Raw genomic sequence first — 129,707 nt, forward strand, 5'->3', positions numbered from 1 at the left:
AAGCGACGACTAACTAGTAGAATAAAAGGTAGGTACAGGAGAACGCGATGGGATGTTTCACGCGAGTTGGTGTGAATTGAATATAATTGTTCGATGGGATATTTTATTGTCTGCTGAAGGTTTTTGTGCGGAGTATGTAATTAAATATTTTTAGGATTATCAGATTGAGCTGAATTTTAGATTGAGACATTTTTTTAAATAAATAGTATACATAAACTATTAGCGTGAAACACGGACTAGAATTGGAACTTGGAATGTTTTGACCCTTGCCCAGCCAGGTAAGCTGGCTCAACTTGCTAGAGAAGCTAGCCGCCTCAAGCTAGAGAGTTGGCCTTACACTGGAGAACACAAGACACAGTCCGGGCAAGTACTGCTTTACTCGAGGCATACGCTACTCGGGAACGAGGAGTTGGTTTCCTATTAAGCCCGCAGGCTCATGTGGCCCTCATAAGATGGGAACCGACAAACGAAAGAATAATCGTAGCCAGATTTAAAACACGGGTTAGAAACATTACAATGGTTCAGTGTTATGTGCCAACTGACGTTGCCGATTTGCAGGAGACAGAGCAGTTTTACAGTCAACTGAACAGCGTGGTAGAGAAAATTCCGAAGGGTGACATTCAAATCCATTTGGGCGATTTCAACGCAAAGATTGGCTCCGGCAATCAGGACCTTGAGCGCATCATGGGTCGCCATGGCCTAGGACAGATGAGCGAAAACGGAGAGCTGTTTGTAGAATTTTGTGGCAACAACAACATGGTAATCGGTGAATCGCTCTTCCCCCATCGACCAGCACATAAGGTCACTTGGGTATCCTAAGATGGCCGAACAGAAAATCGAATTGACCACATCTAGATCAACCGAAAATGGAGAATAAGCCTTCTTGATGTCCGCAACAAACGAAGCGCAGACATTGCATCTCACCATCTCCTCGTCCTTGGTGAGATACGACTGAGAGTAGCGCGTGTCCAGCGGCGAGAGGAGAAAGTCGGATGTCAATACGACGTCCGCCGGTTGAAGAATCTAGAGGTGAAAAGAGCATACGTTGAACAGCTTCAATCCCGAGCCTCGGAATTGCCGACAGACCGAACAGTCGAAGGACAGTGGTTTGGAATCAAGAATGCCTTTATGACGACGAGCCATGGTACTCTCGGTAAAGTTTGTGGAGAAGAAGTGAATGGATGTCGGATGAAACTTGGAGGATGATCGATGATCGGATGAGCAGGCATGTACTGGGTCAGCCAAAGCAGCCGCCCGCTTACGATATGCGGAGCTGGAAAAGGCAGTTTAACGAGCTTATAGACGAGACAAGATTGCCTGGACAAACTTCCTAGCCGAAGAGGGTGAAAGAGCAGCCGCCATTCGAGATATCCGATTATTATATGATATTTCTCGCCGCCTTAGTGGTGCAAGGACTAATGCAAGAATTCCGCTGAAAGACCGAGCAGGTCAGCTGCTGACAGATCGATCAGATCAGCTCAAGCGTTGGACTGAGAATTTTGAACAACTTTTCTGAGTCACAAATAGCATTGGCTCGAGGCACCAACAGTAAGTCGCATTAATGGCGTCAACTCGGAAGCGCCCTTGCTGGCTGAAATAGAAGCGGCAATCAAGGGCATGAAATCCAACAAAGCGCCTGGAATCGATTGCATTCCTACTGAAATGCTCAAAGCCGACCCTGCCTTGTCAGCACAAATGTTGCACCGTCTTTTCACTGACATTTGGGATACTACAACATTCCCGGCCGACTGGATGCAGGGCATCCTTGTAAAGGTCCCGAAGAAAGGAGACCTGACAGTGTGCGGTAACTGGCGAGGCATAACAACCCTTACAATCTGTACAACCCTCAAAGTACTCTGCAAAGTGATCCTGAACAGGATCCAGGAGAAAATCGACGCTACACGCCAAAGACAACAGCTAGATTCCGATCCGGACGATCATGTGTGGACCACAACGCTTCGAATAATACTGGAACAAATCAACGAATTTTAGAACTCTCTTCTGCTGGGGTTCGTTGATTTCGAAAAAGCATTTGACCGACATAACCATGAAAACATCTGGGTGCCTCTAAGGCGACGAGGAGTCCCAGAGAAACTAGTTCATCTCATCGAAGTACGAGGCATTTTTTTGCAAGGTCTTGCACGACGGTGTCTTGTCCGATCGAATTCCGGTAGCTGCTGGAGTGAGACAGGGATGTATCTTATCACCGCTACTTTTTCTAATCGTAATGGATGAGATTCTGACTGGATCGATCGACTGTGCACCGACTCGAGGATTGCCGTGGAATCGTTTGACTATGGAGCAGCTAAACGACCTTGACCTGGCAGATGATATTGTTTAACTCGCCCAAACACAACCGGATATGCAGAGCAAACTAGACGACCTCACCGAAAGCTCCAAGGCAGCAGGTCTCAAAGTCAATGTCGGAAAGACCAAGTCGATGGACATCAACATAGGAAATCCCTCCAGTTTCTTGGTAGCTGGGCAACAAGTTGAGAAAGTGGAGTGCTTCCAGTACCTTGGTAGCCAGATAACGCCTGATGGTGGTACCAAGAAAGACATCGAAACCCGGATCAGAAAAGCCCGATTTACATTTGCGAGTCACCGGAACATCTGGCGCTCACATCAGATAACTTTTTTTTTTTTTTTATTTATAACTAGTTTATTAAAGGCCTTTTACTTTTACAAAGTTTAAATGTGCCGAGGGTATTCGTTTCACTGGTTAGTAAGGAAGGGGGCCGTAATAGTCGCGGCGACTCAACAGTTAGAAAAAAAAAACTTTAAACAAGGAAAAAGGAAGGGGTTTATAGGGGTTATTCTTCAGTAACAGTTTTCCATTAGGGTCCGGTGGTGGCCTCCTTTAGCTGTGGTTTCGGTAGCTACGGTTTGCATGGTATCGGTTTCCAACTTTCTGGCCAGCCTTCTTCAGGAATATGTCGAACCCGTTGGATGAGAGGTAGTACTAATAAATAAACAAAACAGACATTAAATGAAGAACACACAAGGGGAGAGTTTACGTGGGTAAGCGGACTAAACGACCAAGTCAGACAGCTTGAGATATTTGTAAATTGGGAACAAATATCCAAAATCTAAGTTTGCCAGAATGTCTCGAATTGGAACCCCAGGTAATCTACCTCGGGCCCTAAGGGTATCCAGTAGCCAAGCCCTCGTTTGACCATACCTTTCACACATCCATACAACATGATCGATGTCGTGGTAGCCATCCCCACAAACGCAAACATTGGTTGCAGCGAGATCAATACGAAACAAGTGCGCGTCAAGCCAGCAGTGATTTGACATGAGCCGAGAAATCACGCGAATGAAGTCGCGACTCAAGTTAAAATGCTTAAACCATGCCTTCGTCGGAACCTTAGGGATAATCGTATGGAGCCAACGTCCCTTTGTGCCATTGTCCCAGCTAGACTGCCAAGCGTTAATCGCTAAAGTGCGAGGTATTGAAAAGTATTCATTGTAAGTTATTATCCTCTCAAAGATTTCACCTTGTAACGCGCCCACCTTAGCCAATGAGTCCGCCTTCTCATTGCCTTGTATAAGACAATGAGACAGGATCCAAGCTAAGGTAATTCTATACGAATTTTCGATCAGAGCGCCCAATATCCCAGAAATTTCCAGCAAGAAATGGGAAGAGCGCTTCATCAGTTTCATCGATCGAATCGCCTCAACGGAGCTGAGACTATCCGAGTAGATGAAATAGTGGTCTATGGGCAGTGTGCGAATGTGTTCCAAGGTGCAGTAAATAGCGGCTAGCTCAACAGTGTAAACGGAGCATGGCTCTCGAAGCTTGAACGAAGCTTCAAAGCCCTCATTATACACTGCGAAGATAGTCGCGTTGTCGATTCTAGAACCATCAGTAAAGAACATTTTATAGGATCAATTTCACGTACTTTTGAAGCAAAGATTGAAGGAATGATATTGGGTCGGACGTGATCTGGAATTCCACGGATGTCAGCGGTCATGGACAGATCGAATTTTATCAAGGAACTGCTAATCGGGTAAAAGTGATTAATAAAGAAGGATTTATTTCTAATTGACTAAAAGTTTTATAATTATCTACATATTTTACTTGCGGATTAATATTCATAAGCCTTTCCAAATTTTCTATCACCAAAGGATTCATAGTTTCACTTCGAATTAGGAAACGTAGCGATAAATCGAAGAACCGATTTTTCAACGGCATGACTCCCGCCAGTACTTCGAGACCCATCGTATGTGTCGACTGCATACAACCCATGGCAATACGCAAACAACGATACTGTATTCGTTCTAGTTTAATCAAGTGGGTTTGCGCGGCGGACCCAAAGCAAAAGCTTCCGTATTCTATGACCGACAGTATCGTTGTTTGGTATAACCTGATGAGGTCCTGTGGATGAGCACCCCACCAGGTTCCAGTAATCGTTCGAAGAAAATTGATTCTCTTTTGGCATTTTTGAGTCAAGTACCTAATATGTTTTCCCCAGAGGCATTTAGAGTCGAACCAGACACCCAAATATTTAAAACTAAGAGATTGAGTTAGAGTTCTACCCATCATAAGGAGCTCTATTTGAGGAGGGGAATGCTTCCTTGAAAAAACTTGAAACTAACTCGGTTTTACTAGGCGAAAACTCGATGCCTAGATTCCTGGCCCAATGTGATAAATTATTTAGAGTTTCTTGTAACGGAGGTTTAATTTGAGTGCCTTTTCTACCTGTGATATGAACAACACAGTCATCCGCAAGCTGTCTTAGCGTGCAATTTTGTGCCATACAAGCATCGATTTCTCGGACATAAAAGTTGTATAGCAGGGGGCTTAAACATGAGCCTTGGGGTAGACCCATGTAACTAATTCGTTCAACTTTGGTTTCTCCATGGCTAAAATGCATGATTTTTTCAGACAACAGGTTATATAGAAAATTGTTCAATATTGGTGAAAGTCCGCAAGAGTTAAGATTACTAGATAGCACTTCTATGGACACCGAATCGAATGCCCCTTTGATGTCCAGAAATACTGCCCCATCTGCTCTTTTTGGGCAAACGCCAATTGAATGTCTGATGAAAGTAATGCTAGACAGTCGTTCGTACCCTTGCCTCTACGGAATCCAAATTGTGTACTTGACAACAGATTGTTTGATTCAACCCATTTATCCAGCCGAAAGAGAATCATTTTTTCGAGCAATTTCCGGAGACACGAGAGCATTGCAATCGGCCTATACGAGTTGTAATCAGAAACTGGTTTTCCCGGTTTTTGGATGGCGATGACTTTCACTTGTCTCCAGTCATGCGGAACAATGTTCAGCTCCAAACACTTATTGAACTCCAGGGGAAGATGGGATTTTCTATATTCTTCTTAAAAAGTTGCCTGAAAGCACTTTAAATTTTTTAGTTAAAATTTTCAACAAATGTTTTCACTTGGCCTATTTTCCCAATAAATGGAAAAATGCCAAAGTAACTCCAATTTTGAAACCTGGAAAAAGTGCTTCAGAGCCTTCAAGTTATCGACCAATTAGTTTGCTTCCATCTTTAAGTAAACTATTTGAGAGAGTTATTTTGAATAGAATGATGATTCACATTAATCAGAATTCCATTTTCCCTGATGAACAATTTGGTTTTCGTCATGGACATTCTACTACACATCAACTTTTGAGTGTAACTAATATGATTAACGCTAGCAAATCTGAGGGTTATTCAACTGGTGTTGCTCTTCTTGATATTGAAAAAGCTTTTGACAGTGTTTGGCACAAAGGTTTAGTAGCTAAATTAGCTCGATTTGATTTTCCTGTATATCTCACCAAAATTATTCAAAATTATTTGACTAGCCGAACCTTACAAGTAAGCTATCAAAATTCATGCTCTGAAAGGACACCCATTAGAGCTGGTGTCCCTCAGGGCAGTATACTTGGGCCAATTTTATACAATATTTTTACTTCTGATCTTCCTGATGTACCAGAAGGAAAAGGTAGAAGATTATTTGCTGATGATACTTTGCTTTCAGCAAAAGGTCGAAATTTACGGGTGGTACGCAGTAGATTGCAACAAAATTTAAATTCCTTTTTGAATTACTTGAAAATGTGGAAAATTTCTCCTAACGCTTCCAAAACTCAACTTATTTTATTTCCCCATAAGCCAAGAGCAAATTTTTTAAAACCTAATGAAAATCATTCCATAACTTTTAATGGGGTTTCATTAGAATGGTCCGATCACGTGAAGTACTTGGGACTTACACTTGATCGGAATCTTACTTTTAAAAATCACATTGAAGATATTCAATCTAAATGTAATAAATACACTAAATCTCTTTATTCTCTCATCAACAGGAAATCCCGGTTGTGTCTGCGAAATAAGATGCTCATCTACAAACAAGTTTTCCGACCAGCGATCATGTATGCAGTTCCGATTTGGTCTAGCTGCTGCGCGACGAGGAAGAAAGTCATCCAGAGGATTCAGAACAAAGTTCTGAAAATGATTTTGCGGCTTCCACCTTGGCACAGCACCGAAGATCTTCATCGGATTGCGGGCATTGAATCGATCGAAGAGATGGCCAACAAAATCATCTCCAACTTCAGAGGCAAATCGATGCAGTCTTCCATCGCAGAGATTCGTTCTCTTTATGTTTAGTTTAATTTTAAGATAGTGTTTAGTTTTAAGTATAAAATATTTTTGCTATTACAGGATGTTCTCCTACATTAAAAACTTGATTGCGCTCAGCAAATTTAAATCTTATAAATAAATTTTTATAATCTAGTTACTTATAGGGCTATGAACAGTTCATTATTGAGCTGAACACCTAGTTTAATGCAATAATGTAATATAAGTGTAATCATGATTTGATACAAATAAAGACATATTTAAAAAAAAAATAAAAATAAAAAAAAAACACTTATTGAATAAATTCAACAAGCGTTTCTTAGCGGTATCTGGCAGATTCTTCAACAATTTGAATTTGATTCTGTCCAGTCCGGGAGCTGAATTGTTGCACATCAGATATCTCTACGAACGAAAATTCGAATCTTTAGGTCAAACGTCAAATCTGTAGGGGAGAGTGGGGATACTTGATCCCCTTTTCTTATTTTCACCATATCTTTTTGGAAAAATGTAGCAACTCGCCGTCTTCGACATTTTCTGACAGCTTGTAACTTCAAGTTTCTATGCTCCAAAAATTAGAACGATATTTGAACCCGTTGATGAACTAGAAGCATTTTCGTGGGAGTAAAAAAATTGTGATTTTTCTGAAGTTAGGGGAGACTTGATCCCCTATTGAAGGAGACTTGATCTTTTATTCAGGAAGCCCTAATCCTTGTATAAAAATCTAACAAAACCCCAAGATAGAATGTTAATTGACTATTTTGGTCATGTTTGTTCTAATTTCACAATCTATAGCAGACATAAGAAGAAAATTCTATAACTTTGTCTCAACGCTAATAACATTGCACACTTTAAGGCGCTATTTTTATAATTAAGAGAAAATTAATTATTTTTGCTCTTTTCTTCAGACAATTGTTTGATAAATATTAGTTTTTGTATAAATATTAGTAATTTCGTAATCAGCAATCATAACGATCAATTCAGAACAAGAATATGCCGTTTGGAAAGGGGATCAATTGTACCCATAATCATTATTTTAGATCACTTTTTCTGAAAAAAGTTGAAAGTTTTCCATTGCTTTTAATATATGGAATTATGAAGTTCATTTTACACTCGAACGATTGATACATTGGAACAAGAATTTTTTTCATAATTTTCCCATGTAAGCAACATTTTAAAGTGATGAAAAAAGATCTTCAAGTTACATTTAGTGAAGTTTTTCAAACAAAGTTCAATTACTCAAACAATTATTTTGTTAAAATTTTTTAAACTACAAGCATTGTTATTTTGCTCATTTTGGCACATTTTTCTAGAACATTTGATCTTTGTAAGACATTCCAGTTTCGAGATATAGCTAAGGAATCAAGTATCCCCAGGGATCAAGTATCCTCATTCTCCCCTATTGTTGTACGGGTGCGAAACTTGGTGCACATATGCTGTAACGACGCTAAAACTGCAAGTATTTGTAAACCACTGCCTGCGGAATATCATCCGCGCTTTGTGGCCTGGAAACTGGATCTCAAATGAGGAACTACATCGCCGGTGTCATCAAAGAGCGCTAGAAATCGGGATTCGGGTACGTAAGTGGAGATGGAATGCACACACGCTGCGAAAAGATGAGAACGAGATTTGCAGAGAAGCGCTTGAATGGAATCCAGAAGGACATCGAAGAAGAGTGAGACCCAGAAACTCGTGGCGGCGAAGCCTAGCCGCCGAAATAAGAACTGTCGAAAAGAGTCTTGACTGGGACCGAATGAAGACGCTGGCGGATCGTCAACATTAGAGGTCTTTTACCACGGCCCTATGCGCCGGAGAATCGACCATTAAGTAAGCAAGTAGTGTCCCACGCTTTGAAAAGCCGATTACTCTCATCATATTTTGAGCAGCGCATTATAAGGATTGAAAATAAATCTCAACGAGCAAAGGCCAAATTGGGAGTCCTGTTTCTCGACCATCACTGGGAAAAATTTGAAAAAAATGTGTTCTAGGGTTATGTACAGTGTCTTGTTTGATTTCTGTTTTATATAGTTCAGTGGTAGATTTTAAAACTTGAGAATTTCCGTAATGTGTTAGAGTAATGGTCATTCTACCGATGGACGTTTGAACGAATGGGTTATCAGGCCAAATTTGTTATACCATGCTCGTTAGGCCGAATGATCATTAGGTCAATCGTTATTAGGCCGAATGGGTCATACGGCTGAGAGTTATCTATTAAGGTTGAAGTTTTGGTCGAAAGAGTTATAGAGAACCAAAAAAAATCTTATCCTAAAGTCGCCAAAGATGCGAAACAAAGATTTTCAATTACCCTTGAAAGGTTTAGAAAACTGGGCCATGAGCCATGATCCATCGGAACGGAACCGGCATTTGGATCGGAAATCGGAAATCGGAACTCGTGCCGACATCACTCATTTAAATACGGATGCTGCAAGGCGCGCTGGGACTCGCTGTACTTGAAGTGATTTATTATAAGTACACCTTTAAGTGCCGCCTAATTCACATAATAATTCAAACTACAATATAATGAGGTGTTTAGAACATGTAATTTTCGAAACTGGAACATTTTAATACGAATGGGGCATTCTGTAGCGACAAACACGTTAGTGTATATGTACCTAATAGTAGTTGGTACCAATCTATGTTTAGTTTATGGAAGAGAGAAGTTGAGAAGCGAAAAAAAAAGTAAACAAAAGCACTGATAGAACGTGCCAATGCGATGGTTCTAAAACTGAGCTGATACAGCAGAAGTTGGGGCCCGGAGGCGAATCGCGAGAACGAACGAATGAACGACCAAACGGAAAGAATCCGCGCGCGACTGTTCTAGCTTAGTCGATGGCGGGAGAGTAGTAGTAGGAGTAGGAGGAGGTTTATTTTTTTTCCGCTGCAGCAGAGCGACTCGGGCGCGCGATGTGTTGTTCTGTTCTGAATTGTGACGCCTCGCTAGAACTGCTCGAGACTTGTATCAGCCCCAGCAGGAGAAGAGTACCTTCATACTTACTTGTTGATACTTACTTACTTCAGTCCGCCGGGTGGGCAGCCAATTCCAGACGCCAGGCCACTGCCAGTTATGTTTCGAACGCCGATACGTCTATACGCGTGTCCATAATAGCGACAAGCCTTCGCGAGTGGATCGGAAACTTCCTTATCGCTCGATGTAAAAAGTGTAACGGTTGTCCTCTATTGATGGTCGTGTGAGTTTAATTGGAAGGTTTATTTGTTTTTTCGCTCGCGTTCTAGCTGATAGCGAAGAGTGAAGGAATCTCGAAAAGATTAGTGCTTAACGGTTTAAAAAAAGCGCTGCAAAACAAATCGAACCATCGATCAGAGTGTTCCATCCGGGAGGGCACGATCGATTTGCTAAAACTGGAATTCTCTGGAAGAGCGGCGAAGAAGAACCCTTAAGTCGGAGCTGAAGCGGGATTGCTGACCTTCGAACAAAGAAATTTGTAGCGCTATCGTGGGAGTTTGCGTGTAAGGATTCTCGCTCAAGTACAAAGAATTTTATATGGATTCATGTCCCTCAAGAAAAAAAATACAAAGAGCGGTATCGTAGATTTGCTGACTATTGGCGACATACCTTTTAAAAAATTGACTTGATTATTGCTGAATTTTGAATATGAATTCATATTCTGAATCAAAAACTGAAATGAAATTCATGACATGAAATCTGTGCCCTGAATATTAGTTCTGAGTTCTGAATCTGAATACCGTATCTTAATTCAGAATCTTTTAAAAAAAATTTAATCTGAATATAAGTTCTGAATCTGAAATCAAATTAAAAATCATTATTGGAATTCCGAATCTGTTTGCTGCACCTGGATTTTGAATTTTCATAGAAATTCTCATTGTTTAAATCCTGAATCCTGTATCTGACAATTCTCAATTATTATTCTGAATTAGTATTTCCGAATTAGAACTAAGATTAAAGATTCATAATAATCATAACCGTCTGTCAGTTCTTTAATTTAAATACTCATTCAATTCGTTAAAAAAACAATAAACGTCATTCGGCAACACAGAAGAATGTGGAATCAATAACGGTAGCCTTCTTGTTGAGGCCAAATTTTATCCTTATATTTGAATCCTTAAATTCATTAAAGAATCGAAGATGTCGGACGAGACTTAAGCTTGAGCTTGAGCTTGAGTTTGTTATCAACAACGGTCCACCTACGGCCCCTACCGGTCAATGGCATAATGGTTGCACTCCGTGATTGATTCGAGATAATCAACATTGCACCATGAACCAAATGAAAGTTTGCTGGGAACAAGCAACACAATCTCACTGTGCAGTTTAGAGAATCTCCTACTTTCAAATGAACCAATAACGACGCCGGCGAAGTCCTCGTAGTCGATAAGAGAAAAGGAAGAGCAGCCCATGTTATGATTTGATTTGCGTTGGCCGGCTGTAAGCCATCACTCCACAAATCTCACGCTGAATGTTTGGGGGTAAGGTATATAAGGTGGCATCGATATGTCATTGTTAAGTAATAGTTTCCTAATCTTCTAAAATGCCTTACATCCCTGTTGTAGCCTCTGCTAAGTTCTAAATAGGCCTTAGTTTTTAGCCTCGGTCGAAAATATGATCACGGGCTTTACTAGACTGCATTAATAAATCATTGAATTGTTATTGAATTTCTTCGGCCTAACAGAATTTCTATTTCCTCAAGTGTTTTAAAAAACATTAATTTAAATAAAACATAATCTTTAAATTCTCAAATTCCTAAAAAAATTATTTTTGATTCATCCTACAAGACCAAATTTTAGTTCTATGACAGTTCTGAAGAGCCTCATAAAACAACTGGTGTTACTTAAGCTTGGCCTTATTCGATAGAATTTTAAAAAATCAGAAGTATTAATAACATTGATTGTAAAATTTTTTTTACTACCTTTTTGTTGCTTTTACTTGAATAATAATTTTAATTATTAAAAATCTTAAATGATTTCGTTCCCTCACTTAAGGAATTATGTTATAATAAATGTGTTTGTGTTTGGTTTATTATAGGTTTTGTGCAACAAAATAGTATGCAATTTTGTTACATATAAGCTTCCGTGCAATTTATTCCAATTTATTTGTTTTTCGCACTTTTTTTATTGACCACCCCCTCGCGATATTCCAACTCCGAGTGACAAAAGAAGGATGATTTGAAATTTGTTCCGACCTAAATAAAAAACTAAAAAATCAAAGATATCGGACGAGACTCTCGCAGTCAAAAGTTTGTGAAAAGTGTGAAAAAATATATTTACCGAGGTTAGTCAAAAATTGCTGACAAAAGTTTCACGATAGCCAGCCAAATTAAGAGTAGAAAATCTGATAAGGATCCAAATAGGGGGAACAGTTAGGAATCATATTGGTACTCAATATTGGATTTAAATGTCTCCACCCTCCAGGCCAACGAGGAAAAACACATCGAAAGATGGAATCGAAAATGAACCGATCTAGTCGATTTTCCAGACTGAAGAAGTTTAAAGGATCGATCTTACAAGGATTGTTCCAAGTTCGACCAATCCTAGTTCAGAAAGCTCTTATAAAAAAAACGTCTTTAACACTAAACGTACCGGAGGCGGTCAAATGACGGTTTTTGAACTTTAAACGATGATTACGCCTTATACAATTGTTTTTTCGCAAATTTAACGACAGGACTATTTTTGTTTTTTAAATACAAGTATTTTTGCGTTTTTAAATTTTTTTTAAGTGTTACGGTTTTCGAATAACGTATGTGGTATACCTATTCATACCGCGAGCGGTCAAATGACGGCAAACACCGTTTTCGCTAAAACTCCCTTGTTTCTCAACTGATTTCTACCAAATTTAAAGTTTTGAAAAGCTTATAATTCGACTCAAATATGTTTCTCAGACAATTTTCAGCTACAATCAATAACTTTAAAGTTATTTACAGTACAAGAAAAATTTTATGAAAAAACATGCTTCAGGAAAAAGGTTGTAAATCAGTTATTAAGTGCTCGAAAAAAATTTCACTTAGTGCCTGAGAAAGCTGAAGTTAGAAGCTATATGTTGCATATATGGAAAATTTTTTTGAAAATTTTCTAAGATCATGGCCACAAAAAATGTAAAAAAGTTGTGTAAAACCCGTACTTTTCAATCAATCAACCGCCAAAGCTGTTCCTGTTACAGTAGAAAATTTTGAAAAAGTGAATTGAAAAGTAGACGTAATTTGTCACATTTTGGCATCTTTAGATTTTTAAAATACTAAATACATAATTTTTGACGGCTTTTCAAAGGTAGTTGTTTTGCGAACTTTTTATGAATCTGGATTTTCTGAGACAATCCCTACACCCAAATTCAGCTTTGCACTGGATTTTGAGTACGTTAACGTATATTTTAGGCAAAAAAATTATATGCAACAGAAAGAAAATTTCATACCGGTTCTAGTGACGTAACTATATTGGCGGTGCGATGCTTGACAATAATATAATAAATATATTTCTGAAAGTAAAACCAGAAAATTTGAGCGAATGCTCGTTTGTTTTTTCGTTTCCTTTCACCCGTCTTCGTGTGCAAAATAGCTTTGAGATATTACCACCCACTGCGCCCGTCTGCCAAGCAAGAATTTGTGCCGACTTCTCAAAATTCAGAAACTAGTTCACTGTTTTATTTATCATATTTTTGCCAAGCATTGTATCGCCAATGCAGTTACACCACTAGAACCGGTATGAAATAAGCTTTCTTTTGCATATAGTTTTAGTGCCTAAACCTTACGTTAACGTACTCAAAATCCAGTGCAAAGCTGAGCTTAGGTGTAGGAATTGTCTTAGAAAATCCAGATTCATAAAAAGTTCGCAAAACAACTACCTTTGAAAAGCCGTCAAAAATTATGTATTTAGTATTTTAAAAATCTAAAGATGCCAAAATGTGACAAATTACGTCTACTTTTCAATTCACTTTTTCAAAATTTTCTACTGTAACAGGAACAGCTTTGGCGGTTGATTGATTGAAAAGTACGGGTTTTACACAACTTTTTTACATTTTTTGTGGCCATGATCTTAGAAAATTTTCAAAAAAATTTTCCATATATGCAACATATAGCTTCTAACTTCAGCTTTCTCAGGCACTAAGTGAAATTTTTTTCGAGCACTTAATAACTGATTTACAACCTTTTTCCTGAAGCATGTTTTTTCATAAAATTTTTCTTGTACTGTAAATAACTTTAAAGTTATTGATTGTAGCTGAAAATTGTCTGAGAAACATATTTGAGTCGAGTTATAAGCTGTTTGTGTTTGCCGTCATTTGACCGCTCGCGGTATGAATAGGTATATACAAAGTGTCGGTATGTTTAGTGTTAAAGACACTCGTTAGCTCGTTGGCTGATCATATCATCATCTGTCGAAAAATTGACAGCTGTATTACCGAACAATCGGTATTTTTGAACCGAAATGCCTGTATATATTACCACTGATAAGCTGATGAACTCTGGGCTCCCTTTTCATCAACCATCATTTCAATAGTTAGTGATTATACCGTTGATAGTGATGGCGCTAGTAGAATAGGAAATGCTCACACAGGAGCATATGGTTCGGGAATGATGAGCTAGATGTCGCCCAAAATTTCTGGGCGATAAAATATTCTTTCGTTTGCTTAGGGAATTACATCAGTTTATCAGTGATATTACCTTAAGGCCTGCAGTGTCTTACCGACAAGCTATAAAAGCTCTGTGATATAGACCTGTAATATTTTCCTAAATTCCTGAAATTCTTACCGAAATACCTGTGTATATTACCAAAACACTGTGATTTTTTTTACCGAAAAGCTATAAAAATTTAGTAATATTTATCGAACAACTGGGAGATTTCAATAAAATACCTATAAAATACAAATTACCGGTTAGTTTTACTGAAAAATTTGAAAAAAAAATCATTCGAATTTTCTGAATATTTGATGATTTTTATCACTGGTTTTAATCGAAATACCGGTATTTTTTAACAAAATATCGGTAGTTCTCGTCAAAATATATGCAGTTCCCAGCGCAAATGAAACCGCATCCGAGGTCGTTAATAATGTTAATGCGAATTGTAATTCCTTCAAAATAAGTAAACGATCGTTAAAATGGATACTTAAAGTCGGTATAAATCGGAAAAGATAAAAAGTCCGCCATGTTTGCAAATGTGTTTTCACGCGCCGGCTTTAAGTGAGAAAACAACCGTTTTGTTCTCTCTGCGAGTAGCAGTGCAACCAGATTAAGTACTCAAAAGCAGATGGTTCATTTGAAAGAATTGTCCAATGAGAGAAGCAGCGAATGTTGTCGCTTGCAACGGTTTGCATAAATTAAGAGCAAAATTTGCGCTCTCTCGCTTTTTTTTAGGATGTACAAATAAGGTGTTGAATATCGTCCAATTTGTATAGTTCTTATCGCTCTAGACAGAAGTTGAAAATATGTATGTGTATTGCCTCCTCTTTGGTAGGTAAATGCTATTTTTAAGCGTTTTATACGATTATTCTACAATGTATATGGAACGTATAACAAAGTTGTTGAGAAATATACTTTCAAAAATGTTTCCTGGTTTATTACCGAAATGCCGGTAATTTAAACCGAAAATGGCAAAATTTTCTAGAACTTTTACCGAAAATCGTAAATTGTTCGGTAAATTCAGCTTATAATGCACAGCGTATTACGTGAGATGAATCGAGGCTCTAGATTCGATTCATCTTGCGTAATACGCTGTACATCATAAGCTGCCAAGCAATCATGAAATCGTATCAGAAACGATAGCTAAAGTCGTTTTCAATGGTGTGATGAATCGCTATTCCAACTGCAAAGCAAAAAAATCGTATAAAAGTCGTCTGAAATCAGTTTGAATCGGAATTGAAAGAAAGTCCGCCATGTTTAAAAAATTGAAATGATTTTGCTCGCGAGCGGATTTCAAGTGAGAAAATCACCGTCATGTTCTCTCTACAACCAGCTGTGTAACCAGATGGCTAAAAATCAGACGGGAATTGAGTATTATTGACCACTGAGAGGATTGGAAAACATTGTCTCTGGCAACGATTAAAAGGCTTTTTATTAGAGCAAAATTTTGCGCTCTCTTGTATTCTTCCGGTAGGTACGAATAAGGTGTTGTATAATGCCCAATTGGTGTAGTTCTCGTCGCTTTTGAATGAAATGAAATTTATGTATGTATATTGCCTAAACTTTGGTAGATAAATGCTGTTTTTTCAATTTCATACGATCGTTCTATAGTGTATATGGAACGTATATCAAAACAGCATAAAATATAGCTACAAAAATGTTTGCTGGGTGGAATTACCGAACGTTTTACAATTTTCGGTAAAAACCCTAGAAAGCTTTGCCATTTTTGGTAAATATTACCGGCACGTTTTTTTGGTTTCGGTAAAAATTACTGAACATTTCACAGTTTTCGGTAAATACTAACAGCATTTCCAGAAGACGCTTTCGCTTCGATTATATTATTTTTTCCTTTTTATTTAAATTAAAATTAGCATATTCGCACCCGAAGGATGAACTTTAATTTTGCTTTCGCGAGTCGGGAAATCTTATTCACCGTTTGGAATTTTATATAATTTTTAGATTTTTTACGCAAAATTGAAAACTGTATTTGAAAGTCATTATTTTCTATATTTAAACATCCATTGTAAAACCATAAATAATGCCTTGATTAAAACTGCAAGCAAAATTGATAACGTCAATGCCAATAAGTACATACCTATAGCTAAACTGCCTCCTTCTTTATGAAATATACATCAAACATTCAACACAACACCAATCATCACAAATCCGCTTCGCTGGCAATGAAATCTTATCACCGCAGTGTTGGCTGGCACACAGTCCATTTTCAGCCCGTTTTATTGTGTCAATAGTGTAACGGAAATACTGTGCCTTTAAAGTAATCGAGGAGAACACACCCATTGAGTAAGTTATTTTTTCTGAAGAACTTTCTGACTTTCATTCGTGTTCAGAATTTTTACTTTCACAAATCTAATGGATTTCATCATATTATTTCATGACGGTATGAATTTCAAAATTAAAAATAATTTTTTAAATATATCAATTTCCTATCGACTTGTCCAGCTATGTTTTTAACAAGTTTTTTTCGGCAATTTCAGTCCCAAAATATTAAAAAAAATTATGATATTTTGGGACTGAAATCGTCAAAAAACTTATTCAATTTTATATTTAAATTTCAACTCTGCTAGGCGTCAATCCCTCTGTTTTCGGGCGACAGGTTCATAACAGGTTAACAACAGTCAGAACACGGCTTCTTTCTTCGCGACTAATTCGCGTCGTCGTCGTCGCAGCTGCTATGATACAGGAAATATTGTAGACCTGCATCAGGTTAATTTCTTATAAGATACTGACGGACGTATGAACATACATCCTACACAGGCGGGCGTTCACATGGCCGTAGCCAGCTTGGCGACGAACCAGTGAGGTTGACCCATTTCGAGGGTAGACCACTTTGTTACGATATCTAAGGGGCAACGATACCGAAATGTATAATTAAATTTACATCGAATTGAAGTGTATGTAGGGCTTTTTACGCCCTCAAATCATACAGCGGTAAGTAGACTAAAGTCACGTCACAATTGAACTTCGATCCAGATCACCCTTTGATCTGTTTTAACCTTAATCAGCACTATGGTTTAAGATGCCGATCAGAAACCTGTTTTGATGTAGGGCGCGCTCCAATAACAGGAAAATCGATACATTTATTGATACTCATGTATTTTTTTCTTTTCAACTCTGTTAGTTGATTATAAAATAATATAAAACATAGTTTCCTTTTTAGAGTAAGGGGTTCATATGACTCAACATTTATCTTTTCTAAGTGATATCTTGGGGATGGTCAAAAGCTTTGCCCAAAATTAGAATTTTTATAATTTTTCAGGATTTCAGCATCACCGATGCAGCTTAGCAGAAAATAGAGCAATTAGCCCATTAGGATAAAATCGACCCGTATTGCAATTTTGGTTAAAAAAAATAAGCAAAATTACTAAACCGATTTTCCTGAATGTTAGGGGAGAGTGATGTATTTTGTGCCACCTGTTTTTTGCTTTTCGACTTCTATGACACAAAAAATGGACATACCATATTATGGTATTCAACATTTCTAACGTATCTTTTTAAAAATTAAGTTGGCTTATTTCGAGAAAACATGCTTTCAACATATTTTTAGAAAATATGTGTTTTTCATTCGAACGTGAAAGTATGTAACTAAAATCTAAAAAATCACCAGATATAGTTTGAAATATGAAATATCATTTGGCATTATTAACTCTGACTGAGGGGCTGCAACCTTAGTAGTTGTGTAATACAAATAATTTTTTAATTCTTTATTTACATTTCTTAAAACCATTGTTTTCAATCCGAAATTGTATGTAGATGATCATTTAGAATTTTGGCAGTTACAAACGTGTGTATTTTAAAAACTATTAATTTGATCGAAAAACTTTCAATGAAGGAAATAGAGGTACTAATACGATATTTAAAAAACAAGATAAAAAAATTAATTTATCGTTGGTTACAAAAAAATACTTTTGTTTTATCACAAAATCTCTTTTTTTATCTTTGCACACTTTTTTAAGTCATTTATTGATATATTATTTTAACCACAGAAACAGAACCTTTGTAAAATCATGATATTTTACACAAATTTACCTTCGGAATATGGTTGGAACCTTTTCATTAGCAGGCATCTCGAAGAATATGAACTCTTAAATTCGATTTAAACGTAAATTTCTTTGTCCATCAGAACACACCGGTCACATTGCGTAAAAATCGGTTTCATTTTTAGTTATTTGCTGGGTGTCTACTGGAATGGCAACACTTTTCGCCAGCCGGAGACGGATTTACTACATAGTTTAGGGGTCACATTCAATTACCTATTCGCAATAACCATAGTCTTTTACCCATATTTAAGATCAAGAGTCCCACTCTGATGCTTGGTTTGAGCTTCGTGAGCAAGTGAGCATCCAAGAGTGGCTCCTTATACTTCTTAACCATTTGGGCCAAAAACAAGTCAGAAAAAATTAACAAATCATGAGTTTTCAAGCCGACAATGAAGAATGATAGGGTGATAGTGCAAAACTATTTTTACCATGTCTTTTTGCACCGTAAACACACGTTAACTTAAAAATTTGAATAAAATAGGCAAGATAGTCCTTTTTACAACCAACCCAAATTGAACATTTTGAAAATTTTACCATGCAAAAATGTTATCAAGATCTTGGGGCGTTGTATTTTTTACAACACTGTTTCAGCCGTATGTGATAGAAATATTGCTATTTTTGCATCACAGCATGCGAAAATACAACACGTGTTGTAAAAAAACTAGAAGGCCACAGATCTTGAAAATATTTTTGCATGGCAAAATTTTCAAAATGTGCCGTAAGTGTCAAAATTTTTACCACTTTTTCTCAACACCAGTGAACTTGCTCTAATTGACAATAATTTTTTAAGTAATGGATTATCTACCCTTTTTGTTTGTTGAATAAAGGTGGAGAAGTTGGCCATGAATTTCGGACATCGGACGCAATTTTTTCGTGCTCCGTGAAAATTTACCAAAATAGTTTAAATAGCTAAAAATTCGTGAAATTGTGCATAGGACAATCCGAAAACTGATATACAATGGATTATGGGTTCAAGCCAACCGGAGTATCTCGGCAAATTTGAAATCATGAGTAGGTTACTTGGGTAACTTTTCAGGATTCTTTGTTTGTTTCGAACAGTTGGAAGAGAGTAAGATGAGTCAAAGCTGTCCCAAGCCAGTGGTAACGGATCCCTTGGTTGTGCTACAATTATTGTTGATGAGTTAAGCATGAACAGTATTTGAATGTGCGATCGAGACTTCCCGCCTCGGGTCGAAAGACCGAAATAGCAGCCACTGGTGGGGTAAACTACATACATTTTTGGTTTGTTGAAAAAAGGCCGAACACGAGATTATTGCGACACCGAAAATGTCATGCCAATTTTCTTATAACCTAAATTTTAGGGTAGTTTTATACATATATTTACTTCAAAAATCAAAAGAAAAGTTAATCGATGGAGGCCTCCATCAAAGTCTTTACAGTGTCATCCGATACCAGTTTCTCAGTTTTTTTATTCCATTTTATTAACATGCTCTTCTCGTCTTTGACTATTTTCTTGCTCTTCCGAAGTTCCCGCTTCATTATTGCCCAATTCTGCTCTACCGGGCGCTGCTCCAGAAAGTTTGGCGAGTTTATGTTCATTGGAACAAAATGGACAGAGTTGGCCTCATACCACTCCAGGAAACTTTTAGAATAGCGGCATGATGTCAAATGTGGCCAAAATAGCGGAGCTCCGTCGTGCTGCTCCAAGAACGGCAAAAGGCCCTTTCCGAGGCACTCAGATTTGTAGATCTCGCCATTTACTGTGCCCTTCGTCACGAAAGGCTCACTCCTCAGTCCGCAAGAGCAGATGGCCAGTCAAACGAGATATTTTGAGGCGAACTTCGACAATTTCTTCTTCTTAAATTTGTCGTCCACATCGAACTTGCTCTTGCCGGTGAAAAACTCCAAACCCGGAAGTTGCTTAAAATCAGCTTTTATATACATTTCGTCGTCCATCACACAGCAGCCATATTTTGTCAGCATCTTCTCGTAGAGCTTCCATGCCCGAGTTTTAGCCGTCGATTGTTGTCGCTCATCTCTGTTCGGGAAGTTCTGTACCTTGTATGTATGTAGTCCAGCTCTCTTCTTTGTATTCCGGGCTCTGCGACATGCCGATCTTTATAGCCAAATTACGACTTGAGACGTTGGGATTTGCTTTAATCATCCGTTTTAACTTTTCCTCCGTCTTTTTGTTCTCCGGTCCCGGTTTTCTTCCAGCTGCTTTGCCGTGGTCCAACGTCAACCGCTCCTGGAACCGCTTCAACACTCTGAAGACGGTTGAATGGTGAATGTTAAACATTTTTTCCAACTGCCGGTGCAACAGGTCAGCAAATTCCAGGTGTTTGGAAAGAATTTGTTCTCTCGACTTCACCTCCATTTTCGTTGAATCGAAAAACACGACTTCGAGTTTGACAGCATGTAAACAATATACATCAATGAGAAAGTGTGCAAAATTTGGTTGATTTTTAACCAATGGTAAAAAAGTTATGCCCTGTTGAATGCGTCGCAATAATTTCGTGTTCGCCCTTTATATCTGTGCTTATAAATTTAATGCTATTTTTTTAAAATAACAGCTTTTCGGTACTCATGATCTTCAAAAATGCTATCTGAAACTCTCAATCTGTAGTCTATCTTGGACCTGAAACAGGCAATGCAACTATTGGGTGTTGAATGAACCCCAAAAGCAATCCAGATCTTAAATTCCCCAAATTGGTCTAGTCCAGCGGTCGGCAACCTTTTGAAACAAAAGAGTCAAATTATGCAAATTAAGGTGATTTCCAAGTTTGAAAGAGCCGCACTTCGTTTTATTCTTACCATAAATAATGGTGATCGCTTAGATACATTGCACCATGATGTGAACTCAGTTTTTTTATCCTTTTTCACATCTTCACAGATTTTCGTTGTTTTATTGGCAAACGGAAGCGATGTTATTTCTTGTAAATAAATACTGTTTCAAAATGAATACAGCTTAGTAACGTTGAAATTTCGGCGATTTGCCATTGTGACCTGATAAAATTTATCAATTTACACTTTAGTGCAATTCTTTACTTACATCTATACCCAAATAAAAAATAGACCTTTGATGGGTTCTGTTGAAATGTTATATGTTCAATTATGAAAAAGCATACTAAAATAGGTACATTAATATAAAAAAAAAGGAGGGTTTGTCAATATTATGTTTTTTTTTAAATTCTTCAAATAATCCTTAAATATTATTAGTTATGAACATCCGTTGAAAGCCATTGAGGTTCATTTGTTTGTTTTGCGCATAAAGGTATCATTATAAATAGATAAATATTTTCCGGTCCATTGAATAAGTAAACCAACAAATTTTAATTCATAAATGCTTTTACGGATTGAAAAAAAAAATAGTCAAAATTTGACAAAATTAAACGACTGGTCTCGAGATGTGGTCTGATAATACGGAATTTCTTTTTTCCAAAAATCAACCAACAATTAAAATCTAACATAGTTATAAAATTTCTTTTAAATTTTTTTATTACAAGCATTTTGATATTTTTCGATAGTAAAAATTTGAGTTCAAATTCTGTTCAAGCTCGCAAGTCTTTCAAGTTCTTCCCCATACTCATTAAATCATAAAAATAATGTCTAAACCACAGCGTCTCAAATATACCATGGATTCAGATTGATCCTTCTATCAAAGTTTCTATGAATTCTATTCACAAATTTACATTTTGAATTTTTATACAATTGGTAATTTGGAATTGAATCTCTTTGAATTTTTGAAACAAATATTTTAATATGTTGAATGAATTCTCAGTTTTCGCATGCGAATTTGTAATGTTAATCATTATTGTAGTTTGTTGGCGAAAATGTTAACCGATTTTAATGATAGAAGATTTGTTCGATCAGCTTTAAAAGGTTAAGATTCTTATTTGTTGTAGATATTCAGTTTTTACTTTTGAGTTTAAAAACAAACCAAAACTAAAATTCTGATAAAGACTCAGAAATCGAAATCAGCCTTTAAAACAGCCATGAAATTTTAAAAATAATTGCAAAAATTAAGAATAAAGTTAAGAATAAAAAAAAGGATATAAAAGTTGTAAGTAGATATATAAAAGTTTATGGAAGAAAGTGCTTCTTTACCGAATAAAGTTGCTCTTTCTAATAAATACCTCGAAATATTCATGTTATATATGAAATTCCAAAACTAGATTCAGCACTCAGCTCCCCGTTAACAAAAATATGTTTTAACAAACTTTGTTCACTTGAACTCATGTTCAAAATAAGAATGAAGAACTTGAATTTTTGGAAATTTGTGAAATGCTTTCATGAATTTGAAAAGAAACATTGAGAGGTGGAATTCAATATTTGAAAAATTTAAAAACACAACGTTTTAAGAAAGAAATTTTCATGCACATAACAATTATTGTCAGTATTCAAAGCATTATAAAAATCTGATGTTCATATTTTATCAGAACGGTGGTAAAGCAAATTTATTTTTAAAATTTAATTTGATAACTTCAACAGTGAGGACTTCTTTTGACGATTAAAGAATGCTCAATTTTTATCCGATGAAATCAGAACAACAAAGGAATTAAAGTCGACGGAATCCCGTACCGCGGAAGAAAAATTTCCCCAGGCTTCCAAATGCTATATCTGACTTTTAATGAAGAACGTTAACTAATTTCTAAATCTTAACCTTGTTCCAAGCTGGCAAGATGCTGTTAATTTGTTCTATTATGTTTTTTGAAATATCATCTGAACTGAAGGAAAATTTATGCTGCGCCCGTTTACTGAAGAAAATTTTGAGGATTTTTAAAATTTTCACACATTAAGCTGAAGAGCTGCATTTGCACATCCAAAGAGCCGCAGGTTGCCGACCTCTGGTCTAGTCGACCATTTTTCAAGTGGTCAGTGAATTAAACGACAGTAAATTTCTTGAAAATTAAACAAGTTGCAATAAACAACAATTTCGTTATGCCAAGTTAAATTTTACATACGCATATATCAAGTTTCATTGAAATTACTTAATATTCTTCGAGCTGAGTCATATGTTATGTTGAATTTGTATAGAAGCCCCCAAACCCTTTCTAGAAGTAATACGAGGAAAACCGTTTGAAACTGTTCTAGTTTTGGCATTTTTCACGTTGATTTTGGTCGGGAGTCGGGAGTCTCCACACGTCATTTGCCGTAATATTAAAATTAATAGTTCAGTGTCCCTTTGTACCGCAATTTTCTTGCCACGAAAGTGACAATAAACACCTTGATGCTAGAACTTTTTTTATCGCACATTCCGATCTGTACACTACAAAGTGCTTCCCGTGAGTTGCGAGAAATTGTTTACTTAGCGCTTATTTACTGAGTGATTGAATGTTATGAGTCATCTTTCTTTTGAAGATTGAGAGTTGTTGATACTTCCGACAATTTGAGTGATAGTGCTAATGGAGTGGAAACCAAAAATAAATAATAGATATTTATAACTTTGAATTCCTTCGTTTTTATATTGTCTAAAATAAGTTTTAGTTTTTTTTTCATAAATCACTCTGAGAATCAATAAATATTGTGCGAGATGATGTTTGATTGAAATTGGTAGATATTTTTTTAACAGTCGATAAGTTTTATGACATTAAATCAGTTTTAAACAGCATAAAATTTGAAAGGATTTAATCAATACAAAATTTGAAAACAATAAATAGAATTTATTAACCATAAGGATCTTTTGCGAACAAAAGTCATTTCCCACCGACATACAACGTTGCTATAAAATAATAAACTGAAATGTTACGGCGTCAACAAAATAGGAGTCAAACTCCGTTTAACTGCACAAAAATAAAATCGAACCGATGAAGGTCTTGATCGAAACCTAAGTTCAGGGTCAGCCCATACGGAGGAGTAACTAATAACGGTTTACTAACTGAGACCACAAACTTCAGTGGAGTAGAGGTATTAACTAAGTGAGTAGTTTAGAACAAATCCAAGCTCAGATCGGTTGCAGAATTATGGCAGCGCAAACAGGTTGACCACCAAAAGACCGCAGGCTAGAGTCAGGGGGATAATTATAATATACCCAACTTAAAACTTGACTGAAGTAATTTGAAACCACTGGACCGCTAATGTTAATTTAGAGGAAAAAACAGTTTCACTCCTGAGAACAATAAACTAATCAGCGCGGTTGGTAATTCCGAAGTAAATATTTTCCAAGTCATTAGTAGGTATCTATTCCATCGGTGGCATTGTGGGAGTGCGTTTAAAGAGGCTGCAAAGAGATCTCGTTAAGAACAATGATTGAGCGAAAGTGACATTGACACGTAATAGGAACGCCGCTGCCGAGGGGCGAGTAATAGGAGGAGGCATTTACTTAGAACACATTCCGAATGTTGTTCCACTGAATTGCACTTCAGCGACAGGCTAATGACAAACAAATTGCACCGACACGCTGCTCATTAGAGCAGGTCTTATCGTAGGAACGATCAGTTTACACAATATTACACTTGTAAATTTGGGTAACTTAGGGAAAAACAATTCCTAATGTGTTTTTTCCCTAATTTTCATCATGATCAAACGCATTGGAATCACTGTTTTAACAAATTCGCGCGATTCGATGGAAAACCTTCAGTTTACGACCTCGATATCTTTATGGTCCATCAAAAGCGATCACTTTTCATGTACCTAATCCTCTTCTATAACGATTTTCGCGTCAATACCCATCAAAGTATCAATCATCTAGGTACTCGAGGAAGTCAATTTTATATTGTTCTAGTGGCATTTAGCCCGGATGCTTAAGTGTAACGCCCGCGCCATCATTACTCCGAGCGGCAAGTATTAATATCAACCTTCTCTCTAGAGACAGCTGCTCATGCTGAAACTGGAACTGTGATCGTTGTTCTTGATTGTCTCATTGCGCTCTTCACCGGTCATTACACTCGCGATTCGCGATCAGGAGCAGCCCCTCTCCAATCCGACTACAACCTGGCTGGCCGGACGAGCCCTCACGTGCTACATAGAACCCTTCTGAAGGTACTGATTCGAAAAATAACAAAGAAAAAGATCATCCGATTATACGGGGCGGGTGCCACTCACTACTACTATTTAGATCCACGATTGTGGAAAAACCTGTAATTTAGCTGGTCTTCATCGCCGCTGCAGTTGTAAATCGAAAGCCGCTCGAAACCAGTATAAGAGACTTGTATCAATGGTCGGCAATCGGGATGCAAAAAGATATTCAAACAGAACATACCGTTGTAGGTGAATGCATTTTTCGTGCGATTTCCTCTTTTTGGACTGTCATCAACCTAGAACAGAGCATGTGATTGAGGTGATTTAGGTATTCTTGAAAAATTGGCCTCACAGGTAGGTTTCAAGCTACTTTGTTTACAAACACAAATGACATAGTTAACAATATGTTACCAAATGGATCATATTACAAAAAAAAAAAATTACCGGTTCATAACAAATATTGAACAACTGCTTTCAGTAAGTTACTACCGACATTTTATTGATTTTTTCCACTCCATTAACACTACCATATAAACTGTCGGACGACTCAAAGCTCATAATCTCAAAAAAAAAAAAAAAATTACACTAAAGCGTTAATAGTTTTGTTAGTAAACAATTTCTTGCAGCTCACGGGAAGCTCTTTTTTTGTCTATCTTGCGGGATTTTTTTTTCTATCGGAACGGGGAACATAATTCTAGCAATAAGCTGTTTTTTTTTTGGCTCTCTTGTCAAGATGATAGTGTGAGAAAAAAGACCCCTATTTAAACTTTATTTTGAATCTGTCGCCAAATGACGCAGGGGTAGGAAGTATTTTCACTTACAAAACTGAAAAAGCGATGTCAAGCTTAAGGGGGGGGGGGGGGGGGGGGGTAGGGTCTAACACTTTCAAAAAATCGATTTTTTTGTTTTTTTATTTTCTTATTGTAAAACATTTCAAGAATGTTGTGTCAAATGTTCAAGTCAATTGAAGCAAAACTGTAGAAGTTATAGGCCTTTATCTCGTCCTATCTAGTACTGCAAGAAAGCAAGAGCAGAAACTTCAAACGCGTTTTTCTCGAAAGCACATTTTTAAAGTCCGTGGACATCGTCATTTGAAAACTACTAATCCGATTCTTTTCAAATTTGGAACATATTTTCTACATATAAAATACCAGACCCCAACGTTTTTCTTTTTTGATTTTTTTTACTTTGGGGAGATTTTAGAGGTGAAAATGGCGGATTTTTAAGTGAAAAATCGTAGTTTTTACTTCAAATAGCCACAAAAATTTTATAAAAATATTTTTAAGTTAAATAAAAACGTTGGGGTCCAGAAAAACATCTATTAAAAATATTTTGCTCTGATTTTTTGACTTCAGAAGATTCTGGCTGAGATACAGTGTCCACCGCAAATCCTGTTTTCTAAAAGGCATCCTCGAAAATGCTCCGTCACCGGCTCATTTTTCAATATTTTTCTACAAAAAAATTACTAAATTTTCTTTTAACAATGCTTTGTATAATGCAAAAAATTTGAATACATTTGTTTGAACGATAGCTCTAGAAAAAAATCGTGAAAATGGTGTTTTTTTTTCCCGTTAGACCCTACCCCCCCTTAAATATCAGTGCAGTGGTTAAGCGTCCGATACTTTAAAAATGAGTTGAATACTGTCTTTTACTCTTCGTGAGGGTCCACCCACGTAGTTCAACGTTTTGATGTTGTTGGAGCTCTGTAGTGTTGAAAATTTTATTGGTTTTGGCATCACTTGGACCTTATTCGCAGCATATCACTCTATGAGTGCTTTTTCGCATTGAATAGTTGCTAAGTTAGACCTCAAAAATAAACAGAACAACTGTGTAAAAAATGACAAAAATGACAAAAATGACAGAAATGACAAAAATGACAAAAATGACAAAAATGACAAAAATGACAAAAATGACAAAAATGACAAAAATGACAAAAATGACAAAAATGACAAAAATGACAAAAATGACAAGAATGACAAAAATGACAAAAATGACAAAAATGACAAAAATGACAAAAATGACAAAAATGACAAAAATGACAAAAATGACAAAAATGACAAAAATGACAAAAATGACAAAAATGACAAAAATGACAAAAATGACAAAAATGACAAAAATGACAAAAATGACAAAAATGACAAAAATGACAAAAATGACAAAAATGACAAAAATGACAAAAATGACAAAAATGACAAAAATGACAAAAATGACAAAAATGACAAAAATGACAAAAATGACAAAAATGACAAAAATGACAAAAATGACAAAAATGACAAAAATGACAAAAATGACAAAAATGACAAAAATGACAAAAATGACAAAAATGACAAAAATGACAAAAATGACAAAAATGACAAAAATGACAAAAATGACAAAAATGACAAAAATGACAAAAATGACAAAAATGACAAAAATGACAAAAATGACAAAAATGACAAAAATGACAAAAATGACAAAAATGACAAAAATGACAAAAATGACAAAAATGACAAAAATGACAAAAATGACAAAAATGACAAAAATGACAAAAATGACAAAAATGACAAAAATGACAAAAATGACAAAAATGACAAAAATGACAAAAATGACAAAAATGACAAAAATGACAAAAATGACAAAAATGACAAAAATGACAAAAATGACAAAAATGACAAAAATGACAAAAATGACAAAAATGACAAAAATGGCAAAAATGACAAAAATGACAAAAATGACAAAAATGAAAAAAATGACAAAAATGACAAAAATGACAAAAATGACAAAAATGACAAAAATGACAAAAATGACAAAAATGACAAAAATGACAAAAATGACAAAAATGACAAAAATGACAAAAATGACAAAAATGACAAAAATGACAAAAATGACAAAAATGACAAAAATGACAAAAATGACAAAAATGACAAAAATGACAAAAATGACAAAAATGACAAAAATGACAAAAATGACAAAAATGACAAAAATGACAAAAATGACAAAAATGACAAAAATGACAAAAATGACAAAAATGACAAAAATGACAAAAATGACAAAAATGACAAAAATGACAAAAATGACAAAAATGACAAAAATGACAAAAATGACAAAAATGACAAAAATGACAAAAATGACAAAAATGACAAAAATGACAAAAATGACAAAAATGACAAAAATGACAAAAATGACAAAAATGACAAAAATTACAAAAATGACAAAAATGTCAAAAATGACAAAAATGACAGAAATGACAGAAATGACAAAAATGACAAAAATGACAAAAATGATAAAAATGATAAAAATGACAAAAATGACAAAAATGACAAAAATGACAAAAATGACAAAAATGACAAAAATGACAAAAATGACAAAAATGACAAAAATGACAAAAATGACAAAAATGACAAAAATGACAAAAATGACAAAAATGACAAAAATGACAAAAATGACAAAAATGACAAAAATGACAAAAATGACAAAAATGACAAAAATGACAAAAATGACAAAAATGACAAAAATGACAAAAATGACAAAAATGACAAAAATGACAAAAATGACAAAAATGACAAAAATGACAAAAATTACAAAAATGACAAAAATGACAAAAATGACAAAAATGACAAAAATGACAAAAATGACAAAAATGACAAAAATGACAAAAATGACAAAAATGACAAAAATGACAAAAATGACAAAAATGACAAAAATGACAAAAATGACAAAAATGACAAAAATGACAAAAATGACAAAAATGACAAAAATGACAAAAATGACAAAAATGACAAAAAATGACAAAAAATGACAAAAAATGACAAAAAATGACAAAAATGACAAAAATGACAAAAATGACAAAAATGACAAAAATGACAAAAATGACAAAAATGACAAAAATGACAAAAATGACAAAAATGACAAAAATGACAAAAATGACAAAAATGACAAAAATGACAAAAATGACAAAAATGACAAAAATGACAAAAATGACAAAAATGACAAAAATGACAAAAATGACAAAAATGACAAAAATGACAAAAATGACAAAAAGGACAAAAATGACAAAAATGACAAAAATGACAAAAATGACAAAAATGACAAAAATGACAAAAATGACAAAAATGACAAAAATGACAAAAATGACAAAAATGACAAAAATGACAAAAATGACAAAAATGACAAAAATGACAAAAATGACAAAAATGACAAAAATGACAAAAATGACAAAAATGACAAAAATGACAAAAATGACAAAAATGACAAAAATGACAAAAATGACAAAAATGACAAAAATGACAAAAATGACAAAAATGACAAAAATGACAAAAATGACAAAAATGACAAAAATGACAAAAATGACAAAAATGACAAAAATGACAAAAATGACAAAAATGACAAAAATGACAAAAATGACAAAAATGACAAAAATGACAAAAATGACAAAAATGACAAAAATGACAAAAATGACAAAAATGACAAAAATGACAAAAATGACAAAAATGACAAAAATGACAAAAATGACAAAAATGACAAAAATGACAAAAATGACAAAAATGACAAAAATGACAAAAATGACAAAAATGACAAAAATGACAAAAATGACAAAAATGACAAAAATGACAAAAATGACAAAAATGACAAAAATGACAAAAATGACAAAAATGACAAAAATGACAAAAATGACAAAAATGACAAAAATGACAAAAATGACAAAAATGACAAAAATGACAAAAATGACAAAAATGACAAAAATGACAAAAATGACAAAAATGACAAAAATGACAAAAATGACAAAAATGACAAAAATGACAAAAATGACAAAAATGACAAAAATGACAAAAATGGCAAAAATGACAAAAATGACAAAAATGACAAAAATGACAAAAATGACAAAAATTACAAAAATGACAAAAATTACAAAAATGACAAAAATTACAAAAATGACAAAAATGACAAAAATGACAAAAATGACAAAAATGACAAAAATGACAAAAATGACAAAAATGACAAAAATGACAAAAATGACAAAAATGACAAAAATGACAAAAATGACAAAAATGACAAAAATGACAAAAATGACAAAAATGACAAAAATGACAAAAATGACAAAAATGACAAAAATGACAAAAATGACAAAAATGACAAAAATGACAAAAATGACAAAAATGACAAAAATGACAAAAATGACAAAAATGACAAAAATGACAAAAATGACAGAAATGACAAAAATGACAAAAATGACAAAAATGACAAAATTGACAAAAATTACAAAAATGACAAAAATGACAAAAATGTCAAAAATGACAAAAATGACAAAAATGACAAAAATGACAAAAATGACAAAAATGACAAAAATGACAAAAATGACAAAAATGACAAAAATGACAAAAATGACAAAAATGACAAAAATGACAAAAATGACAAAAATGACAAAAATGACAAAAATGACAAAAATGACAAAAATGACAAAAATGACAAAAATGACAAAAATGACAAAAATGACAAAAATGACAAAAATGACAAAAATGACAAAAATGACAAAAACGACAAAAATGACAAAAATGACAAAAATGACAAAAATGACAAAAATGACAAAAATGACAAAAATGACAAAAATGACAAAAATGACAAAAATGACAAAAATGACAAAAATGACAAAAATGACAAAAATGACAAAAATGACAAAAATGACAAAAATGACAAAAATGACAAAAATGACAAAAATGACAAAAATGACAAAAATGACAAAAATGACAAAAATGACAAAAATGACAAAAATGACAAAAATGACAAAAATGACAAAAATGACAAAAATGACAAAAATGACAAAAATGACAAAAATGACAAAAATGACAAAAATGACAAAAATGACAAAAATGACAAAAATGACAAAAATGACAAAAATGACAAAAATGACAAAAATGACAAAAATGACAAAAATGACAAAAATGACAAAAATGACAAAAATGACAAAAATGACAAAAATGACAAAAATGACAAAAATGACAAAAATGACAAAAATGACAAAAATGACAAAAATGACAAAAATGACAAAAATGACAAAAATGACAAAAATGACAAAAATGACAAAAATGACAAAAATGACAAAAATGACAGAAATGACAAAAATGACAAAAATGACAAAAATGACAAAAATGACAAAAATGACAAAAATGACAAAAATGACAAAAATGACAAAAATGACAAAAATGACAAAAATGACAAAAATGACAAAAATGACAAAAATGACAAAAATGACATAAATGACAAAAATGACAAAAATGACAAAAATGACAAAAATGACAAAAATGACAAAAATGACAAAAATGACAAAAATGACAAAAATGACAAAAATGACAAAAATGACAAAAATGACAAAAATGATAAAAATGATAAAAATGACAAAAATGACAAAAATGACAAAAATGACAAAAATGACAAAAATGACAAAAATGACAGAAATGACAAAAATGACAAAAATGACAAAAATGAAAAAAATGACAAAAATGACATTTTTGACATTTATGACATTTTTCACATTTTGACATTTTTGTCAATTTTGACATTTTTGACATTTTTGACATTTTAAACATTTTTAACATTTTTGACACTTTTGACATTTTGACATTTTTGACATTTTTGACATTTTTGACATTTTTGACATTTTTGACATTTTTGACATTTTTGACATATTTGACATTTTTGACATTTTTGACATTTTTGACATTTTTGACATTTTTGACATTTTTGACATTTTTGACATTTTTGACATTTTTGACATTTTTGACATTTTTGACATTTTTGACATTTTTGACATTTTTGACATTTTTGACATTTTTGACATTTTTGACATTTTTGACATTTTTGACATTTTTGACATTTTTGACATTTTTGACATTTTTGACATTTTTGACATTTGTGTCATTTTTGTCATTTCCGACATTTTTGACATTTTCGACATTTATGACATTTTTGACGTTATTGTCATTTTTGTCATTTTTGACATTTTTGACATTTTGGACATTTTGGACATTTGTGACATTTTTGACATTTTTGACATTTTTGACATTTTTGACATTTTTGACATTTTTGACATTTTTGACACTTTTGACATTTTTGACATTTTTGACATTTTTTACTTTTTTGACATTTTTTAACCCTTTTTTCACATTATTGACCTCTTTTCACATTTTTGACATTTTTGTCATTATTGCAATTTTTGTTATTTTCGTCATGTTTTTCAAATTTGTAAATTTTTCAATTTTTTCTAATTTTTGTCATTTAAGTGAGTTTTTTTCATCTTTATCATATTTTTTAATTTTTGTCATGTTTTTAATATTTATCATTTTTGTCCTTTTTTGTCATTTTTGTCATTTTTTTCATTTTTGTTATTTTTGTCATTTTTGTCATTTTTGTCATTTTTGTTATTTTTGTCATTTTTGTCATTTTTGTCATTTTTGTCATTTTTGTCGTTTTGCCATTTTTGTCATTTTTTTCATTTTTGTAATTTTTGTCATTTTTGTCGTTTTTGTCAATTTTGTCTTTTTTGTCATTTTTGTAATTTTTGTAATTTTTGTAATTTTTGTAATTTTTGTAATTTTTGTAATTTTTGTAATTTTTGTAATTTTTGTAATTTTTGTAATTTTTGTAATTTTTGTAATTTTTGTCATTTTTGTCATTTTTGTCATTTTTGTCATTTTTGTCATTTTTGTCATTTTTGTCATTTTTGTCATTTTTGTCATTTTTGTCATTTTTGTCATTTTTGTCATTTTTGTCATTTTTGTCATTTTTGTCATTTTTGTCATTTTTGTCATTTTTGTCATTTTTGTCATTTTTGTCATTTTTGTCATTTTTGTCATTTTTGTCATTTTTGTCATTTTTGTCATTTTTGTCATTTTTGTCATTTTTGTCATTTTTGTCATTTTTATCATGTTTGTCGTTTTTGTTATTTTTGCCATTTTTGGATTTTTGTCATTTTTCGTCATTTTTGTCATTTTTTTTAATTTTCTTAAAATTTTGTTTTTTTTTTTTCATTTTTGTTACTTTTATTATTTTTGTGATTCTTGTCATTATTCGTTATTTTTGACAGTATTGTAGTTTTTTTTAAATTTTTGTCTTTTTTTCTTTTTTGTCACTTTTGTTATTTTGGTGATTTTTGTCATTATTTGTAATTTTTGACAGTTTTGTCAATTTTGTAATTTTTGTTATTTTTGTTATTTTTGTAATTTTCGTCATTTTGCATTTTTGTCAATTATGTCATTCATATTATTTTTTGTCATTTTTTTCATTTTGCTATTGTTGTCATATGTGTGATTTATGTCTTTTTTTTAAATTTTTGTCTTTTCTGTCATTTTTGTCACATTTTTCATATTTGCTAATTTTGTTTTTTTTTTTGTCATTTTTTGTTATTTTTATTTTTTTTATCGCTTTGGCATTTTTGTCATGTTTTTTCATATTTGTCATTATTGTCATTCATGTCAATTTTGTATTTTTGCCATTTTAGTCATTTTTGCCATTTTTTCTTCATTTTGGTCTTTTTTGTCATTTTTGTCATTTTCGTCTTTTTGTCTTTTTTTCTCATTTTTGTCATTTTTGTCATTTTCAGTTTGGTCGTTTTTGTCATTTTTGTCATTCTTGTCATTTTTGTCATTTTTGTCGTGTAGTCATTTTTGTCATTTTTAAATTTTTGTCATTTTGGAAATTTTTGTTTTTTTTTTGCCATTTTTGTCATTTAGTCATTTTGTCATTTTTGTCGTTGTTCTCATTTTTGTCATTTTTGTTATTTTTGCCATTTAGTCGTTTTTTGTCATTTTTGTCATTTTTGTCATTTTCGTCATTTTTGTCATTTTTGTCATTTTTGTCATTTTTGTCTTTTCTGGCATTTTTGTCATTTTTGACATTTTTGTCATTTTTGTCTTTTTTTTCATTTTCGATATTTTATTCATTTTTGTCATTTTTCTATTTTTGTCATTGTTGTAATTTTTGTTATTTCGTTTGTCATTTTTGTCGTTTTTGTCAAGATTTATAAATCTGCACATTAGATCCATTTCATGTTGAAATACGGCTTAGCGAATTTCTGAAATCTCTTGTTGAATATTTTTCCCTGTTCCTAATGTGCTAGAAGTATCACAAATAAAAATTTAAATTCAGTTTGTTCCCATAGTTTTTATGTTTTTATAGATCAAACAATTTATCAGCCCAGTTTTAGAAATATTAGCTAATTATTCAGTAGAAAAAAGTTGCAAAAAGAAATTCAATGATTTTTTATTTTTTCTTATATTTTCATATGACTGAAACCAAAAACTTTTTTTTTTACTTTAAATGAATCTTTAAATCTGCCAAAGTCTAGCTGACCATTTTGCCTATCGGCTAAATTTTCAGGGACCAACGAAATTATAATACTTTTTTTTTTCCATAAACAGAGAGTAAACATGTTGACGATGCCAAAATGAAATGGTATAATTCATATGCAGCCAAAATAGTAATCCGGCTTACTATAACCGGCTAATGGTCCTTTTTTTAAACCGTAAATAATTAACCAAAAAAAAGAAAAAAAATGTTAAATTTAAAAATAACATTTTATGTTTTATGTTTGAATACATTTCAAAGATTCATATAATTCAAAATCCTTAAAACTCATAACACAGACTGAAATTGGATGTGAAAAATCTTACTTCGTAAATTTTACGTACTTGGCGTATAAAATTAGATTCAGAAGGTTTGAAGAAAACAAGTTGAGTAAGATGATTGGACATTTTAAATGCTGTCCCAATAAAAAATATCAGCAGTTGTTGTACCAATAAAAAAAAACAAATCTTCTTCAAAAAACTGTTCATTTGATAAACGTCTTCCCTGTCCATTATAATAAATGATGAGAGGAATTCCGTTTCCCGCGTTCTCACGGAACTGAGCTGCGAAGGTGGCTCGAATTGACTGAGTTAAGTCTGTATATGAAAAGATACGGTAGCGCAGAACTTAATCGCGTGAATATGTTAGCATACTGAATCTAGATTCAGTTTTGGAAATGTTTTGATTTGATAACTGTATAAATCTAAAAAATGATTTTTGAAGTGATTCACTTGAAGAGAAACCTTTTTAGAGGTTATTTTTCTGTTTCCGTACTTACGCCTCGAGGAAAAATCAGCTTTCAACTCAACCGGCAGCAGCATGCGTCGAACAATACAAAATGATCATTTTGCGCCCGTTTAAGCCACTCATGTGCACTTGGAGCCTTTCGAGTGATATATCATTGCTCCTCGATAGGCGCCGAGTACCTACCTAAGCCGGTTGTTGGCTGAGAGATGTCTAGCTAGGGTGCAATACCTCTTTGCGGATCCTTGTCAGGAACTGTGTTGATAATAATCCAACCTTCTTTACTAACTTCTTTTCCTCGCTTTTTATAGCTCCAGGTATTAAGTCAATCTGCCAACAATTGTTATCAAGAAACCAAATTAATACACATTGTAGCACTGCGTGAGATACTACTGTTGTCGGTATAACTAATTTACAACCCAGTCTGAGTAAATAGAATAAAGTCGTTCCGAGATTTTTATATGACCATTTCTATGGACGGAAGATGAGTCGTTTTGTGTTTGTTTGAACAAGTTAGTCATTACATAGCTGTGAGGTCAATTTCCTTATCGTCTAGCTTGCCTTTTTCCATGCGATGAACTGCAAATTGAGGTTAAAGCGGGCAACTGCTACTGCTGAATCGCTCGGAAGATAGAATCGTCACTGAGCGAAATTACACTGTCATTTTAATGGTAATTGTCGGGTTGGGGTTGGGGTAGTTTTACGAGCTACTAAACAGCTAATTTGTCATGCTACTAAAGTGTGTTAAGTAAGTTGTTGAACTGTAAGAACCTTTCAGCGTCAGCAACGTCAGCCTTATAATAGAACGTTATTAAACTGTTTGAGTCTTAAAACTATTATCTTTAACTCAAACAATGACGTCATAATTTGACACGCGTCTAGAAGGTGCCAAAATTGGTCCATTCAGTTAGCGCCTTTCTGTCTAATCACGTTGACTGTCTGAAAAGCACTGACGATATAAAGGCAAGTAGACACGTCATGGTGAGAGAGAATCGCCGGCCGTTCAGCCGTTTGGATGAAGCATTGAAATCAAAAACCTGATCCGGTCAAAGCCGGTTGTCTGGCTGCATGGTTTAATTTACCTAGGCTGGTAGCAACCTATGCTGGTATAGGAAATCGAGAGCACAAACAAGCTAACCGTGACGTTGAACTTCAGAGCTCCCCCAACCCAACAACAGCAAGCTCTCGGTGCAATTTTAGTTAATTTACAACGACCGTTGGGGTGCCCCTGTTGCAGCATATACACTGAGCGAAAAGCTTATGTCGTTTTTACAAAAATAAGACAGTAGATCTAAATATTTAAATAACAACCATAAGTTTTTTTTTTAAATAATCTTCAATTTTACGAGACCTACGTCGACATGACTTACTTACTTAATGATCCCGCGCCGATCCTCCGGTGCATAGGGCCGTGGTAAAAGACCTCCACTGTTGACGATCCGGAGCCAGCGTCTTCACCTGGTCCCAGTCAAGATTCTCATCGACAGTTCGGATTTCAGCGGCTAGGCTTCGCCGCCACGAATTTCTGGGTCTGCCTCTTCTTCGATGACCTTCTGGATTCCAATCTAGCGCCTCTCTGCAAATCTCGTTTTCATCTCTTCGCAGCGTGTGCCCAATCCATCTCCACTTACGTTCCCGAATCTCGATTTCTAGCGCCTTTTGATGACACCGGCGATGTAGTTCCTCATTCGAGATCCAGTTGCCAGGCCACCAAGCGCGGATGATATTCCGCAGGCAGCGGTTTACAAATACTTGCAGTTTTCGCGTCGTTACCGCATATGTGCACCAAGTTTCGCACCCGTACAGCAATACGGATTTGACGTTTGAGTTGAAGATTCGGATTTTTGTTCGTAGAGAGATCTGGCGTGACCGCCAGATGTTTCGGAGACTCGCAAACGCAAATCGGGCCTTTCTGATCCGTGTTTCGATGTCTTTTCTGGTACCACCATCAGGCGTAATCTGGCTACCAAGATACTGGAAGCACTCCACTTTCTCAACTTGTTGCCCAGCTACCATGAAACTGGAGGGATTTCCTGTGTTGATCTCCATCGACTTGGTCTTTCCGACATTGACTTTGAGACCTGCTGCCTTGGAACTTTCGGTGAGGTCGTCGAGTTTGCTCTGCATATCTGGTTGTGTTTGGGCGAGCAAAACAATATCGTCAGCCAGGTCAAGGTCGTTCAGTTGCTCCATTGTTGAAGGATTCCACGGCAATCCTCGGTTCGGTGCACAGTCAATCGATCCAAACAGAATCTCATCCATTACGATTAGAAAAAGTAGCGGTGATAGAATACATCCTTGTCTCACTCCAGCAGTTACCGGGATTGGTTCGGACAAGACACCGTCGTGCAAGACCTTGCACGAAAATGCCTCGTACTGTGCTTCGATGAGATGGACTAGTTTCTCTGGGACCCCTCGTCGCCTTAGAGCCGCCCAGATGTTTTCATGGTTAAGTCGGTCGAATGCTTTTTCGAAATCAACGAACACCAGCAGAAGAGAGTCCTGGAATTCGTTGATTTGTTCCAGTATGATTCGTAGCGTTGTGATGTGGTCCACACATGATCGTCGAGATCGGAATCCAGCTTGTTGCCGTCGGAGTGTTGCGTCTATTTTCTCCTGGATCCTGTTCAGAATCACTTTGCAGAGTACTTTGAGGGTTGTACAGATCAACGTTATGCCTCGCCAGTTACCGCACTCTGTCAGGTCTCCTTTCTTCGGGACCTTTACGAGGATACCCTGCATCCAGTCGGCCGGGAATGTTGCAGTATCCCAGATGTCGGCGAAGAGACGGTGCAACATTTGTGCTGACAGGGCAGGGTCGGCTTTCAGCATTTCAGCAGGGATGCAATCGATCCCAGGTGCTTTGTTGGATTTCATGTTTTTGATTGCCGCTTCTATTTCAGCCAGCGAAGGCGCTTCCGAGTTGACGCCATTTATGCGACTTACTGTTGGCGCTTCGAGCTGCAGATTCTGTTGGCCATCGCTATTCGTGACTCGGAAGAGTTGTTCGAAGTGCTCAGTCCATCGTTTGAGCTGATCTGTTCGATCGGTCAATAACTGACCTGCTCGGTCTTTTAGCGGCATTCTTGCATTAGTCCTTGCACCACTGAGGCGGCGAGAGATGTCATAAAGTAATCGGATATCTCCATTGGCGGCGGCTCTTTCTCCCTCTTCGGCTAGGGAGTTTGTCCAGGCTCTCTTGTCTCGTCTACAAGCTCGTTTAACTGCCTTTTCCAGCTCCGCATATCGTAAGCGGGCGGCTGCTTTGGCTGACCCGGTACATGCCTGCTCAATTCCGACTTTCGCCTTTCTCCGATCATCGACCATCCTCCAAGTTTCATCCGACATCCATTCACTTCTTCTTCCACAAACTTTACCGAGAGTACCATGGCTCGTCGTGATAAAGGCATTCTTGATTCCACACCACTGTTCTTCGACTGTTCCGTCTGTCGGCAGCTCCGAGGCTCGGGATTCTAGCTGTTCAACGTATGCCCTTTTCACCTCTGGATTCTCCAACCGGCGGACGTCGTATCGACACCCGACTTTCTCCTCGCGCCGTTGGACACGTGCAACTCTCAGTCGTATCTCGCCAAGGACGAGGTGATGGTCAGATGCAATGTCTGCGCTTCGCTTGTTGCGGACATCAAGAAGGCTCCTTCTCCATTTTCGGCTGATGCAGATGTGGTCAATTTGATTTTCTGTTCGGCCATCTCGGGATACCCAAGTGACCTTATGTGCTGGTCGATGGGGGAAGAGCGATCCACCGATCACCATGTTGTTGTTGCCACAAAATTCTACAAACAGCTCTCCGTTTTCGCTCATCTGTCCTAGGCCATGGCGCCCCATGATGCGCTCAAGGTCCTGATTGTTGGAGCCAATTTTTGCGTTGAAGTCGCCCAAATGGATTTGAATGTCACCCTTCGGAATTCTCTGAACCACGCTGTTCAGTTGACTGTAAAACTGCTCTTTCTCCTGCAAGTCGGCAACGTCAGTTGGCGCATAACACTGGACCATTGTAAGGTTTCTAACCCGTGTTCTAAATCTGGCTACGATTATTCTTTCGTTTATCGGTTCCCATCTAATGAGGGCCGCGTAGGCCTGCGGGCTTAACAGGAAACCAACTCCTCGTTCCCGAGTAGCATGTTCTCCTCGTATGCCAGAGTAAAGCAGGACTTGCCCGGATTGTGTCTTGTGTTCTCCAGTATTAGGCCAACGGACTTCGCTCAGTCCCAGAATTTCAAGCTTGAGGCGGCTAGCCTCTCTAGCAAGTTGTTCCAGTTTGCCTTGTTGGGCAAGGGTTAAAACATTCCAAGTTCCAATTCGTGTCCGTGTTTTCATGCTAAAAGTCGTCGCCAAAGTTCCAGGTCGGTCATTTCTTTCGGATTCCGTAACAATTTTAAATCGGGAGCAGTAGGTTGTTAGCCTAAAGTCCCTATCCCGCGATGGGGCTGCCATCTTGGACTTAGCTGGCGGGAGCCGCATTTCATAAATTCAGCCGCTTGCTGCAAGACAGACGCTGTTTGAGCCGCCCCTGACCTGGAGAACAGACGCTCGGTTGTTGTTGCACGCCGCCCCTGACCTGGGGAACAGACGCGTGCGGCCACCTTCTCAGTCTGCATGCGACCAAAGCATCCACCGGGGTTGGGTACCCGATCTCCGCTTAGGTTACTCGCACCCCAGCCGGCACCGCGGGGAGGTAGAGATAGGAGTTGTGAATAAGAGGTGATATGACCACTATGGGGTCTCGTGTTGCACATTATCCACCGTTTACCAGCCACGTCGACATGAGATTGTAGAAAATTAGTTTTACTTGAGTTGAAATTTTTTAAAAGATTTTTAAAATATTTTGCAGATTCGATGGAAATTTTTTCACAATTTGGAGTTTTTGGACAACTTCTAAAATTCTTAAAATTCAAATTTAAAAATTATATCTAATGTGTGAAAAATTGGAAACATCAAGATTTTCCAAACAGAAACTCAAGATTATGATTGCAAATTGTAAAAAAGTATTTAAGTAAATCATTTATTTTCTACATATCCTTCATCTTATCTTTACATTTCTTCTCACCTCTTTTCTCAAGGAAAAGCTATTATTTATCCATTTTTGTTTATCCCTAGAAAAATATTTTAGCAACATTTTAGCAACAGCCTTCCTAATCTATGCTTTTCCTGTTGCTCTGTCTGTGTTTATCAGAGCCGGAACAGTCAGAAAATATTCTTAGCAACAACCTTCCCAATCTGCGCTTTCTCTGCCGCTCAGTCTATGTTAACCAGAGCCGGAACAATTCGAAAACATTCTTAGCAACAGCCATTTCAATTTGGGCTTTTCCTGTTGCTCTGTTTTTATCAGAGCCGCAACAATTCGAAAATATTCTTAGCAACAGCCTTCCTAATCTGGGCTTTTCCTACCAATCTGTCTTTTTTAACCAGAGTTCCGGCTCTGTTTTTACCGATATCGAGGGTTTCGGATTGAATTTAAAATCGATCACTGTACTTCCCCGTTTAATCCGATAAAAAAAGGTAACCGATAAAACTCCTTTCAACTATAATTTATTGTAATCAACGACTGGAATAGGTTAGAACTATTGAAACAAGTACTGTGCGCGATGGGTTTTTACTAGCACAGATTGGGAAGTCTGTTGCTAAGAATATTTTCGAATCCGAAACATTTTTAGCAACAGTCATTTCAATCTGTGCTTTTTCTGTTGTGCTGTCTTTGTTTACCAGAGCCGGAACATAAACAATCGAAGCAGCGGCCTTGAAAATCTGCGCTCCCTAAGCCAATCCATCTTTTCACCGGAGGCCGAATCATAACCAAACACTCGTAGCAGCAGCCATAAAAATCTGCGCTCCTTTAGCCAATCCGTCTTTTCACCGGAGGCCGAATACGCCAATGTCGTGATTTTACGATTCTTACGAATCTTAATTCTGAGATTCACTCGCTTATAAGAATATATGAATGACTGACTTGGTTTTGTTTTTTTTCCTTGTGTTACCAACATATAAAACGTTGCCGTGAAAAAAAAAATCTTATTTTATTTTTCTTTAATGTTACCGAATTCAACTTTATTTAATTTATTTTAAAACTTTATTTATATTCCACATATCCTTTATCTCATCCCTACAGTCAGTAAGGATGCAACTGATTTGTTGAAAATTTAGGAGAAAAAATCTGTTGAAAATTTCTTTGTTGTGAAAATTCAGACCAACACAACGATTTTTTTATTTGAAAAAATTGACAGTAGAAAATCATTTGGAAAATAAAAAAATAACAATTTATTTTTAATTATATCATTTCAGGTGTGCCTCAATACATAAACTGCGTCATCATCTTCATCAGTGGTAAGTTAAATTCACCGAGTTATTTTCTAACTGCGCAAATAAGCTGCTTTCGTTTTCATATGCCCATATTCAAAAAGCAGGAAAAAGCACCTCCTTACACAGTAAACGAAAATTACCGAGTTCGGTAATTTTTTTTACCGAAATCCTAACATGTGTAAATCGTTAAACTGTTCGGTAATTTTTTCGGTAAAAAATACCGAACAGTTTAACGATTTACACATGTCAGGATTTCGGTAAAAAAAATTACCGAACTCGGTAATTTTCGTTTACTGTGTATCAATATATTGAACTTTGGATGAGGATTAGTTTGAATCTAAATGAGACCAATATTCGACAAGATTGAGACTAAAATTCTTATATTCCTCATTTTAAGTCTTGGATGTTTTTTTTGTTAATTTTGTGATTTAAGTAATTTTGTGTCCTTTTTTATTATTTTTGTTACTTTTGTCATTTTTTTTATTTTTAAAATTTTGTTTACTATCGTAGTTTTGGTCATTTCTGTGATTTTCGTCTGTTTTGCCATTTTCTTCGTATCTGTTTAGTTAATGCTACATTTTTGTTATTTTGTTGATTTGCTTTAAATTTTGTGATCTAGTAATTTTTATGATTTTTATTTTTTTTCATTTTTGGTGTTTTATTTAATATTTATATTTTTTGTAATTTTGTAGTCACTTGTGTTTTTTTTTAATTTTTTGTATCATGTTTGTAGTTTTTTTAAAAGAAAATTTTTGTAATTTTTGTCAATATTGTCAAATTAGTCAATTTTATTCTTTTTTATCATTCTTTTCTTTTTCATTCATGTTATGACCGTATATGGGGTATCCTACTCTACACTCAAAATTTTGTATTCTCAATCATATTTTGATGATTGAATAAGATTATTCGAGAGTAACAAACTTGACTCAGAACTGATGAAAAAACCTCAAAAACAACAAAAACAGGTTCGGAATTATGCTACAGAAAGCATTAGTATCCGGACTGGAAAATTTTGTTTATGGACTCGGCAATATCCTGGAAAAAATTGAGGAAATCCAAGCATTATTCTAAAGAATGTTAAGAGAAATCACTTCAAAAATTCATGTTTATTTTGATAAAAATAACTCTAAAAAATCTCTTTTGATCTGAAATTCAAAACTTATCATTACTAAATTAGAGTTTCTTGCCTAATTTTGCGAATAATGTGAATAAATGAGATTAAACTCATTCCGAGAATTCTGTTACCATATTGTCAAAATCAATATATTATTTCTGTTTTTATATTTCGGATTCTGTATCTTGCTAATGATTTTTTATTTTCATTTTGAATCATCATTAGTAATGAAAAATAAAGAGCTGTTTTGAAATCTGGATTCAAAATGAATTCTGTATGTCATACAATACTTGATCCATAAATTTCACAATCTACATACATTTTCAAAATTTACCTGAAATTTTCCGAATATGAAAAAAAGAAAATTAAAAACCATCCTGAGTTTTTGTTTCCTATTCAGTTCTTAAAATTAATTCTTATGCATAATTGAAACATTTCAAAGCTTCAAAACGACAATCCCGAACTGAAAATATATTTCAATCCAGATTTACAAGTCGCATTTAAAGAAATTTAAAATAGTGAATTCAGATTGTAACCTGAAACTTCAAAATTTAAATTATTGATTCATAATTGAGATTCTGATTTTGAATAAAGATTCAGAAAAGGTATTAAAATTTGAAACAGATACAAAATTAAAATTTTGAATGCAGGTTCAGAATTTAGACTCAGAGTTGATATTCAGAATTGATATTCAAAATTCAGGTTAAGATTCCGATCGGCAGTAAGTTTTACAATCAATATAAGAACATCGGGAGAACAATTTCGTTGAGGAATTCAAATTGTAAGAGACTTATATCTTTAATGCAATTTCAAAACTTCAGCTAAAAATCACAAATATAAAGTAAAATTTGATTTTATTTCCTAGTTTGTTTTATGAAAAAATCAGATTTTTACTATAAAAAAATCATTCACAAGATTTACACTATGGGATTGATCTAAATGAAAATGGTTTGCAGAGAAAGAAACATGTGATCTTAATATATTCTCAGTGTTTAGATTAATATGTTGAGCATTGCCGTTTTTAGAGAGTCAAACTTCGAACTAAAATCTTGAATTTGGATTTGAAAAAAATCCGACTTGAATGTAGATGTTTTACTTTCAATTTTTAAAATTTGATCAATGCTTGACATCTTCGCAGGACTAGTTTTTTTATGTGAGAAATAATGAGTTTTTTTTAAGAGATTGAAGGTTTCATTAAAAATAACTTATTCTATGCAAAAATAAAAATGGCAAATCTACAAAAACCATGAGCAAGTTCAGAGATTTCTAATATCTATTAAAGACATTTCTGTATTTTGTTACTTAACTTTTTTCATTATACAAATTTAACTTACCATTTTTAAGATTTTGGAACGCATTTAAAAAAATTAAGATTCCATACGAAAAAAGACTAATAAAACCTGGGATGAATAATCTAAAAGCACATAAAATGTTTTGTTGAAAGTTTTCTTTTATTCATGCATTAATCGAGCATGAGCAAAAATATCATACAAAAAACCCCTGCACCCCCCCCCCCCCCCCCCCCAAAGGGTGGTTCTTCTTACGGCCCTGATGCCGGTTATTTTGAAGTAAAAAAAAAATACTATAGGTGGAATAACACCAACACTCAATACTGAGTTTCAGTTTCAGTCTTAGATTTGAAATTCGAATATATGAAAGCTTTTCCTATATGGGAGTTAACACAGTTTTTTTCTTGGTACGTTTAAGATAACAGACGCTGCTCTCCGAACCAGGGATGTTCTTTTATGTTCCTTTTTTTAATTTTTGCCAATTTTATCATTTTGTCTTTACTTTTTCTGTTTGTCGTATTTGTCATCCGGTTATTCTTGTCATCATTGTCATTTTTATTATTTTTTCAAATTTGTCATTTTTGGTATTTTGGAGATTTTCGACATTCTTGTCGTTTTGGTTAGTTTTGTCAGTTTTGTCACTTTTGTTTTAAGGTTTGTCTTTTTTGACTACTAGGACGTGGCCGGCACCGTTATCGATGTTCAAAAAGAGAGTATCGGTTTTGTGCATTGAGTATGAGCTGCCAATCCCAAGATCTTATGAGAGATAGACAAACGTTGTCTTTAGCAAAAATGCTTATCAAACTATGCGCTTGAGTAATCTTAGATCAAATATTAGGGCGTGTTTTCTACGAAGTCGTAGTCAACGATTTTTGAGGCAACTTTACCGAAGACACCACATACATATGACGTTTTGAAAGCGAGTTATCATTTTTTGAATATTAAAATGTTAGGGTGTGTCGAAAAAACAGTATTCTGGCTCTAACTTTTGTGAATGAATTCATACAATAAAAATATCTTCTGAACATTTGTATGAAATAAAAATTCGCACATTTTCCTTTCGAAGCGCAAAATTGTATCTGGAGGGGTTCGTAAGTTGTAACATATAAGAGATTTTTTTAGCAAAAAAGGGTACTTTTTAAACTGCCGTATCTCGGATTGGTGCAAACCAAAAAAATATTTCCTGACGGCATTATATTTAGTTCATATATCGAATATTTGATTGTGAAATGATGGGAGATAGGTAATTTTTTAAACTCATGAAAAAAAATTCAAAGTTTGTTAATTTTCAGTACAAATATGTGTGAAAGAGAACATCCCCATTTCTCGTTCAAAAGTCGAATTTTCATTGTTTTGTTATTGTCTGAGTTCATTGCGATGCTCAAATAAGCGGATTAGCACATTTAGTCAAATTAAAAAAAAAACTGTTTTTTTTTAATTATTTTTGAAATTTTTAATTTTTGCAAATTTGACTAAAAGCGAGAAAAATGTGCTAAATCGCTGTTTTGAGCATCACAATGGACTCAGACAATACAAAAATAATGAAAATTCGACTTTTGTATGAGAAATGGGGATATTGTCTTTCACAGCGTTTTTAAATATGTTAAAATTAACAAACTTTTCTAGAGTTTAAAAAATAATCTATTTCCCATAATTTCAAAATCAAATATTTGATATATGAACTAAATAATGCCATCAGGAAATAATTTTTTAGTTTGCACGAATTCGAGATATGACAGTTAAAAAAGTACACGTTTTTGCTAAAAAATGTCTTATAACTAACGAACGTCTCCAGATACAATTTTGCATTTTGAAAGAAAAATGTGCGAATTTTTATTTCATACAAATATTTAGAACAGGGATGAGCAACCCGCGGCTCGCGGGCCGCATGTGGCCCGCGAAGCTTTTTTCAAATTTTTATGCCTTAACTTTTTTCTACAATGGACTGTTAGGAAAATTTATATGACTTGATCAAATAAAGTCTGCTTCATTTAATATTAGAACAAATTCTTTTGCTCATTGTGGCGCTCCTAGTGGACGGATTTGGAAACTTTTTTCACCCACGTGTCGGGAAATTCATTACCTTTCACCATGTATTTATGTCATAACAACAAACGATAGCATTTTGTAAACAACCGCCATGGAAGCCGAACGGAGAGATCAAATTGTGCACAGTTTTCTTACGAGTACGAGTACGAGAATTTCTTCGAAACAGCAATGAATAATTTTTTAAATTTTTTTTTATGAAAGAGTAAAGAAAATGCTACATTTGTATGAAAAACAAATTATGAATTCGCTAATAAATGACTGAACTACACGCAATTGTTTGTGTTCCAATATTAAATGAAGCAGACTTTACATCCGTCGAACTTGGTCAGCACTTGGTCGTACAGCTTTCGAGCACGGATTCTGGCCACATTGTTCTGCTTCAGCGTCCGATTTGGCTGTTTGCTGGCTCGGAATGACCTTATTGCTTCCCGGAGACGAATTCGTCGCACCGTACTGTGAGCGGCCTGGAACTTATTGGCCAAATCGCGGTCTGAAAGATTGGGATTCCTCTTGACGGCCTTGATGACTTTCCCACGCAGTTTCCGGTCGACAGTTCCACTCCGACGCTTCGAATGCGGCTTCCGAGCCGTCGTCAATGTTTCCTTGTACTGCTTGATAACACGCCATACGGTATTTCTGGGCATTTTAAGCTGTTTAGCTAGCTTCGATGCCGACAACAATGGATTTTCAAGAAAACTGTGCACAATTTGATCTCTCCGTTCGGCTTCCATGGCGGTTGTTTACAAAATGCTATCGTTTGGTGTTATGACATAAATACATGGTGAAAGGTAATTAATTTCCCGACACGTGGGTGAAAAAAGTTTCCAAATCCGTCCACTAGGAGCGCCACAATGAGCAAAAGAATTTGTTCCAATATTAAATGAAGCAGACTTTATGTTAGTTTATGCGCTTATCTGCAATTGCCCCACAATCATTCAGATTGTTCACTTTTTTCTGGCATTTTAGGCATTTATTATTCTCTGTTCAAGGCATAGAGGCAACATTCTTTGTTGCCAACCCGTTATATTGGTGTTTTTTTTATTTACTCATGATACATTTTTCATAATTATTTAACTTCTTCTACTTTGAAAAGAAAAATCCATTGAAGTGAGTCTGAAGAGCAGCAAAAATTGGAAGCTACACATGATCAAAGGGATTTCGAAGTCCGTTAGTGAAGTCATTATTTTCGTTTCAAGCGTAAATAAAGTTGTATGATAAAAAATATGCTCAGCAGATTTTTTTTTAATTATTCTATCCAATTCGGCAAAAAACGCTTGTTCTGTTAGCATTCAAATATAGGAATAAAATTAAACTGAAACCTTGTGAAATATTTTTTTATTTCTGAATATTGACGAAAATTACGAAAGTTTAATAATAAAGCCTGAATGAACGATTTTAGATTTTTTATCAACATGAATCAGCTGGCATCAAAGTGACCAACAAAAATGATTAGTTCTTGATAGAAACAATAGATATCTGAAATTCTGTGATTCGACTTAAAAGGTGTTTGATGATTATCTGTGATGTTTTTTTCAGAAATTTGATAGAAAATTTATAACAAAAATCGATAAATTGAGTTATTTTACTTAAGATTCGCATTCCACATTACTAAAGTCATAATATAGCATTAGAAATCCTATCCCAATGATATCTAAATAAGGTTAAAAATTATAAAATCTGGATAAAAATTCTAGCATCAAGAACGTAGTTTTGAAGATAGTTACTTAAAAATATATAAAATTGAACATTTTCTATGATTTCGACAACCTTGCTCAACATATCAATGCAATGATCTGATACAGAACATCAATTAAAAAAACGGGGTTTTTTAAAGAAAAAATGTAGGCTTTAAGGACAAATTTTAACTGTGGGAAAAAATCACAGAAAGTTAATTAGCGAGCAACGCTTCGAATATTTATTTTTCACACCCTTACTCATCACTGTGTAAACTCCAGAAGATTTTTTAATGAAAGCAATGACGAATAGTACCATCGGTTTGAACAAGAATGTTGTAAGAATGAATGTTTGCAAGAAGACTTATTAAAAAATTAGGAGAAATTAAATATGGCAAAGGTTAAGTGATGTACCTTTTTGATATCGGGTATTTAAAAAGTCATGTTGAATTTTGGGTGTTAAACATGTGATTTCGATTTATCGTTCCTTTTTCAGATTTGTTTTCGTACAAATTTTGTAGTTATAAAAAATGACGTGAAGCTCTGCTAATTATAAAAAAAAATGTGATTTAGGTGCGGCCTGCTGACAAGATTTCAAATTTGAATTGGCCCGTGGGTTGAAAGGGTTGCTCATCTCTGGTTTAGAAGATTTTTTTATTAGAGCCAGAATCCTTTTTTTTCGACACACCCTAACATTTTAATATTCAAAAAATCATAACTCGCTTACGAAACGTCATATGTATGTGGTGTCTTCGGTAAAGTTGCCTCAAAAACTGTTGGCTACAACTTCGTGAAAGATAGTTTGGCTCTATCTGTTCACTGAAAAAAAAAATTATGTGCAAATCATGCAGAAATGACACGCGCTAATATTTGATTCGAGATTTTTGAAGCGCATGGATTGATGCGCATTTTTGCTGGAGACATTGTATGTTTATCTCTCATAGTATCTTTATAAAATTTTGTCACGATAAAGTTCCGTTCTGGACCACTGTGCATTGGTGACGTGGAACTTGTTCTACCGAACCACGCCAACGATCGTGGATTTCGAAATGCCTTTTTTTATTTCATATTTATAAACAGAAAATCAATAATATGCCATTACGGACAGTTTCTAAGCATTTCGAGTTCAACGATTTGAAGTGGATATGAGTAGACAAAAATGCTAAGCTATAAGCACTATAAGCTAAGCTAAGCAATATGTATTTAGTTTTGTCATTTTAGTTATGTTTTAAGTTTTTTTTTAAATCTTGTCAATTTGGAACATTTTTTATTTTTTGTTTGTTTCGGCATTGTTTTTAATTTTGGTACCTTTTCCATTAGTTTTAATTGTGTAAAAGTGTGACAATTTTCTGGTTTGCTAGTCCTTGATTTTTTTTATTTTTTATTAGGTTGACACACTATTTTGTTTGTTTTATATAGTTGGCTCTAATTAAAAGATTTCATAAAAATCTATTTTTGATGTTAGTGTAACATCTTTTTCAGTGCACTAGCTTAAGAGGTATTTGTGCTCCTTAATGGAGCATCGATAGAACAAGTAGGCATAGGAATGTCCGTATGAGTTATAACGGCATGTAATCGCTGCTCAGCCGAGAAATGTCATTGGCAAACTTGTTGCAGGGGCGCTACATTTTTTTACCCCTTATAGACAAGCGCGACTAAATCATTCCTATCCCATATTTCTATTCTATTTCCTTGAAGGTAAATCTTAGTTAGATAACGATTGCGCGACCAGGAGTCACGAATCGAATATATCAAAATACGTATTGTACGTAACATTGTATCATCAAGAACTTTTTTTTTATTTCAAACTTAATCAAGATCAAAAGCTGATAAAATCTGCTTCTCATTCTTCAAACACCGAATAAATAAGTAAACAATTCACACTCCACGCTAAGAACAAGTTATTTTGAAGAGAAAAAAAAGATGATGACGCCGTTGACGACGTCTACATTTAGTGTATTTTGGCTGCTCCTCACGCTTCGTCATTGGACTTTGTTTATGCTAATTTTCAAGTGCACTACCTTGTATGGTTGATGCGCTTCTGCGCGATCTACGCCTATAGTATGATTATGACGAAGCGAGGATCACCAAAATTTTTAATATATGTTTTATTTAGGTATATTTAATCTTATATATAAAAATGGAGGCGTTTTCTTTGTGATAACATCACGTATGAATGGTCGGTCGGAATGAAGTGAAAATTGGTATCCGAGGGTTTTTTGGGTCAGAGATGGTTTGTATAATAGTTTCAAGAATCTCACTTTTTATGAAAGGGGGGTCCCCATACAAAGTTATCTCTTCTTCACATCTTCTTCTTATATATAAAAATGGAGGCGTTTTCTTTGTAATAACATCACGTATGAATGATCGGTCGGAATGAAGTGAAATTTGGTATCCGAGGGTTTTTTGGGTCAGAGATGGTTTGTATAATAGTTTCAAGAATCTCACTTTTTATGAAAGGGGGGTCCCCATACAAAATTATCTCTTCACATCTTATATTTAAAATTGGAGGCGTTTTCTTTGTAATAACATCACGTATGAATGATCGGTCGGAATGAAGTGAAATTTGGTATCCGAGGGTTTTTTGGGTCAGAGATGGTTTGTATAATAGTTTCAAGAATCTCACTTTTTATGAAAGGGGGGTCCCCATACAAAATTATCTCTTCACATCTTATATATAAAAATGGAGGCGTTTTCTTTGTGATAACATCACGTATGAATGGTCGGTCGGAATGAAGTGAAATTTGGTATCCGAGGGTTTTTTGGGTCAGAGATGGTTTGTATAATAGTTTCAAGAATCTCACTTTTTATGAAAGGGGGGTCCCCATACAAAGTTATCTCTTCTTCATCTTATATATATAAAAATGGAGGCGTTTTCTTTGTGATAACATCACGTATGAATGGTCGGTCGGAATGAAGTGAAATTTGGTATCCGAGGGTTTTTTGGGTCAGAGATGGTTTGTATAATAGTTTCAAGAATCTCACTTTTTATGAAAGGGGGGTCCCCATACAAAGTTATCTCTTCTTCATCTTATATATAAAAATGGAGGCGTTTTCTTTGTAATAACATCACGTATGAATGGTCGGTCGGAATGAAGTGAAATTTGGTATCCGAGGGTTTTTTGGGTCAGAGATGGTTTGTATAATAGTTTCAAGAATCTCACTTTTTATGAAAGGGGGGTCCCCATACAAAGTTATCTCTTCTTCACATCTTCTTCTTATATATAAAAATGGAGGCGTTTTCTTTGTAATAACATCACGTATGAATGATCGGTCGGAATGAAGTGAAATTTGGTATCCGAGGGTTTTTTGGGTCAGAGATGGTTTGTATAATAGTTTCAAGAATCTCACTTTTTATGAAAGGGGGGTCCCCATACAAAATTATCTCTTCACATCTTATATATAAAAATGGAGGCGTTTTCTTTGTAATAACATCACGTATGAATGGTCGGTCGGAATGAAGTGAAATTTGGTATCCGAGGGTTTTTTGGGTCAGAGATGGTTTGTATAATAGTTTCAAGAATCTCACTTTTTATGAAAGGGGGGTCCCCATACAAAGTTATCTCTTCTTCACATCTTCTTCTTATATATAAAAATGGAGGCGTTTTCTTTGTAATAACATCACGTATGAATGATCGGTCGGAATGAAGTGAAATTTGGTATCCGAGGGTTTTTTGGGTCAGAGATGGTTTGTATAATAGTTTCAAGAATCTCACTTTTTATGAAAGGGGGGTCCCCATACAAAATTATCTCTTCACATCTTATATATAAAAATGGAGGCGTTTTCTTTGTAATAACATCACGTATGAATGGTCGGTCGGAATGAAGTGAAATTTGGTATCCGAGGGTTTTTTGGGTCAGAGATGGTTTGTATAATAGTTTCAAGGATCTCACTTTTGATGATAGGGGGTCCCAATACAAATTAAACTTTATTTGTTACGATTTCCATAAGAATCTATTGGCGAGCACAATGCAGTTAATGACGTGTAGATGAAATTAAACATTTATTACGATTTATACTTTAGAAGGTAAAACGAAGTTTACCGGGTCAGCTAGTCTTATATATAAAAATGGAGGCGTTTTCTTTGTGATAACATCACGTATGAATGGTCGGTCGGAATGAAGTGAAATTTGGTATCCGAGGGTTTTTTGGGTCAGAGATGGTTTGTATAATAGTTTCAAGAATCTCACTTTTTATGAAAGGGGGGTCCCCATACAAAGTTATCTCTTCTTCATCTTATATATAAAAATGGAGGCGTTTTCTTTGTAATAACATCACGTATGAATGGTCGGTCGGAATGAAGTGAAATTTGGTATCCGAGGGTTTTTTGGGTCAGAGATGGTTTGTATAATAGTTTCAAGGATCTCACTTTTGATGATAGGGGGTCCCAATACAAAGTTATCTCTTCTTCATCTTATATATAAAAATGGAGGCGTTTTCTTTGTAATAACATCACGTATGAATGGTCGGTCGGAATGAAGTGAAATTTGGTATCCGAGGGTTTTTTGGGTCAGAGATGGTTTGTATAATAGTTTCAAGAATCTCACTTTTTATGAAAGGGGGGTCCCCATACAAAGTTATCTCTTCTTCACATCTTCTTCTTATATATAAAAATGGAGGCGTTTTCTTTGTAATAACATCACGTATGAATGATCGGTCGGAATGAAGTGAAATTTGGTATCCGAGGGTTTTTTGGGTCAGAGATGGTTTGTATAATAGTTTCAAGAATCTCACTTTTTATGAAAGGGGGGTCCCCATACAAAATTATCTCTTCACATCTTATATATAAAAATGGAGGCGTTTTCTTTGTGATAACATCACGTATGAATGGTCGGTCGGAATGAAGTGAAATTTGGTATCCGAGGGTTTTTTGGGTCAGAGATGGTTTGTATAATAGTTTCAAGAATCTCACTTTTTATGAAAGGGGGGTCCCCATACAAAGTTATCTCTTCTTCATCTTATATATAAAAATGGAGGCGTTTTCTTTGTAATAACATCACGTATGAATGGTCGGTCGGAATGAAGTGAAATTTGGTATCCGAGGGTTTTTTGGGTCAGAGATGGTTTGTATAATAGTTTCAAGGATCTCACTTTTGATGATAGGGGGTCCCAATACAAATTAAACTTTATTTGTTACGATTTCCATAAGAATCTATTGGCGAGCACAATGCAGTTAATGACGTGTAGATGAAATTAAACATTTATTACGATTTATACTTTAGAAGGTAAAACGAAGTTTACCGGGTCAGCTAGTCTTATATATAAAAATGGAGGCGTTTTCTTTGTGATAACATCACGTATGAATGGTCGGTCGGAATGAAGTGAAATTTGGTATCCGAGGGTTTTTTGGGTCAGAGATGGTTTGTATAATAGTTTCAAGAATCTCACTTTTTATGAAAGGGGGGTCCCCATACAAAGTTATCTCTTCTTCATCTTATATATAAAAATGGAGGCGTTTTCTTTGTAATAACATCACGTATGAATGGTCGGTCGGAATGAAGTGAAATTTGGTATCCGAGGGTTTTTTGGGTCAGAGATGGTTTGTATAATAGTTTCAAGGATCTCACTTTTGATGATAGGGGGTCCCAATACAAAGTTATCTCTTCTTCATCTTATATATAAAAATGGAGGCGTTTTCTTTGTAATAACATCACGTATGAATGGTCGGTCGGAATGAAGTGAAATTTGGTATCCGAGGGTTTTTTGGGTCAGAGATGGTTTGTATAATAGTTTCAAGAATCTCACTTTTTATGAAAGGGGGGTCCCCATACAAAGTTATCTCTTCTTCACATCTTCTTCTTATATATAAAAATGGAGGCGTTTTCTTTGTAATAACATCACGTATGAATGATCGGTCGGAATGAAGTGAAATTTGGTATCCGAGGGTTTTTTGGGTCAGAGATGGTTTGTATAATAGTTTCAAGAATCTCACTTTTTATGAAAGGGGGGTCCCCATACAAAATTATCTCTTCACATCTTATATATAAAAATGGAGGCGTTTTCTTTGTGATAACATCACGTATGAATGGTCGGTCGGAATGAAGTGAAATTTGGTATCCGAGGGTTTTTTGGGTCAGAGATGGTTTGTATAATAGTTTCAAGAATCTCACTTTTTATGAAAGGGGGGTCCCCATACAAAGTTATCTCTTCTTCATCTTATATATAAAAATGGAGGCGTTTTCTTTGTAATAACATCACGTATGAATGGTCGGTCGGAATGAAGTGAAATTTGGTATCCGAGGGTTTTTTGGGTCAGAGATGGTTTGTATAATAGTTTCAAGGATCTCACTTTTGATGATAGGGGGTCCCAATACAAATTAAACTTTATTTGTTACGATTTCCATAAGAATCTATTGGCGAGCACAATGCAGTTAATGACGTGTAGATGAAATTAAACATTTATTACGATTTATACTTTAGAAGGTAAAACGAAGTTTACCGGGTCAGCTAGTCTTATATATAAAAATGGAGGCGTTTTCTTTGTGATAACATCACGTATGAATGGTCGGTCGGAATGAAGTGAAATTTGGTATCCGAGGGTTTTTTGGGTCAGAGATGGTTTGTATAATAGTTTCAAGAATCTCACTTTTTATGAAAGGGGGGTCCCCATACAAAGTTATCTCTTCTTCATCTTATATATAAAAATGGAGGCGTTTTCTTTGTAATAACATCACGTATGAATGGTCGGTCGGAATGAAGTGAAATTTGGTATCCGAGGGTTTTTTGGGTCAGAGATGGTTTGTATAATAGTTTCAAGGATCTCACTTTTGATGATAGGGGGTCCCAATACAAAGTTATCTCTTCTTCATCTTATATATAAAAATGGAGGCGTTTTCTTTGTAATAACATCACGTATGAATGGTCGGTCGGAATGAAGTGAAATTTGGTATCCGAGGGTTTTTTGGGTCAGAGATGGTTTGTATAATAGTTTCAAGAATCTCACTTTTTATGAAAGGGGGGTCCCCATACAAAGTTATCTCTTCTTCACATCTTCTTCTTATATATAAAAATGGAGGCGTTTTCTTTGTAATAACATCACGTATGAATGATCGGTCGGAATGAAGTGAAATTTGGTATCCGAGGGTTTTTTGGGTCAGAGATGGTTTGTATAATAGTTTCAAGAATCTCACTTTTTATGAAAGGGGGGTCCCCATACAAAATTATCTCTTCACATCTTATATATAAAAATGGAGGCGTTTTCTTTGTGATAACATCACGTATGAATGGTCGGTCGGAATGAAGTGAAATTTGGTATCCGAGGGTTTTTTGGGTCAGAGATGGTTTGTATAATAGTTTCAAGAATCTCACTTTTTATGAAAGGGGGGTCCCCATACAAAGTTATCTCTTCTTCATCTTATATATAAAAATGGAGGCGTTTTCTTTGTAATAACATCACGTATGAATGGTCGGTCGGAATGAAGTGAAATTTGGTATCCGAGGGTTTTTTGGGTCAGAGATGGTTTGTATAATAGTTTCAAGGATCTCACTTTTGATGATAGGGGGTCCCAATACAAATTAAACTTTATTTGTTACGATTTCCATAAGAATCTATTGGCGAGCACAATGCAGTTAATGACGTGTAGATGAAATTAAACATTTATTACGATTTATACTTTAGAAGGTAAAACGAAGTTTACCGGGTCAGCTAGTACATAATTAAAAAGGCTTAATTTATTTTTATTAAAAATCAAAGTTCCACTTGAGGATTAATTTGTTATTTCAATCGCATTGAAATAAACAAATTGAGCTATAAAACTGTTCCATAAAAGTAAACTTGCATAGGTCAATTTTTACTATAGAAGTATAGAACAACTAGTTACTGGCGGGTGCACATAAATTGAGTATGAATAACATTGGCGTATTTAATATCCATGATAGGGCTAAACCTGTTTGGTCATCATAAGAACGTCCGAAATTGTAAACAGTCGGGGGTGTCGATTTACGAATCAAGTCGACGACAAAGGAAAAAAGGAAGAACGTGGTACGCGAAAACAATTTGTAAAAATTTACCACAACAGGTGTTACGATTTTGCTATCCTTGATTTGGCTTTTATTGACTTGTTGTTGGTTGTCTTGCAAAGGAATAAAACCGGGTTGCGGTTTAATGTTTCCTTCTTTCGTCTGTAATTTAAAATTAAAGTTAATGAATTTTTCAATGTCGACGGTAAATTGAGGAATAATGTAGATATTAATAGATCAACTCTAGAGATATACTGTCTAAAAAGTTGAACCATTTTTTAAGGATTGATTTACGACAGATTAAATTTAGATATTTTATGTCATTTTCAAGGAAATATTTTTTTACTGGAAAATTATTTAGGATTTACTTTTTCAATTCATTGAAAGTTAAACAGATGTACAAGCAAACAATAAAACAATTAAATCGTTTTGCTCAAAAATTTAGACGTTCTACGTTTCTCTGCCAACTTTCAATGCAGTCTAACTAATTGATTGTGTAACAGTGAAAGAAGCATTTTTTCACGAGTTCGTGAGAGGGGCATCGATCTGAAATATGATGGATTAACCGGTTCAGTTCAGCTCGTTGATTTGAAAATTGGCGACTGGTAAAAAAAAGCTTCAACACGTTGTAAGTAATCTATGTATAAGGTTTTAACTTCTAGTGACATAGATTGATCGAATGCATTTTGAAAATTTATTATGGAAACGAGAAGCTTATATCTACTGTTAAATTAAGTAAAACTCTCATTTGAATTGATGGCATTCAAGCAAATTCTTGGACTATTGTATGGGAATATTAATAAACCAATCTTTAAAAACGAAGCCAGACGATCTGTCGAAAAACAAAATAAAAAAGTGAAAGGAATCCCTAGGATTCTGGCCGCAGATCACCGAACTTCAGAATTGGTGTAACCAAAAAATGATTGGAATCTTGTGTTCACAACACAAGTAAGTACCTGAAACAAGTTTTCTGCAATTACCGCGCTCAGACATTGACCCAATTGCAGCAGAATCATTGACCACAATCAAAATCTAGAAATGGAGTTTTATTACGGTTCTGTTGTTTGCCTTTTCAAGATTGTTGTTCCTATTCAGAAGAATACTAATATAAATTACGTAGGATGATTCAGTTTTGGATTTCCTGTTGTTTTCCACCTTAAATGGTTTACCAAAATCAGAAATGTGTGATTTCAATTCCTCGCAAAAACCTGTTTCACGCTAGTTCATAATAAATAAAAATCGAACTTACTCGTCTTGAAGAAGCCAAAAGTATGACAATGATATTGGCGCAGATTCCCTTTCCCTTCGGGGCGTATCGAAGAGATAGAGTGATATGTGGAAAATTGAGACCCGTGTGGTGCGGCAGCAGCATTGACCCATTGATATTTACCTGTCGAAAATTCAGTTATTATTATTCGACGGTATTTATACACCTCGCGTCGCGCCATATGTGTAAACTAATTGTTTGAGAATAAACCCGTTCGACTTCGTCGATATTGCGCTCTCAGAGAAACGGTCGACTGTGGACGAAGGGCGATTATAAATGGACACAATTTGGATTTCGAAATACAGATAGGTACTTACAAATCTTCAAAAATCAACCAATAAAAAGGACTTTAATATCTAATGAATATCTATCATTTTGAAAGATTGATGGATAGGGGAAGGATTCTACTCACTGCACCTTTTCCTCCAAATTGATCTTATTGAAATAAATTTAAAATCAAAATTCTATCGACTGGATGGGTAATGAATAAATTGATTTTCGGCGATTTCAGTCACGAAAAAAATCATATAACGATTTTTATTTCTTCATCCGACGTTTCGGCATTTATTATGCCTTTTTCAAGGAGTCTTTTAATATAACATGATTAATGATGTGTTTTAAAAGGTGTTACAATATATGGTGTACTTACTGAAATTTCTCGTTTTAATTGTCCAAAAAGTTTTTTTTGAATCTGCTAAACTGTCTAATTGGGAAATGTAAGTCCAGTTGTCTGTGGTGTATAACAGAAATATTAAAAGTTGAGCTTTCTACTTGCATGCAATCTTCCTTGGAATCTGTTCTACTTACTATTGATCTGGTTGAGATGGATATAACACTTTTGAAAGTTTTGAAAACGAAAACGGATATAAAAATAATTTTCACTGTTTTGGATGTTGTTTTTCACCTAGCCACTACTGATGTTTGTTGTATTTTGTGTGTTTGTTGTATTTTGTGTGTTTGATGTATTATTATGTGTATTGGTGTGTTTTTGTTTGTTTTTGATGGAGTTGAAAATGCCGGCATAGATGACAATGAGCCCTTCAGTATTTGAACAGCACGAGAATAATTGATCGTCACAATTATACTTCCGGTCTACAAACTTTAGAAATGTGTCACATCGCGAGGAATGGCAACACGGTAAATAAGAAGACTGATACTGAAGGGCTCAGTGTCATCTATGCCGACATTTTCAACTCCATCAAAAACAAACAAAAACACACCAATACACATAATAATACATCAAACACACAAAATACAACAAACACACAAAATACAACAAACATCAGTAGTGGCTAGGTGAAAAACAACATCCAAAACAGTGAAAATTATTTTTATATCCGTTTTCGTTTTCAAAACTTTCAAGAGTGTTATATCCATCTCAACCAGATCAATAGTAAGTAGAACAGATTCCAAGGAAGATTGCATGCAAGTAGAAAGCTCAACTTTTAATATTTCTGTTATACACCACAGACAACTGGACTTACATTTCCCAATTAGACAGTTTAGCAGATTCAAAAAACTTTTTGGACAATTAAAACGAGAAATTTCAGTAAGTACACCATATATTGTAACACCTTTTAAAACACATCATTAATCATGTTATATTAATAGACTCCTTGAAAAAGGCATAATAAATGCCGAAACGTCGGATGAAGAAATAAAAATCGTTTTATGATTTTTTCGTGACTGAAATCGCCGAAAATCAATTTATAAATTTAAAATCTTTTGAAAAATTTCAAAATTAGAGATGAAGTTTAACCTTTTTTTACTCCTTTTCCTATTTAAACCATTTTCACGATATTCTTTGATACAGCTGAAAAAAAAGAGTAGGCGTGTCCCGAAACGTCAGCAGGTGTTTGGTTTTCGTGCGGAAAAAAAATTATCAAAATTTTAAGAAAAATCTAATAATTTCGAGGATTTTAAAAACTAATCCAATGAGGGATTGTTATAAATGTGCGAATAAAGTATTTTTAAAAAAGTTTCGCGTGTGAAACAGGCACAGTGGCCGTTCGTGAGCTACCGAAAAAATCGGTCCATGTAGTTTGTTTGTGGAAATTGATTGGAGTAAGTACAATATATATATTCAAGAAGAAATAATATGCGAAGTAATATGAAAAACCAAAAAGTACGGTTCTGTTTAGCTGCCAAATTTTTTGCTAAACAAAAAAGTTGTGAAATCCTTTGGCCGCAAATTTAGCAATTAGTAAAGTAGCTATGTTGTATTGAAGAAGCATTCGGAGGAACTTTATGGATGCTTGTGTACCTGCTGTTTTTTTCTCGTGAATAAAAAAAATACGAGGAACCGATTAGTGATATCTTAAATATTTGAATTCAACCAAGATCACCGGAACCAGAAAAAAATGGAAGACAGCACCGGTGGAAACCTATCAGTATCACTTATCCATGGAGTTTGGTGAGATCGTTTCTATTAGAAAATCGTTTCTAAATCATATTCGTTTTATTTTTTTGTTTATTCATTCTATTTGCCAAATAGGATTTCCCATAAAAATTCCTTCCCCCACCTTTCTGAATACAACATCCTGGGTCGCACTTATCTTTAAAATCAACATTTTAAATCCAGATACTCATTTTGGCATCTTGTGTTAATTTTAATTATGAGTTGTACCTAGTGTATCAGCCAATGCAAGATGTGTGTAGTCACCCAATGCTATGCTATGCTATGCTAAACCATTTTCACGATATTCTTCGATGCAGCTTCAATATGCGAATTAGTAATTTTCCATGCCAGGAAGTTAAATAAAATTTACTTATAGGCCCATTAAGGAATCTCTTGTTATCAATGTCATTTTATAAATTGTTGTTGAATAGACAAAAATTTCAAGAATTTTTTTAACAATTATCTATCCTTCCTGAGCTTATTCGTACCAGTGCAAAGTAATCCCATCTCATTTTGCAAATATTCGTTCAAAAAGCAAAAATTTGACAAATTTTTGATTATAATTGCTGTGAGTTTAAAATTGATTTTAAAACACTGATATACTATTATATTATTCAGAAAAGTGATGCAAAAATATCTTGTTATCTTTATCAATTCTGAAATTTATTTCACATTGTGAATTGTGGTTCAAAAATTTTAGTATAAATTTTAAATTTAATTCTGAAATAAAATATGTAAATATCTTATCTAAAAACTTTAATTATTCTGAAACGATTGAAATTAAATCAAATTTTAATCATTTGTTCAGAATTGTACCTTTTTTTTTAAAAAAAAAGCTGTAAATTGTAACAAAGGATTTTAAATAAAGACTTTGATTAAATAATCGTCTTTCTTGATGACTGTGAGTTATTTTGACATCTGAGAAAAAGTTACATAAGCTTTCTCTTTGATTTTTTTTATAGTCCTACGGAAATACAGAAATTCGATAAAATTTTAATGGAACTGCAAACCAAAACAAATAAACCAAAATATTTGCGAGAACAAATCGTTTCAAAGTCTATATAGATTATAAATAAATTAAAATTTTTAATATAAAAAAAGCCCCTTTGTGATGCCATATATAAAAAAGTTATATATCATTCTGAATTGAATTTTCAAAAAAATGTCGAATGCCATTTTGACAATATATTAACTAAGGTATTTTATCTCTGAAATTAGAAAATCTAGGCGAACAAAATCTTGATCTTTTATGATATAAAGATTAAAGGATATAAAATAGTCAAAATCAGGTTTAAGTTTTGAATCAGATGCAGTGAAAATTTCAAAATTTTAAAATTATGTGAGCCGTAGCATAAATTTCATGATAATTTTTATTTTTGAGTTTCATAACTAATTATTGGGGATTTTTATTTATTATCTGACGGGTTTGCGCCGGGGGTATTCAGATTTTCCCCAAAATTGAAAATTTGGTTCATTTTTGCGACTTAAAAACACATGTATTTTTTCAGATTTCTAACATTTTTATTTTTTGAGTTAGCTTCGGTTAGATTTTTTTGTCAATAAAAAATAACCATCTTTCAAAGCTACATAACTCTGTTGTTTCTCAACGGAAATTATAAAATAGCACATCAAAATGCATTGAAATTTTATCAGCTTTCCAAATAGAATAGTTGAAAAAAATTAAATAATGACCTTCAACATGAAAAGTTGTAAATAAACTTTAAATGGCGTCTAAAAGTACCGTCTGCACCACCGAATATTTTGCAAAAAATACCATTGTATAGCTCGATTTATGATGCAACTTTCATCTGAAGACACCAAAGTGGGCCATTAACACCTTGAAGAGTTATGAAAGAAATAATGACAATAAATCTCTTTTTTTGCATCGAAAACAAACAATGGTCGAACAACTGCACTCACATATGGAGATAGCAAGCACTTCTAACAACATGGAAACAAAAGAACTTATCAAAGCTGGTAAAAACACTGTTTTTTCGTCCTTTTCAGACTGCCCTTACTCGCATAACAGTCCCATATGAATTTTCGTCATTTTAGGTCAACATATGGCTTCAACATAAAAGACTAAAAAAAGAGGTTTTGTCTAGAAATTTCGAAAAAAAAAATCAATTCGTGGCTGTTCTATATGAAATATACCTGAATAACAGTCCCATATGTGAAATACCATGGATTTGGTTGCTTTTCAATGCTTCTTTCGGCGAAATAGTCTTTGGTTTATTGCTTTGAATCATTTAAACATTTTTTTAACTCACTTGATGTCGAATGATGCACACTAGTTTTCGAAGGCAGGTCTGACTTTATAAGGAATGGATTCCTGAGCGAAAAACTATCGGATGCAATAAAAAATCGTAAAAAGATTCAACTTACAATGTGGAATTCATGATATTTTTTTTGCAAAAGTATGTTTCTTTTTCTGACAATTGCATTTAGAAGTTCAAAAATTATCAAATTTAAGTCTTAGTATGGGACTGTTATGCTAGTAGATTCGAAAAAGGTTTCAAATATGGTCCCATAATACAGTCCCATAATGAATAAAAATGGTGCTCTCGACCTTACCAATAACCCAATTTCGAAAATTTCAGGCCTAACGATTTATTATGACAACCTAGAAACGATTTTCGTCTATGCTGAAAGTGGTGGTCACAATTTAAAAATGTATTCCAAAACAGAAAAAGCTGATTGTCTCGCTTGCTTATATTTGTATAATGGGACTGTTATGAAAGAAGGGGCGGTAGATTGTTGCAGCTTAACTGACTTCATGTTATATCCAAAAATCTAATAACGTATTCGTTTATACCCAGTTTTGCACCAGGTCACAACAAGTTGTGCACATTTTACTGTCATTTTTAGAAGTTTATGCGCTAAGTTTTGCATCCGTAACTCCCCAGATTTGATTTAAAATGGACGGTGGAACACTGAAGATTCGTGTGTGAGCGATCGAGGTAGCAAAACACTTACGACGAATTATGTTCGTTCTAGTATGGTAAACCTCAAAACTGGGCGAATGTAGAAAACGAATACGGTAAAAGTATCATATTTGCATCATTTTACAGCCTGGGCTGGCCATACTGAGCTCTTTGATTATTTCTACAACATTTGTGCCATTTTCTCATACTTTTTGTTCAATGGGAAAGGATTTTGGTGTCCAGTGCTTAGCTCCCGATATAAAAACTGTGTAAAGCATGTCTATATTTCATTTTTTTAATCACATTTTTGTGATCCCAAACACAGGGACTTAACCTTCTACAATTGGCATTGATTATGCTTCACAATGATCTTTGATCGAAAAATTAATAAGTTATATAATATATGACCAGGTTGTAAAAGCAACATTCCCATTATTAGTTATATCACATAAACAATACGGTACTCAGAATTTTGGTAAAAATTTTAAGTCAGTTTTGCTGCAATCACTCTACAAAGCACGAAAAAGTAGTGTTTTTTACCTGCTTTGGTAAGTTATTTTGTTTCCATGTTGTTATAAGTGCTTGCTATCTTCATATGTGAGTGCAGTTGTTCCACCATTGTTTGTTTTCGATGCAAAAAAAGAGATTTATTGTCATTCTTTCATAACTCTTCAAGGTGTTAATGGCCCACTTTGGTGTCTTCAGATGAAAGTTGCATCATGAATCGAGCTATACAATGGTATTTTTTGCAAAATATTCGGTGGTGCAGACGGTACTTTTAGACGCCATTTAAAGTATATTTACAACTTTTCATGTTGAAGGTCATTATTTAATTTTTTTCAACTATTCTATTTGGAAAGCTGATAAAATTTCAATGCATTTTGATGTGCTATTTTATAATTTCCGTTGAGAAACAACAGAGTTATGTAGCTTTGAAAAGTGGTTATTTTTTATTGACAAAAAAATCTAACCGAAGCTAACTCAAAAAATAAAAATGTTAGAAATCTGAAAAAATACATGTGTTTTTAAGTCGCAAAAATGAACCAAATTTTCAATTTTGGGGAAAATCTGAAGACCCCCGGCGCAAATTGTCAGATAATAAAAAAAAATCCCCTATTCAATTCAAATTCATTATCTCGCTTGTATTCTGAAATCAAAGATTTGTTGCAATATTTTGATTTTCATTTCGGACTAGCTGATTTTACCCGACCTGACCTTGCTTGGGTTCACATAAGAAATAAACCAAAATGAGTCGTTTGACTTTTTAATGTTTTGAAAGCTTTTTATTCATCATTATAACAAATTTGACCATGTTTGGTCATACAGGCTTTGTAAGTTTTATAAGTATTTTTAAAGTTTTGATTGGGATAATTAACAAATTGTTTTCATATTATTGAAAAACTAATAGTTATGAGGTTGACCAATAGAAATTTTCAATAATTTCCCTCGAATGTTTATTCATCCTATCACGAAAAACATTTTAAATTTAGGTTGCCAGACTGCCCGGATTTTTTCGGACTAGTCCGCATACTTATTTGATACAAAATCTGAGAAAAGTCCGGTCCGGCTCGGTTATCCGGATTTCGTTGGAAAAAGCCCGAAGTTTGCCCGGATTCATTTACATTATTTTTAAAATGTAACAAAAAACTAAAATTGAGTTATTATAATTTTTCATTTTTATGTCCAAAAAGAAATTATAATGACAAGTTTAATCCAAATAATCATGTAATCATGATTTGTGTTTTGGAAGCCTAAAATACGATTTCAAATCTGCTGATGTGGTTTGATGACATAAAATTTGCCCGGATATTGTCTGCATGTTTTCAATGTGCATTTTTAGTTTTCAGTCCAAATATCATTATTGTTTTATTTTCAGTCCAAATAGTTATTCATATGAAGAAGTAAATTCATAATGAAGATGAATCATTTAGTGGTAAGAATAAGGTTTAGCAAATGCTTCGGTGGCTTTTACTTAGCTCGAGATCAAGCAAAGGAAAAGCTCAAAGCGTTTGCTTAATTTGGTATGAATAAACATTTGCTTAGCGGATGTGTACTAAAACTTAAGAACATGGCTTTTGCTTTGAAAATAAGAGCTATCCAACAAGCAGAATCTGTAGATTTCTTAAGTAAATTAAAATAAGACGCTCAGAAAATTTAAAGGACGGCTAAAACAGCCACGATTGCGATGCGGGTGGTGGGCGTAAAACGATCGGAATGTATTTTAGGTAATGCATGACAAGCTTTTCAGGAATTGAAAACCGTTAAAAATTTTTAAAATGTTGTTCCAAGTTTGGGTTAATTGGAATTTCTTCCACTATTCTCGGTAATCTGAAATTTTTGCTATTCGATTTGTTCAATTTCATGTAAGACGAATCATTCCATACAACGCCAAGAATATGACAAAAACTTTGGGTTTTTACTTCTACTTTTATTTATCCATGTTGAAAATGGCTATTTGAATTGTTTTGAAGTGCAATATTGCCAATTTGATAAATTTATGACGTTACAAAAGAATTTTTTATAAGAAAAGTTTGCTACCGAGCATGCTTAGAAAATAAAGCAATTACTTGAAGATTTGTTGAGCAATTGCTTCAGATTTGGGCTTCATTCATACCAAACTAGCTTGTTCTAAAAGTAAAAGATTCTGTCTGAGAAAACAGCTGTCAAAACCAAATTTATTCATAGCAAGCGAAGCAATTGCTTTATGTGACTACTCGACTGCTCGATTCGGTTTAGCAAAAGCAATTGCTAGGTTTTTTTTCATACCACCTATTGTATCCACATTTTACACCACAGCATACTCTTGTACATTCTCAACGCCACTCAGCGGCTGTAGGGACCACTTTGAAAATCACTGTTCTGATCAATATAGATATTCCTAACAGGCGAATAATATTGTTTTCGTACTTAATGGAGGCTCATTATTGCAATCAAATACTTCGCAGTAGAAGGAACATAAACTACCTCCAAAAATATAATTTTTAATGCTCAGCAAGCTTTGATTTTCTATCCAGCACACACGAGGTGATATGAAAAAAAAACCTAGCAATTGCTTTTGCTAAAGCAAATCGAGTAGTCGAGTGGTCACTAAGCAATAGCTTCGGTTGCTATGAATAAAGTTTGTTTTGACAGCTGTTTTCCCTGACAGAATCTTTTACTTTTAGAACAAGCTAGTTTGGTATGAATAAAGCCCAAATATAAAGCAATTGCTCGACAAATCTCCAAGCAGTTGCTTTATTTTCTAAGCATGCTCGGTAGCAGACTTTTCTAATAAAAAATTCTTTTATAACGTCATTAATTTATCAAATTGGCAATATTGCACTTCAAAACAATTCAACATGGATAAACAAAAATAGAAGTGAAACCAAATTTTTTTTTCATATTCTTGGCGTTGTATGGAATGATTCGTCTAACCTGAAATTGAACAAATCGAATAGCGAACATTCCAGATTACCGGGAATAGTGGAAGAATTCCCAACTGGCCCGAACTTGGAATAACATTTTGATAATTTTTAACGATTTTTTTTAAAGTTTCAACAAAACAAACATTTCTTATTGATTTTAAAGTAGCTAATTTTAATTGGCAGAACATTTTGTTTTTCAGGTGAACTAACTGTTTCTTGCTTGCCAGACCAATTGGAATTGTCCTATCAAAAAACGAACATTTCAACCTGCGCTTTTGAGAGCTTGTCATGCATTAGGTACCTAAAATACTTTTCGATCGTTTTTACCCGCACCGCTGAGATCGTGGCTGTTTTAGCCGTAATTTTCAATTTTCTGATCGTTCTATTTTAATTTACTTAAGAAAACTACAGATTCTGCTTGTTGGATAGCTCTATTTTTAAAGCAAAAACTATGTTCTAAAGTTTCAGTACACACCCGCTAAGCAAATGTTTATTCATACCAAACTAAGCAAATGCTTTGAGCTTTTCCTTTGCTTGATTGTCGAGCTAAGTAAATGCAACCGAAGCAATCGCTAAACCTTAAAGGGTGATCGGTCAAAATTTGGTCAAGGGAAACTGCGTGTAAATCGGTGAAATCATTTATTTAAAAAATCAAATTAAATTTCTGTTTCAAGTTTAATTAGTATAAAACTCAAGAAAAATATTCGGTTAGGCTTCCGCTTTTCCAAATCCGAATTGCCGGGCCTTACACTTAACCCCTGCCATCAGATTTTGTACAGCCACCTTGTCCACCTTCTTCGCCGCAGAAAGCATGTTTGCCTTGAACTGCTGCTCGTCCTTAGCAGTTTTTTGGTCTTTTTTAGGTTCCGCTTGACAATAGCCCAGTATTTCTTAATTGGGCGGAGCTCTGGCGTGTTGGGAGGGTTCTTGTCCTTGGGAACTGCACGTTGTTGGCGGCGTAGCACTCCATGGCCCTTTTACCGTAATGGCAAGATGCCAAATCCGGCCAAAACAGTACGGAACAACCGTGTTTCTTCAGGAAAGGCAGCAGATGTTTATTCAAACACTCTTTCACGTAAATTTTTCGGTTGATAGTCCCGGAAGCTATGAAAATGCTGCTTTTCTAGCCACAGGTACAGATGGCTTGCCAAACCAGATATTTCTTCGCGAACCTTGACAGTTTCATGTGCTTGAAAATATCTGTTACCTTTCCCCTTCCTTTTGCCGTATAAAACCCCTGTAAAGGAAGCTGATTGTAGTCGGCTTTGAAGTAGGTTTCGTCGTCCATTATCACGCAGTCAAACTTCGTCAGCGTCGTCGTGTACAGCCTCCCGGATCGCGCTTTGGCCGTCGTATTTTGTTTATCATCGTGATTTGGAGTCACTGCCTTCTTGTAAGTCGATAGTCCGGCTCGTTTTTTGGCTCGATGCACGGTTGTAGACGATACACCCAGCTTATTTGCGGCATCTCGGAGAGAGGTTTAGGGTTTCGCTTGAAACTACCGGCAACTCTCTTTGTCGTCTCAGCGGCTTCCGGTTTTCGATTTCCCCCCATTCCAGATTTCCTGGCTGTCGACAAACGTTCCCCAAACACTTTAATTACCTTTGTAACGGTTGATTTGGCGAAATGCAAAGCTGGCAATTACGTGCGAGTAGCTCGGATTTTCGCGATGCGTGAGCAAAATTTTTATACGCTGCTCTTCTTTCTTGGACGGCATTTTGAACTGAAGAGTGAATTCCAAAATCAAAACAGGAGCAACATTCTACACACACACACCTTCAAAATGAGGGGTGTTCAGGTTTTTTAAATGCAAAATTGAAAGAAATACGTCAAGTTGATATTGACCAAATTTAACGGATAACTTTTAATTTTTATCATTAGAGGAAGTTGACAATAATTATTTTTAAAAAAGCTTAAACCAATTGAGGCACTTAGGATCAGAGGGGTGCAAGTGATTTTTTATCAAAACTGAGATAAACTGTTTTTTGGATAGTTAAAGTATAGATTAACATTCTGTAGAAGACACAGGTCAAACGAAAAATTATTTCGATATTTTTAAGCTATTTATAAAAAAACGTGTCAATGAAAATCCTGTTTCGTTTGGTGTCAGAAGGGTGCAAGTGCACTTGCACCCTTCTGACACCAAAGGATTATACTTTTAGGCTGATTTCATTAGAACGTATACATTTTTGTCAGTTGAAAACAACATCATCTAGCTCCGAATAGGATTTTCTACTGGTTCTAACCAGGATAATCCAAAGTCCTCAGATAGAGAAGTGATGAAAATAGATTCAGGTGTAACTTCGTCGGCATAAAAAACTCATAGTTATGTATACAAAAAATTCTAAAATATTTTTTTTATGGCAAATTTAGCCAATGCTAATAGGGATAAAAGGCAAACACAAAACGCACTTAACAATATTTTTTTGGCAAATATATCTAAGAAAAATCTTTCGGATGAAAGCTCAGAGGATTTAAATAACTGTTTAGGAAAGAGGCCTGGTATAATTAGACCAAAAAAGAAAAATTAAACATCCACGGTTCGTCTGGAAAATCAGAAGGTGCTGCTGCTGCAGTTGCTAGCGAGAATGAGTCCATTCCTGGAGAGTCAACTGGCCATTCATCAAGACCCCAAAGACGCCAACGAAATCAGTCAGTCTGGAAACTCATCTTGCGATAAAAAGCTACGAAACCAAGGGGAAGCGTACGTTGGTTCTACCGGAAAAAGCGACCAGCTAAACAGTTAATTCCAATGAATGAACACATATGCAGGTATTCTTGTGTATCCACCATTAAGGAAAAAGAGAGATTGAAAGTTTTCAACAAATTCTGGGAATTAGGATAGTGGAACTTGCAAACCTCGTTCATTATGAGTTGCATAGAAATTTGAAGCCCGAAAACGTAGAAAATTAAATGTGTGAACAAAAACAAAACATCTAGTATCATACTGAAAATACTCGTTACATACAGGTTCCAAAAGGATGCTATCATATTGTTTGGAGTCAGAGGGGTGCAAGTGTCATTCTTGGGGTCAGAAGGGTGCAAGTGAAAAATATCAATAAAAGTAGTTCGCCGTTTTAACATAAATATCGCAAAAACTTTGGTTTTTCTTTCAGAATCTTTCATTTTAGACCTCATGAGACACACTCCATCGAAAATTTAGTAGAAAAATTGATTCGATAATTTTGATTTTGAAAAAAAACTTTGAGGCCCGTTTTCTCGAAATCATCATTTCGGCACTTGCACCCCTCTGATCCTAAGCGCCTCAATTATAAAAAAAAATGCTGGCTTAAGATTAAATTGAAAAAAAAAGTTTTTCGAACTTTCATTTCGTTAAGCTCAAGTTTACGTAAACCGTACATCGCACAGTGCCATCATATTTTGCTAAATAATGAACATTTAGAAAATATTGTTAATATTTTTGACATTTTAACTCCTTTAACCCCTTGTGCGAGACTGTTGAATTCAGCAAGAAATCAACTCTTCCAAGTACATACATATTTACAGAACGCAATTGAAGTAGCTGCTTGCGTCCCTTGCACCCCTTTCCTGACTTCCGCCTCAGCTAGATAATTTTTTCTCAGTTTCTCCTCCAAATCATATTTGGCTCCCCCTGCATCAATTGCCGAAACATTGAATTCCTCCATTAACTCCGGTGGAGCGCGTAATGGGAAGGGCAGTTTAAAGCATTTTTGGTGGTCGTCTCGGTAGATTCATAACGGGAAACGCGCGGCTGCGTAGCGCAAGGGGGTAATGAGCGCACGCATATGCACCGAGAGAATGTGTGTAGTAATAAATGGCTTCACGTTCAACCAAACTTAAGCGCATGGAGGTTCTCTCCTACAACCGTCAATGGTCTCCCTGCCGCCATTATTGCTTCTTCAGATCGGTCCACGGCATGATGGGATCGTTCGGTTGGACGGATCAATAATTGGAAACCACGTGCTGACCAGTCAGTCTTCTGAGGCATTCGAAAGCGCGCGCTCACTCGCGATCTCGCCTTACTCTACCATTATTATCGTCCGTCATCATCGTTCGAGACCGGCGCGAATATTCGGCGATCGACGCGATCCGTGGTTTTGGTGAATGAGAAGTTTTGCTCGATTCGACTGCGTCGTAGAGCCCATATGATTTCGGTAGTGATTGTTGCCGCAGGATTCAAGCAAAATGTTCAAAATGGTAATAGTTATTGTGTTTATGGAGGTTTTTATAGATAAGATGGTTCAAGTGTGAAACAAAAAAAAATTAAAGGTGAAAAAGTTATAGAAGTGGATTCGAGGAATAAGAGTGCTTCTCGTGGATCCATTTTGTTCTTTTTCCTCTTAGCAATGGATAATTGTAATTAAACTTGTTTATACATTGGGATTGCACTTTTTTCATAAGAAATTTGAACTTAGTTAATAATGCAAACAAAAAAATCAAGTGAAAAAAAATTATCTGCTTCGGTAGAATAAAATGTGGTTTGAATTTCATTTGGTTCAAATTTTACTCTCTTTGTAAAAATGACAAAAATGACAAAAATGACAAAAATGACAAACATGACAAAAATGACAAACATGACAAAAATGACAAAAATGACAAAAATGACAAAAATGACAAAAATGACAAAAATGACAAAAATGACAAAAATGACAAAAATGACAAAAATGACAAAAATGACAAAAATGACAAAAATGACAAAAATGACAAAAATGACAAAAATGACAAAAATGACAAAAATGACAAAAATGACAAAAATGACAAAAATGACAAAAATGACAAAAATGACAAAAATGACAAAAATGACAAAAATGACAAAAATGACAAAAATGACAAAAATGACAAAAATGACAAAAATGACAAAAATGACAAAAATGACAAAAATGACAAAAATGACAAAAATGACAAAAATGACAAAAATGACAAAAATGACAAAAATGACAAAAATGACAAAAATGACAAAAATGACAAAAATGACAAAAATGACAAAAATGACAAAAATGACAAAAATGACAAAAATGACAAAAATGACAAAAATGACAAAAATGACAAAAATGACAAAAATGACAAAAATGACAAAAATGACAAAAATGACAAAAATGACAAAAATGACAAAAATGACAAAAATGACAAAAATGACAAAAATGACAAAAATGACAAAAATGACAAAAATGACAAAAATGACAAAAATGACAAAAATGACAAAAATGACAAAAATGACAAAAATGACAAAAATGACAAAAATGACAAAAATGACAAAAATGACAAAAATGACAAAAATGACAAAAATGACAAAAATGACAAAAATGACAAAAATGACAAAAATGACAAAAATGACAAAAATGACAAAAATGACAAAAATGACAAAAATGACAAAAATGACAAAAATGACAAAAATGACAAAAATGACAAAAATGACAAAAATGACAAAAATGACAAAAATGACAAAAATGACAAAAATGACAAAAATGACAAAAATGACAAAAATGACAAAAATGACAAAAATGACAAAAATGACAAAAATGACAAAAACGACAAAAATGACAAAAATGACAAAAATGACAAAAATGACAAAAATGACAAAAATGACAAAAATGACAAAAATGACAAAAATGACAAAAATGACAAAAATGACAAAAATGGAAAAAAATGATAAAAATGACAAAAAATGACAAAAAATGCAAAAATGACATACATGATAAAATTGACAAAAATGATAAAATTGATAATATGGAAAAATTGACATAACTGACAGATTTCTTCTTATCAAAAATTTATTTCTATTAAAATAATCTCATGCGTTAAAAGATTTTCAGTTGAACGTAGCCAGTTGAAGCGCTCGAAAATTATAATCACTGCATTGGTTGCAGTTTAAGTTTCACCATTCTCGATCCTAGAGCGCGACCTGCTACCTACCCTTGTATCTTGTTGGGCCAGTTACTTTCTATTTCATTGTGGTTTAGATTGGACTCATTTGGTGGCACGTGCGCCATGCTCGATTATGGATCTCCTGACATCACTATCATGTCTTTGTTTTGGAGCTTATTCATGTTAGTATGAATGAAAGAGCTAAACAAGAATTAGCGCTAGAAGAGTTAGGGGAAAAAACTTTTGATAACCTCAAAGAATGTCAAGTGCAGCTTTAAGTAACTAAGTGGAATTTCAAAATATTATCAATGAGCTGAGGACAGTAGACTGAGTCGATTTCGGGTCATTTTTGTAATTCTCAAACCCTGGGGTCTGGAAAGCTTCGTCTTGGTTTAAAACTCATGTACGATTTTTGCCCTTATTTTTAAGTATCGTATACATGAGTAAATTTGAACTTTTTGGTTTGTAAAGTTCAAATTTACTCATGTAATTGTACTTAAAAATTCTGCAAAAAATCATGGATGAATTTCGTACCAAATCGAAGCTCTTAAGCCCCCAGATCAAAAATTACCTCAAATCGACTCAGTCTAATGTCCATTTCAATAGTCAAAATTAGAATTCCGAATCGTCCATCCCATTTGTTTTGTTGGTTTTGCCATCCAAAGTGTTCCTTAGCCATTGATTGTTCTGTGTTTCTTTCATAGAATTGTCTTCAAGGTGAGAAGTATTTTAGATGACTTTTCCCAGTTCTTCTCAGCCTAGAATAGATGTTTAACGTTTTTTTTCTCCAGTTCATCGAATCAGCTACATAGATGAGGCATAAATACAGAGCCAATAATAATAGTCTTTAATTAGATATCCATCATTTGTGCTGATCTCTCGGATTGAATGTCGAATAAATCTTTCGCCTTTTACCATCACTTCAGTCGATGGCTTTGACTTTGGCGGAGTTTGTACGTACACGTAGGCTGAGTGTGATTATTTTGGCCTTGATTTTGGCGTTTGAAGAATAATGGTTTTGTATGTACATGGCTAAGTGCTGTACTGCAGCAGAAGTTTGGGACGTGACCTGACCAAGACTTGAAAATGGAGGTGCTGTGCACATTATAATAGATTTGATGGTCTGGCTGTTTTTTTTTCTAGGATGTTCAATTGCTTTGTTGTTGTTCATGACTTTTGACAATATCAGAAAAAAACGGAACTGCAAGGAACTTGGCTAGCCCCAAACATCATTTTAAGCAACAAATTCTAAATGAAACGCAACTCTGCAAGTTTATTTTCATCTTACATTGAAGCATTCGTTAAATGTTTGTGAATGTTTATTAGGGTGTTTCACATTTCAACATTTTTCGAATTTTATAAAAAGTTTATTTGTTGATCAAAATGAACTTGTAAGATTTTGCAGGTAAAAAAGGTTGTGATACTTGGATTTTGTATGGAAAATGCCAAAAAAGTGTTCGTAGAGTGTCATTTTTTTTGGTTTTTCTGGAATGTTTTATTTTTAAACATTGCAAAACAAAATTCAATATACGAAGCGCACTGAAAAATTTTCTGACTTAAATTTTGCCAACGACCGTAAAGCGCTTGAAGTAGAGAGAAAAAAAGTTTTAGCGTCGCAAACAGAGTGTTCTGTTTTCATAAAAAAAATAATGATAATCTAGAAAAACTGTCAGATTTCCAAAAGTGAATTGCGCATTGTTCAGGAATATTGTTCTAGCTAGAATGTTATTGATTTCAGACTTTCATAGTTTTTAGGTGAATTGACATACTTTGAATTTTCTATGGTTTGCCTTTTTTAACCGTAATCCGCTTTTGAGTGTCAATATGATACTATTGGCAGTTTGACGGCTTGTAACTCTATTAGGGTGCACCCAAATAAAACAATTTCATCTGAGACTTCTTGAAATCTTCAATTTTGCGTGATACTTTCTTTTTGGACGCACCCTGAAAACTCAGAAAAAAAAATTCCTAATCAGACCTTGAGTGTCAATTTGACACTCCTCCCTTAAAACCAACATATCTCTCTTGATTTCCAACCAAATTTTCAAATTAATAGTTTTTGAAACCTCGTAATGTATCTGCCAGACATTATTCACCTACAACACTTCAGTTTTCCGTTGTTCAGAAAAAAACATGCTTCGGATCAAAGTTTGTAGATCAGTTATGAAATGCCTAAAATAATTTCACTTAGTGTCCAAAAAAGTTAAAGTTAAAAGTTGAAGTTATAATTAAAAGTTTTTTTCCGAATCATATAATTAAAAGTTTTTTTCCGAATCATGTTTTTTATGATTTTTTTCTTAGACTTTGAATAACGGAAAACTGAAGTGTTGTAAGTGAGTTATGTCTGACAAACATATTTGAGTTACGTTACGAGGTTTCCAAAACTATAAATTTTGTAAAAAACGCGTGGCGAATCAGCGAGATATGTTGGTTTTAGTCAGGAGTGTCAAATTGACACTCTAGGGACTCTAACAGGTAAAAATTTCAGGGACGGATGAGGGTTAAGTTAGGTATTATAAATTTAGAGCTACCATATGCAATTAATTTGCAAAAAATTATTAACTTTAATTAAATTTAGTTATTTTTTATGCTCAACATTATTCCAAGAGATGGAATAAGAACTTCAAAGATTGTACAATTCACTGTTGGAATTAACTCAGAGTAAGTAACTCTAAACTTCTGGTAACCTTAAAAAAATTCAAATCATAGAAAATAACAACAACAAACAAACAACATTCGCTGGTTTGCATCGCATCGCACTCACTATGTCATTGAAAATCCGGACAGTTTGGTGGATTAATACTTTTTTCAACAAAATCGATCTTGTTCTCCTTATACCACTTAACGACATCCCGGCTGTAGTGGCAGCTTGCCAGGTCCAGCCAGAACTTCACCAGACCTTTGTGGGACCGAATGAATGGCAAAACCCTCTTCTGGAGACATTCTTCTTTGTAAATATTTCCATTCATTGTGTCCCCAGTGATGAAAATCTGAGTCTTCTTCTCACAACTACGGATCCCTTGCCATATCATCAACTTACGAGCAAATTTATCTGCGAAAACAACCTTGAATCTACCCGCAACATTCCCTTTACGCTTCGCAAGGTAAAATTTGTTATCTGGTATTTATCCAATAGAGTAAAGTGGGGCAAGAGTACGCACTTAGTTGTGTACTTATTGTATCTCTTCGAAGATCAAAGTATCGATCATAGTAATAAAACCAAATTAAAGTAAGGCTCTTTACCTTGATTGTATAACGCAAAAAGTTTTGATTATGTTTGTAAACATTGATAAAAAAATCATATTTTTCAAAAATTACCAAAGCGTACTCTTACCCCAACAGTGGGGCAAGAGTACGCATGAGGTGGGGCAAGAGTACGTATAAAATAAGCTCATTGTATTCCATTCTGGTCCGGTGTAAATGAGGTCTTGAATAATTATAATCGTTTATTAACCAAAACAAAACCTTTATTTCATAAACAATAGTTAAAATAAAACAGTGGATAACGCTGTTCGCTTCAGCAAATGCAAAGGCGAAGCGACGCAAATCACTGAAAGTCGGACCGTAAAAAGCACTGTGCAGCGCTCTGCAGTGATTTACGAGATCCTCTGACTGCTGAGGAGTAAAACTGAAGTGAATTGTCCATGGCTTTTAGCACCGAATCCCTGGTTGAGCAAAATGATTGTTATTCACAATTCAATACAAAAATATCTTCTGTTGATTACCTCCTTAAGGCGTTTACGCAAGGTTGATTCCGAAGTCCCGAGGCTTTCAGCAATCCGGTGCTTCGATTCTCCATCCTTCAACCGCTGCCTGGCGTTTTCCAGCATCTCCGGAGAGCAAATCTTCCGGCTAGTTTTCCTTTTGTACGTCCTGATTATTGAAAACTTGATTATTCTTTCGGTTAGCTTTCCAAATGCTATCAAAAAGACGAAGGAAACCAACGCGTACTCTTGCCCCACCAAACCTGCGTACTCTTGCCCCCTACGACCATTTGTGAAAAAAGCTAAAAGTGCTAAAAATTCCGATCATATCCTGGCATGAGTGTTCCACAGATTTAATCTATATTAATTATGTGTCCTTTGTCACGTATGCAGATTTTATTAGCGAATTTCCACGAAGCGTAATAATGTTTCCTAATACGCATAAAATTACATAAAAATCGGAAAAACTAAAACTTATCTCATTTCTCTGACGTGCGCGAACCAAACCACAAACAAAAACACATATGATCAGCTGACTCGATGACCTGTCAAACCGGTACAGTGTTGCTAGTTTCAGTGTTGTCGTTTACTGTAAAAGCCTAGTGCTTACTCTTTCCGCCTACGTACTCTTGCCCCACTTTACTCTATCCATTTTGACGTAAGATTCGTCGTCCATAAAAATGCATCCGTTGTACTTGGTCAACACTTTCTCGTACAACTTCCTTGCCCTGGTTTTGGCAACCAGGTTTTGTTTCAGCGTCCTGTTGGGGTGTTTGCTTGCATGATACGACCGCAAGCCTTCTCGCAAACAAATTCGTCGAGCTGTACTGTGGTTCGTCTTGAGCTTTTCCGCCAAATCACGCAAGGAGATTCCAGGATTATTGTGAACTGATCGAATTACCTTTGCTCGCAGCTTCCGGTCATGTGTTCCCTTTTCACGCCTGGTTTGTTTTGCTCGATCCACCGTAAGGGTCTCCCGGTAACATTGCAGCACCGAATTTACAGTCGATTTCAGATATTTCAGGAATTGCGCGATCTTTACCCCTGACCACGTCGGTTTCACTACGTGAGTGTGCAGAATTTTCTCTCGCCTTTCGCGTTCCATCGTCGATGACTTTTGACTGACTGCTTCAATCTTGATGAAATTTTCACCACTAAGTAAACAAACCATCCGGATCAAAACACTGTCAATAGATTCGCGATGTGACAACCAGGGGCGCTGCAGTAAATGAAAAGATGCGACAAGATTCTATGTGAAACAGACTTTAAATCAGATCAATTTGCCATTTGAGCGTTTTTTTTTTGTTTTTTTCTTCTGTTTTCCACCCATGGACCTAGAATATTCCTCTTAAGCGGACCATACATTACAAAATGGCGTATACAAATTCGATTATTCCACGACGATTAATTGATTCTATGCTCGCCCACACACGAGACAAACAAATTTCGCGCGAACACAAACGATTGCCGGCGAAAAAAACAACAGCAAAAACAAAAAACCACCTCCACCGCGGTTGGGGCTGAGTAAATGGCCTGAAATTTGTACAAACAGCACCATACATCTTGCCACAGAGGATGGTCTGTACAAAATATTTCGATCCCGACCGATTTTACTCAAACCGTTTGCGCGATCATTCAAGCAGTGCCATACACGATGCAAATCGTATGAACAGCGACAAAATTTCATCGCATTTGCACAAATGTGGTGTAGTCTTTGGCCCGCTTAAATGGCCTAAAATTTGTACAAACTGCACCATGCCACAGAGGGTTAGTAAGCTGCAGAAATAGAAGAATACGACTCGATACTAAGTGGTACAAGCCTTAAGCCTAGATGTCTAAGCACGATTTAAAATGAAAAGTATAAACACAGTTTGGGAGCAAATTTTTTTTTTCACTTTTATGTTCTTTGAAGTCTTTTTTAAAAGTGCAGAAATTAAAAAAAAGATTCCCGTCAATCGTAGGTCAGTGATCTATTTTTTTTTATCAAAGACTGCTCATTAGCTTCAGCACAGACTGTTTCAATCAGTCTCGCTAGAGGACAATTTGGTGGGTTCATCTCATTCAGTACGATCTAGACTTTGTTGGATTAGTACCAAGCCATCGTGTCATTTGTGTATTGAATTAAATAATGTCAAATCCAGCCATACACTCTAATTCTCCTTGACTCAGATTTGAAGGAAAACAATTCAAAATGCGTCAAAACTGGGAAAACTCAAATTTTGATTAGGACGGCACAACTCAGAAATGAATTGTAGGGGTTTTCGCGAATTCTGAGTTGTTTTCAATCAGGCATTTTTAAAGAGCGTCTGAACGGCCTGAGCCAAAACAACTCAAAATTTCTAAAATTTTGAAACGTTTTCGGAAGGGATTATATTTTTTTGAAAAATAAATTGAAATTTCGAATGAAATAAAATACATAAAAAAAATATTTCTCGTCGCATTTTTTTTTCACCGAAGTTGGTGTGTGGCAATTAGCATATTCTACTGTTGACGAGCAGCATATTGCTTTATGCTAGGGTTGCCATCCGTCCCGCAAAAGCGGGACATGTCCCGCTTTTTTGGAAAATGTCCCGCCGTCCCGCTTTTTACTCGAAATGTCCCGCTTTTTTTTAAACTAAATTTTCAAATAAAAAAAAACAAGTTTGCCTACGTTTGATTAATTTTGCTTTATCAAAATTGTACGTCACACAAATAAGACGCTTGCTTTTTCTTTGATCCCTTATTTCTTTGGGAATGATCTTTTAAATTTTTCTACGCAAGTCCTTTTATTGTCTGATTTCTATTTCTCAAACAAGACATTGAATTTAAATTTGTAAAAAGAAATGGTTTTCAATTAAAAATATGTCATTTGCTTTGCATTTTTTCTTTGTCAAGCTCATTTGAGTATATGATAGTAACACATTGTGACACGCACGTCATACTATTTTTCTATTTTTGAAACTGGTGAGAATCACATGTAAATCAATGTAAAAAAGCATTTTCTTTATTCAAAATAACATTTATGCAGTTCAGTGTTCAAAATTGAAAATTTGGACACTGAAAACAGTATCGAAAAGTGCTACATTTCAGCACGACCAAATTTATTTTGAAGTTAAAAAATGAATTTTCAAGGGATTGTTGCGAATTTGCAAAAAATGGTGTATGCAACTCATTGCAAAACTCGTTTTTTTAGCACTCGACTTAATGATCCGACTCAGTAACCCTCGTTGGATAAATTTACGACTCGTGCTGAAAAACCACTTTTTGCAACTTTTTGTATAAATAACTCTTTGCACGACAAGACTTATAGCTTTTCAGTATTTAGACAAATTTCCAAAAAGATCTCATTTTGGGTAATGCTAGTGATAGATTACTGAAAAATGACACACTGATTTCGCACTAAAAACCGATTCTGGAGAATTCATTTGATTTTTATAATTTTGAAATCTTCTCAATCTTGAAACAAAGCTGATGTGACTTTCAAAGTGAAAAAAAAAATATGCTAATAAATATAGTGGAACTCTTTCCACAAACCAGAAACTTCAAGCTTATGAACATTTCATAATCAATCAGTGAATGCCTACATTTTACAAATACAAAAATTGATTACTTTGTATAAAATGTTAGCTGAATTGCCTACCTTATAAGACCCTTATCAAAGCATTTGTTTAGTCATGACATTCAATAGCAAGTATGGTAACACTAGTTTACAGCATTTTTGAACTCAGTAAACTGAAGGTCATTTCCAATGTAAAATCGGGCGCTGAATCCGAAAATGAAATTCAAAAAAATCTCAGTAGAACCGTTTTTGAGTTATACTCCAAATATGAAATTTCGAAAAAATTAAAAAAGTTCTTGTACTTAGATTAAAATATCTCGGACGGCACAACAGTAATTTGAAATCTCTCTTTTGCATATTGAAGGTGAATAAGTTATCTATCGATCATCTCAACACTGTTTTTGCGTTTGACCAACAGTATTGTTGATATTAGAGACTTTATGAGAAAAAAAATTATAAAAAACGCATTTTTTTAGAAAAAATTTTGTTTCAACGAAAGTTTTAGACTCGATGGTAGCATTTAAAAATCTGATTTTCTTTTGCGCTTAAATATCAATTTAAAACAAAGATTTTAAGTGCTTATTTATCAAAATCGGTTGAAAATTGAAGAAGTTATGGCTACTTTACCATAACTGAAATTTTTGGAGTTTTTAATAATTTAACGAACCGCAGTACACTTATCATAGTATAGGAAGAATGGAACATGATAAATCTCACTCGCTCTAAGTCAAAATTATTCATTAGCTTACCAGAAAGTCACATGCCAAATTTCAGGAAGATCTGACCATAGGGAGGGGTTGCTTAAGTTTTAAACGTAAATAAAATTTTGAGGTATTTTGCCCGGAAGGAATGAAAAATACTGGTTTTTCATCAATAACTTTTTTCATCACTAGCTGATTGTTTTTAATGGTTGATTTTCTTAAAGCCTAAGTTGAGACAAATATTTCACCCATAGACTGTAACTCGATTGGATTTGAAACAGAAAAGTTATTGCGGGTCAAAGATTGTATTTTGGTCGAAAATTGTCGTATAAAATGCAATGCGTAAAAAGTACTCATTGCGTATTGGACAAAATTTGCGGCCTTTGAACCGCAATAACTTTTCTGTTTCTAATCCAATCGAGTTGCAGTCTTCGGGTGAAATATTTGTCTCAACTTAGGCTTTAAGATAATCAACCATAAAAAACAATCAGCTAGTGATGAAAAAAGTTATTGATGAAAAACCAGTATTTTTCGTTCCTTCCGGGCAAAATACCTCAAAATTTTATTCTCGTTTGAGACTTAAGCAACCCCTCCCTATGGTCAGATCTTCCTGAAATTTGGCATGTGACTTTCTGGTAAGCTAATGAATAATTTTGACTTAGAGCGAGTGAGATATATCATGTTCCATTCTTCCTATACTATGATAAGTGTACTGCGGTTCGTTAAATTATTAAAAACTCCAAAAATTTCAGTTATGGTAAAGTAGCCATAACTTCTTCAATTTTCAACCGATTTTGATAAATAAGCACTTAAAATCTTTGTTTTAAATTGATATTTAAGCGCAAAAGAAAATCAGATTTTTAAATGCTACCATCGAGTCTAAAACTTTCGTTGAAACAAAATTTTCTCTAAAAAAAATGCGTTTTTTATAATTTTTTTTCTCATAAAGTCACTAATATCAACAATACTGTTGGTCAAACGCAAAAACAGTGTTCAGATGATCGATAGATAACTTATTCACCTTCAATATGCAAAAGAGAGATTTCAAATTACTGTTGTGCCGTCCGAGATATTTTAATCTAAGTACAAGAACTTTTTTAATTATTTCGAAATTTCATATTTGGAGTATAACTCAAAAACGGTTCTACTGAGATTTTTTTGAATTTCATTTTCGGATTCAGCGCCCGATTTTACTTTAAAAATGTTGGTCAGTTAATCAAGTTCATGATTTTTTTTAAATTTTGTAAACTAGTGTAATTATCAAGAAAATATCTCGACATTTTGTAAAACAAAAAAAAAACCACTTGTAATGCTGAAATTTTTTTCACCATTTATTTAATTTTTGTTTCAATCAATGTTGTTTTAACGTCTTTGTGTCTTTCGCACTTTTTTACCAACGCAAAGGCACTGAAATGCTTCAACTTTGTTCTATGTTTACGCCTGGATGTGAAATAATAGACGTTGGTTCGGAAGGCAGATGTTGTATTAACTGAAATATGCCTCCATTATCGATTTATAGAATTTTATACTTAACTAAAAAAGCACCGCACTTTTAGAGTAGGAAAAAAACATATTCACATATGTTACACACATTTCATGACTTTTTTAAACAAATTTTTAAAATGTCCCGCTTTTTTCCCTCAAAATGTCCCGCTTTTTTTCAAAACCATCTGGCAAGCCTACTTTATGCCCAGTCGAATTTTCCGATGGTCCAGTGTAGTCTGCTGCTCAGCACAATGTACACCTGGGCTATCTACTTGTGGTTGTCCAGGGCGATGCTGCAGGGACTCGGGTTTGGTGGGCAGCACATTCACGCTGGTGCTGGTGGGAGATTATTCCGAGCTAGACTCATCGTGGAGGGCGTCCGATGTGGCCTTTTGTTTAGCCGGTACTTCCGCCTATTCCAGTGGCAAAAAGTAACCTCGCACCCGGTGAAAACAAACCTAGAGGGGATTAAAATAATTAAATATGAATAAATAAAAACAAGTTTTAAAATTTTACCCGTCGCCGTCCGACCAACAACTTTTGTTTTCAAACGCTCTGAGTTGTTTTCATCTATTTTGCTCGAAAAAGTGTGCGTCTTTGCTAAGTCCCGGAGTTTGGAACTCGCTAGATGAAAACAACTCAGAATTTTGAAGGTTTCTCACTCAGTTGTTTTTATCTTCATACACGGTGCGACTTCTGAACCGAAACAAATCAGTCTCTGAATAAATTGAAATTACCGTGTAGGTAACAGTACTGGGTGATTAAGCTTGCGGATCATGGGCAGCAGGCGACGGTTCAGGCACTCTTGGACGTAAACGTCTGTATTCATTTTGTCAGTGTTCACAAACGGCTCGGAATGCATGCCCCATTTACATATGGTTTAACAAACCATTGCGTTTTCACTGATTTTTTTCTGAAAAAAATCATGTTTCCATCTCGCCAACACTTTGGCCGTCCCGAACAGTGTAATATCGGTCATCCGGAAGCGTTTTGTAATCAAACTTGCAAGAGGATTCGTCGTCGATGATAAGCAGCTTATTTTTGACTCCGCTTTGGCTTCCTCTGCCTCTTACATGTCCTAATACCCGATCTTACCTTGGCACGATGAGCATTGCTGAGAAGGGATTCCACTTTTTGGTCACATCCCGAACTGAGGCAGTCTTCCTACAGGCGTAAGCACGCATGACTTTCCAGTCCAAAGTTTTGTCCACCGAACTCGGTTTCCGTTAAGATTTTTTTTATTCACGAAGCTGCTTTCCTCTCCATACTACCGAATTGAATTTGGGACCGCTAGAATGAGTACTTCTTTCATTTTCGTAAACTGACTCAGCGAAACGTTGGGGAAAGTACACCATGTTTACGCTTTTCCGGGAAAATGCTTCTCATTTTCACGAAAACGATGAAAACTGGAGCTCACGATGCACAAAGTTTTAAGTTAAACTGTAAGCCACATCACCCAGAACAAATCAGATGTATAATCCGGAATGTGTCATCCAGAATGAGCAGAATTGTATAAAAAACGTGCTTAGACATAATGGGACACCCTATGGACGATGAGATGCATGCCTTAAAAAGGCATGTAAAAAAAATGATGTCTCTAGTCTCCCGAGAAGTATGGGAGACCTACTGCTTCTTTCATTAACCAAGATGTACACATAAACAAGTCTCAGCAACCAAAATCGCAGTTCAACTTGCCGAGTGTGGACGAGGCTTTAGTTAAATCAATGTTCATTGGATAATTTGCTTCCTGCAATCAGACCGTGTTGCTAGTTTTTTTTTCTAGGAGATAAGGGCATTCTGGGCATGTTTTCGTACAAAACATCAATTTGAAATCCTGGCTACCTTACTCTAATTTCAGGGTACTGCAATATTTAGTTCACGCGTTGTTAAAAAAGTTTCCTTCTTAGACTACAGGCGTTTTGAAATTCATAAAACATTTTGACAAAACATAATTATGTTCATCGATATTATCAAGTCAATCAAGAATGAATATACGACTTATCGTCGCTTAAGTATCACAAAGTCTAATTGTAGTCCGATGTCTGTTTACATTCCACATCGTTAGCTTCTTAATTATAGCTGCATTTTATTTTCTTTAAATACACCAACATTTTTTTTTCATTTTTCTCTCATCTAGGTAAATTTTTGTTTTGCTTTCTTCTGGCGTTCATCGCAAATGCATGCGCGTTTCAAAACCAATACTTTGTTGTTATGTCAGGCGCAGGAGATCAAAAATCAAACTCGGCACGTGTCGGCACTAACTATCCCCATCCAAATAAGTCCAACCGCCGAAAATGTGATTAAAAGGCACTGGCCAAAATCGCTATAGATAGCCTACCAGGGGTTAGGCACTGAAGCCGAAATTAAATCTGCGACCGACCCGCAGTGTGCAATTATTTATTGTTGTTGTGGCTTGAGGCTTTCCGCTCCAGGTGGTCACGCGCCTCCAAAGATCACTCACAAAGCAGAGAGTCTAATTCTCTATGTTGTAGTAAAATTTTGAAGCTACCCTTGCTTTGAGTGAATCGTAAATTTTGAGTACTAATAAATGACAAATAAGTGTTATCTAGCTCAGGACATTTTCAAACTGTGGAACGATGAAAACTGGACAGGTTGATAGTCTAAGTCTACAAAGTTTTCTCTTTTTTGTAGAGGTAAAAACGTTAGAAACATAAAAGTTATTTATATTGTTCCTGTAATAAATCAGTCTATTTTTATAGAAATCGATGGCGAAATTGTTCGCAATTTTTGCTTTACTTCTGTCTCTATGGGAGTTTTTTTTTTGGTTCACGATGCAGCAAATTAATTTATTGCAACTTATAAATCTCCAGTTTCCCTTCGGCTCATAAACATCATAAAGCATTTTTTGATAAAAAAATAGTCCGTAGGCCTACATATCTTTTTGAACGAACGAAACCAGTTCAGAATCATTGTCAACATCGACAGAGCATATCAGAAAAGCAGTATCAAGTTTACAGCGGAACGGTGACAAATCAAAGCGTTAGGAATAAAATTAAACTTCGGTCCAAGCTGAAAAAAAAACTGTTAAGGGCAGAAGAACTGTTATTCGGACTCTCTTCATAACCAGCTACGAAATACAAAGATAAAATTTGAATCAAAAATTAAAAACTCTATATTTAGATGATACAGCCTTCAAGAAAAGTTTCATCAAGTTGGAAAGGATTTTCCTCAATCATCTTTAAATATTCCGGTTTTGAAGATAGCTTTAATACAATATATTTACCTTATTCTAAAATCTTAATAGCTTTCTTAAAAAAAAATCATCAAAATTTGGACACAAGATGAAAATGCGACAAAATGAAATAAAAGTTAGAAAACCCGGTACACTGGCCGCTGTTGACATTACCAATTTTGTTAAGGGCTTTGAATTTTTTTCAGTTACTCGGTAGAATGACTGTTTCGGTTGTTTTGGTTCAAAAACTTGGGGACAGAATGTGTTGCTCAACCTACCATAAAGCATCATGCCAAACTAGCAAATTTGCAGTAAATTTGATAGAACATTTTCCACAACTCTTCATTTGGTATAAGAGAGCATTAAAGACATAGAAAATGGATTTTAAATAATAAATAATGTATAAAACACCAAGATATAGATCGCCCAAGATACCCCACATTTTGTGGCCCATGATATCCCACAAGTTATAATTTTCAAATTGGTTGCGTTTGAATGACTTATTGCTATTTAATAAAAAAATCCTTTTCCATGAAAAGAGCAAACAAAACTATGACCATAAGCATATGAGCATATTTTTGGTATAAACTAAAGGTTTCCCACCGATGCAATTTTCGGGTGGTTTCTTAATTATGTGAGTGCATTTTTTTAGCTTGTTAAATAAAAGAAGCGTATGATGCGTACACAAGTTGGAAACATATGGAAATATTTTAGAGGGTGGCCCAAGATACCCCACTTTCTCGCCTAGCAAAAATCTGAATCAAATAAAATTCTTGTAGGTTTAATTTTTATTTTAGTTTATTTTACCATTCTTTTAATTTAATTTTTTTTTACATTTTTGTCATTTCGTTATTTTGTAATTTTTTGTGATTCTTAAATTTAGAAGTTTTTTTTTCATTTTTTAAATTTCGACAATTTCGATAATTCTGACAATTTTGACAATTTTGCTTATTTTTACAATTTTATCAGTTTTGATATTATTGTTATTTTTATTAGTTTTTTTTTCATTTTGAAATTTTTCACATCTCTGACATTATTTGAATGTTGGGAACTTAAATTTTTTTTGGCCTTTTCCGACACTTTTGTCGTATTTGCCATTTTTAATCGTGTTTTTCCCCCATTTTTCTCACATTTGTAAGGTTTTTTTTATATTTATTTTAATTTGTATAATGTAATTTTTGTCTTTTCTGTACTTTTTGTCATTTTTGTAATTTTTGTTTTTTTTCGGTTTTGTGGTCATTTTTGACATGTTTGACACTTTTAAAATTTAACATTCGACATTTTTGACATTTTTTTTAAAATTTTCCCGTTTATCACTTAAATACTTTTGTCAATTTTGGATTTTTTCTAATTAACCTTTTTTGTCATGTTTGTCTTTTTTATCACTTTTATTGTTATTTTCATCATTTTTATTTTTCTCTTCGTTTTTCTGTTTTCTAAATTTTTATCATTTTTCTTTTTTTTTTAAATTTTTGGCATTTTAGATATTCGGTTTTGCAACTTTTGTTTTATTTGTCTTTTTTAGGGTATGCTGCTTTTTTGTCATTATTAAGTTTTTGGCATTTCTCACACTTAATATTTTTGACATGAACGTTTCATGCCGCTACCGGGAATCGAACCCAGTACGCCTAGGTTACCAGCCAGCCTATCCGCTAGACCACCTCAGCGCTATTATAAACTCATTTTTAACATTTTGTGCAAAAATATAGCAAAGTACTTAAAATAGACAAAATACTAAAGTTATCAACCAAAAGTCTCCAAAATCGGACGAATGAAATCAAAAGAAATTCAATATGTCATAAGATGACTGAGGTTTTTCATGGGAAAGTTCTATCAAATTTAGTACTGACTCCGTTTGTTTTTGGCAGCATTCGATTTTGGAACAACCGATTTTGGCACATGTGTTAAAATCGAACGCTTTTTGGAACGTAATTTTAATACATGTTTATGTTCACATCAAAACAAAAACCAAAATTTATAAATATTTATAAAACATAAAGCACTCGAAAATGAAAAAAATGTTGAAAATTTCATATATCTAATTAAAAAGCTCTAAATGCATCACGAACATGATTAAATAGAATAATAAATGACTGAACGCAAAATGAGAAACCAGTTAGACTGAACTCCACGTGGAGTCATTCGTCATGCCATGCTTTAACTTTATTAAATAAAAGTTAATGGGGATGCATAATATCAGGTTTTTATTTGCCAGGAATAATTTCAGGAGTAAAAACCAACAATATTTTATAGGAATCTGAAACACACTGTCAGTCTTTGTATTACGAAGAAACATTTTATTACGGTTTTGTTTTGGATGTCCGCAGCATGCGCAATTTGTGATTCTAGTTAGGACGGAACATGAAAAAAAACTCATTTACAAACGTTGATGTAATTCCCATCTTTTAGAGTTCGACTTTTGTTCTTTCAACAGTTTTAATTTTCGAAGAATTAATCAAACTTTTCAATAAACTACCTAAAATTTCATTTCCCCCTTTTCGGGATTTTCGGAAAAAACAATGGGGGTGCTGAAAAATAAAAATTAATATTTGTTCCGGCCTTATTTTCCCAAACCGAGGGACTAAATGTGAATGATTAGTTTGACAGTCGAGATCGCATTTCAACTTAATTTTTAAATAAACCACCTCTCAACCCAACACCCACATTTTTGTAGTTGTTAATTTATTTTTCCAATTTCTACCGAACATTGTTCATGAAGTGGTGGATGATGTTTGTGATTGATGGAGATCAAATAATATATTTGATTGTAGAAATTGCAGTAACTATCCATTAATAACCTACCCTAACAAAAGTTTTTTTTTTTAATTGTTTCCATATTTTCTCCTGAATCTTACTCATACATTCAAGGTTTTTTCCCATAATTTTGATCAAATTTACATGTTTAAAGTACATTTATAAAAAAAGAAAGAAATAAAAAGTGCCATCAACAAATCTTTTGGCCAGCAGACAAGTCACATTTTTAAGATTCGACCTGCCGGCTGAAAATGTTGGCCACCTATGGTCTAAGAGAGTGCTAAGAGTTACAGGTAACTTACCACTCTATAGATTGATTTTTTTTAGAAAAAATATCCGAAGTCACCCATTAAAAGGTGAGGTTGGAAAACAACAAAATTAAAAAAAAAATATATTGCTTTGAATCAGTTTTGATATGTTTCAATGCTAGATAAAAAGGGTTGAAGTCCGTAAAAAACTTCAACCGAAAAAGTACTGTATTTATGTATGTTGGCTATCCACCATGAGTGCACGGATTCATCGCAGTTTCTGCCTAAGTATGTGTTCATGTGATTTTTATAGATTATTAAGCTCGACAAATCTCCAATGCAGCTCGTAGGGGAAATGTTTCCTAAATTGGCCTAACGGGTTAAATGACCCTAAGGCCGCGTTTGACGAAAAGGCTGACAAGGCAACATATCTAATCAATGAGTTTTGAGGGTAATACGCTTTGAACATAAGGCAAGAAAGAATTTCATGAAAAAATCAACTCCAAAAAAAAAATTTAAAATTCATACAAGGTTTTGATACCTTTGGATGTAATATTTTGACTTTTAAAAACTATCCGTCAAGAAGCTCAAAACAAAAGTTGGGTGATTTTTGTATAAAATTCAAATGAACCATAGAAGTAAAACAAATTTAGGCTTTTATGATGGTTTCATAATGATTAGAAAGAACAGAAATTTAGCCTAAAACATAAATAGGCGCATTTAGCCCGCACGGTTTTAGGTTCGGCAATTTTGACAACAGTTTTGGTAAAATCGATTTCTCAAACACTAAAAAATATTTCAACATAAACATTACTCCAATGTATAGAAAACAGATGTCAGCTCGTGTGTATATAGTTTTTGTAAACATATTCGATGAAATATTTGATAAAATCAGTATTCTGCTTAATAGGCGCATATATACCCGGACCCCATGGCTTCGTATGAACTGTTATGGAGTGAATGTATTGTGTTGATGTATGTATATTTTGGAAGAACGAGTCAATCAGATGGGCTAGTTTACTTACAGGTATTCCGGCATCCATGTATATACCTGACCAGCTGGCAACTGATTGAACATTCTTATTATATAGTCAGTTATAACACATCTTACCTGTCGACCACTTATTGGATTCGAAACCCAAAAGTTTTCTTGCCGATACCGGTAATCGAACCCAGTACGCCTGGCATAGCAAACCCAGACTCGCGTCAGCCTATCCGCTAGACCACATCGGCGCTTCTTCAACCGAAAAAGTACTGAAAGTCAAGTTCCTGAGCCCCTGTGGTTGTGTAATTTTTTAAAAATTATCAAAATAATTGTCGTGTTTTATCGAAAATTTTTTTGTAAAAATAGTTGTTTTTAATTATAAAACTAACCTTCTGTAATTTTTTCAGCGAATGAAAAAATAGGGTTTCAGAGGGTTAAGATGTCATATTTCTAGCATAATTTAGTACTGTGAAAGAAATTAATACATGGTCGCGATTCGACCAGACCGAACTGAGCGCCATAAACTTGATTTCGAGAAAACCGAGTTCGAAGTTCACAGCCCTACCAATTGATACCATTTCATCAGATATCTTATTTAATCATTGTACTATCACATTTAGACTCTTATAGAGCCATCGAGGTTATACTGGTCGATTTCTGATTACACATCAAGCAGAAAACTGAACTTTAATAGCATTATGTTTGCACCCAGTTCACTCTGGTCGAACAAAAATGTTTAAAAAATTGTCATGCACTATCATTTGACTGGGCAATTTGTACTAAACGTAGGAGCCTACTTATAGGCGGTTTACAAGCAGCACCCAACGAGTATGGCTGATGCTTGAAAAATGTTTTTTTTCGTTGAGCCAGAGTGAACCGAGCCATACAAATTTCGCACTTTTGAAAATCGGAATACTTACTTACTTAATGATCCCGCGCCGATCCTCCGGTGCATAGGGCCGTGGTAAAAGACCTCCACTGTTGACGATCCGGAGCCAGCGACTTCACCTGGTCCCAGTCAAGATTCTCGTCGACAGTTCGGATTTCAGCGGCTAGGCTTCGCCGCCACGAGTTTCTGGGCCTGCCTCTTCTTCGATGACCTTCTGGATTCCAGTCAAGCGCCTCTCTGCAAATCTCGTTTTCATCTTTTCGCAGCGTGTGCCCAATCCATCTCCACTTACGTTCCCGAATCTCGATTTCTAGCGCCCTTTGATGACACCGGCGATGTAGTTCCTCATTCGAGATCCAGTTGCCAGGCCACCAAGCGCGGATGATGTTCCGCAGACAGCGGTTTACAAATACTTGCAGTTTTCGCGTCGTCACCGCATATGTGCACCAAGTTTCGCACCCGTACAGCAATACGGATTTGACGTTTGAGTTGAAGATTCGGATTTTTGTTCGTAGAGAGATCTGGCGTGACCGCCAGATGTTTCGGAGACTCGCAAACGCAAATCGGGCCTTTCTGATCCGGGTTTCGATGTCTTTCCTGGTACCACCATCAGGCGTTATCTGGCTACCAAGATACTGGAAGCACTCCACTTTCTCAACTTGTTGCCCAGCTACCATGAAACTGGAGGGATTTCCTGTGTTGATCTCCATTGACTTGGTCTTTCCGACATTGACTTTGAGACCTGCTGCCTTGGAACTTTCGGTGAGGTCGTCGAGTTTGCTCTGCATGTCCGGTTGTGTTTGGGCGAGCAAAACAATATCGTCAGCCAGGTCAAGGTCGTTCAGTTGCTCCATTGTTAAAGGATTCCACGGCAATCCTCGGTTCGGTGCACAGTCGATCGATCCAGTCAGAATCTCATCCATTACGATGAGGAAAAGTAGCGGTGATAAGATACATCCTTGTCTCACTCCAGCAGTTACCGGGATTGGTTCGGACAAGACACCATCGTGCAAGACCTTGCACGAAAATGCCTCGTATTGTGCTTCGATGAGATGGACTAGTTTCTCTGGGACCCCTCGTCGCCTTAGAGCCGCCCAGATGTTTTCATGATTAAGTCGGTCGAATGCTTTTTCGAAATCAACGAACACCAGCAGAAGAGAGTCCTGGAATTCGTTGATTTGTTCCAGTATGATTCGTAGCGTTGTGATGTGGTCCACACATGATCGTCCGGATCGGAATCCAGCTTGTTGCCGTCGGAGTGTAGCGTCGATTTTCTCCTGGATCCTGTTCAGGATCACTTTGCAGAGTACTTTGAGGGTTGTACAGATCAACGTTATGCCTCGCCAGTTACCGCACTCTGTCAGGTCTCCTTTCTTCGGGACCTTTACAAGGATACCCTGCATCCAGTCGGCCGGGAATGTTGCAGTATCCCAAATGTCAGCGAAAAGACGGTGCAACATTTGTGCTGACAGGGCATGGTCGGCTTTCAGCATTTCAGCAGGGATGCAATCGATCCCAGGTGCTTTGTTGGATTTCATGTTTTTGATTGCCGCTTCTATTTCAGCCAGCGAAGGCGCTTCCGAGTTGACGCCATTTATGCGACTTACTGTTGGCGCTTCAAGCTGCGGGTTCTGTTGGCCATCGCTATTCGTGACTCGGAAGAGTTGTTCGAAGTGATCAGTCCATCGTTTGAGCTGATCTGTTCGATCGGTCAATAACTGACCTGCTCGGTCTTTCAGCGGCATTCTTGCATTAGTCCTTGCACCACTGAGGCGGCGAGAAATGTCATAAAGTAATCGGATATCTCCATTGGCGGCGGCTCTTTCCCCCTCTTCGGCTAGGGAGTTTGTCCAGGCTCTCTTGTCTCGTCTACAAGCTCGTTTAACTGCCTTTTCCAGCTCCGCATATCGTAAGCGGGCGGCTGCTTTGGCTGACCCGGTACATGCCTGCTCAATTCCGACTTTCGCCTTTCTCCGATCATCGACCATCCTCCAAGTTTCATCCGACATCCAGTCACTTCTTCTTCCACAAACTTTACCGAGAGTACCATGGCTCGTCGTGATAAAGGCATTCTTGATTCCACACCACTGTTCTTCGACTGTTCCGTCTGTCGGCAGCTCCGAGGCTCGGGATTCTAGCTGTTCAACGTATGCCCTTTTCACCTCTGGATTCTCCAACCGGCGGACGTCGTATCGACACCCGACTTTCTCCTCACGCCGTTGGACACGCGCAACTCTCAGTCGTATCTCGCCAAGGACGAGGTGATGGTCAGATGCAATGTCTGCGCTTCGCTTGTTGCGGACATCAAGAAGGCTCCTTCTCCATTTTCGGCTGATGCAGATGTGGTCAATTTGATTTTCTGTTCGGCCATCTCGGGATACCCAAGTGACCTTATGTGCTGGTCGATGGGGGAAGAGCGATCCACCGATCACCATGTTGTTGTTGCCACAAAATTCTACAAACAGCTCTCCGTTTTCGCTCATCTGTCCTAGGCCATGGCGCCCCATGATGCGCTCAAGGTCTTGATTGTCGGAGCCAATCTTTGCGTTGAAGTCGCCCAAATGGATTTGAATGTCACCCTTCGGAATTCTCTCTACCACGCTGTTCAGTTGACTGTAAAACTGCTTTTTCTCCTGCAAATCGGCAACGTCAGTTGGCGCATAACACTGGACCATTGTAAGGTTTCTAACCCGTGTTCTAAATCTGGCTACGATTATTCTTTCGTTTATCGGTTCCCATCTAATGAGGGCCGCGTAGGCCTGCGGGCTTAACAGGAAACCAACTCCTCGTTCCCGAGTAGCATGTTCTCCTCGTATGCCAGAGTAAAGCAGGACTTGCCCGGATTGTGTCTTGTGTTCTCCAGTATTAGGCCAACGGACTTCGCTCAGTCCCAGAATTTCAAGCTTGAGGCGGCTAGCCTCTCTAGCAAGTTGTTCCAGTTTGCCTTGTTGGGCAAGGGTTAAAACATTCCAAGTTCCAATTCGTGTCCGTGTTTTCATGCTAAAAGTCGTCGCCAAAGTTCCAGATCGGTCATTTCTTTCGGATTCCGTAACAAGTTATGAATCGGGAGCAGTAGGTTGTTAGCCTAAAGTCCCTATCCCGCGATGGGGCTGCCATCTTGGACTTAGCTGGCGGGAGCCGCATTTCATAAATTCAGCCGCTTGCTGCAAGACAGACGCTGTTTGAGCCGCCCCTGACCTGGAGAACAGACGCTCGGTTGTTGTTGCACGCCGCCCCTGACCTGGGGAACAGACGCGTGCGGCCACCTTCTCAGTCTGCATGCGACCAAAGCATCCACCGGGGTTGGGTACCCGATCTCCGCTTAGGTTACTCGCACCCCAGCCGGCACCGCGGGGAGGTAGAGATAGGAGTTGTGAATAAGAGGTGATATGAAAAATATGAAAAATATGAAAAATCGGAATATGTGTGATTTAAACTTACCGGTTGCGTTCTGAACGACAGTAAGCAATAAAATAAAGCATCTTTTATCGTTGAATGTCAAAAATCCTAACATTCCCTTAAGTAAATTGGAAAACAAAATTCAAGGGATTCGGTTCAGTCTGGCTGAACGAGATTTTAATAAATGTTAACAATCCGCAACATGAAGTTTTTAGCTACGGGAACGTTTCTTACCATTTAATTTATTAGATATTAGTTCCTGACAAACCGAAGAACTGTTTTGAATAGAAAAAAAACCAACACACATAAGCTTATTTCGAACAAAATCAGTTTCATGACCAAAACATGCTTTTCATCTTCTCCTCAAAGCTGGCTCTCAGTTCACTTTGGCGCAACGCATTTTTGCCATTTCCACTGTCTGCAACATTGAAATTTTCTAATAAAATCAGTAAAAATAGTAAAAATGTTCTGATTTTCATTGAATATGTAGTTTATCATGTTTCGCATCCGTTGCAATAGATAACTCAATTTTTTTCAAATTGGCGTTCAGTTCGGTCTGGTCGAATTGCGACCACATAATAAAAAAATCAATTTGCAATTATCAAACTTAAAAAAATTCTCATTGCTTACACTATTTCAAAAATAAAAACTATTGGAAAAACAATTTTGTTTTTTGGCATAAATTGCTCAGTTAGAGGTCAAAAAAGTTATTCACGTTGATGAAAAAATGTATTCTCAACGGATTCATAGTCCACGCAGTAGAGGATTAAACTTAATTTTGAAAGACATACACCATCTTAGCCGATTTATGCTTTACAGACTGAACTTAAGATTTACATTTAGCACACCATTTAAAACCCAGCAAATCGCTCGGCCACCGAGACATACAAATTTTATTTCAAGTTTCGACTTTTGGTTTAAGATTAATATTTCAAAATTTTCGAAATATTTGGAATTTATTATAGCAGAACATTAATAACTCCTGCCATAAACATTCGGCTTTCAATTGATTGCGATAATCCGTTACAAAAACTAAGATGTACCTAGTGTATCCTAAAGTACCCGCATCATATCAACAGTGTTGTTTCCCTTTAAGTGGTCAAATAGCTCGCAGTGTCGTGCCTCCAAGCAATCAAGATCGATTTGTTTGACAAACTTAGGGGCAATCGCAAGGCAACTGACCACCAAGGTTAATCAAATAAGTAATACGTGCGTGTCGTAATCGCTAATTACAATCGCACTTTTCGTGGATTGATGACCAGTTGGTGGAGAAGCAAAGAGGAAAAAAATTCCCAACCGTAATTTGACGTTTAGCGGCTCTTCACTGCGGTTACGACGATGTATGTAAATAACCTGTAAGCAGCTGAATTACACTTGCACAAATGCATGAGAACGCTTCCCTTTTGACCAGAGCAAATGACCACCAATTACGAAATATCTACTGCATTTTATCAAGAGAGCATCTACCTCTACCTGGCTAGAAGTTTGCTAGCTAACTTTTGTCGTATCACGCATCGGGATTTATCAGAAAAATGAGAAATTACCAAACGCGCAGAGTGGTTAGCTGGCTGAGCTGGGCTGGGCTGGGTGGGAAAAACAATAACTTTACTCACTTATGCATGCATTTCGGAATCCCATCCTCCACGTGCTCGTCAAAAAAGATCGTCGACAACGTTCGACTTGGAGGGGTTCCGTGAGAACTTTGGAATTGCCTTCGATTTGCATCACTTTGCCTGGAGAAGCCATGCTGCCGTGTGACTCAAAGGCTGATTAAGCAAATTCGTTTTGGGATGAGTCGTTGTGCGAGGGAGGGGGAACAAAATTAATTCCCTTTATTCCCCCTTCAAACTTTCAGATGGAATCGGGATGGGATGGGAGCTGAATCATTCTTTCGAAACACTCGAGTAGCATAGCATCTAGTTGTTGTTATCAGACCTCCCTTAGTCAGTTGTAGTTTACACGTGGCATCTAACTAACGGCAGGATTGTTTCCTGTTTTCCTATATTTCGCAGTCGAAAACCAAGAAAAAGCTGCTCATTCGGCCATCGGTGGCGGCGGCGGTTTTGGCGAAGCAACAACAGTCCTATCAGAGAGGGATCTGTCGGTTTTGGAAGAGGCCAATAATCCCGAACAGGATGCCGGAAGTCGACGGGGTTAAGCATGTGTTGGAGCTGGAGAAAGTGCTGCCACCGAAGATCATCGAAATTGCCCGGAAGCAGGGCGAAGATCCGGAGAAGACCTGCTGCTTGATTCAGGACCTGCGGGATATGATCTATGGTGAGTTTTTAGATGATTATGAAACAAATGGATAATCTGATAACAAAAACTTGACATGAGAATTCGATTAATAAAAACAATCTCATGGCAAGAATTTTAGTGACCGGTAAGTGAACTTTTTGGATCTGACTGAAACCAATTTTTCATTTCTGAATTCGGCAAAACAAAATTTTAATTTTAATGCCAAATGACTTGGGAATGCATGAAACGTCGAGATCTGGTGTTATCTCGAAAAAAAATTTCGGCCAAAATTTGACTTTTTAGGCCAAAATTTGACTTTCCCTGAAAGTCGATTTTTGCAAAAATATTTTTCGAGATAACACCAGATCTTGACGTTTCATGCAATGCATGCAAGTCGTTTGGCATCGGAATTAAATTTCTATTTTCCGAATTTCCTGTGGTCGTTTGAGGCACCCCTAAATTAAGTCTGATTGAGCTGAAATTTTGCACAGGTCAGTTTTTTTGGACAATCTACAAAATAAATATAGTGGTTCGAAATGACCCATTTGACTGCTCAAGATTTTGGGAATGGCTCCTTAGAACCCACTGGGTGGTTTTCTAGATAGGAAGCTGTGAACCATAAAAATTTTGTTTACCTCCAGCTGAAGTATGTACCATGCAAGGTTTTTAACTTCAATTACTTTGTCATAAAATATGTTCACAAATAATCATAAGATTTCTGCATCAAAAGTCCTACCTACATTGACTCAATCTGGAAAAAACTGGTTTCTTCAGTAATTTTCACTGATTTTAAAATGGCTTTAAATGGAAATTCTAATGAAATTGATAGATTCTCTCTAAAAATGCACAAAATCCGGTGTCTAGGCATAAACGCACCAATGAGAGAATTTTTTTGTTTTGTCTGATCAAAAATTTTCATCTGTTTTGTCTCTAAAGCTGATGTAGGAAGTAGGCATAATGGTTCTGCCTACATTTAGGGGTTAAAAAATGATTGAAAATCTTTAAAGCAGAAATTTTTACCAATGAAATGACAAAAATGACAAAAATGACAAAAATGACAAAAATGACAAAAATGACAAAAATGACAAAAATGACAAAAATGACAAAAATGACAAAAATGACAAAAATGACAAAAATGACAAAAATGACAAAAATGACAAAAATGACAAAAATGACAAAAATGACAAAAATGACAAAAATAACAAAAATAACAAAAATGACAAAAATGACAAAAATGACAAAAAGTGACAAAAATGACAAAAATGACAAAAAGTGACAAAAATGACAAAAATGACAAATATGACAAAAATGACAAAAATGACAAAAATGACAAAAATGACAAAAATGGCAAAAATGACAAAAATGACAAAAATGACAAAAATGACAAAAATGACAAAAATGACAAAAATGACAAAAATGACAAAAATGACAAAAATGACAAAAATGACAAAAATGACAAAAATGACAAAAATGACAAAAATGACAAAAATGACAAAAATGACAAAAATGACAAAAATGACAAAAATGACAAAAATGACAAAAATTACAAAAATTACAAAAATGACAAAAATTACAAAAATTACAAAAATTACAAAAATTACAAAAATTACAAAAATTACAAAAATTACAAAAATTACAAAAATTACAAAAATTACAAAAATTACAAATATTACAAAAATTACAAAAATTACAAAAATTACAAAAATTACAAAAATTACAAAAATTACAAAAATTAAAAATTACAAAAATTACAAAAATTACAAAAATTACAAAAATTACAAAAATTACAAAAATTACAAAAATTACAAAAATTACAAAAATTACAAAAATTACAAAAATTACAAAAATTACAAAAATTACAAAAATTACAAAAATTACAAAAATTACAAATATTACAAAAATTACAAAAATGACAAAAATGACAAAAATGACAAGAATGACAAAAATGACAAAAATGACAAAAATGACAAAAATGACAAAAATGACAAAAATGACAAAAATGACAAAAATGACAAAAATGATAAAGATGACAAAAATGACAAAAATGACAAAAATGACAAAAATGACAAAAATGACAAAAATGACAAAAATGACAAAAATGACAAAAATGACAAAAATGACAAAAATGACAAAAATGACAAAAATGACAAAAATGACAAAAATGACTAAAATGACAAAAATGACAAAAATGACAAAAATGACAAAAATGACAAAAATGACAAAAATGACAAAAATGACAAAAATGACAAAAATGACAAAGATGACAAAAATGATAAAGATGACAAAAATGAAAAAGATGACAAAAATGACAAAAATGACAAAAATGACAAAAATGACAAAAATGACAAAAATGACAAAAATGACAAAAATGACAAAAATGACAAAAATGACAAAAATGACAAAAATGACAAAAATGACAAAAATGACAAAAATGACAAAAATGACAAAAATGACAAAAATGACAAAAATGACAAAAATTACAAAAATTACAAAAATTACAAAAATTACAAAAATTACAAAAATTACAAAAATTACAAAAATTACAAAAATTACAAAAATTACAAAAATTACAAAAATTACAAAAATTACAAATATTACAAAAATTACAAAAATGACAAAAATGACAAAAATGACAAGAATGACAAAAATGACAAAAATGACAAAAATGACAAAAATGACAAAAATGACAAAAATGACAAAAATGACAAAAATGACAAAAATGATAAAGATGACAAAAATGACAAAAATGACAAAAATGACAAAAATGACAAAAATGACAAAAATGACAAAAATGACAAAAATGACAAAAATGACAAAAATGACAAAAATGACAAAAATGACAAAAATGACAAAAATGACAAAAATGACAAAAATGACAAAAATGACAAAAATGACAAAAATGACAAAAATGACTAAAATGACAAAAATGGCAAAAATGACAAAAATGATAAAGATGACAAAAATGATAAAGATGACAAAAATGAAAAAGATGACAAAAATGACAAAAATGACAAAAATGACAAAAATGACAAAAATGACAAAAATGACAAAAATGACAAAAATGACAAAAATGACAAAAATGACAAAAATGACAAAAATGACAAAAATGACAAAAATGACAAAAATGACAAAAATGACAAAAATGACAAAAATGACAAAAATGACAAAAATGACAAAAATGACAAAAATGACAAAAATGACAAAAATGACAAAAATGACAAAAATGACAAAAATGACAAAAATGACAAAAATGACAAAAATGACAAAAATGACAAAAATGACAAAAATGACAAAAATGACAAAAATGACAAAAATGACAAAAATGACAAAAATGACAAAAATGACAAAAATGACAAAAATGACTAAAATGACAAAAATGACAAAAATGACAAAAATGACAAAAATGACAAAAATGACAAAAATGACAAAAATGACAAAAATGACAAAAATGACAAAAATGACAAAAATGACAAAAATGACAAAAATGACAAAAATGACAAAAATGACAAAAATGACAAAAATGACAATAATGACAAAAATGACAAAAATGACAAAAATGACAAAAATGACAAAAATGACAAAAATGACAAAAATGACAAAAATGACAAAAATGACAAAAATGACAAAAATGACAAAAATGACAAAAATGACAAAAATGACAAAAATGACAAAAATGACAAAAATGACAAAAATGACAAAAATGACAAAAATGACAAAAATGACAAAAATGACAAAAATGACAAAAATGACAAAAATGACAAAAATGACAAAAATGACAAAAATGACAAAAATGACAAAAATGACAAAAATGACAAAAATGACAAAAATGACAAAAATGACAAAAATGACAAAAATGACAAAAATGACAAAAATGACAAAAATGACAAAAATGACAAAAATGACAAAAATGACAAAAATGACAAAAATGACAAAAATGACAAAAATGACAAAAATGACAAAAATGACAAAAATGACAAAAATGATAAAAATGATAAAAATGACAAAAATGACAAAAATGACAAAAATGACAAAAATGACAAAAATGACAAAAATGACAAAAATGACAAAAATGACAAAAATGACAAAAATGACAAAAATGACAAAAATGACAAAAATGACAAAAATGACAAAAATGACAAAAATGACAAAAATGACAAAAATGACAAAAATGACAAAAATGACAAAAATGACAAAATGACAAAAATGACAAAAATGACAAAAATGACAAAAATGACAAAAATGACAAAAATGACAAAAATGACAAAAATGACAAAAATGACAAAAATGACAAAAATGACAAAAATGACAAAAATGACAAAAATGACAAAAATGACAAAAATGACAAAAATGACAAAAATGACAAAAATGACAAAAATGACAAAAATGACAAAAATGACAAAAATGACAAAAATGACAAAAATGACAAAAATGACAAAAATGACAAAAATGACAAAAATGACAAAAATGACAAAAATGACAAAAATGACAAAAATGACAAAAATGACAAAAATGACAAAAATGACAAAAATGACAAAAATGACAAAAATGACAAAAATGACAAAAATGACAAAAATGACAAAAATGACAAAAATGACAAAAATGACAAAAATGACAAAAATGACAAAAATGACAAAAATGACAAAAATGACAAAAATGACAAAAATGACAAAAATGACAAAAATGACAAAAATGACAAAAATGACAAAAATGACAAAAATGACAAAAATGACAAAAATGACAAAAATGACAAAAATGACAAAAATGACAAAAATGACAAAAATGACAAAAATGACAAAAATGACAAAAATGACAAAAATGACAAAAATGACAAAAATGACAAAAATGACAAAAATGACAAAAATGACAAAAATGACAAAAATGACAAAAATGACAAAAATGACAAAAATGACAAAAATGACAAAAATGACAAAAATGACAAAAATGACAAAAATGACAAAAATGACAAAAATGACAAAAATGACAAAAATGACAAAAATGACAAAAATGACAAAAATGACAAAAATGACAAAAATGACAAAAATGACAAAAATGACAAAAATGACAAAAATGACAAAAATGACAAAAATGACAAAAATGACAAAAATGACAAAAATGACAAAAATGACAAAAATGACAAAAATGACAAAAATGACAAAAATGACAAAAATGACAAAAATGACAAAAATGACAAAAATGACAAAAATGACAAAAATGACAAAAATGACAAAAATGACAAAAATGACAAAAATGACAAAAATGACAAAAATGACAAAAATGACAAAAATGACAAAAATGACAAAAATGACAAAAATGACAAAAATGACAAAAATGACAAAAATGACAAAATTGACAAAAATGACAAAAATGACAAAAATGACAAAAATGACAAAAATGACAAAAATGACAAAAATGACAAAAATGACAAAAATGACAAAAATGACAAAAATGACAAAAATGACAAAAATGACAAAAATGACAAAAATGACAAAAATGACAAAAATGACAAAAATGACAAAAATGACAAAAATGACAAAAATGACAAAAATGACAAAAATGACAAAAATGACAAAAATGACAAAAATGACAAAAATGACAAAAATGACAAAAATGACAAAAATGACAAAAATGACAAAAATGACAAAAATGACAAAAATGACAAAAATGACAAAAATGACAAAAATAACAAAAATGACAAAAATGACAAAAAAGACAAAAATGATAAAAATAACAAAAATTACAAAAATTGCAAAAATTGCAAAAATTACAAAAACTACAAAAATTACAAAAATTACAAAAATTACAAAAATTACAAAAAATTACAAAAATTACAAAAATTACAAAAATTACAAAAATTACAAAAATTACAAAAATTACAAAAATTACAAAAATGACAAAAATGACAAAAATTACAAAAATTACAAAAATTACAAAAATGACAAAAATTACAAAAATTACAAAAATGACAAAAATGACAAAAATGACAAAAATGACAAAAATGACAAAAATGACAAAAATAACAAAAATGACAAAAATGACAAAAAAGACAAAAATGATAAAAATAACAAAAATTACAAAAATTGCAAAAATTGCAAAAATTACAAAAACTACAAAAATTACAAAAATTACAAAAATTACAAAAATTACAAAAATTACAAAAATTACAAAAATTACAAAAATTACAAAAATTACAAAAAATTACAAAAATTACAAAAATTACAAAAATTACAAAAATTACAAAAATTACAAAAATTACAAAAATTACAAAAATTACAAAAATTACAAAAATTACAAAAATTATAAAAATTACAAAAATTACAAAAATTACAAAAATGACAAAAATTACAAAAATTACAAAAATTACAAAAATTACAAAAATGACAAAAATGACAAAAATTACAAAAATGACGAAAATGACAAAAATGACAAAAATGACAAAAATGACGAAAATGACAAATAAGACTGAAATGAAAAATGATTTAGGTTTTCAAAGAACGTTATTGGAAAATAAATTTAATTTTTTTATCAATATGGTTTCCACTGTTTTGTGTTTTGTTTTGGGCAATTTTGAATTTTAGTTCCGAATCTGAATTTTGAATTCCAAATTTTAATCGATTTCTGCATCAAAATTACAAACAAAAATCTCCAATTATTATGAACAGAACAGACAGAATCCTTAAGCAAAAATCTCTTATTTGAGTTTTGAATCTTTGATTCTCTATATGTTTTTTTTCTACAATTTTTTATTCGTGATTCATCTAGTGAATCTGAATAAAAATTCCGAATGATGAAAACTCTGATATTTCAAATCTGGATCACCATGTTGGATCTTTTTTAAGTTTCAATTCAGCATAAGAATTAAGAATAAAAATTTCAAATTCAAATCTTAAAAATGGTTTGTTATTTTAAATATTTTCTTTTAATATTCCGGAATCATGATTTTCAATTGCAAAACCGAGATTCAAATCATGATTTTGTCTCCACGATGAACCGAACTGAAAATCAAGAAAAACGAACTGGATACAGATTCAACAATTCCGTTACAGGCAACAAATTTAGAAAATTTTAAAATTTGGAACCAGAACATTGAAAATGATTCAAACCCAAGCTCACCAGATATTTTACAGCACTTATGCGGGCAGGGTGAATCCGGGATATTTTATCTAAAAGCTCTGCAAAATCCAGGCATTCAATTTCAAAGTTTACAACACTTAATCTGGGCAATATCCAGGCAAATTTAGAAATTCTTCAATTAAAATCAAGAAGAAAAAACTCAAAAAAAAGTGGTTTTCTTCATCGAAACAAATCAATTAGTCTATTTGGATATACTTTGTAAGAAAATGTTTTGGACGTAAAACATATAATTGTTATTACGCAATTTAAATGTTTTTTTTTTATTTTGGTAATAAAGTTAAAACATTCGGACTAAATTCAGGCAATCAGACAACCTTAGTCTAATCTTATTAAAAATTCGAGGCTCATGACTGGACCCCAAATTCATACACGAACTTCGTTTGTGAATAACTTTTGATAGCATTTTTCGAGTACAGTCTTCAAATATCTGTCGACAAGTGAGAAATTTTTTGAAAATCTGTAGTAAAACTGTGGACCTGCGATAAGATTTTGAGGTTTTGGCCGTAGTCGAGATTGTTATTCTTGATTCACTGTAGTCGTTCATCAAAAAGTTTATAAGAGTTTACAACTTGAGTTTAGAGAAGTACATATTGCTTGAAATTTTGTGTACCGACATGGAGGATTGACCATTGACATCGATTTCCCGATTTTTGGGAGGTTTTTGACGAGAGTGTCCAAAATTATTCTTCGTTCCACGGTTTCCATTACGTGTAACTTTTTTGATACAAAACGAATCGTAATAAAATTTTCTGATAGAACTGAAAGAAAACACATTCCCAAACAAAGTACATACTGTCAAAACATTCCAGATCCGACAACCATCAGGAGCGCTATGGTATAATAAACAGTGCGTCCAGATTTAAGTCCAGATTAAGATTTTGAAGAGTCTTAATATGAATTTTAGACTTAAATTATCTTAATTTCAAGGTAAATTTTCGGAAAGCATCTTTATCCTTCACATGTTGGGTTCCTATTTATGTAACACGTGGTTCATGCCATATTGACGTTGCATAACGCTAGGCGTTTTGCTTTTCCTCTCTGAAGTACTTTTTTATTTAAATTGAAATTTATCTTATTTCTAGATTGTACCGATTTTCCATGGCAATAATCATTTCAAAAATTTTCTCTCACAGAGCGAGGCGACTGCGAACCCCATCGGGTGGATGACGAATACCTGATCAAGTTCCTGCGAGCACGCTTCTGGAAGGTGGAGAACGCCTACAAACTGGTAACTGAAGTGTACCCTCATACTGTTTGCTCCACGCAATTTCTAACAAAAATCCCCTTCATCCTCACAGATGTGCCGCTACTACACGTTCCGCGAGCAAAACCCCGAACTTCACGAAAATGTCAACCCGATGACGCTGCGTTCCCTCGGAGAGGACAACATCATCACCATTTCGCCTTACCGAGATCAGGAGGGCCGTCGAGTGTTGTACTTCAAATTTGGCAACTGGCGCCCGTCCAAAATTCCGGTGAACGACCTTTTTAAGGCGACCCTCCTGATTCTGGAAGTGGGATCTCTGGAACCAGCCTCGCAAGTGACTGGCGGAATTGGTATCATGGATTTGGAGGGTCTGTCGCTGAATCACGCCTGGTACATGAGTCCATCGGTTGCCCAGAAAGTGATCTCGCTGCTTGTGGTATGTTAATTGAGTGTGATCATAAATTGATCATTTTGTTAACCAGTTTAAAAAATTTTAGACTTCCATGCCTCTCCGGACGACCGCGATCCACATCGTCAACCAGGGCTGGGTGTTCGATACGGTGTTCCAGATGTTCAAACCGCTGCTCAACGATCGGATGAGGGAGAAGCTGTTTTTCCACGGTTCGGACTTTGCCTCGCTTCATAAGCACATCGATCCGGAATATCTGCCGGAAAGGTACGGCGGAACCAAGCCGGAATATTCGTACACCTACTGGTTGGACCATCTGTGCCGGAACGAGCACGTGGTCCGGGAGCTGGAACAGCTGGGCTACGTGGCTGATCCGGCAACCGAAGAGTGATCCCGGGATTTTCGGATCTTTCCAAAGTGTCTGTGATTGTGCCTTGAATATCGTCAACATCATACCGATGGACTGCGCTGCTCATACTTACTGAGTAGATTTTTCATGAGGGTTAACTTTTTTAATAGTCTTTAGACAGGGGTTTTCCCTAGAGTAGCCTTTTATATGTAAACTTTTCATATGCTCTTTATGATTCCGATCTAGGGAAATGCCTAACGATGAATATTTTTGTACAAATATATTTAATATTAATATAAGTGAATGATAAAAATTGTATCGTTTGTTTTGATGAGAAAAACGAGAAAGGTAATGAGAATGCAATTCCGATGATTGTTTTTATATAGTCGAATTTATTGTAGGGAAGAATTAAAATCATTGAATAGGTGGCAAAATAGAACGGTACTTTTTACGTAACACATAAAAACACATTTTTAACTTGACTTTGAATTTTCAAACGTCTATACTACTTATTTAAATTATCTTTGGGCCACATCTATGAGGTTTATGAATTTAAATACAAATAAATAATGGAAATCTAGGTTTACAGTTTAGCATTGTTCAAATCTGAATTTAATTTTAAATTCCAATCATATACTTGGCATAAATTCAAATTTCGTATAAATACATGATCAATATTTAATACAAAGCTTGAACATTCGAGAAATTATTGTAAGCCAATATTAAAAATATTCCATATTCTAATTCGCACTCTAAATCTGATTAAAACTTGAAAAACAAGCTTGTAAATTAACACCTTGCGGATTTAAATTAACACATTGCGGATCAAATACGAGTTATCTCGTTTTTTGCTTGACGCGTGTGTGCTTCACTGAGAAGCATAACTCAAATGTGATGCATTTTTATAACGAAATTTTAATCTACATAATTCTGGGCAACACTTTTGATAACGCAAAGAAACTAAGTTTGTAGATTTTGCTATGCTACTTTCATATGAGTACAATATAAGCTACACACGGCTCCTCCTCCCCCACTTCAATTTCACTGAACAAAATCAGATGTATTTCGAAAAATATGAAATAAGAGAAGAATAACGATATCATTTAACAGTTTTTTTTTTCAATATTTATAGAACAATCAGCAAATCTATAATATTACTGAAAAAATAAAAATTAATAAAAAAAATTGTCATAATTTGTATACCTAGTAGTTTGAAATTGTCACTTTCAAAGATCTTTAAAGAATTTCTTGTTATAAATTTCATTTTACAAATGAAAATTATACACACGTTGTTGAGCTTCTGAATATTTGTGCTAGGCCAAACAAAAAGTACCTTTAATAATTTTGAGATAAGTTTAAGCTATTTATTGTTAACGTGTAACGGCCCGTAGTAGGCAAAGTGGTAATATCCGTAGTATCTCCAATGCATAATTTGAACATGTATCATGTCAGTCTTATTGGGAGTGGATCTTTGTGTGCTGAAATGTGAAATTTCGGTAAAATGGAAATTCCACCCATAAGGACTACGGAATAACTTATCGTTATTCTGACAGTCATCACGAGCTACCAAAGGTGGCTTTTCTATGGGAGGATTGAAAATGGAGTTTTCTTGGAGACTAAAAAGAAAACCTGGAGGTCTTAGCATTTTGATCCTGGAGTTAAAATTTTAACTTTCCTTTAGCCCGAAGTGGGATTCAGTCCTGATTAGAATCAGTGGCTGTTGGTTTTTGAGAGTTTTGTCGTCTTGTTTCAGCTTCGCCTTCCGAAGGAAATCGAGACGCTACAAACGGACTGATTAACGGTGATTACATTTTTTATTGAAGTAATTTACACAGTAAATTTTTGCCTCGATTTAAATATATTATTGAAAAATGGAAGAAAATAATTGTTATTTATTTCTTATCATAGCACAGTCAGTATTCAATATTTAAATTCGAATTGAAAAATTAATTTGACACCAAATACAGCTGAATATTTTGAAAGAAATATGTGGTTTCCAGCAATCTGGCGTTGATTTCCAGCAATTTGGATTGCTGGAATCCAGCATTAAAGTTTGCTGATTTTTCCAGCAATTCATATTTCTGGAAATTTTTCTGGAAAGTCAGCGGGACAAAAACAAGCAAAATTTTGCTGGTTTCCAGCTAAAATAAATTTGCTGTGTACTGTATAGTGATTCGGAAATTTCGTAATATTATTTTCAATTTGGAAACAAAATCCTCGTTCAAAATTCTGGTTTTTATTTTTCAAATTCTCAATAGAGTAAGGTGGGGTAAAAGTACGAGTCGGGTAAAACGTACGTTTGAGATTATCACAAACCGAAAACAGAAGTACCTATTCAAAACTCTGGCGAGGATTGATAGTGATTTGGAATGCCTTCATCCAAGCAAAAATTTTAATTAGAAAAATTGAAAATACTCTGAAAAATGAAGTAAAGCAGCTTTTTTGCCCAAATGATGTAATATTTTAAATAACGGCAAACATATTCGAGCAATCAAAATTCTGGCTTTCAATGAAAGTCCTAATGTGTCTGTTTAGTTATTTTCAACAACTAGCAAATGCCGAAGAAAGAATTTGATTAATATGTCTCTGTTTTGTACAATAAACTGTGAATCACAGTGAACCTTGAAGGGGCATAAGTACGAATGATATACAGGGTCTTCTGAAGTAAATCTGAACGGAAAGTTTTAACTTCTTTCTAAAATTCAGTGGGAATATCAGCGCATATTTTTGTTTCTACAAAGACTTGCTCGCGCGAAAAATTGCTCAAATACGATGAAAACTGGATTTCGTAAACCTGTTGAATATGGACACTTAGTGAAGAACTCCAAATCCGCGCAGGTTTTCGCCCATGAATAGGATTTGTATCAGAAGCGAACACAGAAGTAAGCACAGATTGATATTAAATAATTTTCCACTTAACTTCATGCAAAATTGTGGAATTATGAATGCTCGAACTTTTACCCTACATCATTCAAACTTTTGCCCCAGAGGTGGGGTAAGAGTACGTTTCGATAGCAGTTTGGCATTATCACTACTGCTATCAAATGCGTTGATCGATTATCTTCGTAATTTTTTAAAAGAGAGATAAAAGTCTAAGAAATCCAATGATGTTCTTGGTTTTTTAGAAAAACAACTGCAAAATTTTCTAAAAATAGGATAGCACTAAGGTCATACTTTTACCCCACCTTACTCTATAAAAAATCAACACTCTAAATATGAATTTTGTTGAAAATAAGATTATCAAAATCAGTTACTGAAGTATGAAGCTTCTGGGACTTAATTTTATTTGATTTGCTCTTGAATTTCAGGTTATAATAAAAAATAGCAATTTTAATTGTACTGAAACAAATAAATTATAAAGAAAGTGAAAAATCATTTTTATTTCATCATGTACACTGCCGGCCAAAAGTTTGGGATCACCCGCTAAAAAACATGCAAATTTTGATCGTTCATATCTAAGCCGTCTTAGGACATATTGCGAATCTTCTGATCTCATTTGAAAGATAATGAGCAATAGCTATTTCGGAGGTATTTTGCCCATAAATAATGTTTTAGTTTTGCACCTAAAACTTAACCTTAAGTTAGAACATTTTCAAAAAATCGCACTCAATATTCATAGCCAATCATCTCGCGATAGGGTGAACCAAATTTCAAAATTGAAGTTGCATTAGAATCCTTATTCTATACTTCTCAAAACACAATCAAAAAATTTTGTGCAAAAATTTAAGAATGTACTATTAATTAACAAAATAGACACTTAAGTTATCGTCCAAAAGTTTGGGATCACCCCTAGTATGGTGTATCGGCCAAAAGTTTGGGATCATTCTTTTAAAAACATGCAAATTTATTTCATTCATATCTTTCTCATCTAACATCGTATTGCAGACCTGGAGGGTGCATTTGAAAGCTTAGGAATTGTTGTTTTTTCATAAATTAATTAAAAATTTATATTTTAAATCCATAACCATAAAAAATTCACAATCATAAGTGTGATTTTTCAAAAATCAATTAATTTCAGGTAAATTTTTTATGGTTATCACTTTAAAATAAATTTTTTAACGAATTTATGAAATCACAACAATTCCTTAGCTTTCAAATGCATACTTCAGATCTGCAATACGATGTAAGATGAGAAAGATATGAATGAGATAAATTTATATGTTTTTGGCCGATACACCATACTGAGGGGTGATCCCAAACTTTTGGACGATAACTTAAGTGTCTATTTTGTTAATTAATAGTACATTCTTAAATTTTTGCACAAAATTTTTTGATTGTGTTTTGAGAAGTATAGAATAAGGATTCTAATGCAACTTCAATTTTGAAATTTGGTTCACCCTATCGCGAGATGATTGGCTATGAATATTGAGTGCGATTTTTTGAAAATGTTCTAACTTTAGGTTAAGTTTTAGGTGCAAAACTAAAACATTACTTATGGGCAAAATACCTCCGAAATAGCTATTGCTTATTATTTTTCAAATGAGATCAGAAGATTTGCAATATGTCATAAGACGGCTGAGATATGAACGATCAAAATTTGCATGTTTTTTAACGGGTGATCCCAAACTTTTGGCCGGCAATGTTTAAATTTGAAAGCTTATATTATGTTCTTAAAGTATATTTTTCACATTTTCCAAGTAAGCATCCATACCCCTAGAATTTTATGTTTGGTAAACCTGTTATTCTTCGTCTTCCTTGGCGACAGTCAAAAATTGATTAAACCAGTTTTAACAAAGTTTTGAGGTAATTTGATTTTTGTTTGATGAAAGATGAAAGCTTTCTAAAGATAAACATGAAATAAATACTGTTAAAGTGATACTATCAAACCTTTTTAAATTTACCACTTTAAATGAAACCAGTTTTTAATTTTCAAAACACGTGTTGACCACCTGCAACTACAATTCGGTCTGCATTTCGACACGTCGAAAAAACGCCGCAATGTAGGCTCAGTATTTCTAAGCGTGCGTTCTTGAAATGTTTCACCCATCTCTCTTTTAGCAACCCACTTAGAAAAAACGTCTTTCGTCTTACCAGAACATCCAGGAAAGGTAATTTTTTGTCTTCTTCTATTTCGCAAGTGAATTTAATATTCTTATGCAAACCGTTTATGGATGTTAGAAGTTCTTCTAGAAAATCTTTGTTTACTACACAAAAAATGTCATCGACGTATCTCCACCATTTTTCGGGTAATAAATCTTGATTTTCAAGAGTCCTATTCAGAAGGAGTTTCAACGAAGGTCCATGGAGTTCAACAGTGTCAACGCAGTCGAATTACGACACAAGTTGACAAAGTTTGATATTGAACTAGTGTTCACTAGCTCTAATAATCAACTGAAATCCATCTTAGGATCGACAAAAGATCCAGTGGAGCTCCTTCATAGATCTGGTGTGTACAAAATCAGTTGTTCCGACTGTGATAAGGTGTACATTGGACAAACCAAAAGGAAGTTGATTGATAGATTCGAGGAACACATGGCTATAGCTAGATCTGACTCAAAGAAGATCACAGAATCCTAGATCTGCAGTAGCTTTACACATGTGTGAATCTGGTCACTCTATTGATCGAGGAAATGTCTCGCTGATCCGGTCTTTGAACAGTAATTCGCTTAAATTGGATGTTGCTGAAAGCATTGAAATCTTCAATGAAAAATCAGTTCATCTCTTAAACGGAGACACCGGACCAGGGCACACTTGGTTGTTCAAATTCTTAGGTAACAAGAAATACAATAATTTACCTGACAATGCCCAAAAACGGGTAGAAAATATTTTAGCACCAGAAAACACCCAGAATAGGGTAGGTAGACCCAAAAAACAGACAACGGCACAACTGCCGAGCATTCGGAGGTTTGTGCTACCTAGTAGTAGCTTACCTAACCCGAACAATATAAGGGAGGGAAACGATACACATTCATCAATCGAAAACGTTCACTGAAGAAGGTAGTAAGTTGCTATCGAAATACTGGTATATGAACTTTTCATTTACCGTGGTTGAATTAAAAGGAATCTTTCGATTGCTTTGATTCAGTTGAATCATTCAACCAAGTAGGCTCATACCACAACAGAGTATTTAAGTAAGATGTTAACGGAAAGAAAATTGAAAATAAAGTTTCGATTTTTCACAGTTGGACCGAATCAGGGCTATTTCAGGAGGACGTGCCATTATTGGAGTCAACTTTCAAGAGTTTTGCTGCATAGCTGTGATGAATTTTACAAATACTAACATGTTCACAGCTATTATAAAACACGTGAAAACTATTTTGCAAGCTCGAAAAAGCAAAATAACTGGTTTTTATAGCAATTTGCCCCATGTCGAAAATAGGTCCTACTTTATTCCTTAGGGACTTATTTTGGACCACTCAACATAACCTGGGTATTAAACTTGCTGTTAAATGTTCATAAACGAAATAAGAGGTTGTACGACGATATGAAAGAATTATGCACACTATTTCAATCACTCATTTTGTATAAAATTTGGAATTTAAGCATGATTTTATTTAATTAACTCGCTGTAACATCCTTGACCCTACGTGTTTGCCTGTCTTACTTATACTGACTTTTGCTCTAGAGAGATCCCAATATTTATACTCTCGTTTACCTTGCTCTCGCCGCTCATGGCTTACTATGATGTGGGATTATCTTCCATCAGGATACCACATCCTCCCTTTGCACAAAAGCTATGAAAACAAACCTTGAGATTCTTGCCGATTATTCACTTAAGTATTTCTTTTCTATTACTTTTTTACAACTTTCATTTATGTATATATCTGTACAACTTTCTTGTTTTTATCTTTTTATAACTACTTTAACATTTCCACGGTTTTATTTGAACTTTATGTTTTATCTGTACCTCTCTTTTTTCAATTAGTTCATACACAACTTCTTGAACCCCTCTCTCTCTTACGTAATTTCCTTTATCTTCACTATCATTGAGATTTCTTTGCCCGTTTTCTTCCTTCTCTTTTTCTCTAAATAAATTTTCCTTCATTTGTCATTACCTTGTTATTAATTCATGTTATTGTTATTTTTCACTTCTTCCATTAAATCTCTCATTGTTACAATTTCTCAATTTTTTCCTCAATTCTTTTTCCGAATTTTTTCATTTTGTTTTATTTTCGCTTTTCCTTCTTCATGCCTTTCGCCTGACCATGAGCTTATACTCTAATTCAGGGCTTATTTTCTTCTTCTTTTATTTTTCTTTCCCTACCTGACCATGAGCTTTTACTCGGGTTCAGGATTTTGACATATTTGTTTCCACCTGACCTTGAGCTGATTCTCTGATTCAGGATTTTGCTTTTACTGCCTTTACCTGACCTTGAGCTGATACTCGGGTTCAAGTTTATTTTACAGTAAATTGCGCCTTGGGCCGGACCCGACTGCAATTATTAACACTGCCTTGAGCTGTACTCTGACTAGTGTTCAACGATTTAATGCATTTTTTTGCCAGTGGTGCCCCTTAAAATCACACCCCCTAGCAGCGCCCCATTCTTTACCATGGTGGTACGCCATAACATTTGATCACTGCTGCGATTTGCACACCTCTGCGCCTTGCACATTGAATCATTCAGAATGTTTTACCTCACTATCCGGATGGCATCGGCATGAGCCGAAAATAACACACCCGGATGGCATCCTCGAGACTGCATCGAATCGCGAGCCACTCATCTTGCCACTGTCGTGCTTGCCCTCGCGGGCAATCATCCATGCGTCGTCGTCCTCGCGTCATCGTACATGCGACGTCGTCCTCGCGGCATCGTCCTCATGCCATCGTGCTTGTTCCATCGTCCTCGCATCGCCGGTTCTAACACTGCCCTTCCCTTGGATTAGAAACAAAGTCCACTAAACTCTTTGTCCAAGGAAGAACAGCGCTTCTGTTCAGGTCGCCAATGTAACATCCTTGATCCTACGTGTTTGCCTGTCTTACTTATACTGACTTTTGCTCTAGAGAGATCCCAATATTTATACTCTCGTTTACCTTGCTCTCGCCGCTCATGGCTTACTATGATGTGGGATTATCTTCCATCAGGATACCACACTCGCCAAAGCCCAAACTCGCCATTAGACGAGGTTCACTTTAATCGGCATAAAACCAAGCCAATCATAGTTTTAACTTACTTTTTGTGCACTATGCTTTGAATCACGTTAATCTAACAATCTACATCAATGGAAATTGTTTGATAAGCAGTTGTTAAAAGCTACAGCTTAAAAAAGCCTCAAAACATGAAAACTTGGACTTGCACTAATTATTTATTAAGTCATTGTTTTTTATACTTCATGAATAAATATTGAAAGTTTGGTCTACAAGTTTTAACAATTTAGGATTGCCAGTAAAAAGAGTGCATTCAGGAATGATTTTCGAGGAAAAAAAAACTTGGGTAGGTAAAGGAAACGAAATATATAACCCGTCTAAAGAAGGGGTTTGGAAAAAAACGACAAGAAATCGGCAAATATACAACGAGTTTAATTTTTGTAACAGTTGAATTATCTCAGTTAATATTAGAACAATTTTATCAAATAATATATTCAATTATAGCTATATATGTTTCAAAACTTGGGAAAAGGTGGTTGAAATGTGTAAATTTTACAAGCGATAATGTTCTAAAAATCTAGTTTTTCAGCCCCTGTGGTTATGCAATTTAGAAAAAAAAAACTGTCGGAAAATTACTCCAACGATATATTTTATCCTAGAACAAAGTTAGTATCAAACTTAAAACTGAATTTTTGTGAAAAAAAATCTGGCTTTTAGATGGCTAAAAAGATAGCATAAATCTCGCACATTTTTATCTTTTTGAATCTATCTAAAGAACTGAAGCAAAACCAAACCCACTAAGGTTTTGGAAGTCAAAATGCATCAATTGATGTCGCGAAGTTCATGATGTCAGACTTTCTCAACTTATCATTGGGTCGCCTGAAGGGATTTGCGTTCTGAAAATTGAGCCTAAAGATAAGCCAACTGGTCAGTATTGAACACTGCAGAACAAATTTCGTCGAGATTTCAGTGTTCTGTCAGAATGTTCATAACATTTGGAACACACTATATAACAGGAATTCTACTGTTTTTACTATATTCTTATCGAACAAACAAAACTTGAATAGTCTATAACAATAAGAAAAGACAAAATTATCTGAATAATTAACATAATTGCGCATCAATCGTTGTCAAAATATAGCAAAATTTAGAAAAAATAAACTTATTTAGTTTAAGGGTGGTCCAAAATAGGTCCAAAGGGTGGTCCAAAATAGAAAAGTGGTGGTCCAAAATACTGACCAGAGTAATGATAGAAGAAACGTGTTTTTTGGCTGGAATCTTGTTACATTGCAACAAACGACGGTATTTTTCGATAGAAAAAGCCTTGATCTTCGCAGTGAACGGATGAAGCAGTCGAAAATTGTAAAATATGCTTTTTTATTCCAGAAAATAGCATAGCCACTTCCCAAAGCGGTCCAAAATAGGTCCGTTACCCTAAACTAAATTTTGCATAAATCGAAATATCCATGAACTGCATTTTTTCTGCCTAGGTCTTGGTTTATTTTGGAACATTTTGCGTCAGCAATTCAAATCATCGCGATGACCGAGGCATCTTTCAGATTTTGTATATTACTACTAATTTTGGTGATATGGCGTGTGGAAATTTTAAAATTGATCAGTTTTGAGTAAAACAGATTTTGAATTTCTTTACTATCCTTCATTTAATCAAGAATCAAGAATCTTTCCTACATGTTTTTCTTTAAAAATAAAATAATGAAATATTACAATTCTAAGAAATTTTGATAGATAAGATTGAAAAAGTTTCGGAAATCATTCAAAAAAAGTCTCTAAATGATAAATATTGAAGATTTTAACTCATGTAACAACTTTGTTGAAGACTGCAAAACTGTTTGACTTATGACTACTTCTTGTATTAAAGATTCAGCCTGGTTAAAATATTACTACACAAATAACACACGACGTATTACAGGGCACGACACTGTGGTAGTGTAGTGAAGGATTGTGAAAGAATTTCTTAAACATAAATAAAAATAAGTTTTTAAGAATATACGAGTGTGAGGATTGATCGTTTATTGTACAAATTTGAGTTTAATTTCTGATCGCGTGCTCGCTTTTGCAATGTTGACAAGTTCTGCGAGCCAGTCTATAAACTAAATTCCGAGACGACGGTCGCGTTTCCGAAAGAGCTTACTAGTTTAAGCTAAACGGAAAAAAATTGAAGTTACCACAGACACTTAACGTTCTAACTAATGGAAGAACAATCGTGTCGTGTCCTGTAATACGACGTGTGTTATTTGTGTAGTTAAAAGTTCTTTCGTTGGCACAACCAACAATGAGTGGTTAAAATAATCTTCAAAATTCCGTTCTTGTTCCCGCATTTGGGAAAAAGGTTTGGAAAAAACTAAAAGAAAACAACTATAACTTTTCTTTCAGAATTTATAGTTTGTAGCGTTACTCTGGAAAGTTGATCTTGATTATTGAATAAAAAGTTTTGTAATGTTCATTATTTTTTTTGCCAAAAGAGCTGATAGAAGAAAATAACGCCGATGTGGTCTAGTGGATAGGCTGGTGCGAGTCTGATGTTGGTATGCCAGGCGTACTGGGTTCGATTCCCGGTATCGGCAAGAAAACTTTTGGGTTCACATAAGTGGCCGACAGGTAAGATGTGTTCCCTCTTATAACTGACTATATAATAAGAGCAAGTTCACTGGTGTTGGGAAAAAGTGGTAGAAATTTTGACACTTGTAGCACATTTTGAAAATTTTACCATGTTAAAGTGTTTTCAAGATATTTGGGCGTTGTATTTTTTTACAGCACTGTTTCTATTTCAGCCGTATGCGATTTAGAGTGTCCATTTCCCGGCCATTTTAGCGTTCCCGGGAATCGGGAAATCTGACGATCCTTTTCCCGGGAATTCCCGGGATCCCGGGAAAAATTGAAAATCTTAACCCTCTACTGCGTACGAATTCTTATCAATATGTTATTTTTAAACTTAATGTAGTACTTAGTATTGCAAGACTTTTCAAACTTTTTTAATTCCTCAAAAATTCACTAAGCTTGCAAAAGACCCAAAAAAAGTACTTTAACCGACAAACTGACCTGATTCTAGCTGCAAAAATTTGAAATAATTGAGAAAGATTTCTAAATCTCGATAGAAGTAAGTCAGCTAGACTTCAGGTTATTCATCAAATATCGTAAATTTTCAGATAACTATCCATTTGTTGCACAATATGTCATTTCTTTACTGATGATTTTGTTACTGTAAACTGCATACGAAACGATAGTTCTAAATGATGAGTGTTCCGAAATAAAACATTCAGATTCTTCTCGTAGCTTTTCATTATTGGAATTATTTGGTTTTATAGATTCTTTGTCGTTTTTCATTTGTACTCTAATTTTTCAGTTGGAAGAACTTTTTTCATCAAATTCAATGTTTTAACCAGATTTGAGGAAAAAAAAACATTAAGCCGTCAAGGTAGAACTACTGATCACACTGACATGACACTAAGAACATATTCGACTGGCGATTTTTTTTGTCATGTTTTGCAGGTTCGCAATACCGACGGTAGGTGGTGTCGGTATTGCGAACCTGCAAAATTTGACAAAAAAATGCCCTGTTTATCCCGGTTTTATCATAGAAATTGCCTATTTCTTTTTAAGTTGGGTGGCACTTCCTAACTGGGATAACATTTCTTCAAATCGATCGATGCGCACTCTGGAATCGATATTGCGTACTGTTGGAAAAATTATCCAACAAACCAAATCGAGTGTCCAGTCAGTATGATCAGTGGTAGAACTATCATTTTCCTTGCTAAATCTGATTAATTTTTCCAATTTAGATCGTGTAAATTTGTATTAATTTAGCACATTTTACTGGCTTCGGGAATTCCCGGGATTTTTTAAGCGTTTCCCGGGATTCGGGAATTCCCGAATTTTGCTAATTCCCGGGAATTCCAGATCGGGAAATCCCGGGTAGGAAACTCTTGATAGAAATATTGCTTTTTTTGCATCACAGCATGCGAAAATAAAACACGTGTTGTTAAAAAACTTGAAGGCGACAGATCTTGGAAATGTTTTTGCATGGCAAAATTTTCAAAATGTGCTAAAAGCACTGACCGTACTGACTGAACACTCGATTTCGTTTTCTGGATAATTTTTCCAACAGTACGCAATGTCGATTCCAGAGTGCGCATGGATCGATTTGAAGAAATACTATCCCAGTTAGGATATGCCACCCAACTTTAAAAACAAAACACGCAATTTCTACGATAAAATCGGGCTAAACAGGACCATTTTTCCAACAGGGAATTTTTTGTCAAATTTTTCAGGTTAGCCACCTGTCGTCGGTATTGCGAATCTGCAAAATCTGACAACAACAAATTAGACAGAAAATGATTGAATTTGTGTTCTAAGCGTCATGTCAGTGTGGTCAGTGCTAAAAGTGTAAAAATTTCTACCACTTTTTCCCAAAACCAGTGAACTTGCTCTAAGAATGTTCAATTAGTTGCCCGCTGGCTAGGTATATACACGGATGCCGGAATACCTGTAAGTAAACTAGCCCACCTGATTGACTCCATTGACTCCATGATTTCCAAAATAAACCTACATCAACACAATTCATTCATCCATAACAGTTCATACGAAGCCATGGGATCCGGATATGGTATTCGCGCTGCATTAGAGATTTGTCGAACTTAATAATATAAAGAATCCGTGCACCCATGTTGGATACCCAACATACATAAAAGAGCTGTGTAACCGTTCAGTTACAAAGCATCTTTGGTTTTTTAACGGGTGCAATTTGTTTTAATTTATTTGTATGCTATCACGGTTCTTAATTTATTTTTCCTTTTTAGTTTTTGTTGTTGATCGTAAATTTTGTATAATAAATTATGTAAATAAATTTTGTATAACACTTTCGTGAGGGGTGGTATGAACAGGTTGATGCAAGTGGGTGTTCGCCTCGCTGTCGCCTGGAAGGCGAACATAGATGTTTCGCCTCGCCTTTGCCTGGAACATTTCGCCTCGCCTGGAATATTTCGCCTCGCCCAAGCATAGAAAAAAGCGGCAAAGACCCACATCCGGAAGGAGAGGGTCATTCGAGTTCAGGCGTGCGTGTGCTCAACATCATCGGAGCAAAACTTTATTTTTTTTAAAAGTTTGAAGTGGCTTTGGTAGGGTAATTTCGCTATTATTACCCTATCAGTTGGTTCCTTGCAAGTTTCCAAGGACTGCACATGCGTCGGCCTAGCAGGTCTAAGATCTGCTACGTCTAACCGTAGAAGGACCTAGAAGTTCTCTGGCTCGAGGGCCATAACCGTTAAGGAGAACATACCTCGGGCTAAGCCCTAAACGTAAAGGAGGCCTCTCTCGGTTCGGTCACTCTGGCCAGTTCCTGGGCAGAACCGATCGCGTCAACGAGGGGAGACGCCTGCAATTCTCCTGACTTAGCTCCAAAACGTTACGAGTCAGGAGGCTAACTCGAAGATAGACCGCCTAGCCACGTGTCCCAGAATCCAACATTACGGTGGACCAAGTATCTTAGCTTCCACCGGGGAGGAAGCATCGACCCAGCCAAAAACAACGAGCCGGCTTGAGCGAAAAAGGGGAACCAGGCGACTTCAACAGCAGCAGCAGAAATCGTACCGGTACATCCTCATCAACTTTATACCACACCCACACCCACACAACACTCACTCAAAGTCTTTAATAAAAGTAAAGTTGAAGTTTGAAATCATTTTTTAAATTAAAACCTTGATATAAATTCAATAAATTCGTTTTTCCCTTGTTCCAAAATTGATTGTTGTAATTATTGTGAAAGAATTGTGATAGTTTTTTGTGTAAAGTTTGTTCGCGTAGGTCCTCCGATTACCCAGTAGTAAGCCGACTCTGAGACCCAGCTCGAGGAGTTTCTTGCTACTGAGCTAGCTTGCCGGGATTTTTATAAGTTACAGCTGATAGAAGAAAAATTAATTGAATATTTGGAATCAGTACACTCAAGTTTTTGAAAATTAGTTCTAAATTTTTTTGCTCCTCGAGGAAACATGAATTTTATTGCCTTGTGTTGTTTTGGTCTATCTGAAATCTATTTGAATGAAAATAAAATGGAATCAACACTGAAAAGAGTTATAAATGAACATAAAATTTTTAAACTGTGCCCAAGATATGGCTCTTGATTCAAACATTCAGTCAGCGAAACTATTTTGTGGAAAAATGAATCCAACAGTGTAAGTGGTATTTCGGGAAATAGATTGATTTCGCCTTGTTTCCCGGTAGAACTTGAACCCACATCATGCGCCTTTCTGGGACCCATGAATTAACATTCTACTACAGGAGACAACTGCTTTCTGTTTTTTTTTCTATTAATGCACCTAAATAATTAAAATAACAAAAGGAGTTTCTAAATACTGTTACACAAATTCACCCAACTGGATCGATCTTAACGAAGGTGAAGTTATGTCTGATATTTTGATCATGGTCATCGATACTTATTTGATTAAACTACCTAGAAAACGAGAAATTATAACTTCGATTTAAGTCTGAAAGTACTATTTTAAAGCATCACTATTCACTATCAATCAATTCATGGTGATCTCGAAACGATTGGCAGAATACACCCATATAGGGGAGAGGAAGGCTATATGCGCATATTAAGGAAAGCACTCATTTTCTCCTATACTCCAAAAGATAGGAGTCTGAAAACTATATGCACATGAGCGGACATCTGTTTTATGTACGTTAGAGAAATTTTTCTGTTAAAATCTCTTACAGTTTTTGTGAAAATAATTTTATAATAAAAGAAGTCAAAACAGCCGATTTCCGAAACTGGCGGGCTAAATGCGCATATTTATGTTTTTAGCTATATTTCATTACCACTTGCAATATTTTGATATTATTTAATTGAAAATGGAAGAAACGGATGTTAAGCATACGTCAAGGCCGAAATTTTGTTGAAATTTTTTACATCACTAGTTCTTTTGCATGAAACATAGTTAAGTATGCCATATGGCCATACTTCAGGGTAATATTTTGTTCATATTGTATTTTTATCGGATCAGTAGGAAGTTCTTCTTTTTTCGTTGTAAGATCGTGATTTGAGCTTAGATTTCATGTTTAAATGATAGAAAGTAAAAAATTTATAAGACTAATCTATTTTTCTTGATATAGGCATTTAACCTGCCTTGATATGGGCATTCAGAACCTGTCTCTTATTCCAATATCTTATCATTTACAACTTTGCCAAAAGCTTCGATTTGTTGAATTTCCGATTTCCAGATGAATAAGAAAGAAAAACCACTAAAATTTTTGTTCACAGAATCTGTATGCACAATAATTAAAGTTCAATATATTATATCAAAACTGACAAAAATCTTGTTTGAATTTTTAAATTTTTTCGACTTTATATAATAATTTAATTTTTTTATGCCATGTGTTAAAAGCGTATTACCCTCAAACTGCACTAGTTAGATATGATGAATCTCCAGCCATATCGTCAATCGGCTGTATGCGCATATTACCCAATATGCGCATATAGGGACACTTCCCCCTACCGGCGAAGGATCCCACCACCATTCGATTCTAATATGTCATTAAAAATTTACCATCATGCGGAAATGGTGCCACAGAGTGGGTAATCACACGATCTGTTCAGCCAGAATATTGATTTAGCTACCAGAAAGTGATGTGATTAGTATGCAATTCAAACGCAAAACTGCGAACGAAACCACGATCAGTTGTTTTCGTTTTTCATTACTTGTAACCAATACCGCGGAACTGCATTTAAAGCTTTATTTGGCTTTGGATTTGGGTATACATTGGCTACCAATTGCTGACTTAAGCGCTTCAAAAGCGTGTCTTGGTTTTGATTTAAACGAACCCCCTTTGAGGATTTGCTGTTGTTAATGGTAAACAATCAAAATTGAATAAAAAACGGTTTCAGATGTTTAATACAGGCTCGGCAGGGCGTTGAACCGGCCGGTAACTGTCCGATCCGAGACTCTGCTGTTGCGGGGACTCAATATCGGGCTATGTCATCAGATTCTAGAGCGGAAGTGACAATCGGAAGACTCCAACGCGAGCGGGACGTGATATGGATTGGAAATTGCGCGCATTCAGTTTTGTTCTGGTTGATTGGATATGCCGTTTTTTTAACCATTAAACAAAGATGATTGATAGAACATTTTATGGCAATCATGCAGAAATGATATTGATTCAAAATGACAAAAATGACAAAAATGACAAAAATGACAAAACTGACAAAAATGACAAAAATGACAAAAATGACAAAAATGACAAAAATGACAAAACTGACAAAAATGACAAAAATGACAAAAATGACAAAAATGACAAAAATGACAAAAATGACAAAAATGACAAAAATGACAAAAATGACAAAAATGACAAAAATGACAAAAATGACAAAAATGACAAAAATGGCAAAAATGACAAAAATGACAAAAATGACAAAAATGACAAAAATGACAAAAATGACAAAAATGACAAAAATGACAAAAATGACAAAAATGACAAAAATGACAAAAATGACAAAAATGACAAAAATGACAAAAATGACAAAAATGACAAAAATGACAAAAATGAAAAAAATGACAAAAATGACAAAAATGACAAAAATGACAAAAATGACAAAAATGACAAAAATGACAAAAATGACAAAAATGACAAAAATGACAAAAATGACAAAAATGACAAAAATGACAAAAATGACAAAAATGACAAAAATGACAAAAATGACAAAAATGACAAAAATGACAAAAATGACAAAAATGACAAAAATGACAAAAATGACAAAAATGACAAAAATGACAAAAATGACAAAAATGACAAAAATGACAAAAATGACAAAAATGACAAAAATGACAAAAATGACAAAAATGACAAAAATGACAAAAATGACAAAAATGACAAAAATGACAAAAATGACAAAAATGACAAAAATGACAAAAATGACAAAAATGACAAAAATGACAAAAATGACAAAAATGACAAAAATGACAAAAATGACAAAAATGACAAAAATGACAAAAATGACAAAAATGACAAAAATGACAAAAATGACAAAAATGACAAAAATGACAAAAATGACAAAAATGACAAAAATGACAAAAATGACAAAAATGACAAAAATGACAAAAATGACAAAAATGACAAAAATGACAAAAATGACAAAAATGACAAAAATGACAAAAATGACAAAAATGACAAAAATGACAAAAATGACAAAAATGACAAAAATGACAAAAATGACAAAAATGACAAAAATGACAAAAATGACAAAAATGACAAAAATGACAAAAATGACAAAAATGACAAAAATGACAAAAATGACAAAAATGACAAAAATGACAAAAATGACAAAAATGACAAAAATGACAAAAATGACAAAAATGACAAAAATGACAAAAATGACAAAAATGACAAAAATGACAAAAATGACAAAAATGACAAAAATGACAAAAATGACAAAAATGACAAAAATGACAAAAATGACAAAAATGACAAAAATGACAAAAATGACAAAAATGACAAAAATGACAAAAATGACAAAAATGACAAAAATGACAAAAATGACAAAAATGACAAAAATGACAAAAATGACAAAAATGACAAAAATGACAAAAATGACAAAAATGACAAAAATGACAAAAATGACAAAAATGACAAAAATGACAAAAATGACAAAAATGACAAAAATGACAAAAATGACAAAAATGACAAAAATGACAAAAATGACAAAAATGACAAAAATGACAAAAATGACAAAAATGACAAAAATGACAAAAATGACAAAAATGACAAAAATGACAAAAATGACAAAAATGACAAAAATGACAAAAATGACAAAAATGACAAAAATGACAAAAATGACAAAAATGACAAAAATGACAAAAATGACAAAAATGACAAAAATGACAAAAATGACAAAAATGACAAAAATGACAAAAATGACAAAAATGACAAAAATGACAAAAATGACAAAAATGACAAAAATGACAAAAATGACAAAAATGACAAAAATGACAAAAATGACAAAAATGACAAAAATGACAAAAATGACAAAAATGACAAAAATGACAAAAATGACAAAAATGACAAAAATGACAAAAATGACAAAAATGACAAAAATGACAAAAATGACAAAAATGACAAAAATGACAAAAATGACAAAAATGACAAAAATGACAAAAATGACAAAAATGACAAAAATGACAAAAATGACAAAAATGACAAAAATGACAAAAATGACAAAAATGACAAAAATGACAAAAATGACAAAAATGACAAAAATGACAAAAATGACAAAAATGACAAAAATGACAAAAATGACAAAAATGACAAAAATGACAAAAATGACAAAAATGACAAAAATGACAAAAATGACAAAAATGACAAAAATGACAAAAATGACAAAAATGACAAAAATGACAAAAATGACAAAAATGACAAAAATGACAAAAATGACAAAAATGACAAAAATGACAAAAATGACAAAAATGACAAAAATGACAAAAATGACAAAAATGACAAAAATGACAAAAATGACAAAAATGACAAAAATGACAAAAATGACAAAAATGACAAAAATGACAAAAATGACAAAAATGACAAAAATGACAAAAATGACAAAAATGACAAAAATGACAAAAATGACAAAAATGACAAAAATGACAAAAATGACAAAAATGACAAAAATGACAAAAATGACAAAAATGACAAAAATGACAAAAATGACAAAAATGACAAAAATGACAAAAATGACAAAAATGACAAAAATGACAAAAATGACAAAAATGACAAAAATGACAAAAATGACAAAAATGACAAAAATGACAAAAATGACAAAAATGACAAAAATGACAAAAATGACAAAAATGACAAAAATGACAAAAATGACAAAAATGACAAAAATGACAAAAATGACAAAAATGACAAAAATGACAAAAATGACAAAAATGACAAAAATGACAAAAATGACAAAAATGACAAAAATGACAAAAATGACAAAAATGACAAAAATGACAAAAATGACAAAAATGACAAAAATGACAAAAATGACAAAAATGACAAAAATGACAAAAATGACAAAAATGACAAAAATGACAAAAATGACAAAAATGACAAAAATGACAAAAATGACAAAAATGACAAAAATGACAAAAATGACAAAAATGACAAAAATGACAAAAATGACAAAAATGACAAAAATGACAAAAATGACAAAAATGACAAAAATGACAAAAATGACAAAAATGACAAAAATGACAAAAATGACAAAAATGACAAAAATGACAAAAATGACAAAAATGACAAAAATGACAAAAATGACAAAAATGACAAAAATGACAAAAATGACAAAAATGACAAAAATGACAAAAATGACAAAAATGACAAAAATGACAAAAATGACAAAAATGACAAAAATGACAAAAATGACAAAAATGACAAAAATGACAAAAATGACAAAAATGACAAAAATGACAAAAATGACAAAAATGACAAAAATGACAAAAATGACAAAAATGACAAAAATGACAAAAATGACAAAAATGACAAAAATGACAAAAATGACAAAAATGACAAAAATGACAAAAATGACAAAAATGACAAAAATGACAAAAATGACAAAAATGACAAAAATGACAAAAATGACAAAAATGACAAAAATGACAAAAATGACAAAAATGACAAAAATGACAAAAATGACAAAAATGACAAAAATGACAAAAATGACAAAAATGACAAAAATGACAAAAATGACAAAAATGACAAAAATGACAAAAATGACAAAAATGACAAAAATGACAAAAATGACAAAAATGACAAAAATGACAAAAATGACAAAAATGACAAAAATGACAAAAATGACAAAAATGACAAAAATGACAAAAATGACAAAAATGACAAAAATGACAAAAATGACAAAAATGACAAAAATGACAAAAATGACAAAAATGACAAAAATGACAAAAATGACAAAAATGACAAAAATGACAAAAATGACAAAAATGACAAAAATGACAAAAATGACAAAAATGACAAAAATGACAAAAATGACAAAAATGACAAAAATGACAAAAATGACAAAAATGACAAAAATGACAAAAATGACAAAAATGACAAAAATGACAAAAATGACAAAAATGACAAAAATGACAAAAATGACAAAAATGACAAAAATGACAAAAATGACAAAAATGACAAAAATGACAAAAATGACAAAAATGACAAAAATGACAAAAATGACAAAAATGACAAAAATGACAAAAATTACAAAAATGACAAAAATTACAAAAATGACAAAAATGACAAAAATGACAAAAATGACAAAAATGACAAAAATGACAAAAATGACAAAAATGACAAAAATGACAAAAATGACAAAAATGACAAAAATGACAAAAATGACAAAAATGACAAAAATGACAAAAATGACAAAAATGACAAAAATGACAAAAATGACAAAAATGACGGTGCCGAAAATGCGCTGATATGTGCATTGCGCCAAAGATGATATGGTTGCTTTCCCGTCACTGGCATATAGACTCGAGCTCTCGGGCAAAAAGATACAGGACCACTCTTACAAACATTCGAGCGAAACAAGAAAAATATTTTATGGGATTTTCATCCCACAGAATAATTCATCCAAGAAACTAGAAAATAAAAAAAAATCTTCGGTGAGAATCGAACACTCACAACATTTTTCTATCTTCATTTTGCACATCCAGTGTACCACCTGAGTCAAAGGTTGAAAGAGGCTTAGTTGTTTTTAGTGTTAGTTAGTGTTTATGCCACAGCCCATCACCAAAAAACGCATAGAGTCTAGCGGGCGTTTGACCGGGGGTTTGCCAGTATTGTATTATGATGGGAAAGGGAATTGGAAGCGAAAAACGGTGTTTTTGCTTTCCTACTGCCTGCTTAAAGTCTGTTTCACATAGAATCTGGTCGCATCTTTTCGCTCCCCTAGTTGTCACATCGCGAATCTATTGACAATGTTTTGATCCGGATGGTTTGTTTACTTAGTGGTGAAAATTTCATCAAGATAGAAGCAGTCAGTCAAAAGTTATTGACGATGGAACGCGAAAGGCGAGAGAAAATTCTGCACACTCTCGTAGAGAAACCGACGTGGTCAGGGGTAAAGATCGCGAAATTCCTGCAATATCCAAAATCGACTGTAAATTCGGTGCTGCAACGTTACCGGGAGACCCTTACGGTGGACCGAGCAAAACAAACCAGGCGTAAAAGTGGAAAATATGACCGGAAGTTGCGAGCAAAGGTAATTCGATCAGTTCACAATAATCCTGGGATCTCCTGGCGTGATTTGGCGAAAAAGTTCAAGACGAACCACAGTACAGCTCGACGAATTTGTTTGCGAGAAGGCTTGCGGTCGTATCATGCAAGCAAACACCCCAACAGGACGCTGAAACAAAACTTGGTTGCCAAAACCAGGGCAAGGAAGTTGTAAGAGAAAGTGTTGACCAAGTACAACGGATGCATTTTGATGGACGACGAAACTTACGTCAAAATGGATTTTGGAGAAATAGGGTAAATGATCTTGAGCGGAACCAATTGGCTCAATTCGACGCAACTCGGAACAGTTGACCAAGCGGTATGGATAGGGGTTATATCCGAACGAAATTTTTTTTAGTTCAGCGGATAGATCTTGGTTTCCGCTTTCTAATGATGATTTGTAGAATATTTTAGAGTAAACCCTGATCACTCTAGAGCTGTTTTACTGAAGAAAGAATTCTGATCTTGAGCGGAACTAAAATATGATCTTGAGCGGAACCATTTTTTACTGTCAACATCTTTAAAAGCTATCATTCCAAATCTTTGTGTAACTATGAAAACTTCAATTAAATATCATCTTTTAAGATTTTAAAGTTCAAAAATTTATGTTTTTACATAAATAACAAAAACTTAGCCTTCCAAAGTTGTTCTCAAAATATCCGTTCAAATTTATTTCTTACTTAAAAAAAAATTCACTTTGATTCACTGTATCTTATTTTGAAAGAATAGATTCTCTAGACTCAAATTTTAGTTTTTTTAACTCAAAAATTAAGTTCGTTAGTGTATTTGAGTGATTATTTGAATGTGCGTATTTAGGGTCATATTGCCCCGAACAAATTTTGAAGGTTACGCCAAAGTCAGTAATACAAAAAAAGATGCCTTAAATTACAGATTTTGCAAATAAAACTGTACATTGCTTTAAATCAAAGTGTTTAGAGAACAAATTCTGATTATTTGTACTTTTTTCTCAAAACTCAGTGATGGATTTCGGTGATGCTAATTCCTTTGATTTAATTAAAAATTTTTGATAAATTGCTTCTTTTTCTATATTTTTTAGTTGGGAAAACTCAGTTAACATTGAAATTCTTATAAAACTTTTCTAATTCATAGTAAGAAATCTTAATAATTTTGGAAATCTATTCAAAATTCTAAAATTCTGTGAAAGCTGTGAATATTTCATATTTCTGTGTTCAGTGGCACAGATTCTGTGATAAAAATTTGCTCAAAATTCTGTGAAATTTCAGATTTTTCTTTGATTTCAGCATTCTTGCTCGAAACAACTTATTCATAGAACAAAGTTTATAATAAATTCCAGTTTTTTAGGAATCACGATACAATTAATTCATATTTAAAAAAAAATATGGAAAGCATTTAGCTCAATAGATAAAACACTTATTTCCCAAACCGATTTCCATGAGCTCAAGTCTAAACATCAAACAGTAGGGAATCGGATAGGTTTTCAATACCAGGCCACCAATTGAATCGTTAAGTATTATAAAATAGCTAACCAGATGTGCTTTGCAACACATTTTAGAACTGAAAGAATTTGTGTTAAAAATAATTTGAATTTTTGTTTATTGGTATATCGTTTTCTATTGGAATTTCAACATCAAGAACTACCTCTTTAATCGAAAGCTGCTTCTTGGAGATCGAATAGTAATGGCAATGAAGATTGATTCTTATTATGGAATAATGATTTTACTTTATTAGCTTCATTAATTCTCGAATAATGTCAAAAAATGTGTAAGAAAGCCTTCCTCCACCTGACCGTCGTCCTTCTGAAACAAAGAATCGAAAACATTACAATTTACACATTTTGAGTGCCTGGTTTGGTATGCTGTGACACCAATTAAATAAATTTTTAGTTTTATTCGAGCTTAATTTTATATTTTTTCTGTCCCTAAAGCTGATTTAATAAGAAAAATAAAAGGGTGTTGCTTACATTCAGGGGTAAAACCTGCGTGTGAGACATAAGGCATAAGGCAGCGAACCTAGCGGTTTTTTCGGAAGCTAGTAGTTCCGCTCAAGATCATATTTTACTTTTAAAAACTAAGCGATTTATTGATATTTTGATGGAAAACTTGTTACAAAAACCCGAATAATGCTTTTTTAAGAATTTGTCTACCATTTGAATCATTGAGAATCAGTTTATAGCGGCCAAGAGTTACATAAATTGACGTTCAAAGTCAGCATAGATTGGTGAAAATTGCAGCAGAAAAGCGTATGTTTTTAAAGCTTTTAATAACATTATTTCATTCCATAAATTTTAGCAAAAAGGACAAAGATTGTATGAAAAGATCTTAAAAAAGTGTTTTATAAACATCTCGATAAGATTCATAAATAACCATTGCCTAGATCTTAGGAAAAGTAAATGGTTCCGCTCAAGATCAGATTTCGACTAGTTCCGCTCAAGATCATTTGCCCTACCCGGTAACAAATTTTACCTTGCGAAGCGTAAAGGGAATGTTGCGGGTAGATTCGAGTTTGTTTTTGATGATTTGGCAAGGGATCTGTATTTGTGGGAAGAAGACTAAGATTTTCATCACTGGGGACACAATGGATGGAAATGTTTACATAGAAGAATGTCTCCAGAAGAGGGTTTTGCCATTCATTCGGTCCCACAAAGGTCCGGTGAAGTTCTGGCCGGACCTGACAGGCTGCCACTACAGCCGGGATGTCGTTAAGTGGTATAAGGAGTACAAGATCGATTTTGTTGAAAAAAGTATCAATCCACCAAACTGTCCGGATTTTCGTCCCATCGAGAAATATTGGGCAATAGTTAAGGGCAAACTGAAGAAATGTGGCAGAACCATGAAAAAACCCGCTCAAATGGAAAAGTGGTGGAACAAGAAGGCAAATGAGGTTACCAGCAGTACTGTGCAAAAAATGATGGGTGGTATCACAAAAAAAGTTCGAAAATTCATCCAAAAAGCTGACGAATGATTTTTATGCTTTTTTTTGCTTTGAAGTGCAATAAAAACCCTACAAAATGACATTTTTACTTTTGTTGTACGTTATTTCTTTACGAAGAAATGATGTATTTTATCCGACCAGATTCTATGTGAAATATGTAAAGTCTATATACACGCACAGCTGCTTACAGCCAGGCAGCTTGGCCGAGGCTGGGTCATTCGGCCGAAAGTCATGAGGCCGAAACCGTTCGGCCGAAGGTCATTTGACCGATGGACGTTAGGCCGAATGGGCTATTCGGTCGATGGTTATCTTCGGCTGGATAGGCCGAAAGGACGCGAAGCCAAAAGCCGAATGGTCATTTGGCCGAATGGTTGGTCGAATTTTCGTAAAGCCGAAAGGTCGCTAGGCCGAATGTATGCCGAGCCAATAAGACATATCAACGCTTGTTTGCAAGTTGGAGTGAATGGCTGTTAGGCCGAATGGTCGTTGAACCGAATAAGGCTATGATCATTTAGTATCCGGGCAGTTACAAACGTGTGTATTTTAAAAACTACTCATTTGATCGAAAAACTTTGTATGGAAGAAATGAAGGTGTTAATATGACATTTAATGTAAAAATATTTAAAAAAAATACTTATCAATGATTTCAAGAAATACTCTAACTTTTTCATAAAATCTCTTTTTTATCTTTGCACACTTTTTTTTAGTCATGTATTGATTTATTTTTTTACCACAGAAGTAAAACCTTTGCAAAATCATGATATTTTACACAAATTCACCTGGAAAAAGCAATAGGAATCTGGTTGGAACCTTTTCATGAGTAGGCATCTGGAAAAATTTGATCCTTTAAATCCGGTTTTAACAAAAAATGTTTTTATCCATCAGAACATATCTGTCATATTGCGTAAAAACCGGATGCACAGATTGCGATCTTTGGAATTGATCATTATTAGTTATTTACTAGGTGTCTACTAGTTAGACAACACTTTTTGCCAGCCGAAAATGGATTTTCGGCATTATTTAAGGAGTCTGTATTCAGTTATCCCCAATAACCATAGACTTTTATCATATTTAAGATCAAGGGTTGCACTCCGATGGTTGGTTTGAACTTCGTGTGGATCCAAGAATGACTCCTTATACTTCTTAAACATTTGAAACACATCCCAAAGTACCGAAAACTAGGAATATGGTTAAAATTGTACCTTAAAATATTGATGAAAAATAACCATATTGATAGTTCTGCAGAAAAAAAGAACCAAAAAAATGGTTATTTTTCAATAACGGTTTAACCAAAAACGAGCGCGAATTCTTTTTTTTTTTGTGATGGTCCCACAGGCCCTTTTGGGTCCTTCCTCCACCCCATACGCTTCTTTTGAAGTGGGAGGGACATTTTATCCTATGGATAATTTTGTTAACATTATTTACTCCATTTCTGTACGACTTATTCGTCTTACTCCCGCGTATGTCCATCATCGTACTATATTCTGTCTGATTCTTCGTCAGATTCCCATCACTTTCATATGATCCTTTTTAGGATTGGTCATTGTTTCAAAAAGTCTGTTTTATGTGTCCTATTATCAGTTTCTTGAAAGTTCTAATGTTCAAACTATCTTTGAAACTCACAGGTATATTGTTGAACATTTTCAACCAGTTGTAGAAAACAGAACGTTTGTGTAGAGAATATTGGTAGGATAATGAAAATAAAACATCTGAAACTTAATATGGATGTTATGATTTATGCTCCACCTCATTGTAGAGATAATTGGATTTATATATGTATATGAAATATATATTACTTTAACTGGAATCAACTCGAATAGAATATGTAA

At 34.2% G+C, this 129,707-nt stretch overlaps 1 protein-coding gene across 4 annotated transcripts; it reads left to right on the plus strand.

Moving 5' to 3' along the window:
• The first annotated feature begins 9,522 nt into the window (after positions 1–9,522).
• LOC129747104 (clavesin-1-like) lies at positions 9,523–104,226 on the plus strand. 4 transcript variants are annotated; one of them, XM_055741129.1, is made up of 6 exons: positions 9,523–10,047; positions 41,501–41,542; positions 94,352–94,616; positions 102,842–102,936; positions 103,007–103,351; positions 103,413–104,225. In XM_055741129.1, the coding sequence occupies exons 3-6, from the start codon at positions 94,475–94,477 to the stop codon at positions 103,713–103,715; spliced, it is 885 nt and encodes a 294-aa protein (XP_055597104.1). In that variant the 5' UTR covers positions 9,523–10,047; positions 41,501–41,542; positions 94,352–94,474; the 3' UTR covers positions 103,716–104,225. The 4 variants fall into 4 exon arrangements, with proteins under 4 accessions (XP_055597104.1, XP_055597106.1, XP_055597105.1 ...); XM_055741130.1 differs by lacking the exon at positions 9,523–10,047 and adding an exon at positions 10,832–11,022; XM_055741131.1 differs by lacking the exon at positions 41,501–41,542.
• Positions 104,227–129,707: the final 25,481 nt, after the last annotated feature.

This window comes from Uranotaenia lowii, chromosome 2 (assembly GCF_029784155.1).
Source record: "Uranotaenia lowii strain MFRU-FL chromosome 2, ASM2978415v1, whole genome shotgun sequence".
Lineage (NCBI taxonomy): Eukaryota > Metazoa > Arthropoda > Insecta > Diptera > Culicidae > Uranotaenia > Uranotaenia lowii.

Excerpts from the sequence above, each read along its gene's own strand:
- LOC129747104 (XM_055741128.1), top strand. Across the intron at positions 102,937-103,006 it reads TGGAGAACGCCTACAAACTG|ATGTGCCGCTACTACACGTT; the intron begins GTAACTGAAGTG and ends TCATCCTCACAG. Across the intron at positions 103,352-103,412 it reads AAGTGATCTCGCTGCTTGTG|ACTTCCATGCCTCTCCGGAC; the intron begins GTATGTTAATTG and ends AAAAAATTTTAG.